This window comes from Anser brachyrhynchus (assembly GCF_964034855.1).
Source record: "Anser brachyrhynchus genome assembly, chromosome: 2".
Taxonomy (NCBI): Eukaryota; Metazoa; Chordata; class Aves; order Anseriformes; family Anatidae; genus Anser; species Anser brachyrhynchus.
Window position 1 is genome coordinate 121,590,028 of NC_137695.1, and position 144,179 is coordinate 121,734,206.

A 144,179-nucleotide genomic window follows, 5' to 3' on the forward strand; every position below is an offset into this window, starting at 1 on the left:
TCTTACCTATTTTACCCATCTCTGAAGAAACTTTCCTTGGTGCAGCACTGAAGCTATTTAAAGATGTATGTACCTCTTGAATATATGCTTAAATTTAAATCTGCAACATTAACAACAAACAAATAATAGCCAAATAGCTAAATGTGTTCTGCCTGTATGTTTAATAGATTATGAATACTGCATGCACCTGGTCAAAATTCAAGGAAGTGATTGGGCAGTAGTGGAAGTCTATCACTGAAAGCATGAACTAAAAATTAATTAAGTTTGAGGCATCTCTGAAAAGGGATGCTGTTCTGCACTGAGGCTGTGCTTGGTATCTGTAATAAACACTGCAGAATTAGGAATTATGATTGTAAGTAAAGTCCCATGCATGGTCAATAACAATGTGTCATTAAATATTGCACAGTGGGTTTGGTGCGGCTGTGAATTGTATTAAGGCTTTTGCAACAGGTTGTAAAACACACAAAAAAAGAATCTTTCCTCACATGCACCAATAGTTCCCATCATTTCAGTCAAATAAAATCTCCTCTTTGCTAATTGAAAAATGGATGATGACCCAGGATATGGTAACTATAATAAAACATCTTCCACTTGAAAAGATGGGAATTACATTAAGAGTAATCCAGGAATTCTGGAAAAGAAAGAAGAAATCACTTTTTTTTTCTTTCTTTCTTTCTTTCTTTCTTTCTTTCTTTCTTTCTTTCTTTCTTTCTTTCTTTCTTTCTTTCTCTCTCTCTCTCTCTCTCTCTCTCTCTCTGTCTCTCTCTCTCTCTCTCTCTTTCTCTCTCTCTCTCTCTCTCTTTTTTCTTTCTTCATTTTTTTTGTTTAATGGCCTTTTTGTTGTAAGCTTTATTTTAAGTTTCTGTAATATTTCTATAATGCTATAATATGCCTCTGCAGAGCATTCGTGTCCTCATGAAAGCCTCTTTTATAGTTATTTTGCACACGCTTTTAAAGATAATTCCATAAGTCATTGCCATTTCTGCCAAATATCTACAAATAATCTATCTGGTGTAAAATAAATACTTTAATTGTTTCACATGACAGACAGTTAAGCAGTATAATACTCCCTTATTTAATTTAGTGTATAATACTCGTGTTAAGTACCTAGCTGTGTGTGGTGCCTTCTACCCAAGATCTCCCTGCTATTTACAAACTTTATCATATCATATTTTTGCAGAGGCCATGTGAACCGAGGAAATAGCAAATATTTATTCAACACCAGGAAGAGTAGCACAGAAATCTTTTTTTCCACTTACAGCTGTGAAAATGCTAGCATATGTTTTTTGGAAGCTCTTTGGCACCTGTGGCTGCCCAGGAAGCGGAGCTGGGTGCAGTCACTGCCCTGTGGTACCCAGCCTTGGCTCCATCCCCTTCCAAAAATTTAACGTGTCTTTTTCTGGTATAGTTGAGTAAGTCCTATGAACAGCCAAGTACAAAAGGCAGGCCGTTGATGTTTCAGTTCCAAAACACGATATTAAAATGCTGTATTTTTTTCCGATGGATGGGCACTGTGGCTCTTCCATGATTCATGATGCCTAAACATGCTGACGCATACTCTTCTCCTGTTACTATGTTCAGCGTGTTGAAAAAGTGTGATGTTTTATCTGACAGCTCTTGTACGTAAAAGTGCTGTTTGAGGGTGATAATGAGACCACCACATGGGAGCTGATGCTCTGCTTCAGCCATTGAACTGTCCTGGGAGCCTCCCAGCTCTCCTTCTTCTGGTTTTCTGATGTAAAATATTTCCTTTTTGGAAAATACTGCAGTGACTTTATAGATTTGTGCCCTGCTAGATTATACATTTCAAAGAAAACAAGGGGCAGTGTGTAGAGAAAGAACACAGCATAAGTACATACCACCTCACAGCTTATTGCTCTCATCACCGTTTCTGTTCTACAGATGACTAACAAAGAAAAGCAAAATGTCTGAATGGAAATACAGTCATCAGCTTCACTGCAGTCACTGAAAGAGGCCCACGAGTTCATTCAAATGTCTTCCCTTGCATAACGCTTCTATTGCTGAAATAACGGCATTGTTCCTGCGGTGGTTAAAGATAATATTTGTCTTACAGTGCGACTTCGTCGCCATCCAAACTGCTTCTAAGCTGCATATACCCGCTGCCCCACCCACTCCTGCTCTATATTTTAAGTCTTTTCACAGATTTCTTGTTAACCTTCAAAACAGGCTCTCTCACAATCAATGGGACTTCAGCGCACACTTGTTTTGCAAAACCAAGTCCTTATTGTCTAGAGTGCTGGAATCATTTTTGGTTGTACGCTATAAATCAGAGGAAGTTTGCAAACACTTTCTTCTCAGATTTATTTTTTTTCTTCATCTGCAATGCTGTGATTGCTTTCATCCTCGATTTCTCTCCTGCCTTCTTGCAATTCTACATTAGTTTTGATCCATTTGTATATTTACATCATCTCTTTTAATCAATCTTCTCCCATTTGCTCTATATTAGCTTTCTTCTGATTGCTTTTTCTACTATTTTTGGTTATTCATTTCTCTCTTCTATATTCTTCCTGTACCCCCTTTCCCTTCTTTCAAGCTAACAAACGTAGACTGTATTCACAGACTGTTGTGTTTCTTTTTTGTTTTGTTTTGTTTTTAAGAATAACATACCAAAGTCAGAACACAGCTATTACTTATGCCTGATGTCAGTTATTCACCGCTTGTCACTTCGAATGCGTGCGTCCCCGCAGAGCCTCCACTGACACTCTGGCCCAGAGTATAACATCCTTACCACCACATTTCAAAAAATAACAAAATCTTTTCATGTCTGAGCTGAAAAAGAAGCTCTCAGATTAGCCAGCACAGAAAGGGACGCAGTCACCACCCACCCGCACTATATAAGTGCAGGCCATGTAACTTCCAGCAGCAGGAGCTGGTAACAGTGGGGGTGGCGAGCCCCTTCTGAGCACCTCCACTGCAGTAGCTTGGGTGGATATTTTCTAATCTGTCCCTGCCAGGGTATTTGCTGAACTCCTGAAAGCAGGGCTGGGTGGAAGCAGTGCCTGGAAGGCAGCTGGAGCTCCGGCAGAGGAACGCTGTGGGTGAGTACCTGGGCAGGAGGCACGGCACGCTTGGGGTTAGACAATTAATAAGGCCGCCTTGTACCAAGCTGCTCCTGGTGGAGAATCCAAGCTAGAAAGAAAAAGCAAGCTATGGAAGGTGAGATAGCTTCATGTTCTGCAAAACCGTTTTAAATAAGCCCTCTCTGACTGTCTAACTGAAGAGGGGCATCACCACGACTTGCCCAGGATCCTGGCACCATCTGGGTCACAGGGAGGGTGTGGAGCCTCGCTGCCAGCTCTGGGCCAGTGGGGAAGTCAAACTTCTCGTGCAGCCTAAAACCATTGGCTTTCTGCCCCCCTCTTCCTGCAGACTGGAAAAAAAATAAATGGGAAAGAGGTGATTCAGGGCAGGAATTCTTACAGGTGACTTCTTGAGAACGGGGCACCTGTTCCTTCAGATGGTGTTTTAATGAAATGAAAATAAAAACAACAACAAAATTGCACATAGCTATAAAGGCAATATGAGGTTTCGTGTGTCTGACCTTACGCAGCCTTTAACTGAGATTTTGGCTCATTGCATCAGTGTGTTACTTTGATTGCAAGAACTTCAGTATAACTGGCTTGTCCTCATAAAATTGTACAAATATAATAGATACCATGAGATAAACATTATGATTAATTTGTCTTTATTTTGACATAACTTAGTTGTTTAAATAATAAGTAATTCATTTCTACATATAAGTCATTTCACGGTCATGTTTTAATAGCCCTTCCTTTATCCTTACCATTCCTGAGATCCTTGTAAGGCTGGCCTTCTTTTCTGAGGAAATTAAGTAAATGCATCTTTAGAAAGGACTATAGCAAGCTTTTTATTTTTATTTATGTATTTTTTCCAGAAAAGCAAACACTGCTGTCTGGATCAATGCTGTAGCAATCCAAACCATTTGAATTGCTGAGAACACAAGGTGTGCTGCTCTGTTCTATTTCCCGTGCTGTTTCTGAGCTAATGCTGCAGTTCAAGATATGAAACAAAAATAGATCTGCTTTAGCAATGGTGAGAACCTCTCAGCTTCTGGCTTTATTCGCAATTTGGCATCTGCACTGTAACCTGGTCACACTTGACAATATTGACCGACCTCTGCTCATCTTGAATGCTGAAGCTCCTGGTAATTAAAGGAGAAAGCCATGCAACAGGCGATAAATGACTTCCATAGTGCCTCTCCCGTGGTGTTTATTATGTCCTATAGGAACTGCTGGATCTTTCTCTTCCCCTTTCTGATCCAGCCCTCCCTTGGTACCATCACTCCCCAGGCTGCCTTGATTAGCTGAGGAAAAGAGACGCCTGCCCTTGTGTTCAAGAGCTGTGCAACAACCAGAGAGCTGCACTGGGACGTGAACAACACAAGCAGGGCGGTGGCTTTGCTATGGGCAGATTTTTCTTCGCAGTTTAGTGTCATCACATTTTATATCTGTTATTGATTCTGTTATTATGCGCTGTTCCCTAATGCAATCATTACTGTGCTCCTGCATTCCTCTGGTAGGATAACGAGAAATGTGATGCTATGTGGTTTCAGTCCTTATAATGAGAACAAGGCAGCTCTCCTCACATACAGAATTTGTAATTACAAAGGACTATACTGTGTTACTGGTAACTAATTAGAACTCTCTGCTGAAATGACATTTCTTTATTACATATCATTAACAGAAAATGTCAAAATTAGCATGATAGATGTTTTTATATGAAAAATAGGCCCACTTTTGTAAGTGAAATCCACAAAATTACAGCACTTTGTAATATAACTATTTCAAATATCAGTATGAGTATTTTAAATATCAGTATTTTAAGATATGTTATCATTGTTAAAGAGATAGACACGATTTTTTGCCATACAAAAATCATAAAAAGGGAATTCTTGCTTTTAAAAAGGCCAGTGATGATCAGTTTTGTCCTGTGCATTTTATGAAGATTAAATAAAATTTAAAAACAAAAACAAAACACGCACAAAAAGATGAAATGCCGGGGGGGGGGTGGCGCTGAAATCACAATATTAGGCTCATAGCTCACTGTGTATTCCTAGAGCACAGGGCACACATTAACTAATTTACTCTCCTCCTCTGTGAAGAAGCAATATTGTTATCTATCTCACACAGTTAAATTGAGACAAAGAATTGAGGTGAATTCCTGCAGGCCAGCCAGTAAGGAAGATGCCGGCGCTGGGATGAGGAGGCAAGGCTGGGAACTTCCCAGCAGGCTGACTGGCAAGATACCACATACGCTTCTCACTCGTGGATTTAACTGAGGACGAGTACAGTGAAGTACCCATTGCTACTGCCAAAATGTTTTGCGATGGCAGGTACACACACAGAAAGCAAACTGATGTTCAGAGGTGTAGCTAAAAGTTTCTTACTGTCTGTAACAGGTTTAGGACTGAAATAAGTACATAATCACGTTGTTTAAGGCCATGTGATTCCTGTTTAATGGAGTAATCAAAGCAAACACTCTTGGAGTGCATTTGCATGCTAGGTTTGAATGTTTGTAAACTAGATAATGAGCAGGTTTCTCGTCAGAGGCCTGTATGAGGCACTGGTGAATTCAAGCCATAGTTCCCAAGGTGCCTGTTCCTTGACAACACTAAGGTGCTGGTAAGATATGAAAGGCTTGTGTGGGTAACATTCCTCTGCCAGCATTTTAAATACGCCGCAAGACACATAATCAATGGATATAATTTGCAAATGTGTATGGAGAATCGGTCCTGACAGTTTTGTTTACAAAGGCAGGCAGCTATTTGCTGAGAACAGATATGACATGCTATTCATCTTGCTACTGCTAAGCCAAAGGGATTGCATCTATGATAACAAACTGTTAGATTTGATTGTTAGAATCCTTATGCAATGTTAGTAATAAAGGGTGTTTAAAACCATATCTCATTTGTTCTTGGGCAATCGTATGGTATTTCTTATAATAATTTTCCCGGGGCACTTAAAAGGACAAGCCTAATTAAAGAACTGATATCTGTCTGGCTCAGCTTTAAAGGATCTGTGTTTCCAAAGTACGTGCATGCAGGGAAAAGGACCAGCTGTGTCTTTATTTCCCTGCTTGCATGGGCTGAGGCAATATGTTGAGTGACGTAGTCACATCCTCACACCTTTCAGTTCCTCCATTTTGGCTGGGGTTACATCCACGCACGTCCTGATACCAGATATTAAACACAACTGTAACAGCCTTGGATGTGATGCCTAAGGTGAGAGTGGAGAAAATTAGGAACAAAACTGGATCCTAAATGCAGCCACGTTCAAATTGACAGGGAGAATGCAGTGACTGAGAGAAGACAAGGGCAGGTCCTCCTGTGTAGTGCTGAGAGTTTCAGGGAGCCAAAGGCTTTCTGGCTCACTTCTCATTTGACCATGATGGCATTTGAGCACCAAAAGAATGGGTGACCGTGACTCACTCCTATCCTTTGCCATTACTCCCCATTTCAAACAATACTGAGAAAGCACTTTTCCCAGCACACCTAAATACTTACAGCATTTGTAGCCCCACTGACATGTTGTCCACGAAGTATACGCATTTTCTACTATTACTAGTTTTACTAGTAATTGGTAGTACTAGTTCAACAACTACTTCCCAATGCTCAAATACAGGACTATGGGGTCTTGCACCACCTTGTTAGCGCCAGCAGCTGGATGTATTGTGGGTTAGGGATGGAGAGCTCAGTCTTTTTTCTGAAGTACCAGTCAGTGGGATTTGCTGAACGTACAGCTCAGGGATGTTCAAGCATGGGCTGGCTGATTCAGCTGCGATGGTTCAAGCTGTGATTTTCTCCAGCCGCCTCGCCCCCAGCTCTCCAGGTGTGGCTGCGGCAGATGGATGGGCTGAGCAGGCAGACCAGGACAAGGATCAGAGACCGCATACACATCTTACTCATGGATTTAACCCAGAACTAGTATGCTAACATACATGCTGTTGGTGCAGCTGTTTCAGGCTGCCGCTGATTTCAGTTCACACCTCCTGGTCTGTGGACTGGTGGGACTCAGAGCCAATGCATCCTACAGGCATAGGGGGCAGAGGGGCAGGGAGGAGAGCTTTGTCAAGCAGTACTTGAGCTGCTGGGGCTAATTCAGCATGAGTGCCACAGTAATCCAGGCAGCAGTCTGCATTTTGAAATGTATTTTGATCATTATGCATGCGTTTACACAAGCAGAACAGATCCCAAACCCAAACATCCCGCAGCCAGGCCCAGAGAGCTAACAAGAGAGAACCGAGCTTCTTTATCCTCGGTTGTCCTTACACACAGCCGCAGGTGACTGCTTCCTCCCTCTGCTTGCTGCTTTGTGAACGGCACATACAATGCCAAAATACAGCTGAAATTCCCTTTGAACACAAGCAGGCCTCGGGTTCAGAAGCAGCAGTGACACGCAGACTTGCTGCTGATGGTGGGTTCAGGGAGCGTGAACAAAAGCAACACATTGTTTACGGTGGACAGAGCTCGTCTGCACTGGTGAGCTGTGCTGCACTACAGCACGACCTTGAGAACCTGTGTTAATTAACACAAGTTTATTTTAAGCAGTGTCAGCTGTTTCTGAGTAAACCTACTGATCAGAGTGACAAATTCTTTATTCTTGGTCTTGTAAAAGAGTATGGGTTTAGGAAGGCAGTTATGATCAGTAGCTGGATTTTTAAAATTCTGTATCTGAAAACCTTTTGAACGTTGTGAAGTATTTTAATGGACTGACAAGATTAATTCATTTTATAATTATCTGTTCAGAGGTAAGTGTAAAGAAGAAATAAGACTGGAACCAGGTAGTTTTATGCTCATCTCCAAAGGTTCCCAGCTTAGTTCCACAAAACAATTTTTCTTATGCACATGCTTTATTTTTCTCCTTTTAAGCAGTCCTACTAAATCAGATGAGCTTAATCAGGTACGTGCATGTTCATAGAATTAGTTTCTTGCCTCAGACACTATGTGTAAATCAGGGGCTACAGCATCTCAAAACGCAAAGCTCAGAGTGTAAGGATAATCATTTAAAGTGCCCTCAAACATCATCCTGGAGCCAGAGTGCTGGTTTCATTAAAAGGGTTTGCAACACGGTGAAGTCCATGGGTGTTCATGTCTATGGCTCAGGTCTATGGCTTGCCTTGCAGCTGGGGGATCTCCAGGCACTGACTGCTTTAGTGGGTTAGTCATCTGTCTACAGGGACGGAGGCTCGGCTGTCACCGATCTTGATGGTGAGAATGAATATTTTAATAGCTTTATTAAAATTAAAGGGTGAGACATTAATTGTATTATTCCATACTTCTTCCCAGAGGCAGCAGCTGCACAGTGTGGCATAATTTAATAAAGCTATCCATCATGTGATGCATGGGTGTGAAAAAGTTACCGCTCGGTAGTGTAAGAAACAACGCCAACTCCTTTTGTTCCATCAGGAAGGGCGCACACAACAGAAGTGCTCTTTAACAAATGTTTGTGTATTGGCCTGTGTACGTATTGTGGTAGGCCTCTGTTTTGACCAAGAATCTTCTGACCAGAACAGGTCACCTCATTTTTCACACAGAACGAGGTGAGCTGCATTCACCTATACCTCCGCCAGTGCAGCCACCCAGTCTGAAGAGTGAAGGACGAGATGCACCCCCTGTGAAGGTTGCTCACACGAGGAGGGGTGCCTGCGTGCTGAGCATGTGACAGATGCGTGTCCCGTTGCATGGCAGGGACTCCCTTCAGCACAGCCTGCGGGGCTGGTGGCTGGCTTGCATCCCCAGCGAGTAACGCAGCAAGCAGGTCTTGGCAGCATCAGGGATATATGATGTAGCTTATGCCTCTAGCACATTGGCTTTGTTTAAGGCTGCCTGATTGCTTGGGCAGGCTTTTCCATGTTTATTACATTGTTTTGTATTTTCAGGCTTTTTCTTTTTTTTTCCCCTCACTGTTCAGGAGGATATCAGTCCTGCTTCTATATATATATATGTATGTATATATATATATTTGAAATAGAAATGAAGGTTTATCCCACCCACAAGTTGGTTCAAGTCACATACTTTCATTTCCCATTCTCTAACGCAGCAGTGCTAATACGTGCAGGAAGCAGAAGGTCCTTGTCAGTTACGGAAAGTATCCCAAGTGCTTCACGTTCCCTTCCTTCCCCGCACACCTATGCCTTGCAACAGATACCTCACAGATAATTTTGGGGCAAGAGCTATATGAGCTGATCATAGCCTGTTGTCTGAAGAGTCCGTGGAGCGTCCAAGTGACTTCAGTTGGTGCTGAACAATGTGAACTGGCTTGGCACCAAAAGCCTTGTGCTATCCTGACCCTTGCACCACAGGCAGCCAAGGCCACTGCACCCCGGGCAAGCACTGGGGACTCCCAGGTGCCATCTTGTGCTGCTGGGGCTCAACAGGGCTCCTAATGAGCATCAGGGGAAAGGGCTTTTAAGGAAGGCTGCCAAGCAGCCTCGAGGTCTTAAAAACCTGGGATAGTCTAGTTTTATTTTGTCACCAGTTTCTTAAAAGTTCACTTTGTAGGTGGTCCTGTAGGTTGAACCGCTTCTGTCCAGATGATGGAAGCCTCTAAGTGCCCTTTGGAGAAGGCCTCACGCAAGAGGTTTAAGTTTCTTTTAAGTGGGAAGTGAAGAAGGGAAAGTCCTCCCCTTTCTACCACTTTAACTGCTGTGAAGGGACAGGGTGTGTTGACTGGAGTACCCGAACTGAAGAGCTGAAATCAGGGGGAAAAAGCTTGGGGCTAAGGAATGCCTGATGGAGCATGGTGAAGAGATGTATTTTCACAAGGTACCTCAATGCTCAGCAGGCAACTGGATCGTACATCAATAAGCAAACGAGCAGCAGTGTTCGAAAGAAAACCCGTGCACCCAGACAATGGGACAAAGGTGCCATCTGAAATCATCTTACAGTTGTTGGTGGCTGCCAAGCGCACAGTACTAAGAATGTTCCCTTCACAAAAGGAGGGCGGGAGCCACAGTTCAGGAGGGGAGCCTCCAGCCAGCTGCTGAGGCACAGCCGGGCTGCGTGCGGGCTGCCTTCGGGGCCGGCAGGGTGCCGAGCACCCCTCGGCCCAGGTGAGCGGGGGCTGTCAGGGCAGCCCCCAGGTCGCTCGGGCGGCGTTACGCCCGGCATGCCGCCCTCCCTCCCTGCCTCCCTGCCTCCCTCGGCCGAACAAAGGCGGCGGCGGGGCCGCTCGGTGCCGTGAGGGCCCGGCGGCGCTGGGCGGGCCCCGGCCCCCACAGGCGGCCCGGCACAGCCCGGCCCGGCCCCGCGTCGGGAGGAAGCGGCGGGCGGGCGGGTGCCAGCCGCCCGGCTCCCCCGCCCCCCGTCTCCTCCCCTCCGCGGCCGATCCTCCTCCTCCTCCTCCTCCTCCTCCTCCTCCTCCTCCTCCTCCTGCTCCTGCTGGCGGCGGCGGCGGCTTCCTCGGCCCCGGCTCCCCGCTCTTCCCCGCGGCTTCGCCTCGCTCCTCGCCGGGAGGCTCCGCGAGGACGGTAAGGGCTGTGCCGTGCCGTGCCGTGCCGTGCCGCTGCCCCGGGATCGGCGGCGCCCGGGGTTGAACCAGGCGCCTCCCCCCCCCCCCGGCTCTTTCTTCCCCGCTGCGGACCCCCCGCGGGCGGCGGGAGCGGGCGGGGAGCTCGCCATGCCCGGCCCGGCCCGGTGCGGTCCGGTCCGGGGGGGGGCGGCGGGGAAGCGGAGCCGGCTCCGTGCCCGCACCCTCGGGGCGCTGGGTCCGGCTCCCGGCGGGCCGGGCTGAGCCGAAATCCCTCGCTCGTGGCACGGCCCGGGAGGAACGGGCTGGGGGAGCCGCGGGCTGGACCCCTCCGAGGTGGTACCCCGAGGTGCCTGGAAGGGGGTGCTTGTGCCCCACCGAGGGGCCGAGCACATGGCATCGCCCCCGGGCTGCTGCTGCCGTGCCACCGCGCTGCCCCGCACCGCCCGCGGGCTGCCCTGACCCCACGGAGGCTTCGGAGGGGAGAGAGGAGGCTGCTCGGAAAGGTAACTGGTGTAATGGCCATTCCTCCTCCCCCCCGGACCCAGGCAGGGCAGTGCTGCGCCTCTCAAAGCGAGGGAATGGCACCGGAGCTATTTGTGTCCCGGGGTCCTGTGTGTATGGCACCTTTAGGGCAGGGAAGGTTAAAACTCCCGAAAACCTGGCGTTGGCAAGTCAACACCTCCCATGCAATATTATCGTTAACTTACTGAAACCCGAGTTACTGTAGTTTGCATGCTGATCCTTGCTTGTATGTAAAATCTGCAGCTACAGCGTTCAGATGTTTGAGGATGAAGCGTATCCTTTGTGCTTGAAATGACACGGCTATTGTGCTTTTAAGCAGGAAGACGACTTTTATCTTTACCACGGGGCTTTTATCACTCGGCTGTAAATGCTAGTTCTGTTTTTTAAATCTGCCGCTGATTTGTTGGGTGGCTTTGCGGGGGTCACTTCAGTTCAACCTCGCTCTTCTCCAAAATGCCCGTATTGATTTAATGTGGTACTGGGTCAGAATTGGCGCTTACAGCTCATTTTGCATCCATGTTTATGTGCCATAAGGACCGTGCTTTATAGAGCAGCTTGTTCTTGGTCCTGCCGATAAAGCCTGCTGGTTGTTCTTGGTGTGTGGGGTGCAGTGGGTGTACGGCGTGCCTTGTGTCTAGTGTGAAGTGTCCTACTTACTTAAAAATGTTTAGAGCTCTAAAAGGGTCAGTGTAATCCATGCCACCCATGCACGCAACTGACCTAGAATTAACAAAATAAAACACTTCTACGCACTTCTGGAGTAGAAAGCGTTGCATTATTCGCTGGTGGGGGACTAACACAGAGAGTTGCTTTTCTGAAGCTGTGCTCCTCTGTCCCAAGGGTGGGCAAGTACATCCCTTCTGCAAAGCCTTGTCTTGAGCTGGCGGGATGGCGGTAAGAGCAGCGGCAATGTGAATGTGCTCCCTGGGGAGATGCACCTTTGGGTGGTGGTGGCTGCAGAGACCACCAGTGGTCCTTTGGGGCCAGCAGGTGGTTCTTGCCACAGCCTGCTTTGGGGCTCGGAGAGCTGGCAGAGCTGTGTGCCCCCACACAGACCCATTTTATATGGGTCAGTAATCAGTCTTGGTGGTTGATGTTTCAAGCTATGATATTGAGTTTCCCATCTGCACCAGGCATACCAGGAATGTGCTTTTTAGCATGATTTACTGCCTTGATAGAACTGACGGTCCATGCCAGCAAGCTTGATACATTACAGGGAAGGTCTGAGCTGCCCTCGTGCCAGGGCATCCCTGTTGATTTTGAGAAAATTGTATCACAAGTTAAAGCCAAGAGGGAAGTGGTGCTTTTCCACCAGAGACCATTCACTGTCACTTTACTGGAGCACTTCTTTCCATGTCCTGCTGTCGCACGTGGCCATCAGCGCCCTCCTTCCCAGCTCCTGGTGGGCTGGTGGTGCATCTGAGCCGAGTGACCGCAGGTTGTTGCTGGAAGTGCTCAGTACAGGTGTGGTCTTGTATGAGGCTTTCTACTAAAAGTTCATGTTATGCTCCAAAATCTGAAGGGGTGACGTTCGTTTAATGAGTCAAATTATAAAACGTGGCCTTGCAGGCTTGTTTTGGTTGCTCAGAGCTACAGGACCTATTTGAGATCTGGTGGCAGCATACAAAAGGAAGATTTCCGCACGGTGTGATTTTGCAAGTAGGTTTCCAGGCGGTGACATGCAGTGGATATTGGTAGATCGAAGTATCGTCAGGTGGATTTTGACCATTAATTGTAGTGGAATGCACCATAAACTAAGGCTCATATTTGCAGCCTGCCCAGAGCTGGATGCTGTGGTTCTGGAATGTCTCCGTGGCTGACACTGGATCTTGCTTCCCATTGCTAGATTACGGCTCTGTACTGCAAGACCTAAGGCATACGTGTTGACTAGCCACAAGTTAATCATTTTAAATTAAACTGAAGGATAAATATATGTCAGCTACAAACTGCTTTTATTTCAAGGAAGTTTTATTTCAGAAGGGCAAGTTCGGAGAAGTTAGAGGAACTGGTTTGTGAAGTCCACTGGACTGAAGGCCTACAGGAGTTTCAGGTTTCTTTTTTTGTATATATATTTAAAAAAAAAGGTGCTTGGACTGTCTTAAATGAAAGGTACATCTGCTTAGAAGCTGTATTTTGAGCAGGATGAAAAGTTTGCCAAGAGGTGCTGCAGACCTTGCTGCAATAGTAAGTACCTTGAAAAAGATACCACAAGTTACCAGAAAGCCTGTATAAAATTAAGTGAAGGAGAGGACTGATCATCAGAGAGCAGAAACTACAGGGATAGTCTATGAATTGCCAAAAGCAAGAGCACAAAGAAATTTAAGATGAACAGGGGAGAAGAGAAAAAGAGGAGGAAACGAGAAGTTGGTTGTGATATTGTGAGGACCAGGCTGTAGTTGAAGGATACGTGGCTTGGACACCTCCAAAATTAGTTAGTTATGACCAATTTTCTATAGGGAAGAGGATTTGAAAATGGGAGGAAAAACAGAGTGACATACAGAAGTAACAAAAATAGATTTTATACTAGCTTCTAGATTTAGTGTTGTCAATTTAAGGAAGCAGAGAGTCTCTGGTTTAGGACTCTGGCATTCTGTTCCAGCTCCTTCAGAGCCAGGTTAAAAAAAAAAAAAAAAGTTGTTTGTCTATCAAGTTGGGTGTAGTGGTTGTGACAGCAATATAGCAAAACAATTATACTTGTATTTGCTTTAAAAGGAGAAGAGAATGAAATCCATTCACACTCTTTGCTCTAGTCTTAATGATATTCAAGGATTTAGAACAAATTTGGAATGGAAAAAAGCAATTAAATATACAAAGATAAGTGGAAAACTGGATGAAATGCATCATGGATTTGCCACAATTAGGTCATGGAAGACTAAAGTTGTATTATTGCTGGATAAATACTGGATGTCCTAGACAAAAGGAGGAGAAGACTTCAGTTCAACATGAGCATTACGGTGCTACGCTGAAAATGACTGAATTGGAAACGTGGGGTTGGCTAAAGAATGGTAAGCAGCCCAAAGGAGAAAAATTATGACTCTGGCTGCATGGATAGAGGAGTTACTGCTCTGGGTAGGTATTGCTGGAGGGCTGCTCCTTTTCCTTCATACTGGGTAAGATAACTGCTAGGGATGATTGCTGATGAGGCAAAGTTAGGAAGCACAGTCAGCACTGAGAAGGGCTGGATTGTTGCACAGGAGGAATTGGATGTCTATGATGACTGAAGCAATATGAATGACAGGATGTTAAGTAGCTCTAAACGACAAATTATCAGCTGAGTGATTATTAACAACATATCTGCTGTTAGTTGGCAGTCATCCCTTAAAACAGGCCTGGAGGAAAAGGCCCAAATGCTGTAGTCAAACAGGGATGGACTCTGATGCTGGACACGAAGTGAAAGAAAATGTGATCCTCACTGAGATCTCTTCAATGGAGATAGGCAAGTTGATATGCAAGGCGTTGGAGAGATTTCGTGTCAAATATTATACACAGTTCTGGTCACTTCTGTACAGAAAAGACAAAATTTTGGTGGAACGTGTACAGGAGCGTCCAGGCTAAAAGGATGATGTGGCATGAATACTCTGGAGCTAGACAGGAGGCTAGAACTTAAGTTGTGCAGGCTTTTGTAGCTTAGTAAGGGCAGAGAAGGAAGATAGCATCTGCTTATAAATTCCCTGGGGCAAATTCTTAGAGAACTGGAAAGGTCATAAACTGAAGTTCATCTGTAGTTTTGGATTAAAAGCTTGTTGTACAGGAGGATGACTGGATGACTTGCTGAATGAATGTTGGAGTACACGTTCACTGAAAACCAAAATGAGTTTCCCAGCTGTTGAATTTGGGATGCCCGCCCAGCTGTCTTTGTGTTAAGTCCTAGTTTGTGTTCAAGTTTGCATGCGGCTGCTGAAGAACCATGCAGCTCAGGTAACTCAAGCTGCCATAACTTTGGTGCTTCAATCCTCACCGGTAATCAACAGAAACAGAAGACACTTCCATGACGGAGGCGAGGTGAGCAGAAATGCTTATTTTTGGGGAGTAGCTATAGTCCATTCACTTGATGGTGAATGGAATTGCTGCCAAGTAAAACTCCTGGTTTAGCAACCTGGTTTAGCAGAAGGTGTCCCTGCAACCCGTCTAGTGGAAGGGATTGGAACTAGATGGTCTTTAAGGTCCTTTCCATCCCAAGCCACTCTGTGCTGCTGTGAGCACCGGGAGGGAGACATTGCCTGGGAGGGGGCTCGGGCAGAGCCTGGTGCATGGGTGATGTGGCTCCCAGCCAGGAGGACGTGTGCTCATCTACGGCTTCACTTCACCGGGTACTGCCTGACCCAGGCCTGGTGCTGAGAAAAGACCAGCGTGACCTAACCACCGGGAACACATTGAGGTATGAGACATGCCAGCTCAGACACCTCGTGCATGCTTTCTGTAGTCTGAACTCAGCTGAGGGCTTGTCTGGTACAAACTGAAAAGCTCTGTACCTCATAGAAAGCTTAATGAGCTTAATGAGTGTGTGATTTGAAGGCCCCACCGTGTTGGCTTTGATCTCTACCTGAGCATTAGGGTCTGCCCGTTTATAAGCTCTCCCGTGGCTGGGCTTTGTATGCACAGTCAAACTTCTGGAAGCTTCAAGAGGACTCTTCAAAAAGGAAGACGAATGTCATTTGTGTGGATGTGCCTTTAGAAGAATCATTTAAAAAAAAGTAAGATGCTTTGAGAATGTTTGTACATCAAAGCAAGATCAGTGTCTTGATACTGCTTTATGTCTGTTTTGAATTTATAAGGCAGGTGTCTAACTTCCTTTAGAAATATCCAGCTGCAAGCTCCTTCCGAGCCTAGTCTACCTAAAATTTCATAGTTCACGTTTTTAATGTTTGCTTTAAATGCACGTGTTTTTCCTTTTTTTTTTTTTTTCCTTTCCTCAAGAGGAGTTGTGTAATGAGTTCAATGTGTTGGCATCTCCCATAGGAAATAAACGTGAAAAGATTGTGTTGAGCCATCAAAAGAATAATTTAACAATCCCAGGGAAAATTGAATTTATTGTCTCAGTAGCTCTTAGCATGTATTATTAGGCTATTTGTTTATTGTGATTTTTTTTTCATCTGCTCTTGTTGCTCTTTTATACGAGTGTTGGGTGTATCATTAAAAAAGATGAGACTAGGGTTACGCTTTGCATTTGTGTAGTGTCTTTCATCGACAGTCTTCGTGTTCCAGATGCTATTGGATGAGGTGGATAAGTTATTATTTCAGATTCATAAAGTCAACCTAAATTTGAACAGTCTCTAGCAGTTCAGAGAGCAGAGCACGCATCTCCTGATGCTTTGTTGGGCTCCTGAAAAAACAAAATCACTCCAATAACTTCCTGTAACAATTTGAGGTCTTGGAAAAGTCTGCATTAAGAAACGGGAGGAAATGTTTGATGACTTTATTGGACAGGGAAGATAATGGCCGCATCCAGTATTGTCTGCAACTCAAGCAAGTGGAAAGAAATATCCTTATTGATGTTGTTAATAGATGAAGGAACTGAGAGTGGTCAGGGCAAGCGTGGTCAGACTGGGAAACAGCGAAATGGACTGGAGCAAGGAGGAAGTGGCTTAAAGAGATGGAGGTAAATTAATCTGGAACGTGCATGAGTAAAAAAGTATGGGAGAGAATGTGATTTTACAAAATGAGAATTATGGAACGACTGAATGAACAAACTGGGTGAATAGGGAAATGGTGGAGAAATGCTTGTCTCACACTTGAACTCAGTATGCACATTAACTCCTCTTTGAATTAAATTGGAAAGCTCATGTTTTATTCATCGCTGTGATCTAACTGGGATATCCATTAGCTGGTTGGGGTTGCACTATTCAGGAGAAGGTATCTGAATGAAGACAGTACTGCAGGGGAAGGAACAAAGCAGAACCTTACAGCAAACTGTGAGAGATCCTTTTAGGTGTGAGCATCTGCAGATTACGTGGCACTTTGCATAGTTCAGAAACAAAGCAAAGGAAAAGAGAAGAATTGTGGGAAGAAGAAAGGGGAAAGAAAAGTTGTTCTGCAGCCTCCCAGTACTCACTGGCCTCGTGCTTCCCGTTTTCCACATGGTGTGTGTGTGTTTGTGTGTGTGCGCATGCAAACAGGAGCTGAAAGAGTGTCCTTTCCTGTTGAAAGGATGATTTGATTGGTAGCAGTGTCGTTGTCTCTGTCCAGTACCTCTACACGCCATCACTACCCAAAGAACCCAGACCTTTGGATTTGTGATGACCTTTGTATGTTGTTGTCTTTTTCTGTTTGACAACTTAATCAGGGCGCGTTACCCTTTGGGAGGTCAGTGGGCCACTAGAAATGAAACTATTTCTCATGTGTTTGTGCATGCTGGGATGCATGTATGTATGTGCAGCTTAAACTAGGATGTGGGAAAATAATTTAGGGAATGGTTGGGAGAGCACTCTGAGATGATAACATGCATTTTAAATACATGTGTGTATATGTATAGTAATATTTCTGTGATTTGTTTGGCAGACTGTTACTTCTCCTGTCCACCCCCAGTGTTTTTTGACCTGTTTCTCTCTTAATTAAGAACATCTTGTCACTTCCCATGCAGGCACATACTTCTAGGAGACTTTGTTTAGATAAATGAGTTGTGTATGTGTGAGTTGTTAAAACGTGATAGATTTCACTTGTGTGTTGTATTTAATTGCAAGATTCTTATTATCTGAGTTGTTTTGCCTTTCTGAGCTTGCAATATTGCCGAAGTATATTGCTGTTGAGTTTTCGCAGTGAGTTACTTCTAGATGCCGAATGATAATTGCAGTGAGTGACAATCCTGAGTGAATTGGAATGGTAGGCAGAGTGAATGGGAATTTATGGCTTGCTTTCGCTCCATTTATATGGATGTCATTTTCGCACTGAAGATCCTCTGTGGCTGTGGGAGTTTTCAATGTAATAGAACTTTATACAATGTTTAGGGACTTAATGATAAATATAATTAATTCCATTAACTAATGTCTATTAGTGAGAAACTAGAGTCCCAGTTCTGTAACACCAGACATTTCTGCAGTGTGTTTGTGTAGATGCTTGGGGAGCATTTGCAGATATGAAGGTTTCTTGCAAGAATACAACACAAGCTTTGGTGAAGGCTTTCTGATGCTTTCATTAGTATTTTTTTTTTTTATTCTTACTGTTGTCCCCTTCTTGCAATGTTTGCTGGGCAAGTACAGGGGATTACTCCCATTATAGTATTTGGTCATAATTGCAAAAATGAAATTATACATACTAGGTTAAGCTTTCGAAGTTGTAGCTGAATTGAATCTCCAAAATCTTTGTGTGTTTAAAGTCACACATTTCAGCCTTTTTTTTTTTTTTTCTCCCTTTCTTCCTGTTTGGTAGACTGTGAGGGAAAGAAGAAACTGACTCTAATGAAGCAGAGAGTATAGGAATGCACAATGTAAGCATGCAGATTTGGCGAGAAAATGCTTTCCTCTGATCTTTGTTATAATGGTTTCAGGTATTCACTTGTGATTGTCATAAACAAAATGTGTATTTTTAGAAACAAATGTTAACTTGATTTTTTTTTTTTCTGATGAACTCCTTATTATAGCAAGCTTGTGCTATCAAAAAGTTTCTATTTTAGGAATGAGATCTGTTTTTTTTCTGTTTAATTGAAAGATGATCAGTGTCACTTCTCTCTTCCTTCCCTCTCCATCCCCCTTAAAACAAAACAAAACTTGCAGTCCTTAAACAAAAGTGTCTTTGTTTTTACATTTGTTTTATGAAATCACTTAAATCCTTTGGGAAAAGCTTTCCTCTCACAGGAAGAGGGGGGGAAAAAAACCTCCTAAAGCCAAAAACAGCAAGCCTGCTACCAGACATCACAATGTTTTGCTATCTGAATAGTAGCAGATTGCATAAAATAAGTGATTTCTCATCTTAGTGAATGAAAAAGTGCAATTGCAGAAATGCACACAAATAGACATATGGATTTCACTCAGCAAGTGTAAAATTAGGAGCACTCGGGGCGAAAATTTGCTGTGTACCTTTCTTGGAGCTTCTTTGGCCCCTCACTGGTGGGGAGGGGACTTTAAAAGTGGCATTTCAAAACTCTGCAACATGGAAAATCAAATGCTCTCTTCTGGCCTTTCTGATTTTTTTTTTTTTTTTGAACCCGCTTCCTCCTAAAAACCTCACGGTTCAACATCTTTGGGCCGTTCTGGTGCTGTGGCTGGGGTTGTGAAGCCATCCATCCTAATTTTCACAAGACAGCTCTTACAGTAGCCAGATGTGCAAATTACCCTTTACTGATCTAAGAACCTGGCAACTGACAGGAACCATTAGCAGGTAAGAGAATGAGCCATGGGCACCAAGAACTATATGAAATATTGCCCTGCTAACTTGCCTGAATAGGCTTTATTCAGAACATACACTAAAGAGCAGGAATGCTCAGAAAGAACAAGATTATTGCAGCGTATTTTCCCCTAAATGTAATAAAAATGCAAAATTGCGTCAGTGGCCTACTATTCTCAATCACCTGTATTGTTACGGGGGCTGGAGAGATTGAGGATGAAGGAAAATTGTCCAAGTAGATGCTAAATGTGAACGGAAAAAATAAGGAGGTCTCACTTAAGGCCTGGAGGTAATGGCTTATGTACTGTAGAGTAGGAAGTCAGACATTGTGCTCGAACCATGGTGTAGGGCTGACCTAGAGGACACCTTTGTCGGTATTATATGGAGAACAGGGTGTACCTTACCTAGCATCTCCTCACACCTCAGGCAGTTCTTGGGCTTTGCTTGAAATTTCCTCAGTCTGCACCCTGCGATGCCTCTGTCTATGCTCTGGCCCCAAATTACGTGGATGCTTACAGCGTGCACTAGGATTAACCGTATTCGCAGACCGTGTACGCCTGTAACTTTGATCCTGCACACTCCTGAAACAGCTGTGTCATTGCAATAGGCTTGTCCATAGCAGAAAGGTAGGGACACACATTGCTTACCAGGCTTGTTTTAATGTACTGACCCCGTAGGTACACCTGCTTATCTTTCTGGTGCTCAACGGGGGAACCGTGAGGCCACAGTGCCTTCTGAAGTAGCATCCGTACTGCCTGTGGTGTTTGTGGAGGTGGCTATATGGACATTCGTCTTATATTTCACTCATTTTTAAGTGCTCTTCGTGAAGACTAGCCCAGAGAATTAGAGGCTTTGGGGGCATGGAAGCTGAATCAACTCGGGCTTTGCTGGCTAAGCAGCAGTAATGTTTTCATTACATGGCCCAAAATTCAAGAGGCAAAATGCACGAGGAGAGGCCCTGTCCCCCAGCGACACTGAGTTTAATAAGAGATAAAATTTCTCCCTCTAAGCTTTCATTATCTGAGAACTGCTGTGAAGGTATCAAATGATGCTGTTCAGATTGGTGGAATAGACTAATTTGTTTTCCATATTACTTCTGCATCGCTGTTAGTGAGAAGATGTTTTATAGGGCACACAGCCCCTTCTTGAAATCAGATCCTCGTGCTCCACCTCCTGCGTGCACTTCCGTGCATCGTGTGTCGTTGTGGTCCATGCTAACCAAATGCTGCTAACTGCAGTAGGCTTACTTTACAGCTGAATATCACGATAGCATTATGTGTTTTGGTCAGAGGGAATCGGTGGAGCTGATGAGTGGAGGAAGACCTGTCCACCCCACAGATCCACACTCCCTCTCCTGGTGCCCCGTGTTTCCATTTTGTTGCGGGGCAGGAACGTTTTCCTAAACCTTTTCCTTCACGTAGGTGTTGGAGACTGAGGGGTCCAAGACTGATATCCAAAGTGCCCAGGGGCATTTGCAGCTGGTAATCCTGCAGTGGAATCGCAGCACCCATTGCTGCGGTCCGAGTGCGAAGGAGCCACCGTCCGAGTGGGACAGGAAGGCAAGGAGACGGTTTGCTTGTTGACATGAACTCTGTTTTGTATCAGTTGTCTGGTGTTTACTATTGCCCTTCACACACCTGAGGTTTATAAATACACCATTATATTAATTTCAGAGGTATTTAGCAAACGCAGTAATTGCAGAATAAGCTTGCCGTCCCTATCTGGAGGAGCGCTGGTGTTACGGCTGTTGTGATACAGACGCTGTCCAAATGCAAAGCGAGCTGCTGTGAGGTTCCCGTCTTTCTGCTACCTCTTTCCCATGCCTCAAACTTCCACTAATTTAAAGTGGAATTTCTAATGAGAAACAAAACCTGTTCCTTAATCAGTGTGACTTGCTTTCACGGAATGCTTCGTTCGGCTTGGTGAGAATTGTGAAAGCTGCCTAATATTTGAAGATAAAGCCTGCTGTTTTCAGCAATGAAACAGCCTGAACAGTGCTACCATCTCAGTGAAGCCGTCCTTCATTGAAGTGTAACTTGGTACTATAATATCCTGAACTGGAAGAAGTAATAAAATAGTTCTGCCCTTTGTTGTTAATAGTCTTTTTTTTTTATGTGACGTTTCTGGAGTTAAAACAGTGGGTTTAGCACTGTTTGCTTAGTACCGTCTCTTGTTAGGCAATATATAGAACACTTCTAAAATCAATTTTAAGCATTATTATAATAACTGATACATTGGAGTGTAGAAAATATTCTCTTGTTCTTTGATAGAGCAGTCACATGTATGCAATGTCTTTTTGCTTTATTTGAAATTCTTTTACACAGTTGTGTTGAGTTGCTTGGTTCTTGCTAGGCTGGGATTTTTTAATAGTCCGTGTCAGAACTCAATTTTTCATACTTGCAAAGATTGTGGTCTCTGACAGTGAAATATACCTCACTTTAGCACTGCTTATCTCGTTTATCAAGTCAAACAGCTCTTACAATTACTATCCATGATCAGCTACTTTGGCATGACAATTAATAAAGTATAAACGAGAACATAAGAGACTCTATGGTCGCCACCCTACCAACTTCACTGGGACTTCCAGTGAGTGTTCTCCAGGGATGGGATGGTGAGGACACAGGGGAAGGCAATTACAGTGTTGGAGAATGGCTGGGTTCATTCTGGCTGCTGGGCTTTGTATGTCTGAAGGCTCCTGAGAAAGTAGGGAGTGTGCCATTGGGTTGCTGTCCAGCGTCTGTCGTCTTTTTCTTTTTGATATTATCATGTCTTTGATCACAGCTACACAGCCTTTGGCAGCTTGAAGTGAAGGAGAACTTTTTTCCTCTGTTGAGAAATTACAGAATGTACATGTTTAATTGTTCTCAATTACATGATAATTTTTGTTTTAACCAATTCTTTTCTGACATGGGAAGAAAAAGGATGTGTTCTTCATGAAAAAGGGATGTGTTCTGTATGGAAACCCGTGTACAGCTTTTTTCAGATAATTAAAAGCATGTTGCAAAACTGATCTGAATTATCGTGAATTATGTAGTTAGTCCTCAGCCTAAATACATATGAAATGCAGAGTGATGCAAAATGAAGATGCCTGGTTTATTACTTTGTCTGCTTGTAAAATACTACTAACTAGTCACAAGGAAAAATCTTCTTGGGAGAAGATTCAAATTAAGCACTGTCTTTCTGTTTCAGTCATTACTTTTCTGTTGCCTTATTTATTTTTTTCTTCTAGCAATCTGCAGGATGAGTATTTAAACTAGTCATTAATGCTTCATTTTTGATGTCTGTAGTACTCTTACCTTTATGCTAATGTATGTAGATGTACAGGTCAGGACTTGACCTATATAGTAAAAATGTCTTAATGTACTTTGCAGGCTGCAGGTATTTAAATAAAAAGGAAAAAAGACGAGCTGTTGCCCAGTGCAGTAATTTTAGTTGGAGACTGACATTTCTGAAATGAATGCAGTTGTCAAAATATTCAGCATCTCAGGGCTGTTTTTCCGTTGCTGCTGTAAGTGCAGCTTGCAGAGCACTTCCAGGTCACAGTCAAGCTCTTGCATCATAGATGAGAGAAAGTAGCAATCCCTTCACAGAAAATACAGGGAGAATATCCAGAACAACATTCCCAGGAGTGTGTGTGCACATGAGGCCGGGAAAGGGAGTTGACCAGGGAGCTCTGGTTGATGACTTGCACCGCTGGCCGTGGGACCAGCGGCATACCTCGGCATCCAAGAAACATTACGTGGATGTCTCCAGGTAGTCTTGAGTCATCGCGGAGACAGCAGGCTGAATCCTCCTCCCCATCCCTTGGTATTTTTGCCGTAGCACAATGGTGTCCACATGTGTGTACACACGCAAATAATATTCTTTGTTCAGAAGCCCTGAATGTTTCTGTGGGGACCTGATCTAATTTCTAGATGAGCTTTCCCTTTCTGCAGCTGGTTTGGGCTGAATCTGGGAAAACAGTTACAGTACGTGGTCTGCATCCAAAGGAGAAGTGTTGCTCCCCTGAGGACTGCTGGCTGAGGTAGGAATCTAGTCCTGCACGGCGGGGCTGGGCTCAAACTCATCTGCCCAGGGTATCCAGGAGGTGGCACGTGAGCCCTCTGCTATGGCATTGCTCCCCTGATGGCTTCTGATGGCACTGAGCAGTGCGTGGTGGGCGTCTAGTGAGATGAGTTCCACAGCCCCCCCCAGGTGTCTTCTAAAACACCTCAAATGCTTTCAGCTTTCACTTAATGTCTGTGCTCAGAGTTGCTTTGTCTGGAAGTAGTTACATCCTCTAGAAACTCTCACTGGTGGTGTAAGATAACTTGGCAGCATCTATGAGAAAACAATTACATAGGGAAGAGGTTATTTTGAGATTTTTTTTTTTTGTCGTATCTGGAGAATTACCAAAAGCGGGGAAGTGCAAAATAGTGTGGTGTCCCCCCCCCCCCCCCAAAAAAAATTTCACACCGTTTTTTCAAAATAAATGCTTCAGCCTTTAAGTGGGTGAGTCCTTGCTCAAAAGCAGCAACTCCGAAATGTTCGTATTTGAGCCAGGAATAAAATCTTTTTTATGCAATCAGTTCATAGCTTGCTTTTGAGAAAGAAAGAATTTAGTCTTCCTTTAGAGACTTTGTTCTCTTTACAGAACATAATGAGTTTGCTTGCTTTTCAAAGGAAGAACTGAGAACTGCATTGAAGATGCTCTGCTGCGTTTTTGGCTTGATTTTTACAGAGGATAAAAGTGTTTAGCATTTAATACAGTAAACTATTTACAAAGGATAAGTTATGTAATTATGAACTTTCAAGTAAGCGTTAGTATTAATACCTGATTGTTGGCAACAACACAGTATAATATTGAAGAATTAGCAGGTACAAATATCTCTCTGAGCCTTTCTTCCTACCGAGCTGAAAATCAAGGGTGTGGCTTTGTAAGTAGAAAAATGGTTGCAGATGTAGGCTGGACCTGCACTGTTAAGGACTCTTAGATATTCCTTAAAGAGGTTTTGTTTTTCTTTTTCCTCTTATTTGCATGCCTTAATTATGTAAAAATATCTTAATTATGTAAAAGTCTCTAGTTTGGAAGCTGAAGTGCTATTTTATTTCTCCGAGTATCTTTCAGCATCCATGTGGTGATCGCCAGTTTTTAGGGGCTTGTTAATTTGCCTGTGACCGTTCGTTCATTGCTCAAATCTGTCAGATGATATCTGACTGCTTTAAAATAATAACAAACACTGTAAAATTCTTTATATGCATGGTAACCTGAAGGCAGTTTACAGATCCTGATGTAGCTGTGTAACGAACGTGCATATGGTGTACAGGGACAGATAAGAAAGTACTCCCTCGCTCTGTGGTACCTGCTGGTGAACTGCAGCTGACTCTTCAGGCAAGACACACACGTACTGGTAAAACATGCAGTGGTATTAAAATAGTGCCAGTGGCAATCAGCTCGTGATGTGCATTTGAGGGAGAAGGGTGAGAAAACAGCTGGCAGATTTTTTTACTTCCAGGTGCTAACTTGTGGTTTTATTGTCAGTGTTGGCTGCGGATGGACGAGGAGTTGAACCCAGTTTATGGAGTAGTCTTGCAAAGTGAAGTCCTGTTCCACACTAACAGAAGCAACACCAAAAGTAAGCAGGAGACCTCTTGCTGTTTTGTTATTTAAGCTTTCATGACAAGATGGCATAGGGTTGAGAGCAGTAGTTTGTCTCAGTAGAAAATGGAGGCTTCTCAAAGCTGCTGTGCTGGAAAGTGTAGTGTTCTCTTTGGCTCTCTTGTTTTTTATTCTATTCTGTATTAAAGCTATAATCACAGGATTTAGATCCCCCCTCCCCATGTACTTTTTAAGTGACCCCGTATTTCCATGAAACAAGTGATCCATGGACCAGTACCTATCAGCTGAACAGCTGATGTTCATTCCACTTTCCAGATGCGACAGAAGAGCCCCCATTCGGGGACGTTAGTAATTCCTGATGTCCTAAGCCTGGCTGGGTGTTTCCTGCTGTAGCACCTTCACATCATAGTGTAAAAGTATCAGAAAAGGTTGTATGAGGCAAAAGGAGATGGTATTTAAACATACACCCCCTCCCCCCTTTCTAGGCATCTTGCAATGTCATATAAATGCTACTGTATTTTATCATAAATTTATTATTATGGGAATTCCATTGTTTTGAAAGGATCTCTCCTGCCTGGTTTGTGGAGGCTTTTACCAAGTGCTTAGACTTCAATTACCTTAGGACTTTGCAGAAGAGTTAATGATGGAGTGACGTGATCAACTTGAGTTGTTTAGCAGGAGCACAACAACAGTTTTTCTGTTCTCTTGCACCTTTCTCTCACCATCAAGCCTGTTCCCAGGAGTGATGTGTTCAGCGTATGTGCAGGTATCTTGGCAAAATCACTGACGAGCTGCAGCATGTGGTTACTGTTTATTTTTGAGGAAGGCAGATACTCCACTTCCTAAGCCAAGAAGAAACTTTTGTCAGACAAAGCTTGATCTTTCTGTAAGCATTTTCAATCCTGCCTGTGTATTGCAGGTGCAGAGCCCGGACGGCGTGCTGGCTGCTGATCACTCCCTCTGTGGACAGAAGGATTAGAGTAGAGTTTCAGCCCTAATCCCGGGCTTCCTGTGCAGATTCGGTTCAGAGTCTTATTCCTGTTCAGTTGCTTGTGTGTTAAAGAACATGGTTTTATTTGTGCCATCCTCTCTAAATTAAAAACAAACAAACCAAAAAAACTATTACATTTTGAATGGAATTGTGTTAATTTTTAAATGGTGTTTTGATATTTATTGTATTGATAAACTATATTAAGGTCTGTGCCTTCCCTCCCACTCTTCACTGAGTAATTGTTAGGCATGTGCTATGCAAATTCATGCAGTAGAAAGAAGTGGTTATCTGTTAATTAAAACTAAATGATAGCAATTTCAGATCAAGGTTATTCCTAACTAAATTTTTTAGGATGTGAAATCTCTTAATTTTTTTTAATGAATGCTTTTATTAGTCTACTTTCTGTTATTTTTTAATTGTCCAGTAAATACGGTTCCTTTATGAACAATATGATACCTATAATATATATACACGGTATGAGCACTAGAAATATAAATTCGTTGTAGCTCATACATAAAAACATAAGGAGTTGAACATACTTAAATGGAAAAATTGGAAAATTTCAGATCTTGCAAATTTCATTGGTGCGCTTCTGCAGAGGGATGGCCCACGTTTCCTCATTCTCACTATTTAAAGAGATGCTTGAGTGAAAATTAAGGTTGTTTGGAAGTAGTGCTAATTAGCTCTGTGTCCCACATTGAGGGAGCTGTGAGATGCCCCTTGCTTGGGGGAGGGAAGGGATATCTTCCATCTCTGATCCATCTATGTGTAATCTCCTACTGTTGCTATTCAAAGGCCTAAAAATATACTGGATTCTGCTTCAAAAAGAAGATTGAATATATGTTATTGTAGGAACAGTGTTTGAGGTAGTTTATGCAAGAAAATAGCTGCTGTATAAAAATACCTATGGAAATGGAGATGCCTTGGCATGCCTTTGAGACAAATTAATTTGTTTTCTACACAAGTGAATACCGTTTTTCTTCAATTCTCATAGAAGCTCAGCAATAAGCCTTGAGCACAGAATACGTTCTTTATCCTGTGTGATTGGTGTGTATTTGTCTTTTAAATCTGTTTAACAAAGTAGTGCAACAAATTTGGGAGTAGCGACATGCTAGTTAGCTTTGCAGGAGGAGGCTGGGTCAGAGAAATGGGGAAATTCACGTTTTTTGCATTAGGTATGATTAGCTGGCACAAAGATTAGCTGTATCGTGTATTTCTTTTCAAACGGTTCCTGACCTCACGGGTACAAGGAAGTTGTGATCCAGCTGTAGCAGTATAAATTTGGCAAAGAAAAATAAGCATGGGTTTTGTGCAGATTTGTATATTGGCAGTAAAATATTCTCAGCTCATGGGCTTTCCTTTTACCTCGTTCTCAAATTTAAAAATAATGTTGATTTAGTGCCAAGTGTCTGTTGTTGTACCTGCCTGTTTGTATTTTAGTGCTCTTTATTGCTTTTAGTGTTTGTTTTTTTTTTCCTATGGATCCAGTCTGACACTTATGTTATTGAGGGCTGTTAATACCTGCTTAAATCAGGTATGGCTCACTAAAGTTTCTGATACACTATTAAATGAGTTTTAAATTTTGGTAATATAAAGTCTGGACTGTAAAATCTTACTTTTAATCTAGGCTTATTTGGTTAGGCTATGCTAAATCCGTTATTAAAAGTACTGGAGCTTTTTTTTTATTATTATTTTCATTTCGGATCAAATCTCTTTGAACCATGGAGACACGCACCTGTGCTCATTTTAATCCCTGTGTAGTTTTCATCAATTATCACAGCAGGAAAGAAGAAAATCAAATTGTAAAATGCTTTTGAAAAGTAAATACATTCAACCTGGGGTTCAAGTTTCTATTTTAATCGAATATCTTCTGTATTCATGCTTCTACGCAAAGCTGGGTAAGGGAGGGGTGAGAAAAGCCTTTTATGTTTTCATTGTGAAGTATCTGTTTTGAAGTGCTTTTGGTATAATATGGGTATAATGTTAGTGTTTGTAGAGGAGGACAGTTGTGTGTTTGTGTATACAGACTTTTTTTAAGCTAGTAGAAAATCTAGGTCAAGAGATTTCATTCTTATTAATAAGTCAAGGCTTTATTCAACAAAAATCTTCCTCCATGGCTAGGAAGCTTCCCGATTCGAGAAGCAGTGGTGGGGGAGGAAGTGCTGCCCCAAACATCAATGGGAGCTTTTCATTTCCATCAGTTTTAAAACATTCATCTTCCTTTCATACATCTTCTGATAACAACCCTGAAAGCTCACGGGGGCATGTTTTTCCCTTCTGCTCTAGAGCTGACGTTGGGCTGAGAAACGCAGGAAAGCCTTCCATTTTGGTGTGCAACAGGGAGCTGGGGACCCTTGGCGTTTCCCCACCACCACCACGTGAGGAACCATCCTCTGCTCCTGTAGGCCCTGCCCCGTGGCCACCTCTCCTGGCCGCCGGAGAAGACCGGTGCCCCCCAGGCAGCCAGCTGCGGCTCCCCCTCTGGCCACCTGACATGGCGGCAGCTGTGTGGTCTTACCTCAGCAAGCCGTGGGGCCTGCCCTTTGTTATAATTATTACTTTTTAAAGAAAACTTCAGTCTGGAAGCAAATGTAAAATCGCCTTTTGTTGTCCGTGGCCATGCTGGCCAAGATGTGCAGGTAATCAAATTAAGCAAATTCCCCCCCAAAACAGGTCTCATTATGTTGCTAAAATAAACTCTGGCCATGGGCCTGAATATATATATATTCTTTTTTTTTTTGGTGGAAAACATTCACTTCAGCAAAATAAGTAAATGAGAAAGCTTGCCAACTTAGTATCTCCCAGTGAATTGAACTGGGGAGTTGTAAAACATTCAGTCTCCTCCGTGGCCATGTCTGGCTTTCCAACCCCTCTGGCTTGCCAGTCGGTGACCTATTATTTCAGCTGGAGCTTGTCCCGTAGGCCTGCTCCATGTGCTTTGTGGTGTCAGTGCCCAGTGTCGCCTTCCTGGGCTGTCATGAGAGTGTCAGCCTGGGGGCTCCTCCAGAAGCCCCTCACTGTGGTGTCCTGCCTCCATGCAATCCCCTGTATTAGGGGTGTAGAAAAACCTCAGGGAAAACAGTTGTTCTGAAGCCCTTAATTTTCCTTAAAGCTTCTGGTTCGCCTTAAAACCAAAAGGAAAGGTAGTTAAATTAGGATAATTAATCATGGGACAGCTTACAAAGGGGATGTAATGAATTTTCTGCCAATTTGCAAGTTCTGTAAATCAAGATAAGAGGCTTCTCTAAAATACACTGTTTATAAGATGTGGCTGCTGTACTTGACAAAAGAATTAACTTAGATGCCATCTGTGTTGGCCTCTTGAAGTTGTTTCTGGAGTCAGACTTCAAGGTTTGGAGAGCTAGTCTGTATTTCTGTATGCAGCGTGGTATAAAGGAGGACAATTCTGAGAGAGGAAAGGTCACCAAGTTAAAAAGTTTGCGTTCAAGACTCCTCTTTTGCACTGTCCTTTTCTCCTTTTCTTGCCCAAGATAGTGTGGATGTGGGAGGAGGGCAGGATGCCTGCCCGTCTGCTGCTGCAGCAGTTGTCAACAATACGTATCTGCCCCAAAAACTTGGTTTTGTGCTGAGAGATTTTCAGATCTTCAAACGTGTGGAGTTGCAGGTCCAAACTTTCCCAAAATGAGAAGTGCAGAAGCCTTACACGTAATAGTCAGCCCGTATGACTAATATAATTGCATCTTCTTGAATAACTGCTGTAGATGTGAGGCAAACTTTGAAGCGAGTCAGTTGACACCCACACAGGATTAAATTATAACATCCCGAATAAATTGCTGTGCAGTGTAAGTGCTAAAGTAGCGTCAATACAAAGAAAGCTTGTTCCCAACAGTCCCTCTTATGTTGAATATCACTTGAAACTTCCAGGGTTAAAAAGTTAATTTGCATAGTTACATTTGCATGTAGAATGAGCAAACTTTGAGATTATTAAAGCTGGGAGCATGGGAGGGAAAAATGTCAAATGTATTTTAAGTATATATCAAATTCTGTTCATATGCCTTATATTTTACTGTGACGTCTATAGTTAGTGACCAAATGGTGACTTTTGGTTTACTATTTTTTCTTTAAAGAAATTTAATAAAATGATCATTCCCTATTTCATGGGAAGATCTGTCTTGAATTACATCATGTGAAACCCTTCAGTAGGATCTAAGCGGGACTATATCCTCCTAATTTATCCCTTTTTTTCCTAGCACGCAAACGTAACTTGAAATTGAAATGCATCATTTGTACAGTGTGAAAATGTAGCAGTAGAAACGATAACACTGCCGTAAAGATCAAGGTAGAACTCACCTTAGATGATGTAATTTTTAAAAAAGATTATTCCTTTTGTCTTTAGTGCTTTTGACAATTTTGTACTGTATGCAAACTCCTTCTTAGAAGCTTCTTATATTTGAGCTTGTAATTCAGAATGTTCAAATTCAGTGTTTAGGGTTTAATACTTGTTTGGGTGCCTGTCTTTATAGTTCATTTTATACAGAATTTTCTGCAGGAACATCAACGTATCTGGTATAATAAATGTTACCGAGTTTTACAGGGATGAGGCCATACTGACATTTTTTTTTAGTCTGGTGGAATCATCAAAATATGTATTGTCAGCTTAAAATCATCATTCTCCAACTGCTCCTGTTGTTAGGAGATGTAATTGCCTCCAGTGAAAAATACATATTTTGATGTATGAAAATGTGTGTATTTTTGAAGATGTTTATATCTCAAATCATCAGCATGATTTTCTCAGCGACGAGATCATCTGTCATAAGATAAACCAGTACAGCTGTCAGCGGAGTGGGCCTTCTTGATCCATCTTTACTATTTATAAAGGAATTGCTAGGTAATTGCACAATGAGTGACAGAGCACGATGAGCTCTCAGTTGCCCTCTGGCTTCGAGGTAGAAGAGAGACCTTGCCTTATGGGCCATTGCACAGCATTTTCCCTTATGTCTTTCTTTTTTCTCTCTGTCTTCTGCTGTGAAATATCTGAGTAGAGGTCTTGTGAACTACTGCATCTACGGTGTTTCTACTTATTAGTGATGAAGTCTGTCTACTTTATGAACTTTGTTCTATTTTAAAAGCTTTTAAAAATATTGTATGCTCTGTCCAAATAAAAATATTGTATTGTCTGAAGCTTAAGCTAATGAGCTAACAAACTGTGTGAGAATACAAGTCTCTTAAGCTTCACTCCTGATCTGACACTCGACAAAAGAAGTGGCCCAAAGCAAAGTCAAGCTGATGATGAGAGAGGTATTGTGCAGCTGTTGCCTCTTCCATGCCTTTCAATAGCGACCTGATAGAAGGTTGATAAACGTTTAAAAAAGAAGCAGTAAGGGCTGAAGTCCTCAGAAAGGAACCTGATTCCGAACGCTGATTTATACCTCTCTGAGCGTTTGCAGGTTTGGCTGCTTGCCCCTTGCCTGCATTTGCCAGCTTCCCGTTACTTAGAGCGCAGCAGTTGCCTGGATCTGTTTGCTCTTCGATATGGAAGTGCTGTAGCACTGCACTGAAATTTTGGGTAGCAGTAACTTGTATTTTAATCTAAATCTTTTAACCAATGACTGGATTTTGATGGCTAGTTCTAAACAAAGGAAAACAATCATGGTATCTTAAATATTTTTACTTGTGTAAACAGCAGTGCTTCCAATGGTCTGTTTCTAAGCTAGAATTCAATCCACGTTAGAAGTTGGTTCCTTCTCTGCTTTTCAAAACTGTGGCATGCAGCATGAAAAGATTATCATTAAATGCCTCTAATGAAGTTTGAGTCTGCAGAGCTGGCAACTTCTACATAATTCCTGCCTACGTGAACATCTACTGGGTTGTCCCAAGGATGGAGCCCACCGCCTAAGGGTGGGCTGCACTCCTGAGATGCAGGAAGAAAGGCTTTTGGTAAGGCATCCCGTGTCTGTGGGTTGCTGGGGGTCGCGACTCGTTCTGCTACTCAATTAAAATAGGATCATTGGTATCCTATATCCAGTACCCTTTTTTCCTTCGAGTTGTGATACCGTTTTATTGTTCCTGTCAGTGACGGTGGTGAACTATTGAAACAGGTCGTGAAGGGAGGCATTACACTGCCTTTGTAGTCCAGCATTTGCACGTTTAAACCTGTGGCCTGACCCAAAGTTGAAATGTTGCATATGTTCTTATTTCTAGCAAGATGGACTGTGCCTTTTTTGAAGCCTAGCTATAGTGTTAGTATTTTCTTGTCATGGTCAGTATATCTGTTTCATGTCGTCTAGTACTAACATTTTATCTGTTGACTGACGTGAAGTCCAAAACCGAGTTCACCCATCTGTATCCTTTTCTCCTCCAGCTGTAAAACATCCAAAGAGAAACAATTACAGCTGAATAACCAGGAACCAGCTTATTCAGGTTGTACTGGTTGTGGTGTACTGCAAAGGAGATGCACAGTTTCGGTGTAATGCAGGGTAAGCAAGTGGCTGTCCTCAAGGGCATATAAATCAAACTAAATTCTTGCCGTTTTTGAGTTTTAATAACTTACTGATGAAAATTTCTTAACTGGAAACATGCGTGTTAGATGTGTGGGCTGGAGAAGCTGTCAGGCCAGAAGAAAATTTGCCTTTCCAGGCTATAACATTCGTCTATATTTCATTTGTGCTTAATGAACAGATGAATTGATGACTGCTTCCCTCAGGTGACTCCCCTTGCCAGTTGTTTCATTTTTCTTCTGAAGTGCATAATTGTTTTTTTTTTTTTTTTTGACCTCTGTGTTTGTAAATGTTTCATTAATTATTTGTACTTACAATACAAACTTGAGAACTAGAGTGAATCCAATTTTTGTGCTGGGGAGTGAGCAAGCAAGGCTGTGAAACTCCTGCAAAATGTGTGCATTGCTCACTGTTTGGTGACTTTCCTACACTTGGATACTTACTGCCTTCCCATAGTTTTGACAGAAGTGCCGTGGTGCTTCTGGTCATTCAGGTATGCTGGAGAGCCATCCTGGCAGCTTCCTGGCATCGTTCCCTGGCAAAACTGTTAGGGCAAATTTTACATCAGCATCTAACTCTGACCTGAAAACCTGAGAGCTGTATTGATCTGATCATTTAATGGTGTTGGGTGTCACTGTTACTGTTTTGAATGTGGGTCATTTTCCCTTGATGATAAAGAAAAGAGAACTAACGCATCTTGGTTGGTTCAGTAGCAGGATACAAGGCTTGGGGCTTCAATGTCACCTGCACAGCTTGTCTTAGGTGGATATAGCAAGATGGGGAATATGAGAGGCCACAACCAATTTGTTCTAAGTTTGCATAAAAACTCTACTTCCCCAAACATGGCTGGATTTTCAACAAGAATTATAGTAAGTCCAAATCTGTTGAAGGCACTAAGTGACATTTGCCTAACTTTGATGTTGTAAAGACTTCTGAAAGCGTCCATGTCTTCCAGAGTGTCTGTCTTAAAATGATAATGGTGTCACTGTTGAAAAATAGAAAGAGATGTCACAATTATCAGGTCTAAAAATTTTTCTCCTTCTTAGTTCATGCTTTTAGTTTCATGCTTTTTCTTATGCTTAGTAGAGTTCTAGCTTTACCCAGTAAGTGCTACTAATTTTTGAAAAGCTTTTTTTTTTTTTTGTGAGAATACAAACAGGGTAGTGTAGTGTATCTGATTCCCTCTTCAGCTGCATATAATTACTCTCATGTTTTTTTTCATGACTGTCTTGTCTTAAAATTTCACTCAAATAACAGGCAAAGATGGTGATGGCATATGGTTGCCTGTAATGTCTGTCCTAAAGTCAAACAAATTACTTAGCTTGCATCTTATGAGCTAAAAAGTGGTTTTGCTTTCATAGGGACTATGAAAAATGAATAAAGCTAAATTGCAAACTTGAAAAAAAAAAAAAAAAGTGTTTCCTAAAGTAATATATGCCATGCGCTGCTGGGCATCCAGCACAATCAGTGAAATATAGATCACCCCTCCCATTCTCCTATATGCATAAAATTGAAGATAGTTCAGAATTTGGTTTATTTCAGGTTTTATACCCAGGCTATCATTCAGAAACCTTTATGTTTTGGCAGTAACTCCTTAAGATAGTGTATGGTCCCAGAATGATCGATAAAGACTCAAGAGGGTATGCTGTTTTTTATAGACGGAAATTGCCAGGACTGTGTCCAAGTCTCAAACCATTTTAAAGACCCCTTAAGTCATGAATCTCATTGGCATACATATTAGTATCTTTGAAAGAGTAACTCTAATTACTTTAATATTGCAGCTGTATTATCCTTTGTAGGAGTGCAATTTAGGAGTGGTTTTTTTTTTTTTAATTACTGTAGAAGTAAACAGAAACTCTTAGGAAGGATCTCTTCTTTTGCCTTAATTTCAACTTCAGTTTTGTATTTTATGGTTCTCAGTGACGTTTATAGTAATAAGGCAGTGTGGTATCTTTCTGTTTCCTTTTACAAGGAAAAAAGTAAGAAAGTTGATTGTTCTGAATTAATTTTGTAGTAATGTTTACTTAGATAATTTGGCATACTGGTCTACTCCTTAAGTCTGTCTTCTGTTCTTCTGTTGTCACTTGAATCATTATACTTGCTTTTCATCTTATACCTAATGTTTTTTTAACCATTTCACCTCCTTCCTTTGAACTCTTAGCTTGCCCATTGTCACCAAACCCAAGAGCATTCGTAAGTATTCAGGCTTTCTTCTTGAGACTCTTGACTAGAGGTGAATATTCAGAGACTGAAAACAGTAGGAGACTGTACATCGGCATATAAACTCAGTTCATATATTCACAGTTGTGTTTTTTAGTTCATGCCTCTGGAATTGTTTGTGTGTTCAGCCTGGGCGGAGTATTTTCAATCAGCTGCTGCTTATCAGTGACATTTCTTGGAGGAATGGTTCACCATGACAGTTGTGTCCATCCTCTTTGATAGTTGCCTGCCCCAGCTGCTTGTTTTACCAGACCCAAATCTGCCCGTATTTTTTGTTGTTGTTAATTTGATCAGTTTGAGTCACAGGATGGAAATCCTCCAGTTCCATCCAGCCCTGCATGGATGCTTTGCTCCGGTGTTGTAACCTCCCTGCAAGTATCGTGCTCTGCCGTGATCTTCCATTGCCATCCAAGGCTTTTTCTTCCTCAAGAGACACTATATCTCTTCTTACTCGTTTGGAGTTGTGTTTTACTTGGCTGCCCACGGATGCTTAAGAACCCTGATTTCTTCTATTATATAAAGTCTATCCTTATTCTCATTCATTTTATTTTTTTTTAATTCTAGAACGAAAAAACACCCTACAGCACCAGGTAACACACTGGCCACAAAACCTGTTTTTCTGGGTGCTTTTTTTTGTCTATTAAATTTTCATGACTGTTCATGATTCATTCCAGGAAAATGCTAGACTTCTCATTAAAAAGTTCTTAGAATAAATGTGTATTTTATCCTTTAATTTCATAAGAAGTTAACTTTAAAAGAAGTCCGGGGAGGAAGGCTGGAAGGTCAGAAGCTCTGAGTTTTGTTAGCAACTATATGACTCCATTAAGGACTCAGTTCTGTTTTGTTTTACTGATAAATGGTGCAACAGGACATGCTGATTGTAAAATGACAGCTTGTCTATACCCAATGCATGCATTTCCACACACATAGGATGCTTAATCCGTAACTGCAAATCCTAAATGAAACCCTGTTTTAAGACTAGAAAAGAGTAGCTGAGAACATGGGTAGGAAACGAACGTAAGTTAAACTAAACTCTGCTTTTTGTCTCTCCTTTGCTTATATCTATTTTTCAAACGTGCATACATACACACCAGCAAATGAAAAATTAGCGTGCTGGACTTGGTAATCTGCTTCTCGCTGAAGCTTCCTGACAGTGTAATTAACATCTGGGAGATTAATGGACCTCCTGTTTCTGTGAGTGCACTCTTAACTTTCCCTGGCAGTATATAGTGGCTGCGCTGATCTAGAGCCTTCTAGTGAGATGCTTGCAGCTGCAAGCATAGTGGTCGTGAAACTGTTAGACCTGTGAAGAAGTTTCTATCTTCCAGTTGATGCAACTCTTGCTCCAGAAAATTAGCAGTTTTTTTTGCCCGACTTCCTGTGGAAAGGAGAGTAAGGCTTTTAGATTGTGGGTGTCTTACTTTGGGATGAAACTCGCCATCCTTGTCTTCAGTGAGGTGAATTTTTCCAGCTGTGTATAGTCAGAAAATATGAAAGTCACGTTTCCCAGCTCAGAAGTGAAACCTCCTACGTCCAAGATGTTTCTGCATGTATTTGCCAGCATAGGTAGTCTAAAGCAATACCATATTACCGTGGGAAGAACAAACAAGTTAGCATCATTTACGGGAAGCCTGACTTCTCATTTCTCTGGATTTCTTCAGTTTGATTTCTCCATCTTTGTGGTGGTTTAATGCTGTATATAGGTGAGCAGATTACAGTTTTGTGATGTTGTTTTTTTATGAAAACATGTCTGTCTCCAGGAGTAGAAACTGCCAAAATTAGTGGATGTGGCCCCTTCCTAACTAAACTCTGCTAATTAATGTTTCTGAAATAATGTTCAGTAAATTGACTACACCTTCTAATTTGTTTGATCTGAGCTTTTTATCCAAAACCTTTAGAGATGTAAAGAGTAGTGACTCAGCACTCCTGCCTGTGAAAATTTAGAATATATGTTAAACAGACTGAATCTTTCTGGCATAAAACCCGCTGGCAAATGTTTCCTTGTTTCTAGTTATAGGTATGGCTGAGGTCTCCTTTACTTAATCTGCATTGTTAAATAACGTTATTCTCCTAAGGATCTGTGTGCTGTTTGGGTGCAGAAAGCATTGATATCTCTTTTGGCATAGAGAGCGTATCTGATTCATCTGAGTAGCTAGATACTTCCAGCTGCCTAGTTTCAGTTTCCTGACTTCGCTTTCTCCCCAGTGACAGCGATTAAGGTAACGCCTCATCAAAGCATCAAGTTATCAAATGTTTAATCGCCTGCTGCTGAGTTCCCGTATCAACTTATTCTTTTGTTAAGAAATCCTACATTTGTAAAGCCTTTAGTTTGGATTATGGAAACCTCAGGGTAGACTCGAGTGAGGTTTGAAGGTTTAAGTAGGTGCCTTTGGGATTGTTCGAATAAGAAGTCCATTCATGCATTCACGGATCCTTCTGAATTAGGTTTGGCTTCTCTTCTTGAGACGTGTATTTTTGTAAGTACTAAAACTTTGATTTCATACTTAGCAAGAGAATGAAAGAAGAGAGGAACATAGCAAATGAGGTTGAAAATTCTTTTTTAGAAAGGAAGTCCAAAAACTTGTTGATATTGGACAGTGAAGCAGGAAACAGCATGTGTCATGAAAGGCTCCAGCTTGTTGGCTGAAGGCTGAAACTTGAGATGCAGTCTATAAATACAAAACAAATTTCATAAAAATATTCCTTAGTGCAGTTCTGAGTATCTCAGAAGCTGTTGACTGGTAACTCTGGAGATACTTCGTGAATTTATCTGTGCATGTGCGTGCACATGCATGCACTCATACCATACCTTATTTTTTAAAAATTAATATATTTTAAAGTCCAGGATGTGTATTTCCTGCAGGAGACTGTAACGTTACCAGCAACAGATGTAAACTGGGAGCTGCAATCCATATTCGTTGCAGACTCTAACACAGAGACCACTTGCTCACTTGCCAGAGGAGCAGAAAGCAAAGAGCTCTGACTTCAGCAGGGCAGAAATGGGGGAATTAATCTGTGAAGCTATTCCCTACACAACAAGACAAAATTTTTCTGTAAAATTTTGTCATGGTTTTCTTTTAAGCAGTGCCTCCTAGGGATTTTGGAGGTGTCTTCTGTCCTGCCAAGACCACTTGGTAGGTGTAATAGCTGTCACTTGACTTGGAGGTAAAAGCAAGTGTACTTGAACTCGCTGGAGCTGTTGGTAAAGAAATATAGCTGGAACAGATTCACTACCTGTGAAAGTAAGGCTGTGCTCCCTTTTTTTCTTCCCCTCTTTCTTCACCATAAGTCAAATATGAACTTAGGTGGATCTTAGACTATGAGCTGCTCTGTTCTTTTCCCTGCGAAGTTGCTTCAGTTTTGGGACTGTACAATGTCAGTTCAGAGCTATTGCTTGAAATATGGTAGCTTGGACTATCAGAATAATTTGTAATAATAAAATAGGAATGTGTTTTTAATAATATTTATTTGGGATTTGTTGGACTAGACAAGACAAGGTTGGGAAGCTTTTTTTTCCCCCTCTCACACCATCTCTTTTAAGATCTTAAAGTACATTTATTTTTTTCTTCTTTTACCAAATACCGGAATAACAATACTACAGTATCCCCACAATAATTGAGTAGTCATAATGATGCTCATGCCTTCATGTTTGTCTTATTTCTTCTAATTTATAAGCACTTCCAGAAGGTACCCATCTGTCCCTGAATTCCCTTTGTTTTTGCTCAGTTCTGTTGTACTGCTGTTTCGATAGCAGCAAATCTTCAAGGCAAATTGTGCTAGGTCCCATCCACCTGCCCAACACAGAGATGCTTGCAAGCAAATGAACCCCTCTTCTTAGGTGTATGAATATCAAGACCCAAACTCAAGCAGATTTCCTAAATACTGGCGGTTGGGAAACATGAAGTAGTTGACTGGCAAATATTGCTGCTTCTTTTGTGTGTTGACTGTGTGAGACGACTGTTTCTTTGGATTTGTGCTTAAATAGTTTCTACAAATATTTCTGACATTTTTAGGAAAGGAATTCTTTGCTTCATCGTAACTGCAGCCTGATTGCAGGCCTGTTGCTGTGAATACCAGTGTTTGGAAAATTAACGTCATTTGGAGAAGCTCTGAGATACTTGATTAAAAGAAGCTGTTGTGCCATCTGCTTTGCCAGTAAAGGTGCTTGAGCACATAACTGTGAAATAAAGCCAAACTCCAGAAAACTCAGGTGCTTCAGTGCTTCTTTTTTTAAGTGTGTTACAGTTAGAGCTGGTCTTACCTCAAGTGGCATGTTGAGGAAAAAGAACATAAACCTAAACAGAGATTTAGGTCATATCCTGTACCTTGTAAATTTTGTATGGCTGTTTTGCATATAAGAAACAGCTTTTAATAGACGTTCATTTGAGGAAGGTAGTCTGTTATTCTTCCCGTGTGATGATGGAGATGGAGGACTTCGATTTTTATTTTTTTTTCCTGAGTGAAATAAAGTGTGTTGGAGTATGTATTTAACAAGCGCTGCTCCCTCAGCTGGGTGGAAGTCATGGGCAAGGAGGTAAGGTGGTGGGCAGGCTGGATTTCTTGCCTGCAGCTGCACAGCACTCAGCAAATCCCCTGAGAAGATGTCTCACCGCTTGTGCTCATTGCTCTGAACCATTCCTGAAGCATGTCTCTGAGCAGTTCCAGTGTGGGAAAATCATGGCATGAGAAGCCGAGAATTTATACCTGCCCGTAGGTTGTCTGTTACAATTGCAGAGCTTGGAGATTCTGCTGTTGGGACTTAGAAACGAGAGAGAACATCTGCAGCTGGCTGGATGCCCATCTGGTATCACTAGCCACCTCTTTGCAGCCTTCTCCCTACCCCCAACCGCCCCCCAAAAAAGAAGGGAAAATAAAAATCAAAGTACATACTTCTAATTTCCAGAGTTTATGCTTCTGTTGTTTAAGCCAGTGGATTGAACCTAAGGGGAGGCGTGTTGGCTGCCCTAAAACTGGCTTTGATGACATGATGATGATGAAGCTAAAAGCCTTCCTTCCCTGTTGCTGTGTTGCCAGGCACTGCTGCAAGGAGCCGCCGGGAGCTCCAGGCTGAAGAGACCTGCCTCCCCTGGGAGACCTCTGCTAAAGGTGAAGACCTCCAAGCAGACCAGGCAGATTTAGCAGGAGCTCAGGAATTTTACATCAAGGTAAAGAGATTCATTTTTCAAGCAATCTGAAGTGGTTGATGTGATTTTCAAGAAAAGGATATTCCCCCCCCCTTACTAAATAAGCACACCAATGCATCTCTGAGCATTTTCCTTCTTATGTGGATTGCTGCTTGGTACGTATGTTGTCATAGCAAAAGGTGGGGGGGTAGAATAGAAACAACAACACAGTGCATTGTAGGTTAGAAACAGAAATAATTCCTTACAATATTAGTAGAAAGATGTATCTGTGGTTTGATGTTGACAAAGAAACAGATTTCCAGAGCTCTACAGTGTGCTCAGTTTTTAGAAATGTATCCCTCTTTAATTGCTGCATTTCGAACTTAACTTTGAGCGGCCACAAAAATATGGAAGCACTTTCAGATGTCTCCAGCAACAGCAGAAGAATGAGGTTTGCATGTGATGAATTTCTGTTTACCAGCACTATAATTATTTCTTCATTTGGTCATCTAGAACTCACTCTCGCTTATAAAGGGCAAAATGCTTATGGGTGAAGACAAAATGTGACCCCAAGAACTTGGTTGAACCTACAGACAGCAGTACAGATACAAGCACTTTAGGGCATTTTACTAAGTTATGGTTTTATTAAATAGTCAGGATCTTGAATGTGGTGGTGATACATGCATAGTCTTTTCTTTATACTGATGAGATTAATTGAACTTTATGTAGCAGATTGGTTGAAAAAAAAAAAGGTAGTAGGAACATTTTCCACAGAATTCGTCAAAATTAAACGTAGGTCCTTCTAAAGGTCTTCTAACTTCTGCAGTTTTAAAATAGGTTATGCATGGTGTTAACTTCTTAGTTGGAAGGTTCCATAAATGAATATTCCTTGATTCATTTGAGAAGAATTGCAGATTTTTCCTGTTAATGCTTTATTGATCTTTTTCTGAATTAGGGCTCTGAACTAGACCAAAGTTCATCATCCTAACATTAATGGAATAAAACCAAACTCAGTGTGAGTTTTCCCATTAGTACAGTCAGCATTTCACCCCATAACCTTCCCTCATGAGATGTGTTGTACATGCCTGGCAGTAAGACCACCAAGTTTGGTGAGGCCAGCTGAGCCCTTTCTTAATCCATTCCCTTTCTCTCTGCTTCTCACGGCTTTAAGTTCAATTTCACTGAGCTTCTTCAGTCTACCAGCAAGGTCATCTTGAACAACTGAGGATGTTGTATTGAAACCTTGACAGAGCAGAAAAAACAGTAACTATACAGTGATTTCAAATGGGAGGGGAAAAAAAAAAATTTCTCTCCTTGATGTTTCCCTTTGTTACATTTACCGTAGGACTACACGAAACAATAGAAGCTGAGATAACCATGAACTTAAAATAAATAAATAAATAAATCAGTGTTTCTTCTGAATATTATGTAAAAAGTGCAGTTTTACACATTTGAGAGCGTAAGGACTCACGGAAGGTATTTGCATAATGGTATGGGGTGCGTGAATGTACTTAAGCGGGGTGCTGGTGGTGATGATTCATGCACAGAAGTGTAAAGTGCCGTAAGCTCTCGGTGATGCACAGCCTACAGACTGAAAGGCAGCCTTGAAGGCTGTTACTACCTCCAGAGAATCAGTTTGTTCTGTCTTTGTCTCTCTTGTTTCCCTTTGTCGGAGGGGTGTGTTGCTAACCAGAAACACATGACAGGAGATAGCCAAATGTTCTGGTGAAAATCAAGGGCACTTTCTAGCTGGGAAGATTTTCTGTTTCCCCTGTTTTTTTTTTCATTGATGCAACTGTTGGTGTAAATTATATGAATAATTGATCAAGGAGTTCTTGTTACCTCAAGTAATATTATGATTATTGGTTCTCAGAACTGTGTTATTCTTTGTTACATTGCAGCACTGCTTTTTTTTCCTTTAAGTTTTCCTCTGCTCCCACCCCTTTGTTCTCCCCCTCTCCTCTCTTCTCTGCAAGAACATGTTGTTTTTCTTTCGGCGTGCTCCATGATTTACTGAGAAGCGGATTCTCCTTTTTAATCGACAACAACATATTTTAAAATAATCCACGGCCCTGGGAACCGTGCAGTATACACATCTGGTTTCACATAAGCATGAATTGCTGGCTTTACAAACGTGAAACATGTAGTCCTTGCCGCAGAGCTAGCTCAAGTGTTCCGTAACTTGAGACCGTATCCGAAATAAAAACAAAATTGTATAGCTTCTTTACCATACTAATGGAAAACATTTAATTTACTTCTTAAAGCCAACCAAGAGGATGACGCAATGCTGTTCCAGCAGATTTATGGTGCCTTTCCTTCTGTAGAAATCAATACAGCTTGAAGGTGCTGTTATGGGAGCTGGCTAGTTGACTGCAATCCAGCTGCATTCGAATGTAAACTTCTGTACCGCAGACCAAAACTGATGATTTTGATTTATTCAGGCATCGCCGTATCTCTGAGATATTATGGTGTTGGATTTTATTCATAGCTTTTTCTCTGATTTACTGCCATTAACGCTAGATTGGAATTTCAAAATAGCAAATTCAGTCTGCTTATGATTTTTTTTCAAATTGTTCAGTTACTTTTTGCATTTCCTGAATTAAAGTACAGCTCTGTGTATATGCGATGTGCGCCAATGTGTGCCTGTCTGTGGGGCCTTTTTCCACGCAAAAAAGGCAAAACCAAAAAGCAGACCTTCATTCAAATGAAGTGTTAAGGGGTAGCATAATTTTCCACTTAGTACAGAAGAAGCTCTGATCATTAAATGCCTTTTTTTTTTCCTGCCAGAGGAGGCAAAATGCAACACTGTTGTTTTGGCTCAGTCCAAAAATGTTCTTACAATAGATTTTTTTTTTCCCCCAAAGAAGTGAAACAAGCAGTGCAGATTTTCATAGTAAACAACTTTTATGCCTTTATTTCCTTTTCTGTTCCCCTCTGCCCTCACTGATTCTGCTTGGACTTTAAATAAACTCTGTCCTATAAGAGGCAGTTGATGTTTCCCTTATTTTCTTCCCCAGTGGGGTTTGTCTTGTTTAAGCATTTTACTTCTGGCAGAAATTCTTTTCTAAAGTAGCCTTTAGGACAGGATCCCTGACGGTGCTTTTTTCCCCTAGTGGTGTATGTATTACCTATGGAAGACTCTTGCCGGTGGTGGTCCCTGTGGTCATAACTACCAGAAGGAAAATCATGACTACATAATTACTTTCCGGAAGTACTTTTTGTTTGTTCGCTTGTTACTAATTCCATTTCTCTAGTAACTTTAACGCAGGCTTCAATTCTCTAATCATTTTTCTCTCCCATATACTTATCAATCTCATGGTGAGTAAACAGCATGAGGAGATGCTGTAGAGGAATTGAACCAGGTGATTTATGTAGGCCTTCCCTAGAGCAGCCAAAGATGACAGGTAGGCTTGAGGTCCTTCTTTCTGGGCTGGCTCAGGGTGCGTGGTAGTGAAGAGGAAGATGCGGTTTGAAATTGTACAAGAGTCTTGGGTTGAGTTTTTTGGAATTTATTTATTTTTTTCTTGAGAGGATGGAGAATGTGATAATGAACACAATTAAGATGGACAGCACTGTTGCTGACAGTTGTTTTCTTCTTTGAAAAGACTACCACACGAGACTTAGTAGAAGTACATAAATCCTTAAAATTTATAAATTGGATTATGCTTATCTAGAGGAAACAGTGAAAACATCAGATCTACAGGCCTGAATTTCAGTACAATTTTAAACATTCTTGTAGATTTTTTGAAAAACAGAGCAGTTCTGGTATAAATACTGAATTTTTAAGACATATTGAACGTATCTTTTGCTATGAAAGTTTTTTTGAAAGTAGTATGGAGGAGCATACAGAGACAGTGTGATTGTTATGTTTTGTATAAACATAAGGACAGCTTATATCCAGTATCTGCTTGCTTAGACATAATAAAGAGACTTCTAGATATCAGATATTACCAAGAAATTTTGAACAGCCTAAATTATTTTCTGAAATGCTTCCTGAAGACCGACAAAATGCCTCAGTATTAGCCTTACTTAATTGCTGTGACGAAGCTGGATCTTCAGTATTTGTTCAGTCATAAATTTCTCCCTGGCTGCTCTTCTGCAAATTTTGTCTTGTGTTACAAAATATCAAATTACCAGGGGTATTGCCCACCAATACTCTTTAAAAATAGAGCGTTACAAGGAGCAACACCTGAATCTTGAGAAGAAGAAAGAGGCATAATTCCCCCCACCCTTCCAAACCCTCCTTTTCTTTTTTCCCAGTAGTTTCAACCAATTCTACTTAAACTATCCATTTGCAACTGAAATGCAGTTGGCTTCAACAAGCAGGTTGACACATTTTGGCAGTATGTTTAGTCCACAGGTTTCCGGTTTAACTGTTCTAAAATTCTTGTTGACATGAAAGGTCTGTCATTTAGTTCTCATTTTGCCTTTTCCCCTGTACTAACACTGGCAGTCCAGGCTGAAATATGCCATAACACTTTTAAAGCTACACTTTGAATAAAGTTTACGTTTACTGCAGCATATTTGCTTTGCTTGGTTACAGTAGTAACGCTGTATTCCCATATAAAATGAAGTTGTTAAGGAAAAAAAAAAAAAAGAAATGCTTATAGCGTTTGCACTAAAGTTCATGGAGCATGAGATTAGCTCCGCTTAGGACTCTGGTACTTTGAAGGGATTAAAAAACCTTTTCAGAAATGAATAAATACAAAACATTCTCAGACTAGCAAAACAGTATGTAAGTGATGAGAAGAAAGGCAGTAATTATTATGTGGAGAATAATCTGAATTGAAATGCCATAGTGGAAGCCACTTTATAATCTTACCATCCTACATATAAATCAAAAAGTACAGGGCATGACCTATAAAAACTGTAGTCTTTAAGCTGCTTTGAGTATGGAAAAAGAAGAATTTTTATCTAGCCTGAAATTTTGTGGTTTTTTTTTTTTCTCTGAAGTCAAACGTGAATCACTGTTCTTGCTGTTGATGTTGTCCTCGTGCTTCCAGCTCTGCCAAGCATAGGTATTGCTGCTTCATTGTAAGAGTGACTCCTACTCAGAATCTGAGTCCTCCTGCAAGCAGAAAACTGCCTGGAGGATGCAGACCTGTTGTTAAAAAACTTAAATAAGATAAGGCTAATCCTATTGTATGCTTCCACTTTAGGAGCTAGTATAGAAACTTCCCTTTCCTTGTTATGGCCCCATACCATTGGCCATGTGCCTTTTTGGATTTCTCCCCAGATTTTTTTTTCTGAAATGTTGGCTTGGAAGACATTAATATTAATAGTGTTTCATGCAGTTGTGGATTATTGCCCTTCTGTGCCAATTTACAGACTTCCAGGGGAAGAAAAATGCTCTTGCTTTTTGTGGGTCAAAGAAGGTGAAAATACGTGTCCACCTAGTCTGTTTGGCAATGGTAAACTTGCATTTCTTTAATGTGGGATGTTTCACTTTAACATGTTTTATAAAAGTAGAGATACAGTAAAGATTAGAATCCTAAATTCCTGTGATCTTTTCCTCAGCTCGTTTACAGTTTCAGAAGCAGAATTTCTGTGCATATAATATGAATTTCTGAATTGTCAGTTTGGATTGAAACTGAACCAAACTTCATGTTCCTGCCTCCAGGAAGAGCTAGCATCAGGTATTTCAAAAACAAATGTAAGAGATCTCCTGCAGGTGTAGGAGGATAATCTGCTCCCAATATTTACCTTAATCTTTTTTGTTTGGAGATTAAACTTCAAACCAATCAGTTTAATAATTTGTGTTCAATAATATAATTGCTTTATGAATATCTAGCTCTTGGAATCTTGCTAAAATATTGGTCTTACCAACTTCTGTGATAAAGATTTCCATGTCAAAGTTGTAGCTTGTTCTAAAATATATCCATGCAAATCTAAATGCATACAAGTATGTATCTTTAATAATTGAATATAGTTTTTGCCTTGTTCATTCTATTTTTAGGCTCTTGTCATATTATCTCCATAACCTTAACCATTTTAGCTGCTTTCTCCAAGCCTCATTTTGTTTAGAAAGGAAAATTATTCTGACACCCGACAAACTCCCTAGCCCTGGTGTTTTTCAAAATTAGATGCATGAAGAGAATTTCTGATTTCAGAATGAAGTTATTGTTTGAGTTCTCTAAACCTGCCTTAGCTTTCTTAAAACTTGCAGCATAATAGAAGAATTATAAATATAATAGAGAATTAGGGCATTAGAGCACATGTTCTTGAAATCAGTTTGTTTTGAAGAGGCATGCTTTTCCAGCTGTCCTAAAAATGAGTAACGTCTGTAAATAAATCCTAAGCAACGTTTGTATGCATGTAAGTAAGTAATTAGCATTTGGTATTTTTTCCTTTCTTCTAAGGAATCTAAAACTTTTCAAAGACCAGATAGTTATCAGTACATTTTGACTCACGGGGAAGAAGCTTTCTTGGGTCTAGATTAAGAGCAGAAACTTTTTGTTCTTTGATTAGCAGCTAACTTGCGGCGTGGCCTTGGGCATGTCCTCTTGACTTGCTTGCACCAGTTTGCCATTGTATCCACTGCTGCAACCGCCACCATAAACTAGTTTGAGAGCTTTGGAGTCAAAACAAAAAAACTATAGAAACTGTTCATTATTCTGAGTAAACTCAACTTCATTTGCTATGCACTTACTCCTATGGCAATGTAAACTGCAGTGGAAATACACAGTTTAGACCATAAAGAACTACAATCAACAAAATAAAACCAGCTTGTGCAACGTGTATTGCAGTAACATGGATTTGATTTAACATAGTTAAATTTTAGGGTATTGGCCTGTACAACGATTGTGATGGAAATAAAGCTGTTTGGTTAAAAACGGGAGTGCTGCGATCAAAATAGTTAAAATAAGAGGGAAAGAAAAGATCCATCCTAAAATGAATACGTGGCAGTCTTATTTTGCCTGAGTTTTTAGCAGAAGATTTCCATTTGTGTTTTCTGCCAAGTTAATTAAATTTATGAAGAAAAGCTTGACTCCAAGTGTTTGACTTGTTAGTATCTTTTAACAAGGTTAATGTGGTGAAGGAGAATATTGATAAAAAAGAAGCTAAAGTTTAAGAGTGGACCAATGCAAGAGGTCTTTGTGTTCCTGTGTAATGTGAAGACTGAGTGTCCTGTTGAGTTTATTGTTTTATGTTTTGTACTTACTTTTGCATGTGTGCCAGAACATGCTCAGGGAAGAGGCATAAACTTTTTTTTCCCCTTTTTTCTTTCACGAATGCATTTATTTCCTGTCTAGAGTTGGAAAAGAGGAGCAACAAGAGGGGTTTTGTTAAATACAGCAAAATCTAATTACAGCTTGATTTAAAGCCACATTTACACAATGGCTGAGGGGTGAGTTCACTTCCACAAAAACAAACTCGTTGGCTTCCTACTGTGCATCGGGGAATGTGAAGGATGTGTGTCCTGGAGAGCAGCTGCCTCCCTCTGCTGGCTTGAGCTTTTCTTGCACTGTGTTGCAGCTATGTTATATGATACAAAAATAAGACTGTGCTCCTATGAGAAAGAATATTGAGGCATCAGTTCACTGGTGCTTTACTCATTTTACTGGTTATACTGCAGGTAATGTGTTATATTATGTGTTACATATGTGATCAGGCTCTGTTTTCTGTGAGCAGTAAAAATCTTGTTCCTCAAAATGGATGGCTGTTTCCTCCAGTCTGCGTTTCAAACAGTGGTATCCCTGCTGATTGAAAGAAGAAATGTTGGTGAATAAATCATGTTTTCTTGGCAACATGGTTTTCATTTGGTGTGCACCTCTGAAAGGTGCAAGCTCTCCTCTTGATTGTCTGCTGAAGTATTTCTACCGATTGTATTGGAGTAGTTGGTGAAGCATCTTTAAAATTATAGTGGTTTTCTATTTTTCGACTGTTTCTGGGTTAAATGTCTTGCTGTTCTTTTAACTCTGTTTCTGTGAGAAAAAGATTGCCTATCTCCAGCTTACTGAAATTTGAGCACATATTATGCTGTTCTCTTCCTGGGATAACCTTTGCCCAAGACCTCCATCACAGACTGCATCATAACAGCAGCTTACACTCATTTGAGACTGACGTGCACATGGTCTTTATTCTTTTCATATTTCCAGCAGATGAATGCTGGTTTTTAGCAGAGTTTTTGATGACTGTTGTGAAAGTGCCTGACCTTGCACTTTATGCTACTGCGATTCCTTCCATTTCTGCTACTCTAACTCATGAGATTACTTTTTTCTTCTAGTGCAGTAGGTACTTCAGTCCTTCTCCGTCTTGATGATTCCTTGCAGCTTTGTGTCATCAGAAAGGCTCATCTGTGCACACTCCTAACTTATAGCAAGACATCTTAGGAAAATAGGAAAAGAGACTGGGACCAGCATAATTTTGTTGATGTAGGAGCTTTTCCTTTTCAGAATAATTTCTTGTCTTTTCTCTGTAGTAACTATTTTGGTCACATTTATAAATTGCTTCAGCTCTTCTCCCACTTCTGTAGTGATCGTCTTCATCTGAACTGATAATTTCCTATGTCTCATCATGTGAAATGTTTTATGAGTCTAGAGATAAACATACTGCATTGACATTATCTAGAAAAATTGGTGCTAAGGAAGGGTTCTGGACTAGTAAAGCCCAATATATGTTTTGCAAGTATATGATGCAGTTTATCTTTCCAGTTTTTCACGTACCCTTAGTTATTTTTGCTGTCAAAATTGTTCGAAAACGTTATACTTGAGGTGGGGATAAGGGGCATGCATTTTCAAACCTAACAAAGAATTATCAAAAATACCTATATGGTGGCCCTCAGAGCAAAGCAGTTGTGCGTTGAGGGAGGCGATGTTGACAGGAGTAGTAGAAGAAAAACATCTTGCCCTGGAAGAGGGGAGGTGATGGTAGAAAGTGTCTGACAGTGAGGCTGAGTTTGCTGAGCCGTGTTTGGAGGCTGCTTGGTAAAGGCACACAAGTGAGGGGTAGATTGAGGCACGCAGGTCGGTTGGTGCCTCAGAGTGTGGGGAAAGCCTTAGAGGAGGAAAAACAGGCTTTGGGCAAGAGGGGAGTGAGCGGATGGCAGCACAGGTACGTGGTGCCACAGCAAGGAAGGAGGGACACCACAGTGTGCTCAGGACAGAGCATTGCAGCAAGGTTGGTGGAGAGAGGAAGCTAGAGAGCGAGCCGGGCTTGGACAGCCTGTGGAGGTAAAGCAGTTGAAAGAGATGGGGTTCACTGAATTGCGGTCTTTGCAGCACGGTTAGTGTTGCAGAAACACCAGAAAAGAGGATGGGTATAGGGCTGTGGAGGGTTTATAAGAGAGCCCAGCAGGGCATTTCTGACAGGTAAAGAATGAGCCAAAATGGGCTGTCCTTTTTGGCAACAGGTGGGCCAGCATACAAAGACAGGGAGGGTTGCAAGAAGCAGAGAGAAGGAAGGGACAAGATCTAATAAGATCATTCTAGCAGGGAAAGAAAGAATCATTTCCTTCAGCTTTTTTGTTTGGTGTCTGCCTATTTACCCTTGAAGGATTTCAGACCCAGCCATATTATTGTGCTGTGGGTCAACTATAATGTGGCCTGAGGTTGATGATGGAAAAAGAAGAGTGTAAAGCTCACTGTGATATGGAGAAATGTCAGTGAATAGTATGAAGACAAACATATCTCTATATATCTGTTACATAATCAGAGTCCTAGAACTACAAGAAAGCCTCTTTGCTGTGAAGTCATATCCAAGGAGCTCTGCACAGTCAAGGTCTGTCTGCTATTTGGATTGCATAAGCTTTTGTCAACATCAATCCACTTCTTTGAGATATTTATGGGCTTTAGTTAGGCCCTTGCTGCAGTTCCTGGGTTCAGTACTTCTTATTTTCTCGGAGTTGTCATGTGAAGGTCATCAAATGCAGAAAGAAAAAACAAACTCTACTTCCCAGCTGGGTTTCTCCTGCATTGTACATGGCCTTCAAATCTTAAGGTGCCCCACAGTGCTAGGAGGATCACCTTGTGGTCTTTGCCTTTTCCGCCTGGTTGTGTTGGAGCTCTGACCTAATTAAGGCGATACAAAGGAGGAAAAATCCTGCCCTCCCAAAAAAAAAGTCATATCCTACACTTCATTAGTTTTCTCCAAACCAGGGTGGTGAAGAAAACAGTGACGGGTGGGAAAATCTTGGAGCACTTGTGTGGAGGTCCCTGTCTGGAGCTTTGCCTCACCCCCTAGGGTGGCTCAGGATTCTTGCTGCTGGAGCACATCCCATGTAAAGCTGTTCTGTGGCTTGTGCATCTTCTTGTAGAGGCCTGAATTTCTGCAGTTAGTTTTTTCTAGAGGAAGTTACTTCGGGGGGAGAGGGGGGTGGATTGCCTCTTTTGTATGATTGTTTTTCCTAAACTGAACTCTTTTTAAAAATTCAATAGCTTGATAAGCACCTGGCTACTATAGACTAGTCCCTGCTGATATGCAGAAATGACTCAGGATGAGTTATAAGCTCTATTTTTCTGAAGCTTTTTTCTTCAGCTTGACTATTGTAGTATTTATTGTCATAAGAGATGCACAAATCTTCCACCCATGGCACTCCCCTAGTAAATGAACAAGCTAACCAGAAGTTCATGTTGTTTCCTTAGTGGATACATTTTCAGAGATGATGAAACTTGTCAGTTACAATGGTTGCAGAAACACAATATTAAAATACTAGGTATATGATTTTATTACTTCCCTGAAAGAGCAATAAACAAAATAAAATTCTGGAGTTTGTGAGAATTTTAAAAGGAGGACTAATTAGCTTCCTCTCCCTCTCTTTTTTTGAACACAGTGAATGTTAACTCCATTGTAAAGGAATTTAACTTCTGTGGTGAATCAAATATTTTTTTTTAAAACCATAATCTTTTGGGGGCTATGCCAGAGTGGGAAAGTTTACGGATTTAAGGCATTAGGTGGCATAACCCTACTATTGCATCTACCAGACTTAGTCGCATAATGGACTTGATGTAAAAACCAAAAAACCACAAACAAACAAAAATGGGGCCAGTAGGTCACGTTAATCAATTGTGTGCTAATCTCAAGCATTAAATGCCTGCTGTGGATTTTTCACTTAGCCCTGGTTAGTGCTGACCTGTATCAATATGGGGCATTGAGCTGCTCAGAAAGCTGGGGTTCCTCGTTCTCTGCTCTGGAAGGAGCTCCTCATGGAGGAGGAAAGCTCTCCATACATGTTACATAGGGAGTCTTAAGTGGACTTACTGCAATTTTACAACCGTGGTTGCCAGTTCTGGGGCTGTTGCCCAGCTTGCCAGAAGTAGCATTATTCCACCGAACGTAGCTTGTCGAGATAGGCCTTATTCTTCTGTAGGGCTGCTGATGTCATGGTGCTTATCATGGTAAGTCATCCAGAATTACCTGCTGTGTGATAAGACAAAATGTTTCCACTCAGGCCTGTTGAAATAGTTTGCTTCATCTTGGTATATTTTTAATTGTTTTGATTTTTTTGGAGTTTCTTAGACGGTGTGTTGAATGAAAATAAACCCTGCTTATTTTTTTCCCAAGAACCTAGTACCAGGCTGTCTGATTTGTATGAATTCTGTAGCATGCAAAGAATAGAAAATCATTTTTTCATTGAACTCAGTGGTAGTTGACTTCATTTTTCATCATTGTCCCCGAGTCCTCCTGCCGTTGCATTAGAAGAGCTTGTTATCCTAGCAGTTAATAAACTCCTTAATAACAGGGTTCTTAATGGACTTAATAAGCATAAATGCTTATGCTAGATAAATGCATAATCTGCCACCTAAATCAGCCTTCCCTGGTTTGTACATGCCAACATCTTCAAAATAATTTTCTGATCTATAAGGTGTTTTCAAGGAAGAGACGTGTTTATGCATAGATCTGTTTAATAGTGCTTAAAAATAAAAAAAAATAAAAAATGACTCACTCTCTCTTAGCGCTGCTGCCTGCCGCAGCCACAATTTGTAACTTATATTAGATTAGGTGCTGTAAGCCTCCAGAGGAGTGAAAGTATTTTCTCATGTGTCACACGAACAGTATGTGATAAGAAGCACTCTGGTGAACTGTTTAAGCAGAGAGCAAGCCTTAGATAAGTGACCTCAGCCAAAAACTATTCAGTCACTTCAGTGTGATTTAAGTTATCTCTGCCCAGAATTGCTTGGCATTAAAACTTAATTATTCTCATATCCAAGCTTGATATATTCACATCAATTCTAGATGAAGTTTTCTGTTACCTGTGGATTATTCCTGCAGGGGTTTTGTCCTCTGTTGAGCTTTCTAATATTTACATTGGCTTTCTCCTCGGTGTTCTACTAATAAGACCAGGTAGGTTCAAAGGAATGGATAAACCTATATACCCCATGCTTAATTTGTGACTGTTTCAAGTTACATCTTGATAACCCATTTCTATAAGAACACGTTCTTTTGCAATGCTCGTTCACTTGAGTTTTCACTATGATAGGCAGCCTGTAATGAAAATGTTGACTCATCTGAATGATATTTTTGTTTTCTTTATTTTGTAAGTCAGATTGCAAGATAATTTCAAATTACAAGTATTAGATCACATTTTTCTTGAATGATTGCTTATGATCTTTGCCAAGTTAGTTCTCTTACTCACCTACTTTAGTCACAGGCAAGGTTTTAAATTTCAGTGTTAAGGGAAGCAGAAGAAAGTGTTTATATAGAGTCCTGGATGATGATTACTTCATATCTCGTTAGCTTAATATTTTGAGTCTCTTCAAATTAATGGTACTCCTTGTGTTAAAGAACTTTGTGTAAAGAACAAAATGGATTTGTCTTGTAGCATAAAATAGGGGTAATCTTGAGAAGCACTAAGGCCTGTAAGGTGAAGCCTGGCTATGCATGTAATATAGCTTTCCATTCTTCTATAGATTGAGCACCAGCACCCTTTAATTTTCAAATGCTTTAATTCTAGTGCAAGTACTTGAATGACTCACCAGTTATCTAAAGCATCAGGTAACTATACCTATATTTAGCTTTGTTCTAGCTTCTTATCCTTGTTTCTATCTTAATTTTCTCAGTTGGAAGCTACAGTGAGTTTCGTCAGTGTTTAGAAAATCAAAAACCCCAAACAACCTGGGAAGCGTTCCCAAGTGTTCTCATGAGTACAACCCCTTCAGGCTCTTCAAAGGCTCTTTCTGCTGATGGTCAGGGGATGTGGAGAACAGGTCCTCTAGCTTCTTTCACAGTACCTTTAAACGCAAGGTACATAACCCCACCTGCCAGCAGGCAACACTTTCAAGTTGGAGGTGATACTTTTCTTAAAAAGAGGTGCCTTCCTTCTGCTACTTGCTGTGGGCTCTGCCCTGGTTGTGGTGTCCCTGATACGGGCCAGCTCCAGTGGTACCTTCGTTCTGCTGGTTGGGCATTGCCAAGATGATGGTCCCAGGGGGGTTTGATTCAGGCTGTCTGAACCCTAAGAAATGCACAATGAAGTGATGCAAGTGAAACTCCCAGAGAAAATGGGAACCAGTTAATTTAAGAACGTGGTTTTAGTTCGTAAAAGATAGATCAGAGATTTCCAGACCCCAGCCTTAACTACTTTCCTCGTTTGTTGAGGAAATGCTGTGTGCTACAGACGGCAGTACTTAACCATGGGTCGGGATGTCTGCCTTTTTAGCTCATTAGATCCAAGTGCTGGCTTGCAGGGGTTCAGACAAGAAATCAATACTGTTTTTCCATCTGGCTGCCTTGAAGACTATGAGAATTAAAACTGTTTATCTGTGTAAAGAGGAGAAGGAAAAAAAAAAGCTACATCCACACTGCTAGAAGTACAGCTAGCAAATACGAACTGCTGCTTGGGTTTGTTGCTGGGAAGGATCTAGTATTGATAATTTTGTACGTAAGTAGTTATGGGTACATTCCCCTGAGGTTGTAGTAGCAAGATGCGAGTAAAGTATTCAACAGTAACTTTTTTTTGGTTTTCCTCACAAATTTTGTAGATTTGCCTCCAGCAGGCTTTGCAAGTTGATGAGGTGAGTGAAGAGGTACTGTCAGCTGGAAGGCATGCTTTGTTTTCTGGAGTTCTGTGCCTCCTGATACTTCTTAGGTGTGGATTTAGTCGCCCTCTTCTTCTTTTGGACATGTGCTTTTTTCATTTTCCTTTTGCTTTTGTTGTTCTGGGATTTTTAGACATAACAAACTTCTCAAGTGTATCTATGCATCTCTTCCACTGCCAGCATATTCTACAGATAACTTTTTTTTAAAATCACCAGTCCATTTTACGTATTCCCAGTTAGCACAGTTTGATACTTCTTCCTCTCGTATTTTTATTTACTTGATGTGAGATACTCTAGTATACAATGGAAGACTTGGAGTCTCTGATCTTACTCCAGCTGCTCTCTTCTGTTGAAGCTGAAGTATGTATACAGAGGCCAAAAAAAATGTAATTACTGCAAAAAGTGAAAGATAATTTTTGGACATCTCCTTTATGCATGCTCAGATCTGTGAACGTTAATTTAAATCCCACATGCTGAATGAGTAGAGACTTCTGAATCTAGTCAATTTTTACACTGACTTATAAAGTAGAATTAAAAAAAAAAGTGTTCATAGATTTAATGTGATTGTCTCATTTTATTGCTGAGATACAAAGCAATAGTAGAAGCTACTGTTTCCTGAAGTACTGTACTAATTTTTCACAAGAAATGATTATATTGTAAGTGCCTAAAGAGAAAATGAGCTTTCTAAAGTCTTCTGAGCGTCAATATTTCAGAGCTATTTCAATTTGTTTTTAATGAAACAGATACAGAATTATATAAATGGTGTGGTTGTAAGTACTCAGAGAAACTTGAATACTTTAAATGAGACAAATGATTAGATTTTGGAGGTTAGGCATGTGTACACTGTAACTTGTGTGCTGGACGGCTCAGTATGAAAACTGTCCTGTGTGTAGGGTTATTTACATTGCTTCCCTTTGGTCCCTCCAAGTAAGGATATTTACGTTACTGAGTGGGATCTGGTAGGATTGCATGTGGCCCTGCAGCTGAGTACAGAAATGATGTTTTTTTTTGTCATACATAAATTTGTTATAAATATGAATACTACGTACAGCGAAGTAAATGTTAAACGCTTACGCAACCAAGAAATTTCCTCATGTTTCCCTTCTCCAGCAGCCCTTTTACTGTGGTTATGCTGCTTGTGTTTTGACTACAGCCAGCTGGAATTTGCTTTGAAAATATCAATGTCTGTTTTATTTGCCGATTAGCTTTGAAGCAATTTCTTTTTTAGACCCTGGTTAAAGGGGACGTTTGGGGAGCATGGAGGGACTTTCTTGTTTGGCTAAAGACTACATTATTACAGAGCATGCAGAACACGTATGTTTGAGAGTGACTGAAAGCTCCAGTTCTGACTTAATTTAATTTTGACCACTTGCCTTTTGATTTTATTTTCCAGTGGTTTTCTACCTAATTTTTACAGGGAGAAAAAAAAAAAAAGTTATATTATTACAGGATTACTGACTTCCCTTTCCACCTCTGGCATGTTTGCGATTCTCAGACTTACCACTGAGACATCATCCGCTTGAGGAAGCAGGAAACAAATGATCTAAAAAAAAAATTGCCGTCCTTTAGAGTGTACAATATTAGGAAAGATGCTGCATGAAGACCTGTAACCATCAGCCTGCATTGTGTCTAATCTTATGTTGACATAAATTCATGCCAAAAAAAAATAAATACCCACTAAAGTGATGTGTAGTCAGCAATGATAAATTACAGTGCCAGGGTGTCAAAGGTTTTTTGTGGTGGTGGTGGTGTTTTCTGTTTGGTTTGTGTTTTTTGTTTTTTAAATGTAAGACTGAAGATCACAATGCCTGTGCTTTTAGAAACTTATCCTGGAAGCACTGGGGATTTGCAGCTGGGATAAAGGGATAAAAGGCACCATTTGTTTTGGGACTCCCCAGCTGAGGATGAGTCTCTGGATGGCCACCTGAATAGTACTGATGGCGGTAATGTTAGAGCAAGTGACTTGAATGAGGTTCGTATGCCATGCTGACATGTGCTTCAAGGACATGGAGCAACATTTTTTGCCTGCAGGCCTGGGAGGGGAAGGTGAAGAAAATGCCTGCTGTTCTGGCTGGGAAGAGTTTGAGAAGGCAGACCGGTAAGTGATTTGTCCCCAGGATGTTGCAGAGTTCCCCTGATGTGCATTTGCCATCTTTTTAAGAGCATTCTCTGCCGGCAGCCCCTGTGCTGGTTGTGACGGGATCATCACTGTCCCCTCATTATAGGTGGAGAGCTGCGCTGGAAGAGGAGCGTCTGTTCAGTGGTCAGGGAGGGGGAGAAAACAAGGGGTGCGAGTCTCCAGGCTTTAGGGTTGGGCATTCATCTGTCTTCATTTATACTAATTTTTCATAACCATAGTTATGTGAATTCTTTGCACGTTTTACATTAGAGCATTGGCTAAAAGCCAAAAGCAGTCGTGGAAGCAGGGTCTGAGATCTTATCTGCCCCACAAACTTCCAGCTGCTAGGCCTATAAGCTGCCCAAGGTATAAGTGCACTCATGTTCAGGAACATTGTATGGAATAAGTCCTGAAGAGTTATTCATACAAGGGCTTTTTGCCTTGCTCCATTAAATAATTAAGACTCTCTTCCTGGAGAGGCTTCTTCATCTGTGCCAGCAAAATGCTTCTGGTTTCTTGTATGAAGACTGTGAGACTGGGTTCTGTACAAAGTCACACTTGTTGGTTTTATATGGATACAATTTCTAGTCATTAAATTAACAATCTTTCTAAGATTGAAATCTAAATTTATTTTACGCTGTACTAAAAAGGCTTGAAGTTTAGTAGGCTGTCTTCAGACTCATTAGCCTTGAAATGATAACCAATGCCATTGCATACGAAGCTAGTTTTTGTCTGGGATTCATTGTGCTGAATATCTTCAGCTCTTGCGTACAGTTCTGGGATCTGAGAGTTGTTCTGAAACTCTGGATTATGGGTGGGGACCGGAGACATGAAGTCTCAAAGGTTTTCCATCTCAGCTCCCAGCGAACTCGCTGGCAGCGGGGCGGTTTTCGAGTGGGAGCCTGCACGCTCTAGTGTCTGCGAAGAACCGCTTCATGTTCTGACAGTCGCACCTTGACTTGCTTTCTAGTTGTGTCTTGCAGCTCAACATAAACACCTTCTTGTGTAGGGAGATGTAAGAGAGCGGAAAACAGTCTTTGAAGAATAAAAAGACCAAAACAATGGGCTCTAGAGAGCTTGATAGGTCTTCATTGTCATCACAGAAGATCAAAGAAAGCCACAAAGTTGCACTTTCTACCCAGAATTGGAAATAACATCCTTAATTACAGAAGTGAGCAAGTCTGACAATTTTTCCTTCAAAGGAAGGAACGCTGCGCCTTGTTCTTCAGCTATTGCGCTGTTTGCAACATAGCATTTTTGAAAAATTACACCTGTCCTCTGATGGAAGACTTGCATTTAAAGTTTTCCTGGGCCAATCTATAGATGTCTTGATTAGGTATGCTCAGCATCGGATTGTGTCACAGATTGCAGTAAGCCAGTCATAGTGAAGAAGATACTGAATAGAAATGGAGAAGAAAGTGCCTGCGGTTGTGATAAAGAATAATACTGCGGAGGTGCTGGAGTGCACTTACTGTAGTGCATGCCTGTTTTTTCTCCTTCTGTGCTTCCAATGAGGAAAATCCAGGAACAGGTCTGTACTTGTGTGTCAGCTTTATGGCTTAAATGATATTCTTGGGATCCCTGTTTTCCACTGTGAGTACAAAAGCCGTATCCCCACTTATGAAGCCCTCTTGTGGCCTGTTTCATTGTAGTTTTAACCTCCCATGTCCTTTTGAGCAATTGACTTTTGCTACCATTATACCTCGTGTTACGACTTCAGAATCTTACATCAGTCACAATTTATTTTTTTTAAACCTGTTTGTTATTTTCTGCTAATGCATCACTTTCACTTGACTGTTGAAGGCAGAGGCTATTTCTGTAATATATTTTACAGCTTTTGGCTCGCTGGGGTCATGATCATTGTTTTTATGGAAGTCAAGCATACGCTATATGGATCCACTATTTAGGACTATTTTTGTGCTTGCCATATTATTGATGAGCAGTGTGGTCCGTTTCTGTGGTTCACCAGCTTCATGGCCATCTAGCCGGCCGGACAGAAGTCATGAAGTGGTGGTTAAGAGGCACATGTTAGTCTTCTAAAAGTCTTGATTGTGCTCACAAATGTGTAGTACTTCAAAATTAACAGTTCATACTGCATCTCTGATCAGAGAAAGGGGAATTAATGGACCCAGCTGTGAGGAAAAGTAGAGAAAAATAAGTGGAGTGGAAAGAGAAAAGGACACGAAGGATGTTTGTGTAGTTTGATGTGATTGCAGAAATATGGTGTAGAGGTGGAAGAAAACATTACAATGAAGGAGAAGTGGAAGGATCTTGGGGAGAAATGAAAGCTTGATATTGGCATGGAGATGCCGGAGTGGTGTTTGTGACAGGAAATGTATTTCAGGGTGATGACATGAAGCCTATAAATGATCTATCATTTGAATTTGGGATTTCTGTGTTCTTAGGGTGCAACCAGAACAATACTAACATCTGCATTCTCCCATGTCTGGTTGTGTGGGCAAAGTGTAAGTGCTCAGAGTAGTAAACTTCCAACAGGCTTCACTTCAGATCCTACTGTGTGTACTGGAAGCATCCATCAGTGGCAGGATGAAACACACCTTACTGACAGCTTGACTGCTCCTCCCGTGGTTCTCAGAGGTGGTAGTGGCAGATTGATGTCTTCATTTTGGTCAGCCGGGTTTTCAGTGAGGATACTGCCAATGTGTACATCTGCGGAGGTGAGGGATGGTGATGGTCTTTAGGGTGTGTGTGTTTGGGAGGGGGGGGGTTATTCGCTTGTTGTTTTTTTTTTTTTTGAGAGAGGAAGAAATGAATGCTATTAAAAAAAAAAAAAGTTGTTTTTAAATCAGTCTTAGTGGTGTCCTGCAGAGAATCCCTGTTTTGTTATTGGGACTTCTCTACCTGTTATTAAGTACCTAAAGCAGCAGTCTAGGACGCTTAGGGATATAATCAGCATATTTGAAAAGAGAATCAGCCCTAAAGTTGGATGTTAGCTTACTAACTCTGAAACGTGATCAGTACCATTTCTGTGTATGTGCATGCACACATGTACAGGTAACTGCTTTCTTACCAGGTTCAAATTAGGATCAATTCATAAAATATCCTTGTGCTCCTTAAAATGAACATATCTTTTTCTACGCTGAGTGCCAAACCTGAAGGCTGATCTGATATTTGTGACTTCCTGAGAAAGGTTTACTTGGCAAACACTAGGCCTGTGTTTTATTTCCCTCCATAAACGACGATGGTGTTCGTGGTGCATTTACCACCAGCCTGCAGACTGCCCAAACTTCAAGCACTTGCTGAGAAGGGAGAGGACACACCAAGTAACTACTGTGAAGTCAAAAAGGTAGTTTCCCCAAGAAAAAGAAAATAATGCTAGATAAATATTTCTGAAAATCAAAATCTAGAAAAATTTGTGAAAGAAAAAATTAACCCTACATCGTTTAATCCGTCTAAATGCAAAAAAAAAATACCAACATACATGAATCTTAAGATTTTGTTGTTGTTGTTTGTTATGTATACATAACCATGGGATGGTTTAGCTTGATTTCTTCTAAAAGTCTAATGAATGCACCAAGCCAAGTAAAATATTCATTAGAGTAATTGGTTCAGTTCAACCTCCCAAGGCTACAGCTTGGAAATACACACACTGTTGCCTTTAGAAATGCAGCATGTTGATTCAACAACGTTTTTACTCAACTCATTTTCATTCCATATGCTTACTATATTTTGCAAAACTCGTTTAAGTAAATGCTGTAGCAGTTTCCAAGCAATATTTGGTATTTTTTTTAAGTCAAAAGTTAACTATTATCCGGAGTGAAATGTGTTCAGTCATAAGGCACATCAGATTTTTTTTTTATTTTAAAATATTTCTGAGTTGAAACCACTGTACGTTTAAGTACTTAAAAAAAGCTCTCATAGCACAGAAAAAGTTTTGTTCCCAAAATAGACATCCATCTGTTAACTCACTTAGAAGTGCCTAAATGACGTGTAAAATTTATTAATATGCAAGCTAGGCAATTTTCAGTTCTAAGATTTGGTTTTGGTTTCATATCAGTTCATCCTGTCCATAGGTTTTCCTCTCTTCTCCCCTCTGTGATGGGCATCTGCATTGGACCATATGGTTTTGGAAACTGTTGATTGAAACCGTTCTGTCAAGAACGGGGCCGGAAAAAGCCTACCTTGCTTTTCATTTCTAAAAACATTGTAGAGCCCTTCTGTTTCCATGCGGAGGAGCAGGAAACTCGAAGTTCAGCCCAGATGGATCTTTTGTGCCAGGGACAAGCTTTTGCTTTCTATGAAAGCCTGCCGAATATTGGCCAACTCGCCTACCTTTCACAACTTGCTCACTTCCAACAGAGATTTGCTGGGGCTGCGAAGCCTCTTGTTACGGTGTCCTCAGGAAACCTCTCCCAGCCTCCCTAGCTGGCATGCGTACTCATGGCCGTATCCTGTCACAGGTCCTGCGTGTGATCCAGGCACTTGTGTGCGGTCACCACGGGCGGTGAGGAGGTTGGCAGAGCTCTGCCTTGTGCTCGGCAGGGGTTTTAGCTGACCGCCTTTGCCCTCGTCAACCACCGCAGGCTCCAAACATCAGACGCGAGGTGCTGTTCCCTGCACCTCCTTTTCCCTCCAGATTGTCCGAGGAGGTAGAAGTGACTGACAGAATAGATACAGAAATTCAGACTATTATAGCTGGCCTTTTAAGCTAACCACAGAGGTTTAGTGAGTGTTCATTGTGCTGCAGAACGGAAAATCGGTGTCTCTTGAAATACCAGATTTGCAATTGTCAACCAGGAAGCACTGTATTGGAGGACCCTGAGCTGCCATGTCACGTTGGATGTGGTAGGGCTGACCCCCAACTACAGGTCACAGCTTAAAAAAGAACACTGTTTGTATTTTCTTTCAGAGCCAGCAGCTCATGGGAAGGAGGCAGGAGGCTGGGCCTGTGCAGGAGCGATCTGTGAGGGCCCGGGGAGCTGCTGGGCCAGCAGGGGACGTGCAGCTGAAACTTATTTAATTTCTCTTTAAGGACTCTGGGTCTCTTTGTCACCTGTCATAAGGTGGCTTGGTGGTCTGTGGATGTGGATTAGATTAAAAGAATGACTTTAGAGCCTTTTGTGTGTCTGTCGTTGCTTACCAAACAGGAGTAGCCCCATAAGCTGGATCAGAGGGCTGGGGTCAAGACTCTTAGGCCCGTTCCCCTGTTAGTACCTTTGGCAAAATGTTGTTAGAAAAGTCATTATAGATCTGATCGTCTAAGAACTGTCAATCTTCTTCACTGGGATTCACATCTCCTGAACTCTCTTTAAATTAAGTTTTTAACCTGTGTGTAACAGCCCCCTGCTGTTATTCATGAAATATATAGTTTTCTGGATTCAAGCCATGCTGCTGAGAAACTTGGAATATTCCACAGAGTTTTAAAGAAGCACGGTTTATAAAAATTGATGAGCTCCTTAGATGATGTAATCCGAAAAGGAAGACTTAATAAAATAAACTCCTTAGTTTATTGCAACACAAAACTTAATGTTGACTGAAAGTTGACTCAAGGGGCAAAATGTCACTCTTCCTGCATTTCATTTTTATTTCTCGCAATATATAGCTTTGAGAATATTTTTCATATAGAAATGAAGTCTGCATCTAGCACAGAATGATTCTTTTTATGAGCAATTTTCCCTGGCAGATTAAGAAAGCTGTGACACAGCTATTTGCATATTATCAATAAATACGGTCTTGCACTGTTACCACATGGAAGTCTTGTTCCATTGGTAACGTTTTATGCAGTAGCAAACATAATTTTTGTACTGAAGTAAAAATACGATACATAAATGTTTATGAACAACCTTTAATATCATGTACTTGGACTGTACCTGATACTGTATGGTGCTGATAAAAGAATGGGAAAAAATGCCAGCGTGGGCATGTAGAAACTCATTATTGCAGTGGATCTTGTAAGTGTAATGTTTATGGATATGTTTTATGTGTAACGTAGTGGAACATCTTAACAATGTGTTTTAAAATTATATACACCTAATTCTGTACTATGATGATAGTATGGCAATATCAATCCTGAAAAATCTACTGTATCTTATGAGAGGCAGCTTAGCTACCTGGCACTTTAGAAAAACCAACTGTGTATTTCCATCCTGACAGTGAAGTTTAGAAACCATTTGGCCACTATTGAACAAGGTAATATATGAACCATAGAGGAACAGGAAACTTCTGAATTTTGTTGTGCTGATCAGAAAGAAGATTTATGGTAATATACTGCTCAGGAATACTAAATTGCAGTGCTTGTGTCTTCTTTTCATTATTATTTACCCAATACTTTGTTTCCTGAATAACTGTAGGAGCTGTTGGCATCTTTCTAGTATGCAATGGTCTCTTAGATCAAAACATTCCTTACTTTTGAGGACTTGCATATTTATAAGATGCATGTAAGGTTTACTTGAATAAGTTCCCCATACTTCTAAGGAGTGTTGGCTTGCTGAAAGTGTTTTCCAAACGAGTTCAGTTGTTTTGCATAATGGCACAAATTTCCTTGGCATTTCCACCAAAGCCTCGTGAAAGCTGTTAGGACTTCATGTGCCAGTGCACACACAAGCCCTCAGGTCATCTGAATATCTGCCCACGTGTGAATGTAAAGGACAGAGGTGGTCCTGTTTGACTTCTGTAGGGCTACTGTGCACTGAAAGCCTGCATTTAGTACCTTGCTGGTCAAAGGTCTGCCTTGTAGATTGTGAACTACAGTAAATAAATCAGTCTGAGACCTACTGTGTGTATTACATTGGTAATGTGTGCATTTAAAACAAGAATCCCTACTGATAGAGTCCACTACTACGTTGTGTTCTCTCACTCCAATAGATCCAGCAAACCACAAGTGGTCAGCTCTGAAAGCACACTCCTAAATATATCCTTTTTTTCAGAGACGGATACAACCCCCTCTCAGAGGCAAACGTTTTTGGGGTAGGGGGCGAAAAGCCAAAACAGCGATGCACAGGAATTATTATTATTATTATTATTTTCCTGCACCTGGCTGACTAACAGCCCCGAATCCCAACGCTTTCGGCTGGCAGGTGCGACGTGCCCACGCCGTAGGTCCCCGAGCAGGGTGGCTGAGCAGCTCGGCGCTAGGGCAGGCAGCTATAATTAGCTTAGCAGCCCGCTAAGCAGCGCTGGGCTGGCCGGGTGGGAGCCGCAGCGAGCATGTGCTGGATCCTGCATGTGCCCGGCTCTTATTGGCGGGCGAGGCTGCTGCCTGCCGGTTTGATAGGTTTCCCCAGTCATCTTCGTGCTGCATTACAGACATAGATACAGAGGTACTGTGTGCACGCAACGGTAGAGGTGCTCGGCTTGTAGCGTAAAAGCAAGCCCGCGGATGAAAGGCATTGGTCTTTGTTATAAAACATCAGTGCTTAAGGACTGCTAGCCGCGAGCGGAGAGGTCGGTGGAGGAGTTTTACTTCGTGGTAATTACTTTCAGGTCTTTATCTCTCTGGTAAAACACAGTCATGCATGAAATGAATACTGTTAATCATGTCATCAGTTTAATTTGATCTCGCCTTCATTAATATTGTGTGTACTCCAGTGGGAGAGCCGTCAGATTACAAAATGTCATTAGAGTGGATTTAGTACAAAAATAGAGTGTATTTGTGCGGGAATATTGCTTTCATGTGAAATTTTGAGCCTGTGCATTGGAGTAATTTTACTGGTTGCCTTTTGTAATGCTAGTAGAAATATTTCTTTTATTGAGATGTGTTCTGCAAAGCGATTGAATTAGAGCATTTATGACTATTGGTACATGAAGAGAAATCTCTGAACAGTGATTAGTTTAAAGAGTAATTCTGTGAAGCGTTCTTTAATTTGATCAGACCAATAACTATCTTGATGCTGCTCTAGCAGAAAGATAGAGGGAAGAGGAGTAATATTCTATTGTTCTTTCAACAAAGATGCTGTAGCCTTCATGTCTGGGTGGATTCTTTGTTTCATCGACAGGATTTTATTTTCAGTGGCTTTCAAAATGTGAAACTAAAGCAACCCTGCCTGGTAGATTGCAGTATATCCTTTGCTTGCACGCGCACACGTATAGACGTAAATGCCTGTATTGTTCTCAAAGGCTGAATTTTGGCCCAAAGCCTTGTTTATTGTCAGAACTGCCTTCAGCAGTAGAATGAAACAAGATGCATATGCCAGTCTTTTCCTCTGTGATTCTGAGACTATTTTTACAGTATTTACCAGTGTCATATACTCATTTAAGTTCTTCTCGTTCTTGACCTACGCATCAATTGATCACAACTTTTCCAATAAAAAAGCGTGTATATTTAATGAGCACTTCTTACAGTGAAAGCTGTTCAGAACAGAGGGAAGCAAGCACGAAGTGTGTGTATATGTGTGTGTGTGTATATATATATAAAAGTCTTAATATAGCCGTGCTTCATTTGATGGTGTTTGAATACTGAGGCTGACTGTTGAGATTTGGAAGTTGATGCCCTTGTCTGTGTCAGACTCCAGAGCCCACATAAACTTGTGTATTAAGTCACCAGTCATCCGGCTGGCTGGCTGCCACCATGCGTCTGAGGTACGAGTCGCTTGTCTCAGCCAGTGTCAGAAAGGTGTCAGGAACAGGAGCTATTTTGGTACTAGCCTTCACTCTTCCCTCCGCACCTCTCGATGAGGATGTTCTTCTCCCTCCTGCGTAGACCAAAGCAAAATCAAGTCATTTGCTCCTAAACTATGTGGTGTGAAAATACATCGCCTCCTGAATAGATGCCCTTAGCAAATAGATAAATGCTCACTTTTTAACTTTATATGGCTGTGGGTACAACAGTTATGCATGCTTTGTATTTGTGACAGTGTATTCAAAAGGAAAAGTGTTTGGGATGTTTAAATCACAGCTAGCACCTAACAGTTTCTTTGAATTTTTGCTACTGACTAGAATAGTTACCTTGTTGTCTGCATTCATCTGGGTTTTATTTCCAACATTACTTCTTTTATGCAGACTTGGAAAATAGCTGTTAAGCTCAGACAGGGAGGTCCCAGGTTGTGAAGGCATGTTCTCAGGGTGTCACGTATTCCCTCATTGCTTCCAAATTAGCAACCAGAAGCTTCTTTAAGAGGTTTTAAGCTAACTTTTGTCTTCTACCTTTTTAACAGGCTTTTATGAAGTATATATCTTCATGACCTTTGTTACAGCATCCCGTGAAGGAATAAGTAATGGTTAGTTAAATAAATATAGAAAGTAAAATCCCCAGCTGAATTATGTATTTACCATATCCAGACAGCTTATTTTCAGGAGAGGCTGACATATCTTGCATTTTATTTTCTGCTTCATGTGTTGAGCTATCAATATTTGTAAGTAACATAAGGCAAAGCTGGACAAAATGCTATAAAAGTTAGCATATTTGTGGTGGTGGATACAGCTACCACCACCACCTGATGGAACTGGAATACTGCACCAGTAGCTATTAAGGTGTGGACCTCTTTACTTCCAAAAAGAGCTGTGATGATCTATACAAGCGTCACCAGAAAAAATGACAGTCATGAAACTAGAGCTGGTGACACTATAATTGAAACTTGCAGTGCTTTAACAGCAAGGAATAAGCTACGTTGTTATTGCTTCTCTCTTTTTTTATAATAACCTCTTTTTTCTTCTTGGTAAACAAAGAAATTGAAGCAACAGTTCATGTGGACTGCTCTCTATAAACAACAAAAAAAAGTTGCCATCTTCGTTGCTATAAACATATTTTAACAATAACCAGCTTATTGCTACAGGAAATCTAGCATGCTTCAGATTATTCTTCATGAGATTTTATATTCCCATTTTGCCAGCAAGTTTTTTAAGTTTTTAATTGCTCTTTATGAGGAGCTGTGTGCAGTACGTGTTTGCTGTGTGGCTCTGCAAACTGCCCTTATTTCTGATGTGTTGCTCTGTAATTAAATCTATAAGTCATTTGTTATGTGAAAGGGAAACTTCCCTTTCCGACCCAGAATGCGGCGTGTGGTATGCGTACGCATGGTGAGAGCAGAAAAGTATGTCACAAAAATGAGTATCTCAGCTGCTGGAATGTTTCATCATATGTATATAACTGGCATAGAGTCACTTCAGTCATCTGTCACTAAGATATGTTTGTGTAGAAATGAGTATGTTGTTAACGCTTTCAGTGTCATACTGGTAATTTCATTATAACCCGATGGAAATAATCATATTCCTTGAAGAGGAGTGTTTTCAGAAGCGTTGGTTTTGGCTGCTAGCTGAAGATGGATATATGCAGTAAGCTGAGTACCAGTAATAAACAGCGTTACACTACCTCTGGTTTATTAAGGTATTACGTCTTTTTAGCATTACGTGTATAAGTGAATTTTGCATCAGTTAAAACGATACCAAACCTAAAAGAGAAGGGTGATGCTTAAGGTTAATGCATTTTTTTTTTGCGGTCTGTAAGCAATGAGAGACTCCAGAAGGAACGGTCAAGATAGGGATTTAAGATATTACCAACATGTTTATTTTGCAGGATTTGCACTTATATGCCGTGTTGTTTTTAAAGTTGAGTAGCAGTAAGTGATCTGTGTAAAGGTTTACGTTAAAATGAGAACAGTGCCCTGAGGCACCTTTCTCCTTTTCCTCTGTTTTTGGAACCGACTCCAATTATCACTCTGCTGACGGAATGTCAGTCTGCTTAAGTGGTCGACACATTCAATAGGATATCTGTAAGTGCTGCTTATAACACACTGAAAGTTCATGGGAGATCAATAGCCTGTTTGTTCCCTGTGTTTTGTTGGGTGAAGGTCTTTCTTCTTGTAAATCTCATAACTTTGGGGTTGGGGTGAGCAGGAGGGGCCTGGACGAGAAGATGAGGGACGTCCTTTGCGAGGTGTGTGGTAAGTAGAGGAGGCCTCACTGCCCCCACACTCTTACAGCACCGCTCCAGCAACACTGATGAACGGGATCCAAAATGTGACCGTGTCTCCTGTGTGCAAAGAGGGGCAGTGAGAAGAAAGCTCCCCTCCTTGCCAGGCAGCGCGAGCAGTTGATGGGGAAGTGGCTCCAATGGGGCCGCGCTTCCTCTCCTGTGGGCCTCTCGCTTGCCTGCTGCAATTCATTCCAGGGGCTAACTGTGTGGAGCTGGAGACATATAGAGGATGAAACATGCATACCTCTAGGCACCTTTGTGTCAAACGTTTGCAATATATAAAGGAAGATTGTGTTCTATTGATCAGGGGGACGCAAGCAGCAATATTTTCTTGCTGTGGTTCTCGCAACTGCAGTGTTTTCCCTCGGTTGTATACATCTGGCGGAGGAGATTGAAAACAAAATGGATATATATATTTATTTGTTTCCTACGTTTAATCTCCTGTAACAATTAATTTTAATTGTTTGTAAATGTATTACCTGAGGTATTAACGTGGCTTGATAGATTTAATGTAGAATGCAACTGGCAAATCATAATCCTGGTTGCTGTTGTCTGGGTAATGCTGGCAACAAGATTCCTGTCTCATTTCTCATTGTCTTTTGTGGATGTCTTTCAGCCACCTGTAGGCACCGCTGCTTGCTGCAGTCTTTCCACAGAGCTGCTGAAGTTTTCAACCCAGATCCTCAATTTGTAAACATGTCATTTTTAAACGTGAATCATCTATTCCCTTCCATAACTGACATTGCTTGTTGTGCCTGATACTTCTGTGGTATATTGGTTTATTAATTGAAGCAGTATGTTATTTATACTGCAGATGATTATATGACCGTCTATTTTATTGGCTGTATATCTCTTGGGTCTTGTGGAATGGTTTTTACTGCATCCATTCCTAATGAGAATGTGCATACTACAAAATCTCAATGACAAAAAAGAAAAGGATGATAAATTACTGCCTTTCCTTTAGAGGACCTTAGCATTTGGGAAGTTGGTAGACTAGCCCAAAGATCAGGTTATTCTGTTCCCTTGTTAGGAAGTCTGTATGAATGCTTTCAGTATCCAAGTCATGCAGTCTGTGGTACAACTTATATGGATTAATAGTGCCACTTAAATGGAGAGAAATTTGAATGTGCAGGTTTGCATGGGTATGTATGTTTTCAGAAGTTTGGGAATGTTTGGCTCCTGTATCTGCTTGCAGTCAATGGTTATAATCAGCTCTTTTAAAATCTGGGTACTGTTATTGTAGGTAGTGATAATAAAGTAATGATAATAAAGGAGAGGTATTAATATGATGAGATGGCTGATAATTCAGACACACAATATGATACAGCCTCTGTCCCAAAGCATTCTCTGCCTGCATTATCTAGACAGAAAAAGGCAAGAGAGGAAGAGAAAAAACAGAGATGAAGATCGAAGCGTCTTTTATGTGACCACAGGCTGTGGGCTTGCAAGGTAGGCTGAACAGTCTGTGCTTTAGGGTCATAAACCATCGCTGCAAATGTCTTTTAAAAGGGTGAAAAAGATCAGTATAACTGCTCCTGCCTGTGTAAGCACTGACAGTACAAACTTGCCAGGATAAGGATGATTTCCTTCTGTCTCAGTGTCATAATTGGCACTGGGTATTTTGGGCACTGCAGTCATCCAGAAATGAGTGTGCAGCTTTGTATTTCTACTGTGATCTTAAAACAGCAGTCTAATCAGAAGATGTATGAGGGACTCGATAAATTGCATCCCTTTCTCTTTCATTACTGTTACATCAACACTATTAAAATCTGTGTGCCGTCCCCTCTGCCCCCCCATTTTCCTTTGGCATATTGTGGAATGCAGATTGCTGCTTTGGCCTCTGAGTCCCCAGGGACTTGGTGAAGCCCAGCGGAGGCAGTGTGCTTGCTGATAATTTAATGTGGAAGGCAGGTATCGTGGTTGGTGCAACAGAACAGGACCTTGAAGTAGTAGATGGCCCTATTGTCCTTAAACGTTCAGTTCTTTTTCTTCCCTGTCTCCTTTCTAAATTCGTCTGCCCCATTTTCCCATTCAAATCCATCTTCTCTTTTGTATTCACTTTCTCCAATCAAGCTCTCTCTGCCTTTCAGCTTCTATCTGCCATTCAACCCTCTGCTCTTTGACATCTTCACAATCACCACTCCCTATTGAGTGGGCAATATCTAAAAATACCTTGTAGGTGGAGGTGGCCAAGAAGGGCATGCAGGTGAAGAATTCAAGTTCTCCTACCAAAAAAGACCTGATTTTTTTTTCCCTTGTTTTGTTAATTATTTGCTTACTGATGGAAGATGTCCTTGGCTCCTGCATGGAAAGCTCATTTTGACAAACGCGAATCTTACCCCTGACCTTTCCAAGTCTGGCATGTCTGCTTTTCTTCTCTTACCTCTTTACTGAAAACAAGTGTTGCTCTTCATCTTCCTGTCATCCCCCTGTCATCTCTGCATGAGGGCTTTCCAAAGTGATTAATGAGTTTTGCTGACTGTTTTCTGAAAACAGGGCCCGTGTCTTTCGATCACGTCTCCGTGCAGGTACCCCACATCCTCGGGGCCTCTACAAGGTGGTGACCTGAGGAGCTGCCCCTACCCCTCTTGTAGGTGTCGCAGGCAGCAGCGGCACAGCACTGACCTGAATCTTCACAGCTTCGCTGCTGCATACAGGGCTGCAAACCCCGTGGATGCTTTCTGGCCTAGTGTCACGTCGGTTTTGCTCTTCTTTGCTGGCTACTTGGTGAATTTGCTGCGCTGGCTGCCTAAAGGGTCCTGCGGGAGGCCAGCAGCTCTGATTCTGCCCCGGGAGGAGGTTTTTTGTGTGCTTACATCAAGTCCTTGCAGAGCAACAGCCAAGCAAATAGTTTGGCTGAAGTATATAGGGCTTGGGTTCGTTGTCTGTAGTGTGGCTAGATAAGGGATTTTTCCTATGGTACATGTTGAAAAACTGTGGTGCTTCTTTACTATTGACTGTGGTTTTTAGCTCTCTAAAGAACCTGAGTTTCTGCAAGTATTTTCTCTTTCCTTATGCTACAAAGCAACTTACACTTTCTTATTTTACTTCAGCATGACTCTGAAGCCTAAACTTGCATCAAAAGCGTGTTTGCAACTAAGTCTTAAATCCATTCTTAGAAGACATCTACAAATACTGAATCCATCTGGTGTTGAATTACTATTGATTTTTTTTTTTTTTGCAAGCATGCTGAAACTGGATTGATGCTTCCCTCATCTCCAAGAAATACGTACATCTGCCATTTATAGCAGCTCTTCTGACTTTGTGGAACTTACTTCTGGAGGCAGTAGGATCCTATACAGAGCTTTTTTTTCTGCTTCTTGCCAAAATCAAGTATGGAATTATCAACGTATATACATAACTCTTGGGGAGGAGTAAAGAGGATGGAGCCAGGCTCTTCTCAGAGGCATTCCATGACCGGACAAGAGGCAATGGGCACAAACTGAGACATGGGAAATTCCATATAAGCATAATAATTTTATTTTTTTTTCTGTAAGAATGGACAAATGTTGGCACAGGTTACCCAGGAAGGTCCTTGGAGATCTCCAAAAGCCATCTGGACATGATCCTGGCCAACAGGCTGTAGGTGGCCCTGCTTGCAGCAACAGGTTGGACCAGACGACCTAGAGAGGTGCCTTCCAGGCTCAGCTGTTCTGCAGTTCTGTGATCAGAGATCTCCCAACAGCTGACCACGTAAGGCCTCTCACCTTTAGGCGAGTTATTTTTTCTGTATTAATCCTGCTATCCAAAATTACTTCATTTATACCTATCCTTATGTGTGAGTGTGCACGTGTACATATGATAAGCATACATCTACCTATTTCTAGCTGCTGTATAAACATAACTGGAGTCAAGGACAAACTGGAGAAAATGAGATGAGAAAGGGTTGCTTAAGGAGATTTTTTTTATATTTTCTTACATATAAAAATTCCATTTCATACAGGCCACACTTATTTTCCGTGCTTTATGCAGCCATTGTAAATCTTTCTTACATATTTTCCCTCCCACAATAATATGTCAAGTCGGTATAGTCAAAAGCGCTATATAAAATTGCTTTACAGAAAGCTTTATTCTTCTTAGATGGCTTCAGTTGGGCACCACTTATACAGAATTACATCTTTGTTAGGGACCGTGTTAAGCTTAAGTGGGCAGAAAGTGCACAGAAGGAAATCTGCATGAGAGAAAGAGAATAAAGGGTTCTGGGCCAGAAGAGGGAGGCGCACCCTCAGTGGGAGTCCCCTCCCAACAAAACGTAGCTCCAAATCCACTAGCAAACATGGAGAGCTGGGAACGCTCTACAGACACTTTGTATTTATGCAAATACTTTTTGGAGTCCTAAATGAACCTAATTACCGTTCTGCTTGCTTTAGCCCTGTTTCTGCAGCCTGTGTGTAGGTCTGACATCACTGCTGAAAACTGGAAAGCTGGACAAGGCTGACTGACTACAAAAATTAAATTTAGTCTTTGGGTACGTACAAACGAAGCACCAGGCGACCCTCAGGGCAGTGTTGGAGGAAGCTGTCTACAGGCATCCTTTCTAGTATGCTTTGGGTAACTTTGTGGGAGAAGGGCAAAGCTCTTCATCCCATCCCTTCAAAGCCATTACTCCTGCCTTATAATATTAACAAGATTTCTTTCTTGTTTTCATCCCCAATTAAAGCAATTTTCTCCTTGTTTAAATGATCACCATCATTAGTATTACATTGTTTGGGGCTGAAGAGGTCGTCTTTGTTTACATCTTGGCCAAGACAAGTGGCAAAGAGTGCAGACCTAAGGTTTTATATTTGAAGTAGCAGAAACATTATCTTTGTTCTGACAAGCATTTGGATTTTTACTGTTTAAATACATGACAGTGCCATATTTTCTCTTCTGACGGTCTGTGCTCAAATATGGTGAGGGATTTATTTTTCCTGCTTGTTTACAGGTTCTGACATAACATCTTAGAAATGGTACGTAGACATTTCTTACAGTGAAGGCATTTGGAAAAAAAAAAGTTTTGAAGATGAAAGAAACCAATTTCTATTTGAGAGCTTGCTTAGTTCCTTGCTTTAGCTTCAATCACAGCCAGTAAGAAGTTCTGAAATTCTTTTTTTGTTGAATTTTGAAAAATTAATCAGATAAATCCTTTAATCCTTATGAATGGGGCAGTTTTTTCCCTGCTTGTTTCATTTTAGTTTAGCAGTTAGGCCTTTTACACTTGATTAGATTATTTTCTTTGGTCCATACGACTGTCTTTCAAAAATCCTTTAGAGGTAATCTGTAATAGTGAAGAAGTCTTTTCTTGTTGGATGTCACAAACGTGCCTGAAAAGAAGGTGGGTTTGTACTGGTGGGCTGAGTCTCTCTTCCCTGCTCTCCTTTCCCCTTCCTGCAAGTATGTTTTAAAACCGTCCCGTCGTCGTCTTGTATTCCAGCTCCCTCTCTTCCCAAATCTATAATGCTCACGTGCGCTGTGGATTTCAGTTGCAAGGACTGTTTGGCTGTCTGGAGCAAGAAGAAAAAGTCCAGTTCCATGTTTACAAGTGTAAGACTTGCTCCTCATTTCCTTTATGTGATACAGCTAGAAACGTTGGAAATGTTTGATGTGAAATTCTTCAACAGAACTGGGACCTGCCCTTAAATCGAGCTGCCCCAAAAGCTGGAGATGGCTCAGCACTGCCAGCAGCGAGCACCGGGCTGTCACCGCTGTGACTGTCGCCTTGGTGCCTGGTGCTGCCCTTCCAACCTCTGCAGGGAAGAGGTGACCCAAGTGGCAGAAAGGGTTCCCCTTTGGCTACTTAGGGAGTGCCACGTAAATAGCAAGGAAGGATTTATTAGTTCTGGGGACTCGATTCCCAGCTCTTCACAATGCTTTTTAGCGATTTGCTGCTTCTGGCAGTAAAGTGCACCAGGGCGCAAGCTGCCTTCTTTTCCTCACAGCTGGAAATGAGTTTTCATTAAGCACAAGGGTGCTGTATCAGCTCCTTTTGTTAGGATGTTTTCTTGCTGAAATCTGCCAGTTAGAGGCACGGGGTTGTTGAGAACAATCATCGGATCCTGTACAAAGGCAGATCCACACCAGATGCTCTTGGAAGGAGTGCTTGGACAGAGGTGTGACTTCGTGAGGTCATGACAATAGCTTGAGATCCTTGCAGTGTTTGGTTGCTTTCAGCCAGAAATACTGGCTAGAGCACGGCTCATCACCTTGCACCACAGTATCAGGGCTTTTGCTTGATCTGGAAAGGTTTGGCAGTTCAGGCTGTTTATCTGAGGACAGGCATCCAGGGACAGTGATCCTTTATGGCAGCCTCACTCGCATTTTGTCTTCAAAACAGAGCTGTGTTTATTGTGTTTAGAAAATAATGTCTAATACTGAGAAAACAGGCTGATGAGGTTTATTTTTACTATTGGTTCATTTCAACTTTTTGTACTTGTGGGAGAAATCAGATGGCCCAGTTACAAATGCAGAACTGATGCAGCCTCAAAAAAATAATTGAATTTTTCCCTCACAAAGAGCAAAACCGTGCTAGGTGTAATTCTGTTTCAGTCCCCATTGTATCCAGCATGATTTTAGCATAATTTTGGAGTCCAGGGAGATTTCCTTAGCATCCCTATTTCACATGAGCTGTCACCTGAGGTGGTTTGTATTTCTTTAAATGTACTCTCCCTTGAAACTTAATCCTTAAATAGTTTGCATACGTTTTGAATGGTTGAGTTGCCTCTGATATGGGTGATTTACAGCCTTTATTTCTGAATAGATGTGACTTTTGCCTGTATAAGTTGTAAGTATATAAAAACAGAGTTAAAATGTAAGAGTCTGTTCCAAGTTGTCCTCTGCTCAGCTGATACCGTGAATTTCTTTTTGGGGTCTTTTAAACCCCTGAAGTGTCCTAATATTTCTTACCAATAAAGGTCACTTTCTTACGTAGCCGGTGCAGTTGCTATTAAGTTAACCTACTGAGAGCCTTATGTCTTAAGGAGCCCTTATGATGAACTTTGCAGACAAAGTAGCTCTTATTACTAGCTTCCTAAATTTCTCCCTAAGGTAAAAATTCTGCAATCCACTTGAATCAGAAAATATTTCTATTCTTCCCTTAAACCTATTAATCTTTTAAAATAGTAATGAAAAATGAATGCACAGAAAAGCAGTTATACAGTGTACAGTACTGGTATACTGTATTATATGAATACAGTATTAGTGGAGTAAAAACTGCTCAGTGTTTCCTACCCCTGCTTTAATTCTGTCAAGGTTTTTGCAACCCGGTGCAGTCTGTATCTTGTTCTCCTGGTGTTGCGTGTCCAAGGTGCAGCCTTCCCTATCTGCCCATGCTGTGAAATCTTCCATCCGGCTGTCTCATCTTACTACTAAAGTACCTCGCCATCACTTTTCTAGCCTGGATGAAAGCAGTCTTGTCCCATTTAAATCAATTCTGAATATTGCATGAAAGTGCATTTCCCAAGCCTGTGGCTTTGATCGTATCATCTCTCTTTACATCTTCTTGTTAGTTCTTTCTTCTCTGTCATAGCCAATACTGAAATTCCAGTATAATACCCTAGCATTATCTATCATCTCTCACTTGTTATCAAAATGTTGGTTTTCTGTCTCCTTAATGTCACTTTGCCCTTATGCTTTTGAACAGTTGTGGTGCTGCTTTGTTTTACATCCTTTCCACTTGGGAAGAGCTAACACTGTTAAATCGATTCAGTATGCTTCGCTGTGTCTTGGTGGTATTTAATTTACCTTGTATCACACAGCAATCTTGCAAAATGAGTATGACTAACTTTTCGATTAAGACCTAGAAAAAAAGTCTTTTCAGGAAGCCCTGGATTTGTACTTGTAGCAGCACATGTCGAGAAGGGTATCTGCTGGGAAGACTTCTCTGTGCAGATGTTATGCAAAAGCTTGTAACACAACAGAAACTTGCTTAAGCGTCTTCGCTGACTAGAGAGAACAAGTCTGGCCCAGTGGCATTTCGAGATGAGTAGATTTGCATGCCATGAGAATTACCATCAGTTAGAAAAGCAAATTGTCCTGTGAAGGAAGATAAAGGGTAAAGTTCATAGCAGATAAGGTACAGCTTCAAGAATGATGAAATAAAGTACAACTTTTTTATGGTTCTGCTTGGTATTGAAGATCCAAAGCAAACTGGGTATGCATTTTCTGGTGCTTCACAAAGTAATTTGTGCAGGTACTGTGGGAACAAAGGTAGCCATGCTATTTTGGCAGACTTGAAGCATTGCTTTGTGGCCTAATATGAGTGGAAGCTGCCTTGCTTCAGGAGCCAGATACTGGAATAATAATTGCACTTCTGTTCCACTGACCAAGTGCTTTTCTCCATGTACAAAACGGGAATGACACTGGTCCAACCCACAGTGCGGTTCCAAGCATTAAGTAACTGTTCAATACCATTCTGGAAAGCCAAAGGGTTTTTGTTGTTGTCCTTGGTGCCTTTGTTTTATTTTTAATGGATGCCTGAAAGTCTTAAGTCCAGTCTTGTCTGCCAGATTATTTAAAACCGTGCTACATTCACCAGTTCCCAGACAAGGTAGTTGGCAATGCTACTGTGTGGTAACTGCATTTATGATAAATAAATACAATAATCATCTTATTTGTTGAGATACCTAAATCTTTAACTATATCTTCAGTGTTCCCATAAAAACATTTGGGAGTATATGACTTAAAATAATCGGGAAGCTGCTAATCAGAAAACTTCTCAGCAAACAGTGGACTTCTTACTTAAGAGTTTTTATTTCTTTTTGGTAAATTAAAAATTTAACAGATTCCATGGAGGTCCTGAGTGAGATGTTTCTGAGACTCTGTCACAGAGGTGTGAGCACTGCCATAAGTACAGCTCAGTCAGTAGTGATGACCTGGAGCAGGAAACCTGTTCTGAAAGGTAGTGGGTACTAATTTATGGGGAGAGGGGAGGACTAAAACTAAGGAAATTCCCATTTTAAGGTTTTGAAGTAAGCACTGGAAATGAGATGCACTTTAAAATTCAGACACAACTCTGATACATTTCTTAGAAATTTTGTGGCATATTTCTTCTGGATTTACAGAGGGTACAGCACTTTTTTTGCTTACTTTACTGTAAAGGTAGTATGTGAGAAAAATGCATGAGTGCTGGAACAGACCCAGTAAATGCACAAAACCAGGGGATGAGCCAACTGCTAGTTCTGGCCATGTCTCTCTCCTGCAGTGTGGATGTATAATTCAAAGCACTACAGAGTGGGTTTTTTCCCTCCTTCTGTGGGGTGAAGCTTCTAAAGCAGAAGAGATTTATTTTCAAACAGCTTCCTTATATCATCTCTTGAAGTTCATATAAATTGTGAACACAGAGGTGGTTTATGATGAGGAACAGAGATTCTTCTAAGACTCTTCCAAAATCTGCATATATGTGTACACGTGGATACAGGGTTTTGAAAATCTGGAAACTCCAGCTAGGAAGATGCTGTGTGATCATGGAGTCCAAAAGAATTGTGCAATTTTGCCATCGCTTCCCACTGAAACTGATAACAGGCATGAGAACTGCACGTGCTGGTCGCTGCTGTACATTGCCTGGCTTGGAAGGACGAGTGGCTTTGCATGTCTTAGAAACCCAGTATCTACCACAGAAGGGCTACTCTGGGGGCAACTTCTGAATCTTGATCGCTTTTTTAAAGCAGTGCTGCTTTATTAGGGGTGTGGTGACCGAGGGAAGGGTGGAGCCGGCCTCTTTGCAATTAAGAATAGTCTTGTTAGCAGCGCACTTGGCTTTGTCTCCCTGTGGTTCTGGGAGTTTCGAAGTAGGTGAGCAAGGAGATGTGTGCTGGTGTTGGGGTCGGGGGGTGGAGGGGGCAGGCTGAGATGGTAAGCCACTGGCCATCGTATTTGAGAAGTCGTGGCAGTGTGGTGAGGCTCCCACTGACTGGAGGAGGGGAAGCATGACCCCTTTCGAAAAAAGGAAAAAAGGAAGACCCCGGGAACTACAGGCTAGTCAGTCTCATCTCTGTGCCTGGCAAGATCAAGGAGCAGATCCTCCTGGAAACTCTAAGGCACATGGAAACTAAGGAGGTGGCTGGGGACAGCCGACATGGCTTCACGAAGGGCAGATCGTGCCTGACAAATCCAGTGGCCTTCTACGATGGGGTTACAGCATTGGTGGATAGGGTTTGGAAAGGAATTTAAAGGCCATCTACTTTCAACTCCCTGCCATGGGTAGGGACACCTCCCACTAGTCCAGGTTGCTCATAGCCCCATCCAACCTCCCATGGCCGGGGGGTGGAATTAGATGATATTTAAGGTCCCTTCCAACCCAAACCGCTCTATGCTTCCATGACTGTGTGTCCAACAGAGCGGTGACACCTCTTGTGTCACCATCTATGCTTTTAGAGGCTTGTGTGCCAGTTTGTCAATTGAAATCCTTTGGGTTTTCCCAGCAATTGCCAAGGAACTGGAAAAACACTCTAAAATTATATTTTTTTTTTCTTACCCTGGGACTGTCCTTGGGGCAGGGAGAGGAAGGGGGGGGCTGGGCTGTGTGGAGTTTCAGGCTGGCAGCAGCTATCTTTCCAAGTGTCACTTCCAAGGTGATGGAGAAGAGTCCCAATTTTCTTGCTGTGGGCCACCGTTGTAAATTCATAACTCTTTCATACTGTCACAGCAATTCCATTTTTTTAATGCACATAAATATTATCCTTGACAAGAGAGGACACTGTATTTTAAGCGTTCCTCTGACAGATAGTGAAATACTACAGTAAAACTTCTGTGTCTTAGGACAGGCAATCACATATGCAGCAAAGGGACTTGAAATAAGAACTTTCCTGCTGCTGACCGGTTCCCAGCCCTTGTTAGAGGAGGGGCACGCTCCTGCGGTGCACATCACATGGAAATAGCTTTATTTCTGTACTACCCCGGCAGTTTGCATAGTATAAAAACTGCCAAATGTGTGAACTATTTTAGCCGTCAGCATGCTAGCTATTAAGATATAAATTCTACCATCAGTATTTCGGATGATTTCCCATAAATTATGGTTTACATACGAGGATTATGTTCAGATTATTGCAGCTTGAAATTGGCTGGCATCACGTGCACTTTTATCATTGAAATACGATGTCCTTGCTGGCAGTAATTTCTTTTTGGTGTTTGATTTATTTTCAAGCACCTTAGTTTTACAACTCATGTATTGCGTGACAGGAGTGCAGCTACATGGGGCTTTATGATCCAGAGATTAGTTTGCGTCAACAACTGTTGGTTACCTTCCTTACCAGTTCTTCCTTACAATTAAGTTGTAGCTATTAGGAGTTTTGGAAGGTGGTGATTATTTTACCTAATGGTATAACTGAAATAGTCCTGAAGTAAGGATCAAAACCAGACAGGTAAAGATCTGGTTGTGATACCTCAAAGTATAGATAGAAGTACCCCAGAATGTGATTTTTGTTTTTCTGACAATACATGTGAAATGATCTGGTCTTTTTGTTCTCATGGAAGTTGCATTAAATGAACAATTCAGAGAAGACTCTTATAAAGGATTTTCCCACAGTGCATGTTTTGTGATATACTTGGGGAATGTATGTTTGATAATGCATAATGCCGTTGAACTTAGTTTTCCTGTGATGTTTTGAGCACTCACAGATGAAGGACTTCTTACTTGTAAACTTTTAATTGGACATATAAGTTTGTGAGGCTTTTAACTTTTTTGCTCAGCCAGGTGTTCAGCTGAGAATCCCTTAGCCACCTTTATTACTTTTTTTTATTTATTATTTATAGTTGAGAAACAGCAATAAGAAGGAGAGAAAGCAACACAGACAAAAATTATTGCTAACGCAGCCATTGAAAGTCAGGAAGTTGACCGGTCTGTAGATGGTTATTGCTAGATTTGATCTTTGCATATAATTTTACTTTGGCATCCCATTCATGCATGTGGTTTTTTTTGATGATGATGATGAACTCTACTCACCCCCGATTACACACACAGATAGGCATTGCATTTCCAGCAGAATGACAAAAAGAGTGCAGCAAAAAGTCATTCAAACAAGTGCATCCAGATTGGAAATCACACAAGTTAAACTGTAGTTGCATAACTCTGTGTTGTGTATAGTATGATTTTAACTGATATGCTTTCCCAGGAGGAAGATCCTTTGAACAGGAGAGCAACTTCTTCTTTATATTTTCTGGATGTTACTTTTGGAGAGCTGGGCCTGGAGAGAAGCAATAGTCCCTGGTTCTGCTTCACTGCAACGCTGTGTAGTGAAGGAAGGCGAGGATCAATACTGTGTTCATGTGAGTCTTTTGGGAGGGATTTTCATAGTGTCTTTGGACACTGTTTCTTCTTTCCCCCCCTAGCTTTCTGAAGGGAATATAAATTATAGCAAATTATTTCAGCAAATTAATCTCAAATACTCTGGCATTAGCTCCCAACTGTAAATGATAACATTGTCTAAAAGAATAAAAACCAGTCAACTGGGTCAAAATTTGAGAAGTTGAATATTTGACATATTCTTCCACTAATAAAAGTGAATAAAAATTCTTTTTAATTTCCTTTAAAAAATACCTCTAGTTTCACAAATCATTGAACTCGGCAGCAGACTTAAAATGGTAGCGCTATTGGCAAGTGTTACGATAAACCAATAGGTCTAGCTCTTATTGACACAACCATAAACTCGTGACTTTTTTCCCTTTTAATTTCATTGCAGCAAGAGTCAGAAAAAGTTCATGTTTATAGCCTCAATTATTTTAAAAGACTTCTATGAACAGTGAGACCACAGGAATACCCTGAAGAGGTTGTTACAGCAGGCTTATGACAAAAAATATTTATATGCAATGAGATGCTATCTCTTAAAAGAAAGTATCCTAATATAAGTCTTCAAGATTTTGACTGCAAATATCTGATGTCATTTGAGTAAGGCCCATTGTGTGAAAACTTGCTTGTATGGGCAAAGCTCCTTGGCCTCATGGGATCCTGTGGTAGCCTTTGTGCTGTGTGGCGTGGCTGGTTGGCGAGGGTTGGCTGTAGTGAGTGTGTTTCCTGTCAGGGTGATTATTTTTTTGAGATATAAAGAAAGTCATATTTTATCTAATCTGTGTAAATGTAGGACAGATCCTCTGGTCTGTGTGGATGCGATGACCGTGAAGATGATGCCTTTTGAACATTGAACTTTATACGAGAATGTTTTTAACGTGAATATTCTCAGTTTGAAGATTGTCTGATCAAGGATGGCAGGTTGACTTTTAGGGCATCTAGTGCCATTTAACATGCCCCGGGGTATCCGAGACAGCGCGGTGGGCAGGATCCTGGAACATAAGAAATTTCTGCGGGTGAGGTGTCACTGTGTTTTAAACAGTATTGTGTTAAGGAAAGGTCATCATCTGCTCATCACAGTCTGCAAAAGTAAAACCAGACATGGGGTGTTAAAACTTTCTGTGTCTGGGAACTGGAGCTAAAGAGACCTAAGAACAAGTCTGAAGAACTGCTTTTTGTTGCTGGTGGTGGTGATTTTTTTTTCTGGACCTCTTTCTGTGTAAGAAACAAAACATTGTGTGTATATTTTAATAATAATATTTAAAAAGAACAAACTCAAAAAAATGAAAAGGCAAGAATTTTTATAACTTTCTTAGTCACTAACTTGATTATAGTGGATGTAAAAAGTGGTCCATTTTGGTAGTACATTATGTTACCATGGTAACATAGACTTACTAATTTAGAAACCCTTCGGGCTAGTGTTGAGAATGCTAACATTGCACTAGTATACCAAAACATGAAAAGACTTACTGTCAAAGTAACTGCTAAATGTTTAGGATGAGCCATGTAGATACATGTGGATTTTTTTCCCCCAATTTCTTATTAGTTTGCCAAGGAGTCATATTGCTAATATTATTAAAAAAAATAAACAAGTCTATGACCATAAAGCGATTTATATTCATTTATCTTAATGACTGCAGTGTTTTTCTTATTAATTTGTTTTATTTCCTTCTTGGAGTCGGACCTTTGGGCTTCCATTGTGAACCTGTTGTTATGTGCTTCCTGCTCCCGATAGGCAGGCTGTGCGCTCCCAGGGCAAATCCACTCATTCTGGGACTTCTGTGAAAATGGTTATGTATTTTGGTTGCCAATGACTGTATAGCATTTTCCAAGTGCTGGATATTAACAAATTTTGCATCATCTTATTAGCATGTGATTACAGATTCTTTCCAATGATATTGACTTATATCAGCTGTGCTTATATTGGGGCTGAGTTTTACTATTATTTCTGTGTATTTGGTTAAAAAAAAAAAAAACAACTGGTGATTCAGATGTCCAATTGACATACTATGTAGCTGGCAATATACTTAATCTTTTTTTACTTTATTATGTTAGTTGAGAATTAGAATTGTGAATGGTAGAGAGGACGAAATGCTAATATACATTAGGAGGACAAATACATGTTTCAGTGAGGTGTCTGTCACTATTTCTTACTATATTTATCATTTCCACTATCTCACCACAAAAAATGACCTGTTAGACTTCTTGCCATTGGGTAATTTCCTATACAGTGGCTAAACTGCTTGAACCTATTCCCATAACACCCTGTGAGGCTGCGGTGAGTCTTGGTTTCTTCTTTCCACTCTCCATCATATTTCAAAAGTCATGGCAGTCAGGGCAAGTACCCACTGACTGGAAAAAGGGAAGCATCACTCCCATTTTTAAAAAGGGTAGAAAGGAGGACCCGAGGAGCTACAGACCAGTGAGCCTCACCTCTGTGCCTGGCAGGGTCATGGAACGGATCCTACTAGAGGCAATGTTAAGGCACAAGCAAGACAAAGAGGTGATCCAAGACAGCCAGGATGGCTTCACCAAGGGCAAATTGTGCCTGACCAATCTGGTGGCCTTCTGTGATGGAGCGACTGCATCAGTCAACAAGGGAAGACTGACCAATGTCATGTACCGGGACTTCTGTAAGGCCTTTGACATGATCCCACACGCCATCCTAATCTCTAAATTGGGATGACGTGAATTTGAAGGGTGGAAAAGGAATTAGCTTGATGGCCACACCCAGAGAATAGTGGTCAATGGTTCTATGTCCAGGTGGGGGCTGGTGACAAGCAGTGTCCCTCAGGGGTCAGTCTTGGGACCGGTGCTTTTCAATACCATCATCAATGACATAGACGATGGAATTGAGTGTACCCTCAGCAAGTTTGCAGATGACACCAAGCTGAGTGGTGCGGTTGATGCCAAAGAAGGAAGGGATGCCATCCAGAGGGACCTGGACAGGGTGGAGAAGTGGGCCCATATGAACTGCATGAGGTTTAACAAGTCTAGTGCAAGGTGCTGCACTTGGGATGGGGCAATCCCAGACATGAGCACAGACTGGGAGAAGAACTCGCTGAGAAGCAGCCCTGCAGAGAAGGACTTGGGGGATCTGGTGGATGAAAAGCTTGACATGAGCCAGCAGTGCGTGCTTGCAGCCCAGAAGGCCAACTGCATCCTGGGCTGCATCACCAGAGGAATGGCCAGCAGGGTGAGGGAGGTGATTGTGCCCCTCTGCTCTGCCCTCTTGAGGTCAGGGTTGGAGTTACATGATCTTTAAGGTCCCTTCCAACCCGAGCCATTTTATGATTCTTGCTGAAGCTGGTGTGGGACTGGCCAGGCACATGCAGGGTGCTGGGCAGTTATGTCCCTTTCCACCAGATCTCTCATAGTTTTTTGGCAATGTTTATTCACTCACGGTAGAAGATGACACTTGCTTTTGTCTTACATATCACTGTATATGTGCACAACTGAATTCATCACTTTGACCAAACCTACAGGAAAAAAGCAAGTTTCACCCAGTAAAATGCATCCGGGATTGAGCCAGGTTACAAATGATGCTTCCCTTCCTTGTCCTGCCTGCGGTTGCACAGGATTTCGTGGTGGGGGGACTGCGTTTGTGACGCATGCTGCCGAGTTATTCCAGCTATGCTTCAGCTGATCCCTCCTGCCACCCACCACTACCTCCCCCCTGCAAAAGTAAATGAATATTTAAAATCTGAATTACTTTATTTAGCAAGAAAAAAAATCAAATTTCCACATGCTGTGGTTCTTACAACTCAGTAACAGCAATGCTGGCATTTTGTCATTATCTAGAGCTAAAAAACTGTCTTTTTTTAACTGACTTAAAATGTATTCTGATATAAAGGTGTAAAAAAAAAAAACGCCAAAGCCTGCCTCTGACAGAAGTGCTGCCCGTGCTGTGGTGCAGCACACGAAAGCAGAGGCTGGTTTTGTTCTTTCCAGACCCCAAGCCAAGATGCGGCCTCCTGCAGCCCTTCTGACTCCAGCTGTTTCTGGGCCAGGCTGGGAAGTGCGGGCAGGGGCAGCTCTGCCCTGGCATCTCCCTATCCCGTCACCTGGCTCAATTTTCTGCTCTTCAATTGCACTTGTTCGTATGTATTTTTTCCCCGTGAAAGGCACTGTGGTATATATGAAGCATCGCACTGACTGAACAAACTGCCCCCTCCCTACCTTCCTCTCAGAAGTCCTTCCTTTTTTCCAGCAAGCCGATGCTGGTTTTCGCTCTTCTAGTTGTTGTTACATAGCCAGACCACTTAATGATGGTACCATGCAAGCCCTTTGGAAGGAAGAGTCAAGTTGCATCAAAGGCTGTTGCTGGAGCACAAAGTTCCTATTGCAGAGAAGCAACAGCATCAGCTTCTAGGTGTGTCCTAGAAGATGCGTGTGTGGCACCAAGAAAATGTAAAAATGCTCCAAATATCTCTGTGGTTTATTTTTGCTCACCTAGTTCTACCCCCAAACACAGTGGGTTTGGGGGTTTGGTGACGGAGCACTGGGACAGGCTGCCCAGGGAGGTTGTGCAGTCTCCTTCTCTGGAGATATTCAAGGCCCGTCTGGACGCCTACCTGGGCAGCCTGCTCTAAGGAACCTGCTTTGGCAGGGGGGTTGGACCCGATGATCTTTCGAGGTCCCTTCCAACCCCTTCAATTCTGTGATTCTGTGGGTGAGCTCCAACTTTTGTGTCCCATGTAACTCCAGGTGTTTAACAGAGGCACCAGCTCTCGCTGTGCTCTGCGGGGACAGCTCAGCATGGTCGCTGCGGTGGTGGGGCCGTCCCTTCCCACAGAGCTGCAGTGCCCTTACCTAGGGCCTTAGGGTATTGTCTTGTGGGGTGCTGGAGGTTTGATTATTTTGAGCACCAGTGCTGTCTGGAGTGGTTGGATTTTTATAAAAATGTCCCAGGCTCCTTTTCAAAGCGTGTTATTTGGATAATTTTTTGTCATACATCGTTCTGTAAAGGCAATGTGCATCCTCTTTGTGCCTGAGTATATTTGTGTCTGGTTTATCCTTACTTCCCTCACCATGTGAGAGTAAGTTCTGTGGTACCTTATCCACCAGCGATGCTCCTAATCAGGAGAGACATCTTGCAGCAATGCTCATTCAGAAATTTTGTTCTCGGTGTCCCATGCTTTTATTCACCTACGTGATAATATTCGTTATGCTTGATGAGGCCGGGCAGAAGGCTTCAGTCCCATGAGTTTTGCTGTTGATGTCAGTGACACAAGTTGCATGTTTTCTCTCAGTCTGGCAAAGGAATAGACAGAAAATAGAGCTGTTGTCAGAGCTAGAATTAACATACCATATGGTGTCTACATCACCTTTGTCTTGTATGATTGTTTACTGTGGAAAAAATCATCAGAAACAGCCCTTATTTTCAAGCTCAAGTCTTCAGCACAAATTGTTTTTTTGTTTTCTTCCCCAGGTTTCTGCATATTGTGTGTAGAGGCACGCTTGGTCTTAAACTAGAAAAAACAAACAAACAAACAAAAAAAAACACAACTAATTCTTCAGGTGTGAAAGTTAACTATGATTCTTTCTGAAGAATTATTTTCTACTGCTTCTTATATTTCAAAGCAGCAATGTTATTGAGAATTCCCAGTAGGCTGGTGTTTATTTTTCTTAAATGTAGTCAATATAAGCTCTGATCCATGCATCTGTTACTGATGTTTTCTCTTGTTGTTTCTCCCCAGTTTGCTGTTTCCTATTGCTTTAGTAAAGAAGTCAGTCTGAGGGTTTTTTTTTTTGTTAGTTTGTGTTCTGCACAAGAGGTTATATTTCATTTGTGCTGGTATTTTAGGACTTGAAGTCAAAATTGCTTCAACAAGTGATCTGATAGTGTGGTAGTAGTGTGATAAAGCAGGATTTCATTTTTGTATCTCTTCTAGAGTTTAGTCCTTCTTCACCAGTCTGAAAGATTTTAGTTTTGTCTCTTCTAAACTAAACCGATGATACGAAGAGGATTCAATTGCTGCACTACACAGATTCAAATAAGGAAGAACCGAAAATACAAGTCTGGATAAATGCTTAAAATTCAAAATAATATAAAGAGGTAAAAACATAAAATGAAAAGCACATCTAACTGTAGTTTAACTTTTCAAAAGATAATGCGCCCCCCCCCCCCAAATTATTGCATGCAACAGAGAGACTTCAGAAAGGTTAGTGCCAGAAAAACCTTGAGAATAATACTAGCAAGGGTCTGAAATATGTGATGTGTGGGGAGTTTTACAGACAGTGTCTGTATAAAGATGCACAGTTGAGGGGAGTGTGGGGGGGGTAGTGGATCTGAAGGTCTGGTGTTGGCACCGCTGAAAGTGTTGGAGGATCCCTGCTGATATTGGTTGGCTTTGCAGCAAACTCTTGTGTTGATACCTCCAATATGCAGTTAGTTGCAGGTGCTTTGTCCCTTGGAAGAGATCAATAATATTGGATGGATTTCAGGCTGCGGTGCCAGTGGGGCCTCAAGTGACCTCCAGTAGAACAGCTTGTCTCTTCCTCACACAGTGATGGTTTCCACCTGCCGTCGGTCTGTCTCTCCACGTCCCAGTCATACAAGCAGCATCCTAGTTGAAGGATGCATTTTCCTGCAGTTTCAATGTTTGCTCGGCCTCTGGTGAGTGCAGCCCTCTACCTCCAACAGCAGCAGCGGACTTTGGGAAAGCTAATTCTTCCTGGTCTTCTCAGCCCTTTCCCAAAATCTTCAGCTGTAAACATCTTCCGTGTTGATTTTGTTCTTTAGACAGTCTCATTTGATAGGCAGGTTGGCAGGAAAACAGCCAAGTGTTCAAAAAAAAAAAAAAAAAGTGCAGTCACCATTGGCTGGGATGACACTGACGGGAGTGACCTAAATTTGCAGCGCTGTGCTCACCACGGCTGACCCAGCATCCCCGCAGCTGCAGAGCGAGAAATGCCTTCATTCAGGAGCAGGTCTCCATCACCTGAATCTAACTAAAATTTGTCAGTCAGGAACATAGAACAAAATGGAGGGAAATGGAGAAGGCAAGAGAAAGAAACGTAGAAAACATTGTACTTTAGAAGCCTGCGCAAAGCACAGTAGCTTGTGTTTTGTTCATACACAGGAGTGTGTTTCAGCAGTTCCATTTGCTCACTTCTAGATCAGGCGTGAAATCAGTAGATTTATGTATGTGGATGATAGCAATGGGTTGCCAAAAAAAAAAATAAAAAAATAAAGCTTTTCTAGGTGGGAGGCAAAACAAGAAGTTGCCTGAAGGCAAAATATTTCTATTTTTGTTTGTTTTTTAGAAGGAGCTCCTTTTAATTTACCATGTGTGCTTTGCTGTTGCGCACTGCTGCTGGAGAGCACCTTGGCAGTCTGCATTAAATCGATTCAGCACAGGGTCGGCGGTGCTAAGCGCTTCCTCCGCGCCGCGGTTACCACAGTTTGCCGCTGCTTTTTTATGCATGGTGAGCACGGGCAGACACGTGCAAGGTGTAGGAGGGCAAGTTTTAGGAGCACTTGGCAACAGCCCCCGCGCATGCTGATCGTGGTGCCTGCTAACAGAAAAATACAGAGCAAAAAGAGCCAGGCAGGTTTTCGTAAGGCATAGTAAGATGCAGCTTGTAGAAGCATGCCTTGTTTTACTTTTGCTGATAAGAAGCAGATTTGACCTATAGGCAGGGTTGTTTGTTTTGCTTTACTTCCAGGCCATGAATTGCTGCCAATTTCCTCTCTTTCTGCCCTGATGATGTCACTGGTATCCCACAAAAGGGATGTTTTAATTTTCTGTTGAACAAGGGACAAACCAAGGATCGGTGGTGAAGGCCCACCGGTGGTGAAGGAAATATTTTTTATAAGGTCCATCTAACCAATAAAAAAAAATGTTTTGGTTGTTCTGGTATGTTGACCCAACAGAAGTGAGGATTTGGGGTGGGTATTTGTTTATGTATCCTTCCTTGATTATCAGAAGTTCCTTGGTGGTTGTGCTGGTTGAACAGTTCAGAGGAAAACAGCAGCATTCTCGCAGGGGCTTACAAGAATTTATACTGTGTTTTGCTGACACACATTTTTGTATTAGAGATGGCAAAACATACTGATGTATCCGATCTGTTTGTTTGGGAATAGGAGATTTCTTTTCCGTAGGCATCCAGTCTTGCAGTGGATTTAGTAAATTTGGTTTCCTGCTATAGCTCACTGTGCTTCTGCCTTCTGCTGGAGACCATCTGGAAATGGCCCTGAAAGAGAAGAAAAGGTGGTTGGAGGGGGAAAATTGACATCCCAGAGGAAACACATAAAAGTTTCACAAAATTTGATGGTAAAATTCAGTTTCCTCTAATTTTAGGCATTCTTTGTTCTACTCTCTCCAAATCCTAGCAGTCGGTGGAGATGTCAATCCTCTGTTAGTTTTAGTCTTTGGTATCTTAACTGAGAAGCTAAGTAACTGCATTCTTTAACGACCTGGCTTTGTTCTCAGTCTCTGGCAGTATTTCAGACATTTCTCATATATTCTTATCTTCCCCTGCCATCAGGTGAATTGTGTTTACTCTCTGTACAGTATTCTGCATCATAAACAACGATGTTTTACTTAGGATATCTTCTGCAGAAGATAGCAGGTATGCTGGGGAGGAAAGCAGTGACTTTTCTGGTGTTCAGTGTAAAATACATAAGTATCATAAACACATTTATAAGTGTGTGTGTGTGTATATATATATATAAGTAATGTAAAAATAAAAAGGTTGTTTCCTATGATCTCCTTCCAAGTTTTAAATTGTTTTTTTTTCATACAATACTGAAGTTAATGGCAATGTTTGGCATCTGTTATTGATTTTCTACTATAGTTCCCGATGATGAATGAAAAAGATAAATCAATCCAAGTGCAAAAAATGCTATTTGATAAGAACTAGTAAGATGTTACTGAAAAAAAAAAATCAAGAACTTTTCACTCATAGGCTGTTACATGTTTATCCTTCAGTGCAGGTGCAAATTTGGCCCTTCAATGTGAAAACAAAGCACGTGCAGATTTATTTAGAAGTTGCTTCCCCACCCCCCCGTTAATTTGCTTCTATATATGAAATGCACATATTTCTTTGGGTAAAGCATACTTACATACTCGAATTTCTTCTGAAATAACATATAGCTGTTGACCTTCATGCCCTGTGGAAAATAAGTAGAAATTCATACTTTTTAGTTTTCATTTTGATCTACAGAGAAGAAAATGAACAGATTTACCCAAACCAGAATACTGTGTTTTTGCTGAAATCCTCTAGCAAAAACAGAAATCTAAGAGAAACCAGAAAGAAGGAATACAAAAAGAAAACAGTTGCATAAAAGAAGTAAAGAGAATCTGCAAGTTTCATATCATTACTGTCTGAATATGTTTTATTGTCAGATCTCTCGTTCTATCTTTTTTGCCTTGCATATATTTCAAAATATGAAATTTATAAACCTGACTTTTTTGATATACCTATTCATTCCTGGTTCATTTTTGTCCCTTCTGCTTTTATCTACGTATTTGAGTCTAGACCTGCTCGTACTGATATTCCAGCTTTTAAGAAAGTTTCACAAAATCAATGATTTAATGAATGGTTTTCGCTTCTAATATCATAGTTACAGCTGTAAATAACTAAATCAATCTTTACAGCTGTAAATAACTAAATCAATCCTTACAGCACAAGGGCAGGTAGTTCTTGTGATAACTGCTTTCCACAGCAGTGATTCCAGCTAAAAGAAAAATGGAGGAAGCGGTGAGTTTCATAATTCACTGGATTTTGACACTTCTGAAGTTTGTATTATAACACTACTTCATAGGCTATAGCTGGGACTGGTTCATTTTCTGAAGTCAGTCCGACTTTACAAGGCTTTAATGTTCTGGGGGCTAGTAAAAATCATTCAAGGTTTGAATTTGTGAAATGAAAAATATATTTTTAATGTATTTTAATGCCTCAGGCTTTTGTTTTTTTTGTCTTAGAAGCTTTTTTTCAGCAAAACTTCATTGTTCTTGTGTTTGTTTTTTTTTTTTTTCTGAATAAATCTTAAAGCTTATGTTGGTGTCTGGGGGGTGGCACATGACACAAGCCAGAAATACAAGACTCATGTCTGCAGAGTCCAATTTAAAACATCAGCATGAGTTATTGGCACTGGAGAAAAGGATGTAAATGTTTACCATGAAACATATCGTACCTAATAACTTTTTTCACAGAGTTAGAGCACAAGCCTTTCCATCAGCTACAGAGGATAAACTGTAAAAGTCATTGAAAGTTAACTTTTCTGGAAGACTGCTTCTCTGCATTGCTATTCTTTCCTTGTTTAAAAAGTCTCAGGTGAAGTAGGAGAGACTTCATTGATTGACTGACCTGAAATTTTGAGGTTTGACACCGTTTTTGCATAGTCATTTGAAGTATTCATCTGCTTGGGAGCATTAAAATGAAAATGGTAACAGTCATGAAGCATGATCAGAAATACACATCCTGATTACATATAAGCAGCTGTGAGTAATACTACAAGTTAGCTATTAGTCAGTGTGCAGTGCTGCGTCATTTAATTGGTTTTGATGCAAAAATGTGAAGGGCTGTTATAACTAGCTTTCTCAGAAGCTGTGTACCCTGCAATTTCTGGTAGTGACACGGGACCAATTAGAAAGTTTGGCTCTGGAATATGATATTATGATCAGGCTCCATTCCCGTACTGCTTCCCTTTGTAATTTACACTGGTTTTGTTCCGTGTTAGAGGAGCACTTTCTGGCTCAGTTGTCTAATCTGAAAGGACCGCGATGCCACATCCAAGCTGACAGCCAGCCTGCCTGCCTGTGACTTGCAGCCAGGGCTTGAACGGCCTCCCTTGGGGAAGGAAACGAGCTTAAGAATGATAAACCTAAGGGCAGGAGAGACCTTGAAGCAAGGACCTACAACTTTCTCTCCGCGATCCTCCTCCCCATGTGGGCCCTCGCTTGAGTCCCAGGGTATCTGCCAGCATGTGTCTGGCTCCTGCACTGCCGTACGCGGGGCTTAAGGTGTACTGGATGTCTGTCTAATGTTATTCTGTGTAGGCAATTGCAGTAGGTATTGCCTACGTTTTGGGTATTTAAGAAACCATGCCTCGCTATTAGGCAAGAAAATCCCTTTTCTTTCCCATAGACACTTGTTTGGAGGGAGGGAGGGATTTGCCTCTGAGATTTGGCCCCCTTCAGATACCCTCTGTGGAAAAACACAGGGCTTTTTTATTGGCATTTTCTTTTTTTATGCAGCCCCATCTACACTTGATACGAACACTTTTTAATGCTGTGTTACTCACTTACATTGTGTAACATGAACTTAAAATCCTGAGCCAGGGGATGTGTTTCCCCAGCTCTTGCGTATGGAGAATTACCGGAGAGGAAGAGAAGATCCCCCAGGAAGCCAGGCAAGAGCAGGGGCTGAAGGTGTGTGTACCAGAGCTCCTTACAGCAGAATCTAGTGGAGATAACTCGGGTGTCGGGGTATGAATGCTCTGTTGGCCTCCATTCATGTGCTTTGAATCCCTGTGGTACTGCAGTCATCCTATATCAGGCAGGCAGTCGTTCAGGTGCCCAGTATTGGGATCATGTGTGATAACAAAGTTGTTTTATAGTAACAGCACCTGGTTTGAGTAAATGCAGTTTTGTGTTGGGAGCATTAGATTTTGGAGGTTTTGTTTTAGGAAGTTTTTATGCCACTCGAGGCAGCCTTGCAGCTTTGGGGTGAGGATGACTTTGAGGGTAGTTTGACAGGCGTTAATATGAAGAAAAGTGTGCTCACTTTAACTCTTCTGTATTTTCATTTATGGTGTGCTTTGTCCAGTTTCTGTTCCTGGTGGCTGTTTAGTTATGGGGCACAAACATGGACAAGTCTAGACACAGAGCAGTTGTTGGCTTTGCTTTTTTTTAAATATGCATTGGTATCAACACGATGTGGTGAGTTGGCACGACAGCAAGTCCTGTGATAAGGGTAAACGTCTGAGCAGCAGACATCCCTCTGTGCCCCATCTGGAAACCTTCTGGATATGTCCTGCTGTGAATGCGATGCACTAGCTCGGGTACGTTACTACCTAGGGTGAGAAAACATCGGTGTGATTTTTTCTTCCTTTTTTTTTTTTTCTTTGAAAGATGCGGCCCTGATTTGAAGGGGGAGGAGGGGAACCCAAAACTTCACTGTGTCAGCATCGTGGTGGCACCTCTTCTGCTTCTGCTGTGTAGATCACCAAATAAATCCAGGTTTAGGCACATACATCTTTAATGACATAACTCCCTAGGGGTGATTTTGTGTACCTGTCTACTACCAGATTGGAAAATAGTAGTAGCCATACTAAGCCCTCTGCCTCATGTTTGTTCAGGGAGTAGAAGTACAGTGACAAGGATTGGTGCTGCACTGTGTCAAAAGTGAGTTCTTCCTTGGAGATCTGATTATTTTTACTTGTGTGTGTGGATTTAACTGAAGAACATGTGTTCACACAGTTGTGCTATTTAAATTAACGTGGGGTGACTCAGTGTGTATTCACTGCTGTCATCCCTCAACGGCTACGGCGGAACATTTTATTGTCTGAAGACAATGCTAATAATAATGGTAGCGTTAAAACGGCGTTATAATTTCACCCGATGATACCCTCTTCCCAGAACAGTGACGTGACCAAGAGATCTGCCATTGTCAGGAGCGGGGACAGGAGCCGACCTGCAGCGTGAGCAGCGCCCTTCGCTCTGGCTGCCTCCCTCTGCTCTCACAGCCGATCCAGCTTTCGGCACAGGGTGAGCATGTTTGCAAAGCCAGTGCTCAGCTGCACAGAGAGCTGTGGTACACAGCCCTGTCCTGGGGCGATCCTACCTGAAGCTGCTCTCGTCTAACAGGTGAGCTGTACCCGAGCATCACCTGCCTCGATGCCCCATCCTGGAGAGCAGAAGCTGCTGGGAGGGTACCCGCTGCGCCTGGCCACTCATTGCCACGGTTTTTGGCCACACCAGGTGTGCAGGTTGCTGGGGGAGACCTCAGCAGTCAGGTTTAGCAGTTTGCCATTAATACATTGCAGGTGCTCTACTATAACTTCTAAAACAGCGATTCAGAAGTGAAGAATTTTGCATATGGGGTGCTTTGTCTTCACTGTAAGATTTGGTGAGGGATCGTCTACTGTGACCACTAATAGAGGGCAGCTGTGCTGTCGTTGTAACTGAGGTGTAGCTTCTAAGTGCAAATAAGTTGTCAGTACAAAATTAATAAACATTGCATATATGTTATTAATGCTTAGCATCAGCTCTCGTTGTGCAAACGTAAATAATAACTTCCTTATCAAAAGACTTGGTAATGCCGCTTGGAATCTGAAAACAAAGATACAGTGATGTGAGCCGCATACAATTATTCTGTCCTAGGAAATACTGAAGTAGAACAGATCCACCCTAAAAATATGCCTTTCTAGTGGATTACTAGTATACTGTTGTAATAATCATGTTGGGTAGTTCCACAATAGACAAGTTGATGAGAAAATGGACTGAAGAAGAGATTTTTGGTAGTGCAGAGATGCTGTATGGAAACCTCACTTACCTTAAGCAGTGTTTGATATAGCATGGCTTACGTACAGTCTGGACAGCATCCACAGCATAAAGCTATTTGGAGGCTTGTTAATGAGCACATTAATGTTATCATCGCAAAGTTTGCTTCATATACGTCAGTAATTAGCAGGGAAGATAACTCCGAGACCAGACTCTGGGATCCGGCACTGAACATCTTTCAGATATGCAGCTGCCGAGAAAAACCCGCTTCTTTAAGGGCAGCCTCTTCCCTGCGGTGTTTAGCAGGAGCAACAAGTAAAAAGGATTGCACTTCAATTTCAGTAGCTTCATTATTAACCTGTATTTATCTCTTCAGATGGATGTTTTTAAAATGGTAGTTGGCTTTTGGTTGGGATGCTGAAGAAAAAGAGCTGAGTTAGGAAAATGGAATGGGGGAGGAGTTGCATGTTTCACAGTCTTGAGATTCCAGGCATTTGTGCTGTGAAAAATGGAATTTATTTAATTAGTCAGTTTCTGTGTGGGTTAGCTTTGTTGCTTTTGTTTGTTTGTTCTCTGTCAGTTTTTAATAATGCTATTATTTATTTCCACTAAATAGAAAAAATGAGTTTGGTGATCTCTGTTGCTCAAAGCCTGCTAGGAATACTGCCTCAGAGTTGTATTGCTACAAATATTTGTATGTTCCTAACTGCACTGTGGGCAGAAACACCATCATTGTGCTGTGCATCATTGCCATCAAATCAGTTAATGCAGTAGATGTGATACGTACCGCAGAACTTCGCATGGGATCCTCAGTGATTTCCCTCCCTGGCACTTGTTTGGCGGCATCAGAAAATCTCTCTGATTAGACAGTTTCTAAATAGCAGGATTTTGTACTCAACGCGTAGTTTTGTCCCAGCATATCCTATATATCCTTCTATGTCCCTGCATAGCTCTATCACCAGTACAATATATCTGGATTTCTTGTAGTACCTTGAATATTACAGCATGCCAGCAAAGGCTAGCACAGAATGGCAAAGGACATTAGCTCTTCTTTCAGCCTCCACTGAAAGCTTAACACCAACATCAGCAGCTTCCTGTCCTTCTCAGCCCTTTCCCGAACTTGTTCCGAAATGCTGAATGCAAAGAAGTCCTGCACAGCACTCCCCGTTAACTGACTGCCTTGCTGAATGTTATAGGTGCCCACTAGTAAAAAAGAGAGATCATGCATTCTTGTATAGGTGGGCCTTGTTCCGTCTCCTCCTGCTTTCTTTATTTCCTCAAGTTATCCTGTTTTGTGTGCGGCTGACAACTGAATCACTGAGAGATGCAAAAAGCAGAAGTACGAAGGAAATGCCCCTTGCATACGGAGAAGCAAATGTCTTATTTTTTTCAAGAGTGGAAAAGAGGAGCATAAGAATGAAACGGCTATCTGTGGTGATGAATTTTAACATCTACAGGGTGATATTTATTACCATGTCTCCCACATTTGGGTCACTTATTGTTGAGGATAGGATGAGGCAAAGAGTCACTGCTTTTGTTACCACTGGAACAGGGGCAGCGAGATGAGATGAGAGTAACTGTGTAGGTTGGAAAGTGCTTCCAGAAGGTACCTGCTGCCAAACGAGGTCCCGTTGGATCAGGTTGCTCAAGGCCACGTCCAGGACAGTTTTGAGGATCTCCAAAGATCCCACAGCCTCTGTGGGTTCCTGTTCCAGTGTTTGACCTCCCTCACAATGAAGAGATTTTTTTTTTCCTTGTATAGAGCTACAATTTCCCATGCACCTAGGGGAAGGCTCTGCATCCCATCTCGTTAGGTACTTGCAGACCACATTTAGGTCTCCTTTTAGCCCTCTCTTTCCAGGGCAGAACAAACAGTGCTCTCAGCCTCCCATGGCATGTGCTCCAACCCCATAACTCACCCCGCTGGGTCGGTATCGCTCTGGCGCCGGGCAGACGGCATCGTTCCAAGCAGCGTGCCTAAGGGACAAGCTCTCCTTTTTCTCTGCAGCGCCCGAGATGTAATCCAGAGACCGGCTCCCTGTTTCATCTCAACTGGTCTTAATCTTTTCCCTTTTTCTACCTTTTTGTACAGCATCTCCAAAAAAGCAAGCAGTATGAGAAGACCTGGAAACTTGTCAGACTGTCGTACACATTATGCTGTGGCACCACATGCTATTATTTCTGAGCTCTTTTTTTTTTTTTTCCTCTCATAGTGTCCATTCTTACAACTGTCCTCATTCAGCAAGCCTTGATCCTGGTTTCTTTTCTTGAAGAACTTAACACATGCTGGCTTGTATGAAATTAAAAACGCTGCATCAGCCAAAGCAAACATCCAACAGAAAGACAGGTGGATGCTACTGCAGATCCAGGGTTTGGGTGTAAATCTTATGCCCTTAATGACTGAAGTGGAAAAATGGCACTTTAACGGTGTCTGCTGCTTCCAGATTTTGTTCAGATTAGATTGCCTCTGGTATTTCAAGAGCTTTTATGTAGATATCGTATGCTCTTGCAGCAAATCCAAACACAGTTTAGCAGGGCAAAGCACAGTTGGAGACTGGCTCTGTGCCCAGAGTCTGCTTTTAACCTCTGCAAGGCCCTTCTCTTTTTCAGCAGTGCTGAGCATGGTGTGGATTTGGGGATAGCCAAAACTTTCAAACCAGGAGAGAGAGAGAAAAAAAAAAAAGATTTTTTTAAATCTTAATGAATCACCTGTGATGAGTACTGATCTGAAAGAAGGTATCGATTCCTAAGGAACCCTGAGGATCAGGCATATGGTAAACATGCAGGTTAATGACCTGAGAGCTAGGGCACCTGATGAATTCAAATTTGATCTTGTAAGATATCCATCGTCTTCCATCTGGAAATTCCTATGCAATTATTCTGTGCATATAATTCTAAAAGTATTATTGTTTTTAGTGTGCATCATGTGAAGCAGTAAGTTGTAATTTTTTTGGTGTGCAGACCATTATTGTTGTCTAATGTGTGTATGAATTCTATATGAAGAATTTCAGACCGCGGACAATACATTTTCTTCTAATAGGTATTCTTGAGAATTCCTCTGGAATAATCCCGAGACTCATCAAGGAACTATTGACCGTAGGTTAAAACAAACAGTATGTCAAGAAATTGACAGCCTGACTTTATGCTGTTATTTCTTGCTGACTGCAGATACTGGATGCGTCTCTCAGTCTCTAAAACACGGTAATACCAACACAGTATTGATCGGTTCCTGTGGCTCGTAGCATGAGTGTGATGCTCCTTTTGGAACTTGGCATCATGTGCACCCCTTTACAAGGCACATGAATAAAGCATTAGAAAGGTGGCACTTGTGACCTAGTTAGGAGTTACGTGCATGATCTCTTTTCCCCGGCTGAACTGAGGAAACAACTGAAGTAGAGCAGGGGATATTTTTACATATGATAAAACCTTGTCTTAATTTTTGGTTTGGTTGCCTTTAATGAAAAGGAAGCGTGCTCTTTTGATTTTGGGCTGAACATAAAACAGCTAGACATCAGAAAAAATGCACAGTGAAATTTAATTAGGTAACTGCATTAAAATCAAAGTCCTTTTTTTTTCTTTTTTTTTTTTTTCCAGAGAGGAAGCAAGAATCCCCTTTTGGTACTAGAGCACAAATGTAGCTGAGTCCTATTTTCATCTCCACCTCTTCACCAAGAGGTGTTAGTAACAGATGTGTATGATCTGCTGCCAAGGATGATGGACCAGGGATCAGGAGGAATGTGTTCGTTACATCGTGCCTGGTGCCTTTCTTCGTGTAGCAAAGGGGCATGGGGTCTCATTTTTCTAGCGGTAGCCTTTAACTTTATACGCTCTAGTTTGAACTGCTACGTTTGATTTTTTTCAGAGACACCAAGCTCCTTCTTCTCTGCAATCACACTTCAACTTGCAGATGTTAAGTACCTCTTGAAAGGACACAGAGAGTCTCTGAATTTAGGCTTAATTAACCATTTCTTTGAAAAACACAAGTCCAACTTTTCAGTACTTGAGTTCACATTTTGCAAAAATTATACAAAAATATATACATTTATAGAAATGTTTTTATATCTATTATATGTGGTAACTGTTGGGGAAGGTAATATACTTCAGATGTGCTCCAACCATGCTGTTTGAGCTACATTTATTCATTTCAACAATTGATTTTCTTTTGTAGTAGATTAAGCAAAACTGAGTACTGTTAGTTGTGCTAGAACATCTGTTCGGTGATAACTCAGAACGAAAAAATACCTGCAACTGTTTGTTAATCATTCTTTTTGCAATTTTTGCAAGACTTTTTTCTAACAATGCAAGTAGAGGAATGTGGGATTCGATCATGGAAAATGCCAGCACACCTCTTGAGTGAGGTAAGAATGTGGCACACCCAGATGCAAATATTTCATATAAACCATCAAATATTTTAGGGCATCTTTGCTGGTGTTGCCAAAGCCAGCCAAATTTTCCCTTGAGTCATGCAGGCAAAGATCACTGATGACTTGAAGTTCCTTCTGTTAAAATTTTCCATTTAATTTTTGTGATTCTGTAACTGTCCTGTCGTTGTTTTGTTATTGTTGTTTTTTGTTTGGTTGTTTGGTTTTTTGGTCTGTTTTTCCCCATTATGATATTTTTGCACAAAAAAAAAAAAATCAGTGAGAAAAATATTTTGACATAGAAAGATGGTTGAGAGGTGTTTAACACACAATTTCCAGCTTTTGTTTTCAATCATGGGAGACATGTTGTAAGCTGTTATCTCTCACCTAACTTGTGCCAGCACTTTCCAACCACCTACTGTAGTAAAAGCATGGGGTGCTCCTCCGTGGAGCATGGGCAGCAGCTTTGGGTTCCTTCTCTGTTCATTTCCACCTTGGTCAACTTGGGCACACGGTGTTCCCCTCTCTCTGTGTCTGCACGTGTCACTCATTAGTGTTCTGATTCAGTTTTTTTTTGCCATCCAGGTTGTTCAAATAAAGTTGCACATGTGGTTTGTACTGTTGTGGCAGTTCTGTGGTTTTGCTGTTCAGGGTCAAGACACTAAACATGGAAGAAGGCAAAGAGTAGAACAACTATGGAAAGCATATTTCGATGTAAATATTTTAGTTTTGTGTAAAGAAGGTAGGCTACAAACAGTGACATGGTGTTTCCCAAGAAAATACTCAAAATTTGTTTTATAACAACTTTCTTCTGTTTTTTTCTTCATTTTTCTTCAACAAGAGGAAACAGTCCTTTTTTTTTTTTTTTCATTGTTTTCTGTAAGATAGGTTTTGGTAATTCTCAGGTTGTGAATATCTAAGGAAAAGCCAGGCTCTGGCTCAGCAACCAAGCATTCTGGTTTCCAGCAAGTAAAAACGGGAATTCCTTGAATCCTGTCCATGATGCCTTGTATGCTTACTGCAGGCATGGGGCTCACCATGCTCTTTAGTTAAGAGCTTCTGAGGAAGACACATCCTTGGCAGTGTCTTTGAGAACTGGTTACGAACTATGTCCCTCTGCTCAGAGTATCCAGGGCTGGATGTCTCTTCATTCTTCCAATGTGTCTCAAAGAATCCAGGTATTAGGCTCTCTTCTTTAAAAATCCTCTCTGGGATCTTGCTTGCATGGCAGACAAGTTGGCCATTCCTTTCAGATTTTGAAACAATCTGGGCTTCTCAGTGTTTTTGCACGTAGTATAGTGTTTCCATTGTAAGGATGCTAAACTAACAGGCAGATGACTAAAGGGACCGCTTAGTCGCTTCACAAAGTGAAATTTTCTGGCTCCACTAATTGAAAGTGTACATCTTTGACCTCAGGAGGATCCAGGTACCTTTAGGGGTAATGCTGACCCACAGAAAGAAGTAGGGAAGCTAGCCAGAAAGAAAAGGAGATCTTTATTTTCTTTTAATTACCTCTGCATTTCAACGATTCTTAGTCCTAAATATCTCAACCCCGTTACAAAGATATATATTATTTAATAAGTCTTCTAAATGTAGCATGTTACTAGAATGTCCCAGGCCTACAAGTGGAAGGAGAACTTCGGTCCTGCCAGCATCCAGCCTGGGTATGGATTTCCTCAAGTTAGTCAGGCTCAAAAAGGAGCATTATTCCTTCCTTAACGGTTCGTATATCCTTTTGCTTGTCAAATGAGTAAAAAAAAAAAAAATAAAGAAAAAGAAGAAAATAGTAGCAACATTCAGAATGTATTTAGCTACAAACATAATTTTAAGATCCCCAGATCTCCTTATAGTGGTTGTTAATGTTTTTCACTTGACCTTGATTTTCCAGCAGATGAGAGAGACTGTTAAAATTAGGATAACAAGCAATTGCAGTATGCCAGCTGCCTGGCCATTATGGAGTGTTTTTATAGGCATTCAAAAATGATTTTTGGAGAGAAATTTGAATGAGGCTGTGGGATTTTTTTAGAGAACAAAGCAATAGATAAACACCAGTTCGGAGAAGAAGATGATAGTTCAAACCTGTATGAATTGTTGATGAGACATATATTGAAGAAATTATCATTTCTTATAGTCTGATTCCAGTCCAGTTGTTTATCTTGGTGCTTCCTGTCTAGGTGTTATATATGTCTTCTGCCCTTATAAATGATGCTAAATCTTTCAGCTAAAGCTCAGGAGGTAAACTGGCTTGTGTACACTGTTCAGTTTCATGGATTTCTGTGATTTTTTTTAGAAGTCTGACATCACTTTCCTTGTGCTGTTTTAGATCTGACATATCTTAAAATCTATCTATCTTTCTTTTTTTTTTTCCCACTCTTTAGAACAAGAGAATTGGAAAGATGAAGATACTTGCTTTAATGATTTGCCTTGAGGCCAGAGTTAAACTACATCCCATGCACCCATCTACTAGGAGCTCATGATCAATCATTTCTTTGCACAGATCTCAGCTACCATGTCTTTGGCACTATATCAGCATAATTATTACTGATTTTTAAGAGGAGTGCTGTTGGACCACTTGCTGTTTCTAAAAGGAAGAATTCTGGAGGCCAGTCTTTCCCGTTGAAGTGATATGAATTTGCTATCACTGGTCTTGTTAGATTGATTAAAGGGAAAAAATCTAAGAGTTGAAATGAGCAATAAGTGGAGTGGTAACTTTTCAAAACTGGCAGTGCATACCGTTGCACTCAATGTTGAGGCAGGTGCCTGCTGCACCCGGTCTGCATGGAGCAGATCTGGGCATCCCCAGAAAGCAGCACTGCTAGCATTTGTACATGCTAGCAAATGTTTTCACATTGTATTGTGTGTCCAACGTAAAAACTGTATGGCAGCACGCCTAGCTGTACTTTTATTTGAATCATACATCTGGTAAGGAAATGGAATCCTGGACCTTTGGGCCCAGGGCGAAATCCAAGCAAGCATTAAAAGGAACCAAAGAATCAGTGACGTTGGTTGCCAACAGTAATAAGCTCTGTTGCGTTATTGGAGGCCTGTCATTGGTAGTGCTTTAGTCACAAGTACGTGAGTTCTTCTGAGCCAAGGCTGGCTGCATATCGTACTACTAATTCCTCAGAAGGTGCAGAACATCTTCATGGCCTTCCTTCTGCCTCACTGAGAAGATAAATGATTATTTGGTGGCCTTCCTGGGTTGGTCTGAGCTGTGGCTGGGCTACACAGATAGGTACGGGAACCAAACGTTTCTGAGAAGGATCTGGTGTAGTGCAGACAGAAGGGATGAGGTTTTCTAAAGACATTAGAATTAAATCTACCTGGGTAATTAGAACTGAATAAAATTTACATTCTTACTTACTTTAAAAAAAAAAAAAAAAGGGTAGGATAAACTGAGAAAGGGGAATTTGGTGCCTTTAGCTGTCCTGCCAAATATGCTGAACAATCCTCATTCATGTTTTCTGCTGAGGTCTAGGTTGTGTGCCGAGTTTTCTCAAGATTTTTCTTGCAGTTGCACATTTGTAAACGTATAAAATAGTGTACCTAGTCCCTCTCAGCTGTGTTAAGGATGTTGGGTAGATAAAGAAGTTTTTGTGAAGTGTGTCACTGAAGGGCACTGTGTTGGACTGATAGAGTGTTGGAGGAGATCTGTTACCAAAACAATACGTCCACTTCAAGCAGTGAACTTAATGTATAGTTCCGCCTTGGGCTGTTCATTCCTGCACCTACAAAATCCACTGCCACCTGCCAGAGGATTTGCTCTTCTGCCTGCTCTCACACCTGGCTGGTGGAGGCACCCAAGCCCCCCTAGATGGTTGCGCAAGGTAGATCTTCATGGTTGGTCCCGTTTGTGGATGGCCCTTGTAGGTTGGGGAGCATTGTGCTGCGGTGTTGATTGAAGAACTTGCATAATATTTAGGTTTCTATTTGGAAATACGCTTTCTGACTGGGAATGGTACAAAGAGCCCTTGTGGCAATGCAGTACAATAGTTTACATGGTTGAATGTTTATAATGTAGATAATGTGTGTGTATAAGCCATTAGAAACATGCTTTGTATAAACTACTTAATTGAATTTTGTGCCTTTTATCTGTATTTCGTGAGCTGAATGACTCCATATTATTCTATTTATTAACAGTTTTGTCACCGTACATTCCTTTTGTGGCTGCTAAATGGAGTCGTTGGTGTTTCGTTCCATATCATGAATGTTGAAACCAGTAATGTGCTTAAAAGCTCCACAGAACATTAATCTGTGTGGGTTTTGTTTGTATATCTTTCTCTTTCATTGCTATCCTGGGTCCAGATCCAAGTTCAGTGAAGCCCATGTGGCGTGTCCCTTCCTAGTAATTTCACAGTTTAATGCATATCCTCTCAAAAAACCCTTGAGACGTGGAGGAGGATGTTTACTGTGGAACCAGAGAATTATGACAATCCACTGTACGAGAGCTTCTCCAGTATTAATACTTGCACTTTTTATTATCATGACCTCTTTTTCTAGCACTTAGGAGATTCAGTAGGCCACACATCTTTGAAACAGTATACACTGCTGTTCACAAAGTAAGAGCATGCTCAGCTATATAGCTCACACTGACACTCACATCATAAATGTGTTGATCCCTGTTGCTATTCGAAATAATGATCTAAAATAAGCGTTACGTTTTTTGAGGAAATGATAGAAAGTCTTGCCAGTATTTTGAAGGGCTTTATTTCTGTGTATCACTACTATCTCTGTAATAGTTCTCAAGTCCATTTGAATTACTAGTATTAGAGTAAGCCATATATATTTCTATCAATAAAAAAGTGTATATATTGATATGAGAAGGATACTCTTTGGTGCTTGCCCTTACAGCATGTCTGTGTTTTTACATGTTCAGGACCGGCAAATTACCATGAACTCAACTAAACTCAAACCAACACACTTCTGCTTGGGAAGAAGGCTGCATTCTTCTGCAGAACTGTTCTTCTGTCAAAATTAATACACTGATTTCTTTTTTCTCTTGACTTTTGTGTATACAAATACTTAATTACAGGACTATAATCTCAAAATGTGGAGATATTTACAAACGTTTAGCAGGTGACACAAAATACAAAGGTTGTGATTTTTTTTGCATGCATTTTAATAACTGATATAAATCCAAAATACTACTGAATAATGTTGGAGAGAAAAAGATGATAATCAATATGAAGTGAAACTCTTTGAACTTGACTGTAAATATTGGAGGTCACTTAAAAACAGATCATTATTGTAGGGTCCATATTTCCATGTCAAAATCAACTAGCAGCTTCTGCAAAGTACATTGAAATATTGATAGTTTTCCTCAGACAAACACCACCAGGGTAGCTGACACTGATTCCATGCCCTGCTAAAGCTATTTCAGGGAAATAGCTTCGTTGTTGTTGTTTGTTTGTTTGTTTTTTACCATTATTTCTTCCCTTCTTCATCTGGAAATGGTAAAAAAAAAAAAAAAAAAAGTGTTTGTTAATCAATAACAAGAACTTAAAATGTGCAATTTTATGTTGCCCTTCATCTGTGAATACTAAATTCTGTTTTGAAATTTGGCCCTGTTTGCATTTATACATTTATCCGCAGTATGGCTACATCTCAGTCTTGCACCGGAGATACTGTGGCATATGTGACTTTATGATCTGAGGTTTCCCAAATGTCTTTTTAATTAGTTATAATTGCACAACTTGTAGCAGTGTGCAGCCATGTTGCCTTCATCACATATTTTGTCTTTCATGTGAATAGTTTTGGTTGCTCTGGTGGCATGTTGCTTTCCTTCCCTTCTAGTGGCATGGACCAGCCTTGGTGCTTCGTTTCCACATCCTCCAGTTGATCTGTATGCCACTGCCATATTTCTGGTCTTTTTCCTTTTTTAAACTGCTTTTTTCATACTATTTTTCTTTTTTATTTTTTTTCCAGAGCCCCCTGGAGCATTACAGCCTACCATTCAGAGCCTGGACAAGAGCTTGGCCTTGCACTTTTACAGGTACCCTTTGAATTAAAATACCTATTGTTATCCAGGGGTTGATAGAAGGACGGCAGCTCCAGAGGCACTTTTCTTTGTCCTCCTCTGCTGTCCTGGGAGGTGTGTTCTGGTAATGAATCTCTCTTTCTTGACCTTTACTAATTGATTGAGTTGGTGGATTCATTAGTACTATTGAAGAAATATCAAGGTTTATTTTTGTTAGCCTCAGTCACATAGTGACGGACATGTCAACATGGCAGAATCCTCTCTCAAGATAATCAAGTAGCTCCCAGTGTTTTGTCCTTCTTTATTCCCAACCTGTACTTTGGTTACGGTTTTCCAGTTCAGTAGGCTCTGTTTCATAACAGAGACTTTCAGCATAAGCAATCCCTTGTAACCTTAGTGCTCCAGAGCCTTCTGTAATTTATCTGGTAACTACATATGTGCTCAAAACCAGAGGAAAGCTTAAACATCCCTGAGTCTGTCCACAACGCACTGAGCCTGATTTCAAGGTTGGAGCAGAAGATGAGTATTAAATGTTAAAATCTTTAACTTAGTCTTAAAAGCTGCTAAACAAAAGGGGGAAAATCCAATATCGGAAATAATGGAAAGCATGTTGTATATTGAGTAGCTTTGTGCTCAGTTAGTACATGGAAACCAGCTGAAACCCAGGGAGACAGCAGTTATATGAGCATGGCGCTTCATACCCATGATCATGCAATTCTCGAAAGGCTAGTAGAGCACTTTCAGCATTTCTTTGTGGCAAAGAAGAAATCAGTAATCAATTTCTGATGCATCAAATTAGCAACACGCTTCACTAATACTTAGTTTTAACTCCACTCAGTAGAAGGCATTTTATGTTCATCTGTTTCCAATCACCGTATTTGGCTCCAGAATAGAAATTTGCATCGCGTGGGGTCTTAAATTAACAATTATCACTGCTGGTTTTATTTTAGATTAAAGTGTTAGGTCTGAGAATATGGATGGCTAATATAGGGGTAAAAATCAGTTCCCAGAATGTTGAAATAATCCCAAAACCGATTTCTGTCAGCTGAGAAAATTCAGAATGTGAAATTCCAGATATGTTGTGGTCTGAAATTAAAAACGGCAAAGCTGTTATAGCTGCTGCAAGGACTGACATGAGGAACATTCAAAGCTTTGTAATTGTTCTGTTTCATTTTTTGTAGTTAGAAGCTAACCTGCACCGATTCCATCATCACATTTCAGGTTTTTACCTTCATGATGCCACGCTGTAGGGAATTTATTTCCACTGTCTTAGAGAATGGACTCAATGTTTGGTGTTCATACAGATGCTCTGGGAGGTCTGTAACTGTGTGGGAGACATAGCGCACATTCTGAAGTGTGAAAGATGGAATCTGTGATTTATGATAATGACAGCATTTGGTCCTGCATACAGTGACACAGCCAGCCCTCCTAATTTTTTTTGCTTTTAAAGGATGTGTGGAGACCAGTGCAGGTCAGAATCGCAGGATGGCTGAGTCTGGAAGGGACCTTTGGAGGCCATCTGGTCCAGCCCCCTGCTCAAGCAGGGCACCCAGAGCAGGCTGCCCAGATTAGTGACACTCTGGTGCTGGTGAGCAAGGGGCGTCCCCTCTGCTAGAGAGGCTGGCAGTGGCAGGGATGGTGGTCTGGCTGAGAACGGTTACCTTTATGTGGCAAGGACAGGCAGGTGAAACAGCTGGCACTGCATCTCCTCACCTGAGGCTCAGCATCTTGATTGCAGCATCCCATAATTCTTTTGGCTTAGGGGGTTTGGCCTTCGGATTTTGAAGTTTGGTTTCGCTAGATCCACCTACTCAAAGTTCGCTGCTATTCACCTCTATAAAGAGATACCAATTTATCAGGGTAAAGCATTAGCTTAGAACTCAGGAGACTTGTATCCAATTTCTAGGCTGGAATCAAATTTCCTCTGTTACTCTGGGCAATCATATTCAGTCCTGTTCGGAGAATTTGTTTTGCTTACTGGAGAGAGGGGAACTATTAAGATGGCCGTGTATCACAGCTGCGAGAGAAGGACAGGTATGTAGGCAATGATGAAGTACTCTGGGGGGATACGAGTAGAGAAATAACAAGTCAGTCTATGTAAGCAGTGGTCCAAGGCACTTCTGTAGAGAGGGTCAACAGTGATCCTAGCTTCAGGACTTGCCAAGGGCAAGTCTGTTGCTTGTATTGGCACTGCAGCAGCCGACAGCACGTGAAAGCCAGCTGAAGCAGCGCCAAAAGGAAGAACTGGCTTTGCTAGGAAACCTACTGCAAACCTCTGCACTTGTTTTATGGTCTGGCAGGTGTTTCTGGTTGATTGGATTTCCTCCGTTGTTTTTCCTCCTGAAAACATACAGGGCTCAAAGGCTGGTCTCCTTCTGTCACCTCCTTCTGCTAACCTTCCTGCTGCCAGTTCCTCCTTGCCAACCCATCAGGCTCAATGGGTGACCTGTCCCAGGCATGGAGGTTGCAGGAGAGGGATGTGTCTCCTGGCTGCAGCCCTAACGTGGTCTGCACTTCTCCCCTGCACCCTTAGACATCTCTGTTCCCCATGTGGAACATAGGAGTTGAGCCAGGGGTGATGAGGAAGAGCACTTGAAGCGTGTCTTCCTTTTTTCCTGTAATCCCTCAATGTCCTTATAATCTTTTTCTTCCCAGCTCACTCTTTTGGTTCCACTATCTCTGTGCCCATCACCTATTCTCTGCTCTTTTCCTAATAACTGCATTTCTCCTCTGACTTTTCTTACCATTTCCTGCTTCTTGTGCCCGTCCCCACACTCCCAATTCCCATTTTTTTGTGTGTTTGTTTTGTTATGTTTTTTAATTGGAGATGGGATGCCTCAACCCTCCCTCTGCTGCCTCCCTCTTCACTTTATTAAATGCCCTGGTCACGATGACTCAACACAGACTTTATTTGCTTTAAGACGGTGTGATTTTTATGGTGTCTCAGAAGATGTGTTCAGGAAGAATTTCTGTCATAACTGTAACTTCATCAGGGTCCTCAGATATGCTGAAAACCATTTAATAAGAAGACCCTGGGCATTTCTGACTTCATAAATTCAGCTGTTTAAGTGCACCATTTTAGTGAAGAGTCATTACATTAAATGTCGGTAATAGGAAATGTACTCAATGTATTCTAGCAGCTACAGTAAATGCATCTGGTATAGTCTAAGGAGTTACACAAATGTGCAGTCATGCCATGCATGTACAATATAGTACTTGTGTAGGGTTATACAGCTATATCATATTGATTGCAACATCTTAGAATAACACCGAAGACCTAAATTGTATTGTGTTCCAGAGCCAAAATTGGTATGTTTAACCATGTGCTTAAACAAATCTTAAATATGCAGATGTAGAGCTATGCACTCCTTTGATTTTCTTTCTTGTCTTCCAACGCCATGTATGTTTAGAATTGAGGCTGGAAGAAAAAGGAATGAACTGTGCTGTGGTATGGGAAAATGTCCTCTTATCTAGAGAAAACATAGCTGTACCAGTCAAAAATAAAAGATACCATTCACTGAGTCACTCTGAAGGTTGCAGTGCCCTGGAACACTGTTGTAAATTGGGTGCTTAAAAAAAAAACACCACCACACATGCTAAAAAAAAAAAAAGAGAGATTTGTTTTTACTTAGTCAAAACTTTTAGAGTTTGTTTATTTAAGAAAAAATAAATGGGCACTATTTCGTGTATTTAAAGTCTGAATGTTTATAAATGGTTAGCCCAGGACAATTATGGTGTAGAAATTATTTTTAAATAGCCATGCTGACCTTACTGCAGCAATATGTCATGTTACAGAAATGATGTTTAGTACAAAGACTTGACAAACAACACCCCACAGCTAATCAGCAAAGTGACTGAAAGTCCTCAGTTGTCAGAACTGGGCCACTCTGTTGTACTCCTCTGGGTGAACATTGTCATTTTTCTAATGATATTTTTTTCAGCATACCCAATTTTTAATCGCGCCTAGTGTACTACGTAGAATCACAGAATGGCTCTGGTTGGATGGGAGCTTAAAGATTATCTCACTCCAGACCCCAACTACTTTATTAAAGGTCGTCTTCTAGATTTGTAATAGAAGATATTCATTTTCTGTGTTTTAAAGGGTGAAATGGTTGTATTTGTGTATGGCGTTTACTAAAAAGAATTTTCTGTATAGTAAGGTAACAACAAGCCGTTAGACTTAGAAAGAAAATATATAACTGTGTAATCTATGTGACTTTCTGGTTTCTTACCTGTAAAAATTTGTAAGTATTATGAGAAATTCTCCATATACTTGTGCACTGTTTCTTTCAAATATGTTTTCATAAACAGTAAGAAACTTCAGAAAGAAGCTATTCAGCTTAGTTTTGAAAGTTTAAGTATTTTTAAAAGTTCTTACTAATTAAATCTCTGACTACTAAAGGAAAGGAAATTTTAAGTCTGATATATTTTTTCCATTTATAAGAGCTCGTTGTGGTATCTTTTTTCACAGCATAAATTGTTAGGATTGTTTCTCTTCTGGGCTGTATTTGTTTACTCTGGATCTTCACGTACTTTAACATTTCTGGAGTTTTACAGTGTTAGTAACTGCAAGAGAATGCTTAACTGCAGCTATTTTCATTGTGGCTTTATTGTTTTTAAATAAAACATGTTTGTAGTTACGATATTATGTTCCTTCAGTATATTTCTCATTGTGAACTGTTTTGGAAAACTTTCTCAATAAATATAGCCTAAACATGGCAACTAGAGATTTCAGGGTTTGAGGCCTTTTATGACAGAGTCTGGTAAACTGTTCTTTTTTTCCCACAAAAATGACATAGCAGTAGCAGCTGCTGGCCATTTGTGACCATGAGATCACTGGTTACTGCACGCTTCTGAGAAGTGGGAGACTGGATCAATTCCCCAGTCCCCAAACTGGGGCAAGTCCAGCTTCCACTCCTCTTCCACCTGCCGAGGAAGAACCCGCTTGGCACTTGGGTGACTCTTCCTATTTCAGCTGGAGCCATCCTACTTCCTAGAAATTATTTAATTATGCTGGAGTAGGGTCATTAACCAAGTTGCCTCACCAAGTACCCTGTGTGGGCTTTGTCATTCTTTTTGTAACTTAAAGCTTGCAAATTTGTCTTTTAGTGGAAAACTTTGAACAGAAGTGCTGGATAAGGGTCTGTCTCTACGTGCATTTTGTACTAGTTTATTCATTTGCTGTGGAAGTTGACTTCCAGTCTGCACTCCAAATGAAGGAGAGGCAGAAGTGCTTCTTGTGTCATCCTGCTTATCCCCAGCTGCATTTCTGGGGCCTGCAGCATACTCAGAAGGTACCTGCTGGGTAAGGCAGTATGAACGGGCAAGGAGAGGCAAGGAAATCCCTGGTTCCTCTACAGCTTGGGAATTATCCATCTGGCTTAGTTAGCTGTGTGCGTGCCCATTAATATAAATAATAGGGCTGCACCCATGCTGAGTGGCAGGTGGGAGCAGGGCATGCCCACGGGCCTGTGCCCTGAGCATCCCGCTGGGCCTGCATGTGCTTGTTGCTTCCAGCCTTCTCACAGCCCCTTTCTGTGGAAGTCCGGTGTGGGAGATGGGGACGGTGTCCAGGTTTTGACCCCATTTGGTGTTAGGATCTAGATGGGGTTGGAAGAGCTCAGAAGTGATTCTCATTTTTGGCTTGAGCAAAAAATTTCTGTCAGAGGAGCAGGTGTCTCGAGTCTAAGTATCAGCTAGCCAAGAATTTATGAATACTGCTGTCACTTAAATGGTGAAAAATGAGACTACAAGTTGGAAATAGTTAGCAAAATATATGTTCCATCCCGAGTTAATGGTAATCATTTTTTTGGTGGCGCACCACTCTTCAGAAGATACCGAGCTGTTTCCCGACTACCCGATTACTGCTTATGCAGGTGACTGATGTACGGAGCCTGCCAGCCCTGCTAGCGAGGCACTGTATCTGTGTGGTAATGCTGGAACAAGGGTGCTTTTTTTGCTCTATTTTCACATTTTTGCAGATAGAAGATGCTGATTTTCCTTCTTCAGTTGCCTGTGATTTATACTGAATTTGCACTTGCACCTGATTTATGCTGAACCTGTGATGTACAGAAACCTCAGAAGTTTGGGTAGCTTAAAATACTGCTCGCTCTCAAAATGGACTTGTTAGGAATTACCGCAGATCTGAGATGTGAATTAATATGAAGTGTTCCGTTCAAAACATTTTTCTTCAGCTTCTTAATTAAAAATGCTTTGTTGTTCGGCCTCCCTCTGTTTCCTCCCAGTGTGCAGCGATGACACACAAAGCTGGCCAATTAATTATTTGTGTTCCACATCTGAAATGTTACTGCTAGAAAAATAAATGGTTTTCCAGGATACCAACTCCAAGCGTGGCTGTGAAGGTCAGCTGCCAGGGGCAAGGAGACCTGAGGTGCTGGCTGTTCCTACTGATGGAGGAGAAGAAAGGAGAGTAGTAGATAGCACTGCTGCTTTAACCAGAGCAGAACGGGAGTTACTGCATCTTGCAAAAATGGGATGGTGAAAGGGGGAAATTGTTTGAAGAGGTGATGAAGGAGAGAAAATAAGGGTTCACTCTGCTTCTCTCCGAGAAGAGGGACCAAACCGCTGGGACCTGTCTTGGCATCTGATGAACTCCGAAATGCTGCGAGGCACCGGAGCCAAGTGTTCTTCAACAAAAGTGGTTGTGTTCGTTTCTAAAAGTACAGAGATGATCCTGGGCAAATTGTATGGGGGCCAGGAAACCAAAATAGAGGGCTGTGAGGTGGTTGTAAGGAGGAAGGCATAAGTTTAAATGCAGCAGTCCTGGAGAGGAGCAGAATTAAGATACTTGGGGCTTGTACTTGGGACCATTGAGACTGGCTGATGAAGGAGTGGTAAGGGTGTCACCTAAAGCTTTGCAAGGGGTTTTAGAGAAATATTCTGATAAAATATGCACTAAAGTAGAAGTATCCACAAAAAGCCAGAGCTACAAATATAATAAGTTACATTGCATTCCTTATACTTTTTAGGCCTTCTCCTGAAGTATTTTTAAATGAGAGGCTGAAATTATTTGAGAGTGCGGTATGTTGTAAGCAGCACAGGGGTCCAGAGAAAACAGAATTGATTTCCGTTCCTGCTTTTACAAACACAGCATGTAGTATCTCTCTAAATAATAAGATAAGTTGCATTTTTTGTACTATCTAGTTGGAAGAAAGGGAAATTTCGTTTCTGAATTTTCTTGTGTATTTGTGCAGCTGTCTGCACCTGTTTAAAGAAATCAGAGTTTTCATGTTTGGACAGAATTTACCCAGAAGTAAGTATCACTGATAGTGGATTGTGGCTACTGGGTAAAAAAATAACGTAACAGCACTAAATTTCAGAACTAAGAAGCAGCAAAATAATTTCTGAAGACTTTTATTTCAAAGAGGCATCTCTATCCAGCTCCCCATGAGCACTGAGCATACTGTACAGAGGCAGAATGCAAGTAAAGCCACCAAGGCACTTTCCAGACATTTATACCTCTATGGATTTCCACACAACGAAGTTAGCATTTCTCGTTATGTCAGCATCCGGTTTTAAGCCTCATAGTTTTAACTGCACGCTGAAACAGAAAGTGTGTCAAGTGATTGTAGTATTGTCTATGGAGAGTTTTATGTTACAGGAATTTTTTCTCATACAAACTTACAGCCTGAAAGCACTTCACAGTCATGTTTAGCATGCAGCATTAATGGATGTCATTGAGTGTAATGCAAGAGCAGAGCTGAATTAGTGTAAATATCAAGCTATTGTACAGTTCACCTGTGCAAAGTAGTAGAAAATTGATGATAGTTGCAAGCGTTTAAGGGTTTTTTTGATTGAATGTAATATATCATCAGTGCAAAGTGGTAGCCTTTTCCAAAGTTGTTATCTTTTCAATTGGTGGAAACTTCCACCAGTTTCTGGAACTGTGAGGAACAGCTGAGGGAACTGGGGTTTAGTCTGGAGAAGAGGAAGCTCAGGGGAGACCTTACTGCTCTCTACAACTACATGAAAGGAAGCTGTGGGGAGCTGCAGGTAGGCCTCTTCTCACAGGGAACTAGTGATAGGACTAGAGGGAATGGCCTCAAGTTGTACCCGTGGAGGTTTAGGTTGGAAATGAAGAGACATTTCTTCTCAGAAAGAGCAGTCAGGCATTGGAACGGGTTGCCCAGGGAGATGGTGGTGTCACCATCCCTGGGGGTGTTCAAGGAAAGGTTGGACGCGGTGCTTGGGGACATGGCTTAGTGGGCGACATTGGTGGTAGGGGGATGGCTGGACCAGATGATCTTGGAGGTCTTTTCCAACCTTAATGATTCTGTGACTCCCACTTCTATAATAACTGTGCCACTCCCACTTTTAGGCCAGTGTACACCATATTTGTGACCTTTCCAAGGCTTTAACTCCTTGAACAGATACTGCTCTTCACTTGTTGTTCTCTGTTTCATGTTCCCAAAGGGGAGCACATTGATTTGTATTTTGGGTCATGGTAGATCTCAAAGATCTTTTAATCTCCTCATGCTTTATCTTGACAGCTAATGTTAACTGAGACCAAGTCTACACCCATGCACATGTTTATCTAAAATTGATTTCAAAAATGTAATACCTGTTGCCATTCTGGATGTGGATTATTTTATTTCAATGTAAGCCTAGTTTATTTAGACTTAGCTCGTATTTTTAAACTTATTAACATAAGATAGACATGTGAGGCTTAATGTGACAATCATCCACAGAAGAACTTAAATTCATTTCAGGCATACACATTAGTATATCCTAGTACATAGACTGTAGCAAGTTATTCTCAGTGAAGTCTTCATAGGCTTTATAGGAACTATTAACAAAGGAGCATCTTCGTAATGGGACTTTCAACTCTAAAGTGCACCTAGTCATTAGCAGAGCCTGTTATTTGTCATCTGTGTACTATGTTCCTTTGCAAACTTTGTTTTGTGATTTCCTTGAGCCCTATTGAGATCACTTGTTGGTTACTTACACTTGAATTTGTGATGTTTATGGTGCATCTTGAGACTGTGGTAGTTATATTTTACCATCTGGAAAACAAAATTGACACGGGCCTTTAAATATCAAGGAAAGCAGAGGAAAGGCTGTCAACCTTTGTTATATTTATTCACTGTGCTTCATCCTACCTCCTGTACAATCCCCTCATCCACTGTCCCAGAGGGATGAATTAAGAGCATCAGCTTCAGCACGGCATTGTCGGATGAAGCTGTGTCCTCACTGAAGTCAAGAGTAAAAATTCCACTGATGTCATTTAAGCCATACTTTCACTGTTGTTTTTTGATGCTGTGCTGCAACTTGAATATTGCTAAAATATGTGATGGTTTTCAGAATAGACTTTTAGGCAAAGGCTGGCTGAAATCTGGCCAAGTTATAGGAGCTACAAGGCAACACAGGAGCAGGGAGAGAAGTGCAGTGTTTGCTGTCAGATAGCATCATTCGATTTGTGTTTAGAATGTAGTTTTAGGTATGAGAGAAAATAAACTTGATTGTTATACATTAATAAAATAATAGGTATACAAATAAATACTTGTCAGTGTGACCACTTCATAAATTTCTTTTATATTTTAAAAAATGTATATTTAATACACATGGAACTGTAATTCCAAAGTTTTTGCATAGTTTTTCTCCTACTGTGTTGACTTTAAATCAAGGGAAGAATATTTTATAGAGAATTTGTTTGTAGTTACTGTTAGTCATGTAGCTATTGCTTCTCTCAACTGTATTGTTTCCCCCTAAATCATGCAGATAGTGAGTCTGTTACTTAAATGTGAATACCTGACAAACATATTGCAGACCTAAGAGTGATTAGAGCATGATGCCTAGAATGAGTAAGTGCTTTGGATCTCTGCCTTTGCCACAAAGGAATCCTGAATCAAAGTGCCTGGCTGAAAATGTAGCTTTAAAAAAAACAAAAACCCTCAACCCCTTTGTATGTTTTGTATTCTGCTGAGCAGTTCTGCAAGAGTAGCTAATGTTAGAAGAGGTCAGTTAGTATGAACTTTAAGCTTTTATCTGTGCATGCATAGTATTAAAATGAGCCATGTTTGAACGGGTGCATAAGTTTTCATTTTTTTTAAATGATCTCTTAAGTATAGTGATTTTTATATAGAAGAACAATAATGGAAATCTGGAGCAAATCGTGAAAAACACAACCCAGTCTGCAGGACGAAATGCACCTACAGAATAGACATCTGGATGTAAACAAAATAGAATAAAAGGATCATCACTTAGGTCCCTAAGTATATCTCATGCATTTTCTGGGAGTGAAAATTTGCCATTGAATTTCTGTAGTGCAAAACTGGTACTGTTGTTCTGTCCACAACAGGCAATTCAGATGGCTAAGCGATGAGTTTCTCTGGAGTTTAAGCCGCCAGAAAGCCATTTTCACCTCCGTTGCTGCAGTGATGGTTTTCACAACTGGAAACTTAAGTGGCACAATTTAGTCTTCCTAGGACTACACTGTACTGCTGCTGCTCAGCGTTTTTCATTAGTGATGAAATTTATAGGTAACAAGGCTCTTGTAGTGTCGCTGCTGTGTTTCAGGTGCCGATGGACAGCAGAGGGGCTGATAGGCATTGCACTAGCTTTGCCGATTAGCAGCAGAATTAGGCTGCAGCCATCACAGCGCAGGCAGGAGAGGTTGTTTCATTTACACTTGTATCCATCCCACCCCTCTTTCATCCCACCTGCTTTTCTGATGGTGTCTGGTTAATAATTTCTAGCGCTCTGAGATGAGAATACTGAATAAACTTGCCTGTGATATTTAAATGCAGTACCTCAGGAAAATTTAAACAACACACTTTAACACAATGCACTTTAATCTTTCTTTTGTAGCTGTATCTGCCTTAATTTTTACCAGTGGCTCCACAGGTAGAAAGCCTCTGTGGCTGGCCACATAACCCCCTGGCTGTTACCAGCTCTGGTAAGCATCTCTGCCCTCGGTCCCCCAGAGCCCTTTGCTTTTCTTTGTAGGGTGCCTGAAGCTCATCTCCAGTCACAGCATATTTCCAGTGACTTCGAGGAACTTGGCCCCATAAGTGCTTATGAAAAAGCACTTTTGTTCCCTCGGGTGAACATGCATGCACAGTGGGATTTTTTTCTTCTTCTTCTTCTTTCTTCCTTTTAAGTGTGGTGTTGGTGGATGCTTAGCCCTCTGAGCAATGCTGGCTGGCATCATCTAGGGCTGTCATGAGTGAGGAAGTTATTAAACCACTGAGACCTTCGATGGCAATGTCCAAGGAGGAAATGCAGAGTTGTCTCTTATTTAAGTGGTATTAACTTAGATGGGTAACATCGTTGTTATAGTATGTGGAATTATGGCTCTGAGTCTTTTTTGGTGGTGTTTTTCTTTTTCCCTCCTGACAAGGCCTATGTTCTCTCATATATTAGGTTTCTGCACATGAGCATCAAGTGCACACACCGATCGGGTATTTTTACAAGCACTTAGCTGTCAAGCTCTGAGCTGGCGACGTGGAAAGATTTGATTTGTGTGTATGGAATGGAAATGTGTATGAGCAGATGCGTGCTGGAATTGCCTTCAGAGCATTTGGAGATTCGATGCTTAATTTCAAAATAGTACCGATAAATATGTTGATTCAAATGAGGAAAGAGAGCTTTTTCTTTTTCAGAAAGACTTAGTTAAAATTCAGGAAGTCAAACTGCTGAGGAGTTAGCACTAGGATTTATAAAACAACATTGAAAGGGAAGCTTAATTAACATTTCACTACCCTTTCAATTGCACCGAATGCGTGTCTGGTTTATCACCCACCTAAATATGTTAGTTTGTATTTGAAGAATGCTTGTGACAGTGAGCCTTCAGGAGAAAGCTCAGCTTTTTTTCTGTAATCTCGTTATAGCATTTATGTATTTGATTTCCTTGCCTTGACCTTGAGTGATTTAGAGGGAATATTCAATGTATGTATCATGTATTTCTGGGAGTAAGTACTTGAGGCTGCTTTCTTTTACTGTTAATATACCTTTAGCTGGAATTCAAGGGTTCTGTTGTGGGATGTGGGGGTGGTTTTCTTGTTGGTCCAAACAGGATCCTGATGGCATATCCTATTTTAGTAAGTTGGATGCTGCTGGATGAGCACAGGGAGCATGGCAATGTACGTGAAAGCAGGTCATCACCAGGAAGGCTGCTGCTTCGAGCACCTCAGGATGAGTGGAGAAGCAGTAGCAGCTTTTCCTTCTCTCCCTGAAGAACGCAATAGTAGCAGAAATGGGATATTAAAAAGGACAGCATAGATTAATGGGGCAGTAATAAAACAAATGAGACCCATTAGCTAAATCACTGCTTGAAAAGTAGATTCCTTGATAAGTGCCCTTCGGTGCCTCATGTGGGAAAAATTGTTACAGCACTTGTCCTGTCATCCATGCTGTTGCATTTCAGATTGTTGTGACAATACAGTGATAGAAACGTAAAAGGATTTAAATTGAGGTAAACTTTGCTGGGAATCCGTGCTTCGTAGAAAGCTTGAACAATTGTATCCAAACGTGAACACAAGTTCTTCTCCTTCAAGCCCAGTCAGAATGTTTTACATGCTCCAAAATCTTTCTTAGAACAAAGCTTTTTTTTATTTTTTAATTTTATTTGTATTTTTCCCTCTGTTTGGCCTGTAAGTTGATGACCAGAAGCTGGAAATCCTTGCTTCATTGCTGGAGCACCCATGCTGTGGGGACCGATGTTCAAACAGGCTTCAAAGCTGCAATATGGGGCTTTAGCGAGATCTTGAAGAAAAGGTCTCTTCCAACCTTAATGGTTCTATGATTCCTACTTTGTGGTTGTTGGTTTCTTGGTAGCTTAATGATGAAGCGTGTACCCTGCAGTTAAAAAGTCACTTGTCCACAGGGTTGCTGCTCTTTAGACCAGCTCATTTTCTGGAGCTTTTAACCAAAAAAAAAAAAAAAAGGAAAGCACTGAAGTTGTGGGATATACAGAGTATATTGCTGATCAGGAGCTTGAGAGAAAATGGGTAGAGAAATCAACTGGTCAAAGCCAAGGCTAGCAGCTCGGAAGCGCTCTTTCACCCATCTTCGGGAGGCGGATGGGTCTAACCCTCTGCCCCGCGGGTCTAACCCCCTGCCCTGCCATGCTTGGCATCCCCTTCCCCTGTCTGCCTGCAGAAGTGGGTGGTGGCGGGGCTGGGGTTTCCTTCCCCTGCCTTCCGCAGCGCGGGCGTGCTGGGACCACGCTGGGGGTGCCGAGGGAGCGTTCCCCCCGCCGGGCCCTTGGGTGCTGGCAGAGGGGCACCCACCCAGCGCCACCTCCCCGTGCTCGCTGCGGCCCGGGAGAGGAGGGCCGGGAGAGGAGGGTCGGTCGGCTGTTGCTATCGCTCTGATGTCAGGCGCTCCTGCTAACGTGTGGTTGGTCCTTCTGCCTTTCAGATCGCTGCCTGTAGCGGAGCACAAAGGGAGCGGCGAGACTCCCACGTCTTTCAGCGAGAAGAAAGGAGGCAGCGGAGCAGACTAACGCGGGCTTGCGTCTGGTGGCCTGGCGGTACAAAGGCTGCCTTTAAAAGAGAAGCGCAGCGTTATTTAATGAGCTGTGAGATGAGGAGGCGCTGCTGCTAACGCTCAGATCCCGGGATTCATCGGCTATTCATTGTGCTTAATGTACATGTTTCTACACCGTGCATTTAGGAGATCCCAGAGAAGAATCCAAAACGGCTGCGGGGGAAAGACCACCAAACATGCCTACAGAAACACTACCGACAGGTAGCATGGTGAAGCCGGTCAGCCCTGCCGTGACTTTCACGTCCGCCGTCCCTCTCCGCATCCTGAACAAAGGACCAGACTACTTTCGCAGGCAGGCGGAGCCTAACCCCAAAAGACTGAGCGCGGTGGAGAGGCTGGAAGCCGACAAGGCCAAGTACGTCAAAAGCCAGGAGGTCATCAACGCCAAGCAGGAGCCCGTGAAGCCGGCGGTGCTGGTGAAGCCGCCGGTTTGTCCCGTGGCCAAGCGAGCGCTGGGGAGCCCCACCTTGAAAGTCTTCAGCAACAATGCCAAGACCGAGAGCGGCGTCCAGAGAGAAAACCTGAAGCTGGAGATTTTGAAGAACATCATCAACAGCTCCGAGGGCTCCAGCTCCGGTTCAGGGCACAAGCACGGTCCCCGAAACTGGCCTCCCCACAGAGCCGATTCGACGGAACTGAACCGACACTCGTTCGCCGAGTCTCTGAAGGTTTACCCCACGCAGGGCCGCAGCAGCCCGCAGGAGAGCAGCTCCAACGTCAGCAGAAGGCTCCTAGATCAGTCGGCAGAGACTTTCTTGCATGTCTCTCACAGTTCCTCAGACATTAGGAAAGTAACTAGCGCAAAGCCCTTAAAAGCAATACCCTGCAGTAGTTCAGCCCCACCTCTTCCTCCAAAACCCAAAATCGCTGCCATTGCCACCCTGAAGTCCCCAGAGATCGAGGCTGTCGAGTCTGGATGCGGAGTTAGTAGAAGACCCTCCCTGCAGCGGTCAAAATCAGACTTAAGCGACAGATACTTTCGTGTCGACGCAGACGTTGAACGATTCTTTAACTACTGCGGACTGGATCCTGAAGAGCTTGAAAACCTTGGGATGGAAAACTTTGCAAGGGCTAACTCTGATATTATATCCCTCAACTTTCGCAGTGCAAGCATGATTAGCTCAGACTGTGAACAGTCTCAGGACAGCAACAGTGACCTTAGAAATGATGACAGTGCCAATGACCGTGTGCCATATGGTATTTCTGCAATTGAAAGGAATGCCAGAATCATCAAGTGGTTATATAGCATCAAGCAAGCTAGAGAGTCACAGAAAGTGTCCCATGTGTGAGAGAAAATCCACAGTAGAAAAAGCAAGGACTGTATCTTTGTCTGTGAATATTCAGTTGTGAAGGGTTGTGAAGTCTACTTGAAGTCTTGTACACTTCTCAAATCTCTTTGTGTTGCTTGTTGTGCAATGTTTCCAAGTTGCATGCCTGTCAACATGTGAACTGACCTGGCTTCCACTTGAACAATAACCAACTGCAAAGCCTGGCTAAGCATACACATTATCTGCCAAAAGTTTAAGACAAGAATCTAATTAGGGCTTCAGTATAATCAAAGTGTTTACATGGAAAGGTTATATGACTTCTTTGGTATTTATGTGGTTCCTTGTGGATTTTATATGTCACTTTTTGTCTTAATACGGATATTGTCAACTGACGTTACTGGCTTCAAAGCTGAAGTAGAATCCCTTTGGGGGGTGGGGCAAATTTGGACAAAATAAGAGGTTTAGACATACAACAATAGTCAAAGCAGCCTTATCTCTTGTAGAAAGTGGCTTATTGGCACCTGTAAAACTGTCTCTGAAAGGCAAAGGATGCTCTGTTCTTTGCTAAAATATATATCCCTACCTGTGGTGAGGGACTGTTAAGTAAAGGTTTCCGTTTCTAGATAAAGCACCCTCAGTTTTACAACTGAAGCGGTCTCGTGAATCTGCTTGACCTTTCGTAAACGAAATGAGTCTTACGTTTGGTTCGGTGTAAGTATTGTAATGATTTTGTATTACCCTGTTGGTAAAAGTTTAAAGAGGGTTGGAGTCAACAAACAAAAACGTTGAAGGTGGGGGATTTTGTGGGTTTGGTTTTAACTCTAAGATTCCTGGTCTTAAACTTTTGACAGGAATGATTAGATCCTATAGCTGATATTGAATGCCTTTATTAGTCGAACACATCATGACTACAAACTCCATGCTGTCTTTTAATTTTTTTTTGTAGACCTATTCGAACAGTTAATGAATAAAAATGGAAACACACAGCCATATCAATATAACGCCTCCTATTCAGAAGTAAATACACTCAGTAGCTGAACTATATCTGAAAATTTGTGATTATGTTGTCTTGCATATGTTATATCTAAGGCTGTGAAAGTTTGTTACAGCTCTAGAAAAGTGTAGAAACATGACAGTATGTAGCTTTCTTTTTTTTTTTTCCTCCTTATGATGGTTAGTGCTGCAAGTCAACCTGTTACAAATCTTTTGACAATCTGTGTCTTCCCAGTGGTTTAATTAACTGTCATTTCAACTGGCAGTTGTGGTGTGGTAGCGGAGAAGTTGAAAGTACAGTGGTCTGCTTCATTATTATTGTATACATGCTTCGAAGTAAATTGCAGCACTACCTTATACTTCATCAGCTAATAGGAAACTTTTTTTATTGTGTAAATGCTGTAAGACTTTGTATATACTTCAGTTGTTATGAAATCTTTAAAAGGAAGAGTGTTATGCTAATAAATAGCTCCTGGTGCAGGTATGGTGGGTTTTTTGTTCATTTTTTGACCCCTCCCATTCTCAAACTGTATCGGGAACTCAATTTCAGTGTGTTTTAGTGCTGTAGAAGGTCTTGGTTAAATAATAGTTCCAGTAAAATAGTCCCAGTTAGGTTTTCTTCCTAAAAGTGCTTTTCAGAATACATTTTTTTTTATAAAGTAACTGTAGCAGCATGATCCATCTGAAGAACTAGAAGAGATTCTTCAGGACTCCTAAAATAGCTTGCTGCTTCTTTACCTAGCAATGTTACTGCTCCTGTTTATAGCATCTGTTCATAATGAATCACCACAGTCTTCTGAGTTATTCCTCAGCAGTGCTTATTTATATATTTGACTATTAAAGATGTTTTACAAAGTTGGGTTATACCCTTTCTGTAAGAAGTCTATAGCCCAGCTTCTTACCTATAGCCACAGTTAACGCAGGCAAGACTAACAGTAGAGCGATGCAGTCAGTTGTTGCCTGTGGAATTACCCTACATCCTTTTATAAAATTGCTTTCCAAATGATTTTTCAGTTTCAGTAGGCTACTCTATGCTTTGTACAGTTGGCTTCACAACCTAAGACTATAACATTCCTAGTTTGGTCAAAAAAAATGAGGAGATAGGCATTTCGGCTACGGGCACACTTGTGACATTTTAAGCTCCATAGCTTTCAGTTGGCATTGACATCAGGCTGGTTTTTCAAGCATATTTTTCCAATAGTAGATTCTACTCAGTTCAGTGACTATTTCGCCAAGGAAAATAATGCTGAAGGGATTAAAGCCAAGTGTAATGCAGCTGTACAGCAGTGAAATAAAGAAGTGAATACTGAAATAAAAATGCACTCACATTGTTCTCTCTTAGCATGTTTATCATCATTCTTAAAACACTTATCTCAACTGTTGTCAGCCAGAAACATCAATAAAGAAGCCTTTGTCAGGAGAAAAATGGATTAGCGCATATGCTAGTATTCTGGACTTGTTTCCCAAGGTTTGCTCTGAAGCCGCGGTCTCTGAGAAGCCAAATTCATTTCCTTCTAATGCCACAAGGGTTTAGGCTTGTAAGCTGTCTGTAAGAGAACATTTCCTCACCCAGGCTCTTAAGAAGCACCTCTGACACAGCTCAATGAGAGTCCAACCCCACAGTCCTTGCTTCTTAAGGATAGGCATGTGAATAAGATTTTACAGGACCCAGGCTTCCTCAGTCAGCCGTACTTGCAACTCTGATGATGCTGCAGCAATAGAAATCGCAAGAAAAGATCTATTGCAGAAATTCTGCAAGGCTTTGAAGAAGCAGATAACAATTGCCTTCATTTATCACTTTATTAGCGTTCATGCAGACAGGATTTATTTATTTATAGTCTTGCTCTTACCTGTGTGTCTGTATAAAAGCCACATCATTTGGTGTCTGAGCTGGTTTTGTTTTCAAATGGGAATAACCACTTTGCCTTTGCAGGCAAGTAACAGTCATTTCCAGAGCGCCCCTTGTTTTGTGGCTGTTTTCGGAGATTCCCGAGTGCCAAGCACTGAATTTGCAGATGGCTGTAACCAACTCAAACGCCTCACCTGGGATGCATTCTGGTCTTGTTCCTGTTGCCTTCAGCAGGCGTTTACTCAGGTGCAAAATGCACGGCAAGCATCCCTGGTTAAACAGCAGCTTTTGCTGCACGAGCAGCTCTTGAGGGAGATGCAGGGCTGTGCCATCCTGCGACAGCCAGGACCGAGCCCAGCACTGACAGCGCTGGCCCAAGAAGTGATGAAAAACAGCGTGTTTTCAGTGGTTAGTGTAAATTCAGGTATGTGTGTGTGCATATGTACCCAAAACAACAACAAAAACAGGACTTACGGTGGTTCTGTTACTTTGATTTGCAATGAGAGAAGGAGCAAAATGCTGCAACAAGGTACACTCTCAAATCTCTGCAGTTGTGCACAAAGATAAACCTTCCTCTGAGCGAAAGACAGGCAGCACAGTCTTTGAATCGGTCTTTGAACTACTTCGTTTCATAACAACGTGAAAGATTAGATACATGGGATCTGTGCTACACATTTACTCTCAATAAATTTGAGTTCGGAAATTTTGATGAATTTGGTTTCTGCTGGGGAGAATGCTGAGCTGCAAGCGCGTGCGGCATCCGAGTGACCGAGGGCTCTTGAAGGGTAAACCCCGAACGATGATGCTTTTGGCAGAAACCCCAAAATCAAAAGACATGCTCAGACAACGGGGCCAATCAGTGTTGCTGACTTATCTCTTTTTATAGCAGTTTATCCATCCGTGGAGGCCATACGCGTTTGATTCGAGCCATTCAATGCAAAACAAAGTGCTTAATGGAGCTCTGCAGCACAGAGCTGAGTGATTGCCGTCTGCCGGAGAACTGGAGAGGAGCTAAACCTCAGCACACCCTTCCCAATACCTATTGATTATGGGGTGGTAATGTTTCACGTGTTGGATTCAGAGTTTGCTTGTTCATGAGAAGCTTTTGTATTCGGCAGAGCAATCACATGAATAAATTTGGGAGGTGCCAGTTTTCTGAGGCTATAAAACTCATATTTTATGTGATTAATGGTGTCACACCAGTAGCTGAGCACATTAGGCTGAGAATATAAGAGCATCTGGAGCTTTGTTCCCCTGAACAGTAAGGGTCCGTTGCCTATTTTGGCAATGAATATAAATGCAGATATATATTGTAAGGTCCCTTTGTGCTGTATGGAGAATAAATTGGTCAAGGTGTCTTGTCCTGAATTGTAATATTACTTTTTTTTTTTTTTTTTAACCAAGTCTTAGATGTTCACTGGTATTGTGAGTTCATCTCACATTCCTTGCTGTCAGCAGAAAGGCTCCAATAATCTGCCCTTTGAAATATATCACCCATAGCTTAATGGGAAAAGCCATTTAAATTGTCTGTTCAGAGCAAGGACTTTTATCTCTCGATGATGGCATCTGTTAAGTGAAGCTCTAAATAAGCAAACTTCAGTCAGAAGTATTAACTCATGAACACCTTGAATTTTTCTCCCTGGGAGCCCAAGTGGTGATCGATACCTTTGTCCTGGTGTTTGTTAAAGTCAGTAGATGGCTGCTAAAATCTCAGACGATGTCCATCTGGGGGGCAGAGCAATCCAAGGTGGAGACACCTACACGCCACACCATCTGTCCTGCCCTGGTAAGCATGAGCAGCCTTTGAGCACAGTTTATATTTGATCGCTTAAGAATTTGGTCATGGCTGCCCGTCAAAATTTAGCAATGATCGGTGGTGACTCTTTTTTTCTTTTCCACGAAAAACAATCATTTATATAACAAAAACTGTAATCTCTTAAATGTCATTCTTCTAAATTTAAAGTAATTTTCATGATGGTCTTATGACAAGAGTAAAAGAGTGCTAGTATCTGTGCTATTATTGTTTCCTGCTTTTGGCACTGCGTGTCTTCTCCACCTTCTTGGTGTCTTGCCTTTTTGGAGTTTTCCCAGCTCCTTTTCTTCCTTTCTGCTCACCCTTTTGTTGTCTTGTCTGGCTTTTTCTTCTGTTTTCTGAAGTTTGTGACCAAGGTCACCTCCCCGCTCTGCCTCTTTTTTTTAAGCAGCATCATTGCTTGGTTAATACTCCTGAATCCCAGAGCAAGCTTCCCACAACCCGTCCTGTCTTTTACAACCCCTAAATCACGACAGCCTGTGTTTCTAAGCTGCAATTGAGCTGCCACATCCTAAACAGGTAGTGATATATTTAATGGATATTTTTTCCACTGTGCGCCATGATATTTGCAGGCAAGATTAACAGGAAGACGTGGCTCTTCTGGAGTAAATAGTCATTGAAAACACTCATGGAAAACATCTGTTGAAATGCCAACTTCTTGGCCAAAAATCAGCTGTATTTCTCTGTGATATCTCACTGAAAATTCTCGTTACCTCTTTAGCTCATACAAAACGCTGGCTTGAGGATCAGGGTGTGCAAAGGTGACACAACGTCCAGTGAAAAGCGTGACAAGAGCCCTCCGTCCAAGCAATAGTTACTGTTTTATCTTCTGCCATCTGGTAATACGGTACTGATGTGTTTTACACCTGTGGCATCTAGACCACTTGCGCTGCCTGCTCGGTTCCTCGGCTGCCGCCTGAAGAGTGCTGCCTAAGAAGGCTGTCGTAAAGTGAGGGGACCATGGAAGATCCGGGAGAGAAGCCTGTCCTTTGCCCAGCTGTTACAGGAGACTTCCAGCAGTGGTAAGAGCAGGTTTGCAAGCCAAAATCCCCAGGCTGCAGCATAACGCAGCCGTGGGACTGATGCTCCAATGCCCCATCCCTGTGAACAGGACAGGGGGACCAGTGTGTCACCTGGGCATGGGTCACGTCAGTGCCTGGAAGCAGAAGGCACCTGGGGAAGCACGCAAGTGTGTCAATAAATGCCTGTTATTCGTAGCTTAGAAATGAAGAGGAAGGGAAAAAATGTTCAAAAAAAAAAAAAAAGTTGAAATTTAGGGAATAGCTATGTATGCAAATGCTTTCAGAAGAGATGTGGGAGTGGGTAGATAGTTTTGCTTTTTAAGAAGTGAAGCTTTTAAAAGATCTTTTAATAAATGACCTGCTTTTCAAGGATATTAATCTTTTATGAAGTCAGTCTTGCCATTGCCATTCCGAACTGTAAAAGTTTTGCTACTCTCAGCTCAGAGCATTTAGAAACATACTGACAGTGATTTGGAGTGGCTTAAGCGGTAGGATAAAAGGGGGCTTTTGCTGAACATGAACCTTATAAAGAAGTTTGGGGGGATATTGGTTTTGTTCTTTATAGATTTTTTTTGGGGGAGGGGGGGACAAAATATTAACATAATCTTATTTATTAATGTTGACCCCCAAATAACACTTGGGAGGACTGGTTTAGTTAAGGTGTCTGAATGCATGAAAATGAATAGGTTTGGCAAAAGCCTGATTTCTTTATTCGTGTTTTGCATATCTTGGAAGGTATCAGCTCACACGTGCCCAGCAGAAAACTAACTCAGCCCCCTGAAAATGCTCTATGAGCTTAAGGATTCGAGTCCATCTGCTGAATTTTCTTTTGTGTTGAAGTACTCCGAACAAAGAGCTGTCATAACACTTTATATTTCCCATGGTTTTGTTTCTAGCACGTTCGACAAATGAGGCCTTTCAAACCCTGTATTATAGACTGAGTGAAAATAGGAGTTTGAAAGCAGTATATGCTCCAGTACTGAAGTCTGGAGGTAGAGAGAAGTCAAACCACGGAATGATTTTTTTTTTTCCTGTTGCTGTTTCCTAATGATATTGCAGGTTTGTTGTTTTTACAAATGCTGTGGAGTAAAAAAGAGGCAAAGAAGTTAATAAAATTCTGCAGGCTCTCCCTATGGTGACATGAGGAAACATTAAAATACGCCTGTGTGCTGAAAAACTGCTATCAAAATTCTGGTCCCATTGAAGTCAGTGGGAATTTTACTGCTGATTGTAATTGGGATGAGCAGGACTTCACCCACTGTCAGAGCTTAATATTTTACCCTATTTTGTATTTTTTTTCCTTACTGTGACTCTTATATGTTGTTTTTCTCCCGCTGCCTCATCTGTTCTTCTGTCTCCTCCAGCAGCATGAGGAGGACATCCCTCCAGGCACCACAAGTAAGAGCCATGGGAACGGTGACATCTTGCACAGGCGTTCAGACATCCCCCCTGCTTTCAGACATCCCCCCTGCTTTCATACAGACCCACAGAGCACTGCTTTGCACCCGCTGTTGGCAGCCTAGGTCACAGTGGGGCCTGACTTGGTCCAGAGGGTGAAAATCCAGTGTTGTCTTTGATCTCATTCATCTTCCTGGCTTGCAGGTGTGTCACATGGTAGCCATGAGCATTTGATCAAAAACAAAACAACACAAAACAACAACAAAAAAACAAGCTCTTTGTAGCTGCATGTTTTGCACCCAGACTATCATTAATTTTGCAATATGTATTTATCCCCAGAAAAAAAAAATAAATATATATATATATGATGTTCTTCACTGAAATAAATTCTTAATCACTTCTTAATGAAAAAAAGTTCTTTTTCTACAGGATGTAGATCTGTGAGGTGAGGCAAAGAAGAGGCAAAGTGCAACTTAGCGAGATGCTAGTACTGGTGTCGGGACCTACCTGCCCAGCACACTGTCTCTCCTTGCACAAAGGTAGTAAAGAAACTGTTCTCTGAATTTTTACTGGACTGCTAATGGACAGCTTATGGAAAAACTGGGGACTAATGAGCCATCATCAATACTCATATCAAGCCTCAAGGGTGCTCCTTTTGCTCATTTCTGAACACCAATGAGGTGTTTCAGTAGCCATGTGCTATTTTCAAACAAATTGACCCTACCGAGAACCACGTTTAAGTAATAAACTGGAAAGTAGTCAGCTGCAATATCAGAAATCTTCTTGGAGGTTATTTAGGCTCATTTCTGAAATGTTCAGGGCGGACCCTGCTCCTTGGAGCTCACCGTTCAAAGGTGTTCGCTTCACTGTGATTGTGCTCCTTCCAGATCTGCTATGGAAGAGGGGCAGGGGACCATCCTGGCACCTCCACCACCACCAGCAGGGCGCTCCAGTGCTGCCAGGGCTTGGGGGTGTGTATGAGTCCATATACAGAGGCACTTGTGGTGTGGCATTAGAGATTTTCCTGATGGGTTCGTTTCCACCCAAGTACACAGAGAGCTGATGCTCAGGGAGATGCTAGGTTTGCACGTGCAATGCCATGGAAGTGTGGAATGTGTTGAAAGTCTTTGGAAATGGTTTTCCTGAACACACATTTGGCTGAATAGGAAACAGTGTTGCAGATGTTTTAAATCACGGCAGAGCACCCGGATTCAGTAGATACTGGTCAGTGGGCTATGGAAAAATCAAAGCTCTTCTGGAAAAAAAAATAAAAAATCCGATTTAAAACAGCACATAGAGAAGCTTTTCCTGACAGATGCTGACTATTGCATGTGTGTCTCTCCCAACAGCTTAAAAAAAAAAAATGTTTAGGCTCCAGAAATAAGTGCTAGGCTTGCTGTCTATAAAACCATCAAAACACGAAAGCAGGAGAGAGAACATGAATTTTCAGAACAACCTTAGATGTTAGCATGTCCTGCTCGAGTCCTGCCTGCTGTGGGGGGACAGCGTGGGGAGAGATGCTGCTGTATCTGTGGAAGAACAGAAGGGGAAGCAGAAATGGGATCTGAAAACAGCATCGGTGGTGACAGCCCGGCCGTGAGGTCTTCCCCAGGAGCAGAGCTGGTTGCTGTGTTTCAGTGAACAGGCTTTCCTGAGCAGCAATGCTGAACAGTTTCACTGCTCAGCACTCCCAAAAGATCTGATTGCCCTTGGCCCCCAGTGCCGGCTTTTTAGTTTTTATTGCCCTTCTCCAGATACATCCCTACAGACTCATTTGTGATGCTTCCCTCATTGCCCTAAATGGGGGATGCCAAGATAAGAATACTGAAGGGCTTTGTACTTGCAGCAGTGAAACACAGCAGGGATGAGAACGATGCAAAAGGTCCAGGAGTCCAGGAAATTATCTTGTTAGCTCCCTCCAGAAACCACCCCCGCTGGGGGAAGCACTGATGTGCAACAGCAGAAGTGGGAGCTGCATCCTTTAAACTGCATCCTTTTGGAAAGGAATTACTGGCCTCTTCAAAAGAGAAGCTAATTGCAGGCTCCCTCAGGGGCTTTTGGTGAAAAAAAATTGTCACTCTTCTTCAGCCCTGCCCTGCGTGGCACCTCAAACGTGATTGCTGCCACAAAGAAGCAGCATTTCTACAGCCATGTAGTGAGTATGGAGGGAAATGGCACATTCAGGACCTTGGTGGCTGAGCTGTGTCCTCACACGTCCCTTCCCACCACGCTGCAGGAAGGTACGTGTCTGCAGAGCCATGCTTCTCGCTCTGTATTTGCTCTGTGCTTCGTCATTGATATCTCTTTCCTGGACCCATGTTTTCATGTCTGCTCTGCAGGAGGCGAAGATCCTCTCTCCTGGCCCTCATCATTCTGCTGATGAGTGGTGAAGGCAGAAATTAGAGCTGCAGCTGTCTCCCAGTTCGGCTTGCCCTTGAAATCTGTCTGACAACAGCCTGCGTCTCCACTTTATTTATTGACCAGCCATATGAAGCTCTTTCACGAAGCATATCACTAAAATTTTGAGTTTTCTTCTTGTGTCTGTTCCTTTAAGCTGAGGCCATTTATCTTTCCTCCTTGAAATTTTTAATCTTTGAGTTTCCTCAGGCTGAAGCACTTATTTTTTTAGGCAACTGTTTCTATGTACTTTGAAAGGTGGTCTATTATCTGTTAACAATATGGCACATGTAACTCTACTAAACTATCAATACGCACATAGTCCACTGGATAAATATGCATTAGTGACCAGAATAAAAGAATGGTAAATATATGGGAAATTTTAGAAGTAAATGTTTGAGAAGCAGTTTGGAGCAGTTCCAGTCTATCTGAGCACTGCAGATGTAATGCAGGCTGCCTGTATTTGCAATGCACAGTAAAAATTATCACAAGATTCTGATTAGGAAATGGAATGTGTAATGTGTTCCCAACAGACCATTTTCCCATAAGAAATAACTAATTTTGAGCCCTGTTTATTTTTCAAAAGCGGATAATAGAACTGACTTTGAGAAAATTTTCTGTGGAACAGGGAAAAAAAAAAAAAGCCACTTTCAAGTTAGAAGAAACCCAAATGAAATAATTCAGTTGAAACACTTCTGTTTTATTTCTAGCAAAGGCTTTGACTGAGAAGAGTCGTGGAAGAGCAGTAAATATGGCAGTGTGGTTCCTAAGGCCCTGCCGCCTTCTGCAGCCCACCCTCTGCTATCATGGCCTACCACACAGAGGTTCCTGCTCAGAAGCAGCATGAGTGAGGTCTGTCTTTAAAATAAGGACGTATTTTGCCTTTAGGACTTGGTAGAGCAGCAGCCGTCCTCTTTTGGCCTGCTTCACGAGATGAGTCTCCTTCAGAGGGTGTTCACAACTGCAGCCATTACACAGTTGTCTCTCCTGGTGCTGTTGTGTGTGGTTAGGCCTTGTTGTCTCTAGCAATGCGTGTTTCAATCTGTCTTGGCAACTCCTGCTCCACCACAAATAGCTTACGTGGTCTGTAAGAGCAGGCACCACAAAGAGTGAAGGTGTTTTTACACAGTATGGTATCTCAGCCAGCGATGGATGGGGAAGCAGCCGGCCGTCCTTGATGGACCAATTTGCATCAAGCATGGAAGAGGCGCCTGGTGCCTGAACTGGGTGGGTGTTTGGAGCCTGGAGAATTCATGGTCACCAAAATCAGTGTGTCCCGTGGAAAACACTATGCTCTCAGGCCCTGCTCGTCAGCTGTCAGTAAGCTCAGCTGATGGAGGGCTGGACCCCTCAGGAGCTTCAGCTCCCATCCTGACACGCCTGTGAGATGCTGCACATGGGGGCCAGGGGCCCACTCCCTTTTGGGTCCCTGAGGCCCACAGTTCTGTGGCAGCCATCAAGATATCCCCTCCACCCCAGACACCGGTATTTCCTACTCCGTGGGAGCTTTCAAAGCTCTTTAAGAACTGAATTTTGAGATCTCAATCTTTCTGGGGAGAGCTCCTTCCTGACACAGGGTTGCTTTTGTCAGCACAGCTGCCAGCTGTTGTTTCAGGCTAATCTGTAAAGTCGAGCAGGAATTTACAGCAGTTGCAACCCCTCCTTTTTTCAGTTCTTCCCAAGAAAAATCTACAAAACCTAGTGAAGTGTTCTCTGTAGTAAAATGCAGGATAGAAACTGGAAAATAATCAGGAAAGTTATCTATTTGCCCTCTCCTCTTCTTTGGCTTTCCAGGAAAGCTCACACTACTGAAAATATGCCTTTGCTTCTACCAAAATAAATAAAAAAGATGTAAAATTGTAAAATTTTGTAAAACATGTACATTGTAAAATGTAAAATTGTACAAATATTGTTCATAAAATGTAAAATATGTACATTGTATAATATGTACATTTGTACATATTTGTAAAATATGTAAAATATGTACATTTCTGTTTCATGAAAACCACTGAAAACTCTAAATAAAAGGAGACTAGTGAATTTTCTTTTTACAGATCAGTTTTCGGGTGGCAGGGCAGCTGACTTCTGAAGCTGCATGTCAGCAGCTGCTGAGGGGTGGGATTGGACTGACTGCTTTCCCAAATGAAGTGCCACCTCAAAACATGAATGTGAGCATTGAAATGCTGCATTTCAACATGGCAGTCAGCCCCAGTCAGGGTTTGAACAGGAGGCTTTTTCAGGATACTTGGACACCGGGTGAAATGTCTCTGGCAATTCAGCATGCACCCTGAGATAGTGTTTCAGAGTGCCAAAGTGAAGCAATGTGGATTTGTGTTGCTGAGGTCCCAATAGTTTTGTGACCACTACTGCACAGTGAAAAAACTGTAACTTTGCTATAAAGAAGGTTGCTGTCATTCCACTGTTTGGGAGAGCTCATCCATTGTCTCTTTCGCTTAATCTATTATCTTTCACAGTATTAAAATCTCATCCTATTCCTTTACATCAGTAGTTAAGTTTCTGGTGGCAATGATTTGTTCCATGTACTCTGTATTTCTGCTTTGATTTTGAGTCCTTCTCAATGACAGGCTATAAAAAAAACCACCAAATCATTATTACTGAGGATGTCACACTGTTGTAACTCCAAACCTCTGTAGCTGAAAATTATCAGCAACAATTCTCTGTTCATCTAATCCCTGATTTCAAGATATCATCAGATCAAAGCTAACCACTCAGCCAGAGTACCTTGGGTTTTTCATTTCCAAAGGAAATACCACAATTTGCAGAGCAGAAAATCCCCTCTATCTTTCTGTAAAGTACTGCAGTTTGAGCCACACTTATGGCGGTGAAAGCAGGGAAAAACAGATAAAGTTCAGACCCACTTCAGCAGTGGGACTCCTGTCTTTTCTGGCATGAAGTCTTTGACTTCATCCAGGAATTATAATAATAACTTTCATTAAAAAGCAATTTAACTCCTTAAACAGAGTTTTTGATAAATTCATCACTGTCATCCGAGATACAAATTTGCATTAGTGGAAAGTAATATGCCATTGTGAAGTGTGATTTCTGGAAATTCATTTCTTCTGAGTGAGTTTTGTTATGCTGTTGGTTTTTATTTTATTTTATTTTTTCTTTTAAATAGACTCATTGATTATTAGGCCAGATGAGATCACTGTAATTGTTTTGTCTAACTTTCTCCATAACACCAATTATAACCAGGCATGAATTAATTTCTCTTTGAATTACAGACTATATTTCAGCTGAGAGATCCTATTTTGATTTAAACAAAGGCAGTGACGGAGAACCCACAACACCATTTACTAAATCATTTCAGTGGTTAATAACCCCTGCTTAGAAAAATTGTAATCTCCTTTTTAGCCTGAATTTGTCTAGCTTCAAACATCCTTCCTGAGATATTGCTACATTTGTTTTCTGGGTTGAAGAGTCCATTATCAAAGCTCTGTTTTCTGTGTAGGTGCAGACCATGATTGTGTCTGCCCCTAGCTTTGTCTTGAGAAGACTAAGCAGACCTCATATGAACAGTTTTTCATTTTACCTGCTCCAGGGAGTCCTAGCAAAGGTGAGCTTTACAGACCATGTCTGAAGTAAGTCACCCCGACCACAGCTTCTTGCCCCTTATTGCCATCTGTGGTCTGTCAGCACAGCACCACGTGCCACCTCTCCCTAACCCACTTCAGTCACAATGATCCGGGCCAAAAAAACAACCCGCAAAACAACAATAAAAGAGCAACACATTATGGAGAGTGTTAGGACTAACCTAGATGACGGTGACAGAAGAGGGATCGAGAGCGGTTATGTGAGCAGTTACACTGGGTCAGCTGCAGTCAGGACGTGGTGTTCGAGCTCAGCCAAAAATTCACTTCACTTTGTCCAAGGCTGTTTGTTAAAAAAGTCCTTTCAACAGTCCTTGCTAGAAACCATTTTTCCCCAGTATTCACTTCTGACTTAGTACCCAACTGCACATTACTCAAGACCTCCCTTAAGCAGTCATTGCCTTGGATTTGTTGACAGTGAACATCATTGAACATCATTCTGCCCACACACCCTGTGTTAAAGTCTTTGGCATTCATCATGATTATTGTTTGCTCTGGAGGAACCAAAATCGTTTTGCTCTAAACTCTTCAGATTTTGTTAATTCTTTTATCCATAAAAAAAAAAATAATAAAAATAAAATAAAAAATAAAAACAGGCAAACAAATGATAATTTGAAGTTCTTAAGTAATCACCATTCTTAAGACTGACCATCTATTGCTAATATCCCTTTAGAAGTTTCTCCTTCAGTGACTTATTTTATAAGTCCTTGCCAAATTTTTGTGTGGGAATCCAGTGGAACATTTGTGGGAACTGCCACATTCTGTAACCCTCAATGTTGTCTTCAGAGATCCATCAGAGAAAGCTCTGGGGTTTATCAGTCTCTGGTCACCAAGTGGAATAGTTACATTCTCCATATAGATCCTTCTTCTCTTCAGTTACTGCAGAAATGGAGACCTAATGTCATGGTTCACAGAGCACAAGGATTTAGAAGAGATTAGATCCTTTCAAGTAACTGTCTCCTATAAAGAACTCTGTAAAATGATTTTTAAAAATAATTTTAATTACTTAATTATCTACTTATTTTTGCCTCTTACCTGTCTAGCACATATATCTGTCAATAACTACTGGCTTTGCCAATTAACTCTTGCTCTCCGGATGTTTTCAGACTTACCTGTACACTCACCACAACCTATCAAACTTTGGGACTGCTCAGGATTTCTCAACTCAACACAGCACAGGAATAATATTAACACTGTCCACCTAAATCAACAAAACAGCTTTGGGATCATGCCTACAGTGGTTAAGCCAAAACATAAATGTTTTTGGAAACCTCAGGAACATGAATGTGAGTTTAGAGTTGGAAAAGTCTTGAAACTTCACCTGTCAGAGGTGTTGCCACACTTTCAGTGTTGTATTCAACAAAAAAAAAAAACAAGTTAACCTTTGTTTTGGCCTTTGTTTTCATTAGGAATTGGACTTCATAATGAAATAACATGTGACCGCTTTTGGTTTTGAATTTACTATGCTTTAATTCAGTAATTGGTTTACATCTGTAATTACTAATCATTCAGGCGACACTTATTAAAAACAAATTAAGTTGTTCCAAACTCTGGTGATTTTATGATCATATATAACAATATAAATCACAGTTAATTAAGCTGTTTGTCAGTTAGGTTTTCAATATGAACCATATTGCAGCATTGCGATAATAGGTAATACTCATACCTCTCCATACCAATTAGTCATACCAAAATAGAATTTGAGTTATAACAACAGGAGCTGAAAAGTAGGCTTTACCTAAGTTGCCTGCCAGACAGTGACAATCATACAATGGTGTAAGCAGGATCTGAAAAAAGGTAAAAAAACACATCTTCCCTTCCCCCCCCAAAAAAGGCAAGCCAAGTTAAAATTGCAGTTGAATCTTTGTTTCCTTTCCAAGTCTTATCGGAGTTTTTACAGGATATAATCCTGGCTGCACTAAACAAAAAACACTCAGCTAGCTAAGACTACAAGTATTCCTTAAGATGTCCAAGCCAAAATGTGGATAACTTGTTTTCTTTCATACAAGAGCTATTCTGTAATAAATTTCTCCTTAATTGCTACTAACACTCCTCGTAAAGATATCAGTATTGAAACAGGATAGAATTTACCAATATGCAGTTCCTTGAAATTTACCCCAGTGACCCTCCAAGTCATTGCCTGTTGCTCTTGCTGTAGGCAGCTTGATGTGTACAGCAATATTTCTAAGTGGCAGCAAATATAATGTAATGCAGGCTCTGTCAAATACAGCTTGACCAGCCTGAGTCCAGTTGGGTGCCTTCTACTCATCCCAAGGTACATTCTGGCTCCTCTGAAGTCAGTGAAGTTCTGCTAATGATTTCAGTGGAGCTGGGATTTCTCTGTCAATTTCGAGTTTTCAATGATTTTACAGCCAGCGCATTGCTCTTTGCTGCTAATCTTGTTGAGTTTTATACCAGGTTTTGTAACTTTTGTCCCTGCCCTAGGTTCTGTCTCTCAAATGTCTTCAGACGCTGCCCTTTGTGGATCACGCTAGCATCTTCATGCATGGGAGAGTAATACAGTCAACAGAGGTTCAGTGAAAACGCTTCTTATTGTGTTATTTTGTAATGTTATAACATTTACATTATTTTTATGTTATTTATCTTCCCCCTAACACATAGTGTGAAAGCAATATTACTAAATCAGATGACACAAGAGGAGAGAAGAAAATTCTAAGACACACTATCACCTCATGATGCCCAACAAGAGGTTAAACGTTGATGTCGATCTAAAAAAGCTATTACCAATCCCTATAAACCTGGTTTACGACACCACGAAGGAGCCAGCAGGTTTGATGCTGGTCTTCAGCCCAGCCCCTACCCAGCACTCACTGCCAAAACACTCTGGGGCCCCAAATAAATGCTTACTTCATCTCAAACTGCCTAGCTCCATTAATCATTTATGAGACCGGACTGGTGTGTGAACAAGTGTTTCTGGGCTGCTAGGCTTAAGTAATAGTGCAATGTACTGGAGTTACCTGACGTAATCACCGCACGGTTCCTACCGTCACTGCTTTATGTAGTACATCACTAGAAACCTCCTTCCTGTTAGTTTAATTGACTTGCTGGAGAAGAAACAGGCAAACACGAGCTGATAACATGTACCACATCTCACACTGGAGGTGGTGTATGCAGGTCAGGATTTAAGCATCTCACAATAGCAGTTTTATTTCTTGTCTTTCAAATGGAGAAAGAAAAAAAAATATTTTTTTTTCCCTCACCTCCATTCTCTTTATTATCTGTGACATTTTTCAGAATGTATTCTTTTTTTTATATTTATTTATTTTTCTATTTTTTGGCCATTACATTTGGATTTTTTCCTCTCCCTGGAGCATTAGGTTCCTATGATGCATGAGTGAGGGTGCATCAGGCTGAGGACAAGCGACACTCACACACACACACCCCTAACTCTGTACTTCAGATGGGAATTTTTCTTAATCGTGGTTTTGAAACACTTGGTGGATTATAACAACAAAAGGGAAGTAGGCTAGTGGAGACCCCTTAGAAACCCAGGAACATTTTCATTGCTGCTCTAGCCACTTCTGAGAAAAAAACCCCACTGAATTACCATGGTACTTAAATAGCTGAAAACTGCCTGATGTCTCCCGGAACAACTCAGCTGAATGACATTGCCCCGATGGGCTGGAAAATCTGAGGAACATTCTGACATTAAGAATGCTTGCTGGGGGTGATAGCTTTGGTAAAATCTGTTTGATGATAGTTCAGGCTGCTAGCTGCTGTTCCCTGACATTACAGGTTGTATCAATATGTGGCATCCAGCATGCAATTTGTTTATAGAGGGGCTTTAGAAAACAGTAACTTCTGATGCAATCTAGGGCTGATTTCAGAAGCAAAGCCCAAGAAATTATGCTGTTTCAGGATCACCAACTGTTTGTGTCCTTGGACAAGCTGAGATACTTTATGGACTGTCATTTCTGTAGTTATAATGAATTCACAGGAGCCAGTTTAAAATATATCATTTTATTATTCGAAGGAATAAGAGTTTAATTGAATGTTATCCTCTCGTTTTTCTCATGTGGATTCTCTGTTCCCATATACTCCAGCAGCTCAACTCTTGCTGTGGTATATTAATCATTTAAGAATATTAATAAACAGATGAAGAGCTGTGCTTTCTTGATATTCATCAACTCAACCCTCTTTTTTCTTGTCTTGAGAAATAGTTAAAATAAAATAACAAGGTGGATGCTGGACCCAGTTTGAAAAAGAAAAAGACATTGTGAAATACTTCATTTCAAATGTCATTTTAGCAGGTGGGAGTAGCGTAACTTGTACTGGCCAAAAAAAAAAAAAGAAAAAAAAGCTGAAAAAGATCATTAAAGATACAAAAAAAAAAAGAAAGAAATGTTTCAAATGTTATGAAAATGTCACATTGCATAGAAACACTTTCAAAGTGGGAGATATGTTCTGTCCTGATGCACCAGTTTCATAATATTGTGACATTTACATTCTAATGATAACTAAACTTTGATCTTTGGGAAATTATAGAGCAAAGAGCCTGATTTGCTGTGATTTTGCCACCTCCCTGAGGGGACTAGACGCAGCCTGTAAAGCTCGCAGGGGTTATGCAAACAGAAAAGAAGACAGTAAAATATTGGGAAAGATGGCTGTTTGGATTGTGTGCACACAGAGAAGTTATGGGGATTAACCAGGTTGAACATTGTGGTTTGAGTAAGGATAGCTATACAAAACCAGTGCAAACACTCGTCCACTTAGGAGGAGAGGGAGCTGAAGATGTAAAACTGAATCTCTCTCTCTGTTACTGACAGTGGTTCTTAAGAAGTTTGGAGGCTACGCCCTCTTTAGGAGTAAATGACGTAATTCTGGCTACAGCTTTATACGCTACCACCAATGCTGGCCTCGGAGCAAGGTAGAGGCTACGGTGTCTGCATACTTTTGCAGGGTGTGCTTTCATGTGTCCTGATATAAATACCTACTTTAACAAGTAAGCTCTGGCTTGACAAAAGGCACAGAAAGTATTTGCCTTGCTGGTGAAGTACTGGCATTTGGATGCTGCTGCAAAGCAAATTCTCATTGTACAGTGGAGCCATTGTTCATTTTCTCTCTCCACAGAGCCTAGAAGAAAACACTTTTCCTTCACAAATTTTTGCTTTCAAAATCCTGTCAGTTATTCAGTTTTAAGGAATTGGTATGTTTGCTCTGAGGCACTGGGAAACTGGCTGCACTTAGTCCAAGTGCAATAGGAAAGAGAAATTGTACCCAGGTTGGTACCCTTGGGTGCTGGCTCCTGCCAGGCAAATCCTGGGGCTCAATGCTATGCTAGTAAGCAGGTTCCATGCAATGGGGGGGGACAGTGAGAGAAGAGAACAGCTGGAGCACAGTAACCTGCACCCAAAGACATCATTTTGCCATGGTAATCATCTACTACAGTAACTATCCCGGGTAGTGATGGGCTTCTCCAATCTGAAGACGACTTCAAGTGCATCAAGGTCTCCCAGAGACAAGTATTTTCTGGCCCAAAGGAAATTTCACCAACAGCCTTTCAAAGTGCCATGTGGGACAGAATCAACTAACTCTCGAGAAATAAAGTCTGAGCAACATTTAATAAATACAACTATTCTCTCCTGGCTGGTAGTTTTGCTGTAAGAATCTTCCTAGTGCCAGAGTGGTTGAGATAGATTGATTCTAGAGTGGTTTTTCAGGCCCAGATTATCAAGTGATATATACGGTGTGTTCCAGTAATTCAATGGTACTTTTCATATGCATCTTTCTGCTGGCACTGATGTGTAGAAAAATATCTGCGGTGAAGGAAATATGGTTGTAACTGGTAGAATTCTTGCTCAAGCTATTCATACTATAACACTACACTTGCAATAATATAATATTACATTGCATAAAGGAATGCAGTTCTCACATCTGAAACTGAAAAATGCCTTTCGTGATTGGTCTGGAGTTTTTGACTAAACGTTAGGAGACAGTGTTCTCATATGCAGGGAAATTTCTGTAAAGGAAAAATAAACTTTGCAAACTGTTCTTTGTTTGTCTTGTTAATAATACTTAGTTAATTAATGTTTTGTGTTTAATTACAATAGATTGCAACTCATTATTTCAAATAGATTTAAAACCTAATAGGCATCAGACTGCAGAGCAAATACACTTCCTTTGTGCACAAAACTGGTTCCATCTTCTCAACCTTTTGTAATGGAAGTGCAGGAAAAAGAAAGAAAGTATGTACAGAAGGGGAGATACACTGGAACATTTTGTCTATTCATTTGCACTGGATAGTCAACATGACAAGAAAAATTAAACTGGGATTTAGAGACACTTTTTTTTACCTTGTAGAATGAAGAGCTTTCAGGATTTTACTTTAATTACCTTCTTGTTCCATTCTTCCTTTGTTGTCTAACATCATCAATGAGACTTTTGTCTTCAACTTTCTATTGCTATAAATCTCTTGAGCAAAATTGCTGCCATCAAGTAAGAGCAGAACAGAACTGGAAACAAAAGCACAGAAATGTTGAGGCAACAGATTCCATTAGGAAAAGAGACAGAGAGAGAGAGAGGAAGTACATCTGATTGAAACAACATTTCTAAATATTTCCATTTCTTTCTCCTGCAGAAACTTCCTGACCTCCTCCAGGGAAGTTTCCCAGATCTGCTGCAAAGATAGCAGGGTAGAAGATGCCATGAGGGACTGCAGGGCTCTGCCCTGCTCCCCTTGCCAAGCTCTGCCGCAAGATGATGCCACCACGGCTCTGTCCTCTTCCAGTTCCCTTGCCCTCTTCTCACTCCTAACCAGGCCCTAACAAAACTTTTGAGCTCTCCTGGGAAGGAAAAGAGCTAAAGGAAAAAGAATCACACCGGGAAACCTATTGTCTGAGTACAAGGACTGGGTACATTCAGGTCACTAACGCGCACAAAAGGGGGCAGCTGAAACACAGCAGCATTAGCACTTTGTCTCTCTCTCCTAGTGTTTCCCAACAAGGTCAGGGCAGACGAGCCCTTCCTTCCCAAAAGGTGATTTGAGAGAGACAGACACAGAAGATAGTGCCATATTCCTAGACAAACAGCACCCAGAAGGCTATAGATAACCATAAAAGCCACCTCAAACAGGCATGGGTCCCTGTTTAAACCTGGAGGGGTCAGCAGGTATCAGACCTACCAGATTGCTGTAAGACACGTCTGGGCTATCTGGGATAAAACTCTCAAAGCAGAAGTGCTGTTGCAGAGCTGTGAACCTGCCTGAGAGGCTTAGCGCAGGACCCAGCCTCCTACTGTGAAAAGTTTCAGTTTTTTAGGAAATTGCATTTCTCAGTTGGTCAAATGTGTTCACGGAAAGCCTCCGATCAGCTGGGGGAAACTGGAGATACTTGCTAAGAGAAAGCTTCAGTTAGTCAACACCAAACATAGGTATGGAAAAAAAAAAAAAAAAGCAAGGTGAGGTCTTTTTAATCTCTCAGTTATATTTTTTTCTAAATTACATTTCTACTAAGGGGTGGGGAGAGCAAGATCTGTGAAGTTTCTTTGGTATGTACAATGTACAAAACCCAGGAATGTGAGAATCCTTGATGATATTTAATATGAATGCAAATGGCATTCCTCTGGTCTGGGTAGGTTTTTTTTGATTTTTTAATGGGTTTGGCCTCTGGGTCCTTTACTCTGGAACAACTCTAGTGCAGAGAATAATAGGTTTTACTCCAGTCCTTCTGAGCTCCAGGAGAAGTTTATTTTCACTTGCTGCAGCAGCCCTTGCCATGCCTGTGAGGAGCCCCAGCTGATGTGCTGTGCCTAATGGCATGCACCCAGCACCGAGTGCAGGATGAGGCTCTCAGGCATTCATTCTTTCACTCAGCCTCTGTGCTGGCCCAGGGAGAGATTTTTTCTGGAACACCATTGATTTGGGTTCAAATTCTAAGTGTGACAGACATTTTTCGATACTTGGAAAGTCACTTATCATCCCTGTGCTTCACTTCTGAACTGGGGAGAGCCATCCTTTCACTTCACATCCATATCTACACAATGTCTAAGAGAATTGCTCTGGGTAGACCTTGAGTTGGGGTTTTAAAAGGAGGTGGACCATGGTGTGTCTCTGCAAACTCAGAAGAGCAGGTCTCACACTTCAAGGTTTATGTAGGTCATTCAGTCCGCTCAGGAGGAAGCCTTCCTCCTATTTTCTAATCATCTGTCTCTGGCTGGTGTAAATGCATTACAGACTATTTTTCCCTAGGAAAAAAAGAATACATCTGCAGAAGACAAGATTTAAACAGGTTGATTCTTATCAGAGGACTACAATTGAATTCTGAGGTGAAATTTAATAGCAGCTGCCTTAGCCCAATATATGAAAAAGCTTGTAAAGTGAAAGTCAGACAGACAAAATACGTACCTGTTTCTCTATCTGTCTGTCTATCTGGTATTTATTTTACTTTACGGCCCAGACAAGAGAGGAAACCATAAATACACAGGTGTCTGTGAACTACCTTCCCAGGGAAAGCTGGTGGAAGCTGCTAGTGCTGCCCCTCTCATTAAGGCTAGAGGTCTTGATATTTGACAGGTTTCTCTCCTCCTGCATGTGGCTGGAAGATACAGGAGACACCAGACATGAGGAAAGGGAGAGGAGCCTTCACAACCAGACCCCAGCCAGCCCAGCTGGTTGTTGTGTGTGATACCCCACAAGCAGGTCCAGGGACCGGCAGGTGGGGAAGCCGCTGGCACCACAACCTGCTGTCATTCTGGCAATAGCCAGGGCGTGATAAAACAGGGAGCCAGACCTGGAACACCAACAGTGGGTTGCACTCTCGTAAACTACTTCACCACCAAACAGCTGGAGATCCTCGATGTTTATCTATCTGTGTGGGAAGTAGGACTCGGATGGGTCTAGGGTTTGTTCTTTGATGGCCCTGCCTTGACAGAACAACAGACAAATGTCAGGCACACAAAAAAGAGGGTAAAAGTACTTGTTAAGTGTGTTTCAGAGAGTGGAAAAAGTAAAGTCAAACATGGCCAATGTTAACATGAGGTAGGTACGCCTATCATCCCACGGGCCTACCAGTACTTGCCAGCGGCAAGTTTGCAGGGTTAACCTGTACTTGTGTTGACATCATTCAGCTACCCTGTACAACAAAGGTCCTGCAGGATTTCTGTCCCAGCAGACAAAGTGCTGGTGCACCCAGCTGGGAGCCCCCTGTGAAGGGCCAGAGCAAGCTGCTTTCGTTCTGCCTTTCAAACATGGTGAGGTGAGACTGGGCTGCTACACCCCTTGCAAGGGGGAGCAACCCCTTCTGAAACGAAACCAGTGAGCAACTGAACCAGAAAAGATATGCAATAATATGAAAGGCTTTGTCTTGCCTGTGTATTATATCACATCTTCCCTGTAAATACGGGATGTAATGGTAGCTCTGGTACCTCGTTTATGTTAATCAACTACTGATAAGTCCCTCAATGTGATGTGTGCACAGGTAAATTGTGCTGATTAGCCCTTCAAGAGGGGCTAATGAAAATCACATTAACACTGTTTAACAAAAAGGTACATAAGGAAATCTTTTGGAAGTGAGCAAGTATCTGTCATCAGCCACGTGTTTCTGTGAACAAACCTTCTTAGAGTGGCTGCTGATGCCACTGTCTATAAAGAGCCATACATACAGGTGAGGAGTAAAATTTGATGTTGATAAAATGGCTAATGTAAATATTTTGTTTTACAGTTGATGAATTTACTCATACAGTGCAGTAATTAGACTTCAGGATAAACTAGAAAAACTTCAGTCATTTTCAGGACAATGAATAAAGACTGGATGATTTGGTAGTCACCTAACTTCTAATTCAAAGGCATTCATCAGGTATTTCCATCATTGATATTGTAACTGTAATGCTTCCACCTACTCAAAAGAAGAGTGGTGGGATGAAGGGATTGAATGAATACAGTTGTCTAGCATACATTTATATTGCCATCCACCACAATAGTGCGTGCAAGATTAAGAGAGGTTTTGTAATCTGCTTGCATTCACTAATATTGTGATAAGAGCAAGATAAACAACTTCCTTTGAAAACACGTGCAGTGCTTTTTCTTTTTGGATAACTGCAGGCTAATACTGCAAGGATTTTTATCCTTCCATGGTGGAGGACACTAAGGAGAGGTACACTCATTGTACCTGGAGATTGCTCATTATGCTTGAAAGGGTACATCTTGCAGGCAGCTTGCCAACACAAAGAAATAACCTGAGTCAGAAATGCATGGAGGCATCAGCCTAGAACGTTGTTAAAGCAACTTTCGAGAAGAACTAGGTTTTATAATACAAACTTCTAAAAGACGTAAATTTCCAGACTTTAAATTAACCAAAATCTAGTTGATTATCAAGCAACTGTTTGTTGTTTCGTGAGAATACTATAGCCTTCAGGTGCATTAACTTCTCTCTTTTTTTTTTTCCCTCTAAGGAGGGATGGATTTTTAAAATCTACTACAGCATCTGTTAGCCTGCATAAAGGCAACTTAATTTTTAAGCTGTTCTTTTCCAAGGTCAGAATAAAATTGCCTTCTCTCCACCTACAGTATTGCACTGCTGGCATGAAGCGCCAGTGATGAGTAGCTTTTCTCATTTCCCTCAGATACATGAATCAGTTATTACCAAATGCAGCAGTCCTGATTGGAGGGTGGAGGGGTGGGATAGGAAACCTGTTTGATCCGGCATAGCAAATGCTCTGTTTAAGTTGGGAATCATCCAAATTCCCATAATCTCGGCCTCAATACCATCCCTGTATACTCTCAGAAGAAGGAAAATATACCGCATCTTTACATGCCTAGCTACTAACTAATCAGTTTCAATCACCAGAGAACTAAAATTGCCAATGTAGATAGTCACTTCACATTGTAATTTGAATACTGGACTCAGAAAAGATGATTCAAAACAGCAGCTTTTTATCTACTATCTTGGGATGTTGTAGGAGGGCAGAAGAAACCAAACAGCTGGAGTATGTGGTTTTTCTCTGCACCAGAAAATCCTTTTATTGAAGAGGGAGGAAAAAAGTGGAATTTCAAAATCTGTGTATCTGATGAGGAAAAATATGTTTCTGCCTAATCTTGAAAGAAATGAAAAACAATCCACTGGTATGGTAAAGGATTTCTTCTGTACATCTGCCAAGGTCAGCAGATGCATAAATCCAAGGAGACTACAGTCCTTGAAAGAGAGCAGTTCTGCTGTTTCCTCACAGCAGCTCTCTTAGGACTCAGAAGGGTGAGAAAGTTTACTTGCCATTACAAAACTGTTAAATAAAATTGAAAATGTTTTCATAGTATTTGGCAGTTCAAGGTCTCACCAGCATAGAAAGGGTCTGGCAGTGCATGAGAGATTGCTGTGGACAATGAATCAGCATGTCCATGCTCATTTCCCAAGATCTCATATCTCCTCACTTCAGAGATCCCACTGTGAGCTTTCCATGTTGTGGCCTTTCTACAGCTGGCCTTGTTGTCAGGCTTTCTGAATTCAGGTCAGCCTGTTCTCTATTTTTCTCAGTTTCTGCTTTAGAGAGCAATGTTTTTGAGCAATTCAGAGTGCATGCATGGGTTAAGCGCCTCAAAAGAAGTCCTGTCTCCAGCCAGCACTCTTCACCTGAAGTAACCCATACTATTTCAGAAGTTTTACTGGGACAGATGAACATCAGGTTATCAAAACATAAAAGTTTATTAAAAAAAAAAGTTCTGCTTCAATGCACACAGATCGTCTCCTGTGGACAGCTGCCTGAGTGCCCGCCAGCACATCTGCCTGTCTGCTACAGGCCCCAAACCCCGTCTCCAATTTCTCATTTGGAGATGAGAGCTGTAGTTTCACATCATAGCGTCCTAGGTCTGCAATGGGGACCCTTAGTACCCTGAGTGCTTCAGCTCCATATTCATGGGACTCTCAGAAGTCCTGGTCTTGCTCTACTGGTGGGGCTCTCAGGCTTTCCAAACTGCTTGTTTGTGGAGAAATCGGAGGTAATCCAGTAGAAAGCTATCAGGAGAGGCTTAGAGGAAGCATCTCGTGAAGAAAGATTGGGCTTTAGTCAGAAGAAGAGGAGGCTGGGCAACACTGAGGAATAACTTAATGCAGTGTTGGTGATAATCCTGCTTTTAGAGGGAGGTTGAACTAGAGACCTCCAAAGGTGTCTTCTAACCAACTTCTGCAATTCTGGAGTGATCTGAAAGCTTCTAGGCTTCCTGCTCTACAGATAAGCAGGATCACAGGCATGAACAGCTTATTTACCTTCCAGAAAAATATAAAGAACCCTTGGTTCTCTTCCCACGACAGCTGTATTTTTTCCCCCCTTCCTACTGACTTTCCTCTCCGTGAAAACATCTGAGAGGCCTGAGCTTTGTCCTAGCTTTTCCTCAGTAAACCACTGCAATAGCCAGGCAGGCAGTAAAGAGACACAGGTAGAGAGCATGAGCAATGCAACTGCCAGCACAAGCCCTGCTGTTGGTGGCAGAGGAAGGGTTTCACTGTTTGAGCAGATGGGCCAGCATTTCCAGGTATCTCCACTTCCAACCTCTGCAGCTGCTGCCCTCCTGGCATGGTGGGACGGTTCTTACCTTCAGTGTGCATCTTTCTAGGAGAGAAGTTGGAGCCCCAGTCTCGGTCTCTCCCCTTTTCTTGCTGCACAATCACATAGCGTTATCCTCCAGAATCAGAAGGTTAAGTATTTGCAATAATCTCTGCAAAGTTGCCAGAAAACCTTGCTGCCGCTTGCACTTTACTTCAAACAAATTAAAGGCTTGCCTTTGATTTTTTTTTAACCACTCAGCAGCAGCAGCACAGTCTGAGCATGTAAAACAGCTCCACCGAGCACACCAGCTGAGTCACTGCTTTTTACCACAAACCCCTCACAGCAGAAGCAGGAGAAATCAATAACATTGTGCAGCTTAGTAAAAGTGCTGAAGCTGTTCAGGGTTCTTATATAGAAACACACCAAGCGTTCATAGTGGGAAAAGCAGCTCACCTCATTAACGCTTCAAAAAAGCCTTTAAGCTTTTCTGTGTCTGACAGACACACCGAGGTGCAGCTTCAGCGATGAGGGAAAACGACAGGTGAAGATATACAAGAGGCCAGCAGATGCAGCGATGCCTCGAGAGCAGAGGAAGATCAGCTTTCGGTATTATCACCGAGTACTGGAAAACTGTTGCAGTCTGTGTTGCATCTCGATTCTGAACACACAGCCTGCATAAGCACACAAATCCTACGTGGAGGTAAAAGAGGAGCTCTTCTTATTTTGTAATGAGTACCACTGGGTAGCTGAATACCCTATCCCCTTGCAAGTCATGCCATAAAGATTGCTGTTTACGGGAGATTGTGCTTCACTATCCTCTATAGAAGATATAACAGCATGCCATATCCCGTGTGAGCTGGGGGGCTCATGATACTCTCTGCATGTATGCAGAGACAACCGTCTTTTGCAGACTGCTCTCAGCCTACATCATTGCCAGTGGCTAGAGTTAAGACTTGGGATAACAGCCTGTCCCAGTCTTCTTCTACACATACACATGCTTTCCTGTGTGCACATAAATACTGGCCAGGCATGCTGCTCCGACTTAAACAGCCCTGCAAAACTCTTCGG

The 144,179-nt window shown here is 41.5% G+C and overlaps 1 protein-coding gene across 11 annotated transcripts; it reads left to right on the plus strand.

Moving 5' to 3' along the window:
* The first annotated feature begins 10,354 nt into the window (after positions 1-10,354).
* Positions 10,355-119,847, plus strand: FAM110B (family with sequence similarity 110 member B). Of its 11 annotated transcripts, XM_080581186.1 has the most exons (6): positions 10,379-10,509; positions 24,874-24,967; positions 25,871-32,379; positions 39,655-39,785; positions 102,708-102,774; positions 116,140-119,847. In XM_080581186.1, exon 6 carries the CDS (start codon positions 116,445-116,447, stop codon positions 117,555-117,557), a length of 1,113 nt encoding a protein of 370 aa, XP_080437312.1. In that variant the 5' UTR covers positions 10,379-10,509; positions 24,874-24,967; positions 25,871-32,379; positions 39,655-39,785; positions 102,708-102,774; positions 116,140-116,444; the 3' UTR covers positions 117,558-119,847. The 11 variants fall into 11 exon arrangements, with proteins under 11 accessions (XP_080437317.1, XP_080437307.1, XP_080437308.1 ...); XM_080581191.1 differs by lacking the exons at positions 24,874-24,967; positions 25,871-32,379 and adding an exon at positions 78,795-78,948 and having other exon boundaries at positions 10,355-10,509; XM_080581188.1 differs by lacking the exon at positions 25,871-32,379.
* The last annotated feature ends 24,332 nt before the right edge of the window (positions 119,848-144,179 follow it).

Coding starts and splice junctions, on each gene's coding strand:
- FAM110B (XM_080581191.1), top strand. CDS start 116,445: ATGCCTACAGAAACACTACCGACAGGTAGCATGGTGAAGCCGGTCAGC.